This window comes from Mustela erminea, chromosome 3, assembly GCF_009829155.1.
Source record: "Mustela erminea isolate mMusErm1 chromosome 3, mMusErm1.Pri, whole genome shotgun sequence".
NCBI lineage: Eukaryota > Metazoa > Chordata > Mammalia > Carnivora > Mustelidae > Mustela > Mustela erminea.
Genome location: NC_045616.1, coordinates 74,780,070 through 74,918,436, shown reverse-complemented (window position 1 = coordinate 74,918,436; position 138,367 = coordinate 74,780,070). Strand labels below are relative to the sequence as shown.

Sequence of the window (138,367 nt, the reverse complement as noted above, 5' to 3'; positions counted from 1 at the left end):
CTTCAAAGGGGAGAAATGTGTTGGCAGGAGGACACTTATCCTGAGAACTGATTATGGAAGGCAGGGAACAGTTACTTTGCCAGTGCCTCAGTAGGGGATGAGAAGAACCAATGTTCAGACTGTGTATATATTGGTCCCTCCCTGTTAAACTCATTCCCCCCAACACTGAGTGCTTTGCTGTATCCCACCCTTCCAAGTCCTTGGTGCTCAAAACGTGAGCCACGCACAGGTAGTATCAGCAGAGATGGGAGCTGGTTAGACATGCAGAGCCTCGGGCCCTACCTCAGACCCCAGACTCAGAAGAGGAATCTGCATTTTAGCAAGCTTCCTAGGTGACTCATAATCACAGTCAGTGGGGGGAGCACCACTGGAGATCTCAGCACTAGCATCCCTTCCCTCCAAGGACCCAAACACCTGAGGCTCCTTGGTTACATAGGCCCACATTTCTTCTCTTCTGAGCTCTCACTCTGTAATTTTACATTTATTAGAATATGTTTAAAAAACATATCCATCTGTATTTCTCCCACTAAACCCGCTCCAGGCTCCATGGCTCTCCTGCAACCAGTCAATAAATATTTGCTGAATGACTAAGTGAGCATTTACCATCTTACATTTATGTCCTGGAGCATCTTTAGTGTCAGTGGGCACTTGCCCCATCTCCCACCAGAGGCCTCCATGGATCAAACGCATCCATGCCCGTACCCACCTGCCACTCCCCAACTCAGCACTCCAACTTTGGAGAAGAAAAGGGCCTGCCAGATGTGAGTGAGGAAACAAAGGAATGAAAGGGGTCTCTGAAAAATGCAAGAAATGTCATTATTATGTGCACAGCTTCCCAACATCGTATGTGCTTATAAATGGCCCAAAGAGATCCTGTATCCTGAGTGTCATTTTGGAAAAAATCTAATCATGATTTTCATGTGGGAAGGGAAGACACTTCACTGGCAGTGGAACACACAGCCACTGTCCCCAGCCCCAGGCCAGAGAGGGTGTGCCGCAGCCGTGAGGATGCAATGAGAGAGGAGGGACTGGCGCAGGGCTGGGGGATGCCAAGAGGGGCTTCCCCTGCTGCTCTGCTCACACCCACATCCCACAGTGACATTTTTCCCGTCCATCGCCCTCACCAGGTGTAGGTGAAATTGCCATTCTCAGCTGTAGGGGGCTGTTTTGATGAGCAAGGAATGGAAAGGGACAGCTTGAAACTAGTTTCCCTACGTGGATAATTAAACCTTTACTAAATATAGTAGGTTTAAAATGAATGTTCACGAAACTGAAACAGAACATGCTAATTCTAAAAATACAGGCTCCCTTGCTGTGAAAGTCCTCTCAGGAAAAGGGGACACTTAAGCACAACTGTGATTTCATCCCTCCCGCCCACCACCCCCCACCCAGGGAGCCAATGTGTTCCAAGACCGGGGTCACCACATGGCAGGGGAGGAAGCCAGAGCTGTTACCAGACACTCCGTGAAACTCTCAGGAAACTAATGGGAGAAAGTCAAGGGGGGGAGAGGTTCTACAGCAGCAAGTCTCTCTCTGGGATCCTGCCCAGCACCAAATCAAGCCAACCAGCTCTCTTTTTTTATAATCAATAAATGTAAAACTCAAGTTCATATGGGAAGGAAATGTCATTAGCTTTGCACTTGTAGTCCATGATGCGTTTTTGTCCAAAAGGACATTCAAATAAGAAAAACTGTGAGGAAAGTCAACTTTCTAGGAAGGCACCATCTTGAATGATTAAATCACAAATGACCTTGACTCTCCATGACTTCCAAAGCAATGACACCCGGATCTCAAAGAAGGCTATTCCCTGGTCATAAAATGTTCCATTGACATTCCCCTGGCATAATAACAGTCAGCAAACTTCAGAGAGTTGTCTTCACTTGGTATGTTTACTTCCCCATCTGTTCTCTTTTGAACCCATCCCAACCAGAGAAAAAGTTTCTATCATGGGGACAATGATCACTGTGTGATCCAGTGGTCAGCCACTAATCATGCCAGGAGTACGTGACAGGACTGGTCACTCCCTTTCTGAAAATCTTCAACTTTCACTTATCTGGGTCTCAGCCCACCATTCCCTCTGGTTCTCCTCTGACCTCAACAGGGACAACGTAGCTGGGACAGAAAGTTGCATTTTGCTTCTGTGTGACCTCATCTGCAGTGACCACACATTCTTTGTTTGAAAGGCTTGAATTTTCTTCAGAGCAAAACCATGTACCTGAATATGACAGAAAAATAGCCTTTGTCCTTCCAAGACATTATGTGTATTCATTCAGGCAAGGCCTGAATTTTCCCTCAATTTCCAAAAATAGTAATTAGTCCTGAGATGGTGTTGCTGAAAGAAATTCTACGAAATAATGTTGCTAAATTTTCTTTTCTTTCTTTCTTTTTTTTTTTTTCTGTCAGAGAAAAAGAATATGGTTCAATTTATGACTTTTTAACAATGCAAGGAAACCATAACCACATGAAAGAATCCTTATTCATGCTTCTTAGTCTCTTTAGTTGGTTTAGTTATGCTAATAACTCCCTCTCCTGGTTTCCTGGGACATCCCCCTCTCCCCAGCACCCCACACCTACACATACACTTGAAAGAAGATAAAGCTTCTTTATCTTCTGGCTGAATTGTCACACAATAAAGACAAAGTCCTATAGCTTAGAATCCTTCAAATTCCCCCTGTTGGCTCTCAACTGATTCCTTCTTAGTGGCTATGCAAACCTCTGGACAGGAGACAACTAAGCATAAATTATACAGGCAGTTTAGTATAAGACAAAGGCTACCTGGTACCATATTCATACGTGCCTGCTCTTGAGTTTTAAAGTCTTGGGACTTGGGCCAAGAAAGTGAAGTCATTTGCCCAAGTTCTAACAGTGATCAGTGTGGTACCGGGACCAGAGCAGTGTCTCCCTCCAGCAAGACAGGGATCTTTCCTGCCTTGATGCTCTGCTACAAGCTACTTATCCTAGGCTTTACAGAGTTCTAGCTTCTGCTGTGGAATGCACTGCTCAGAGCCCCACACTTTTATCTTGTTCTCTTGGTGTTGGAATGATATTCCTACCTAAGTCTTAAAAACTAAAAACTATGGTCTCTGATTCCCATCTGGTCCATTAGGTCTCTCTGATTATCTCTGGTTCTGCCTGGACTTCTATCAAAAGGAATCCATTGATTAACAAAACTTAAAAAAAAAAAAAAAGTCTCTTTGGCATTTTTATAAGTTTGTAATTTTAATCTAGTGGGGGGAATAAGGTTTGACATAGTGGCTTTAAGAACAGCATGGGATGTTGCCTTTATTTTTCCCACTTGAAGATAATCAAAGGACTATTTCCTACCATCTTCCTTGTAAGGGCTGATACTCATTTGTTTCTCTAGCACAGAGCTCATTAATGCTCTCAACTATTATCAGTTGACTCTGGGTTCAATTTCTTCAAGAGAACCCTCAGGATTCCCGATTTCACTTTCTTCCTGTAGTAGTTTATAATTCTTAAAGTTAGTATCTTCTGGTTTCCTCCTGAGTAACAAATTAGCAAATTTTATGAGCTTAAGTATATCAACCTTACCTAAGTCTCCAGATATTCACAATAAGTAATCTTGCTAATTCCTGATCTACTCAACTGCTTCTCACATGAATGCTCTATAATGGGGAACTAACAGTGTGAATAAACAGAAATAAGATTTCTATCCACTGTCTTCCAATTCCTTGGGCCTAAACACATCCCTTTCTCCCCCATGAAACATGACTGGAGGTTAATTACTGTAATTGTAATGCTTTTTTGAGGTCAACCTCCCAGCCCCAGCCACATACAGCATACAGACTTTATATGGACATCATTAATTCTTTATAACTTATAACTGCTGTGGATTCTTCCTGCTTCCTCAAAGGAAGCTATCACATTTTTTTCCCCGATATTCACAGTACCTAGGGGGTAGTACCTACCTGACTAACAGGGTAGTTAGCGAGTCAACGTTTGTTAAATTGTTGGCTTTTCCCAGCTCTTGACAGAACTGAACTTACTGGTCTGAGAAAGAAACTAAAATGGCCTTGCCTTGGCTATATATGCCAAGTAGAAGGGAGAAGGCAGAAACTTCTACTTATGTTTTGTGGAATTTTTTTAAAGATTTATTTATTTATTTGAGAGAGAGAGAGAGAATCCCCAGCATACTCCCCACTCTACACAGAGCCCAACATGAGACACAATCTCACAACAATAACCTAAGCCAAAATCAAGAGTCAGACACTCAACCAACTGAGCCACCTAGGTGCCCCTTTACTACTTATGCTTTTGAAACGAATATATTGACTCTGACTCTGGATCTGTTCCACAGCCCCCAGGTCCAAGAATTGTAATGCTCCTTTAGTTTCCTAATTTAATTCTAACTAGCCTTGGCCCAGGAAATCCAATCTCCATCATTTTCAGGATGCTATATTCTCCACCCACCAATGTAGGAATGCTAAAGAAGGGGCTCTGCTCTGATCCTCTGTCTGTCTTAATGACAGAACCTTGAAGTGTCATGTTGAACCCAATGGCTCACACCATGCTGGGCTTCCATGTCATTCACAGGATCCAGCCTGCCACGGGAGTCTGCCCTGCCACCAAAAGTCACAGTGTCTCTTCAGCAGGCCCCATGCTCAACACTGCTACAGCCTCTGTAGTTCCACCTCAACCCTTCAACTTTACAGTCTTACTTCAGCATCAGTTCCAGGCAACAGCCCCAGGAACACAGGTCTATGAAACAACAGTCAACTCATTCTCTCCTGGAGAAGGGGCAACTCAGAGTTCCATGTAAGACCCTCTAGTGACCCTCAAGGATAAAGAAAGAAAAAGAAAGCAAACAGGTTCCCATCATTTCATGCCACAAATAAGTTATTTCTCCTGCTTATCACACCTATACTTAAAGATTTGATAAATATAACTAAAAAATTATTCCATACAAGGAGGCAGGAAGTTGTTTTTTAGGGTTTTTTTCTTTCTGAAGAACTGGGGGCAAGTAATGATGGAGAAGAAGGACCAGGAAAACTCTATTTCACGGGTATGAAGGGCTGCTCTGCTTCTCGCATTGTGTAATTCTCAACAGAACAACCTACCATCTTTCTTTTCATGGAAAAGGCCATGTTCACAAGCTCACTTCACGTCCTCCTGTTTTAGCATTTCTTACATTCTTGACCTGTCCTCCAAATCCACATGCGGTAATCAAACCAGACCAATTGCAAGAAATTAAAACAATTGTGCAGGTTCTGAAACTTGCTGTATGACATTTCAGTTTTTTCAAATAAATTACTTGAAAAGTTAGACTTGAAAGGAAATTGTGGTTACTTAAAAAAGTCCTTCACCTTTGTGTGGAAATTATGGCCATAACTCACTTGTAATCTACAAATTTACAGATCTTGGGAATTCTTTTTAGCATAACTTACATAAAAGACATTCTTAACCTCTAAAATTTAATGGGTGTTTTATATTGTGTTTACTTTTTCCATGGGAGCCAAGAAAGAAATCTAGCACGTCTGACACATCTCAGAGATGTGCTTGTTCTGTATTCTGAATCCAATTCAGATGTTGAAAGTTCAAGAGAAAGTGCTTAAAAGGAAATAGTTTCAATGTATATTTAGGCCACAATGACATTTATAACAGATGTAATATATTACATAATCTATAATTTATAATTGCCAGAGTTTAAGTATTTTGTGAACTTTCAAGTAGGATCTATCAATATTAATTATGAAATGGTAGAAAAAGAGTTATGAGATATTATATAATTTTCTTCATTTTTTTATTATACCTCCCACTTTACAAGTAGAATGTCAGTTTTCTCGTCCACTATCTTAGAGCAGGGGTAAACTGAGGCAGAAAGCAGAGAAGGCCTGTGAAATTTCCTGACCTTGATTTCTGAGGGGGTGTGTGAGTTAAGGCTGGGAAAACAAAGTGAGGTATTTACAAAGTGTCTGAGACAAAACAAAAAGGAGAATTTCCCACCTCAGCCTATCTATCACTCCAGAAGACAGAAAGGACTTCCCTAGACAAAAACAGAGCAGAGCGTGGAGCCCAGGGTGTCCTAAGAAAAGGGCTCCCTAGAAAGACAGTGGCTACAGCCAGCCTCTGTGCAGGGATTCTGGACCCTCAGCACTTCAGAGAAGCAGGAAACTGTACTGACACAACCCCCCAAAGAACAGCATGACCAGAGTAAGACAAGCCATGCACATAGGCACCCAGGGTGACTGGGCAGCAACCCATGAGGCCAAGGGCCCAGGATCCAGGACTAGGACCACTTGGCTAAACAGTCATTCCTAAAGAACTGCTTAGGACATGTGTCATATTAGCACATGAGTCATCTTCAACATCATCAACATTCCCTGGAATCTGGACTCCAAATGGGAAATGAGAGACTAGGTAGAAGCAGGCCTCACAGCCATTTTTCCCACCACATGAAGATTATGGAGACTGATACAAGAAATGTTGATGGATGATAGGGAGAACATCAGTATTTGTTGACTGAGACATACCCACTCTTAAGGAAACAGTTAATCTTCATAAAACATTTTTCAACTAAGCAGACAGACATTTATGGTCTTTATTTCATTGACCTTATCTACTTTTATTGCATTATGAAACTGGTGCATTGTGAGGAAACCTAGAACCTACAAATGTTATCCACTTGCAATGCTCACTTCTTGAAGGTCAGGAGGAAAAGTTTATGATTTTGCAGATAAAAAACACAAAGATATTAAAAGCAAAGCTGAGCAGGTTAGTGATAGGACTGACTGTAGTTCTATTTTATCTTTCATGGGTCCTGTGGTCCTCAGAAAATATTCCAACCACTATTTCATAACATGAGACATCCTAATGGCCAGATTAAGTATTATTTAACCAACTATATGGCACCCAAAAGTCCAGAGATGTTTGCATTCTCTTGGTTATTATAGCCACAGGGGAGAAACTGCTAAAAATCAAACATAAAATCTAAGCATGGGTTGCTGAATTTTCAACAGTAGTTGAATTCACAATCTTGCCCAGTCTCTTATGTGAAAATGAAGGCAGTGATTTAGAAGAAATGAAGGCCTAAAATATGGAAAGACAACAACTGGTTATACTGAAATGAAAGTTAATTCTAAAAGGTCAAGTCACCCTGAGTCTTTCCTGTCCATGGGAGTAGCTTGCCCTCTTTTGTCTGAGGACATCAGCTTCTCTTGGCTTGAAAAGCCTATGATAGCATCACCTGGGGAAGAGGAGTTGCGTGGGGATGCTCAAGACTCACCAGAACTCAACCACGTCACTCTACTCAAAACTAGGGCTAATTCTCAGCATGTTCCAGGGAATCAGGCACATGGTCTAATATAGAAGGAAAGAGCTCACTCCCCAAAAGGATTTTAAGATTTTGCTAAATTATTGGCATACACCTGGGAAGTCTATGGGGGAGTAGATTCTAAGGGTGTTAGAATAAGGAGGATGAAACACAACATTAGACTGGGCCACATTTGTTGATATGTGTGTATTTACTAGAGATTCTAAATTTAATGTGTTAGTCTAAAGAGCTACCAGTGGCTCTAACAATTTATGTGGTTGGTTGGCTGAAAGTTGGTCCCAACGATGGTCTACATTTAATGAGGTGAAATGGTAGGGACTACAAAAGCATAGGGAGATAGGAATGTTAAAAAAGATTTATTACTTATGACCTGCACCACACCAATTATATTCTCCAAGGTTCAGAATATACTCCCTTCATTAAGCATTATAATAAATATATAATTGGGTGGAGCACCTGTATCCTTGAAAAGGGTCACGTGCAGACCAAGTATGACCATGAAGGGAGTTTCATTGATAGGAGACTCCTGATTTCAAGGGGATCACAGGATTACAGAGGAACAGAAGTCATAAGGTGGCAATTGTCCACCAATGATCATGGGGACACATTCATCATAAATGGCACAAAGGATGCAATGGTGACCTGAAAATAGGATTCAATAAGAAAAGCCCTAGGTCTAGTGGCCAAAGACTTGCTTGAGTTTCAACAAAGAAAGGGGAAAAGTATAGGCATAGACTTCTCAGAATGGGTTTAGCATGAAGAAATTTGTGTCGCATGTCAGTTCTCACCCGAGGGCATCTACAACAGAAATTCTTTAAAATCACGCTGGATGATGTCAGTCCTACTCTTTCCCTAGCTATTTCAGGGTGACTTACAGACACCATGAGCTTACTGGTTAATGTGTCAGGGATAGAGGCTCTAAAAAGACTCAACAACACAGATCTCTCCTTGCTAAGGTTGACCCGTCTACCAATACTCCCAGTTTTCTAATCAGCCAACAGCAGAGATCAACCCTGAGCCCCTGATTTACCAGGGGAACCCATTTACCAGGGGAACCAGCCAGCCACCTGCTAGAAGTTTCCCTTGAACCTCTTCTGTTATGGAAGGGATGGAGATTTGTCTTCACTATACTAAACATATACTCTGGATATGGATTGATCTTCCTGCCCACAGCACCTCCATCAAAACCACCATTCATGAACCAACATCATGGTATTCCACACAACACTGCTTCTGATTTTATAGCAAATGAACTACAGCAATGGACTTATGCCCAACTGATTATACATGATTTTCATCACATATACCACTGCCCAGAAGCAACTGGACTGACTGAAATGTTGAACAGCTTACTGACAACTCAGTTATAGCCCCAACTGGGAGACAATACTCTGAAAGAATCAAGTATATGCTCTCACGCTAAGATTTTATATGGTGCTATCTCCCCCAGAGCCATAAGACACAGATCTGGGAATTAATAAAAGCAGCTCTTCTCATGATATACATAACAATCCTTTTGCAGATTTTTTGCTTCCCTTCCCAGCAACTTGAGCACTGCTGATTTGGAAGTCTAAGTTCTCAAGAAGGCAAGGCTTCCACCAAGGGACTTAAGAATTGTTCCAGTGAACTGTAGGGTGAGAAGGCCACTTTGAACTCCTTATGCCACTCAATCAACAGCAGGGGTGGGTAATAATCCTACTGGCTGGAATGATTCTGTTTCCCAAGGGAAAATTGGGGTGCTACAAATAGTGGAAGCAAGGAGGACTACGTCTGGGATGCAAAGAATCCTCCGGAGGCAGCAACAGTGAAGCTGAAGGAAAAGTGCAAGAATCAATTTTTTAAAGGCGGTATTATCGAGAACTCCGAATCATAGAAATGAAGGTTTGGTCACTCTATCGGGTAGACAACCCTGATCTTCTAAAGGCAATGTGAGCATGCAACAGGCAGTAAAAGAAGGCAGCCAGAGGTATGACTGACAACCTCTTCATCAATTACAGAAATGAGAACTGCATCATTTCTCTTTTCTCTTTGTATGCTATGTGTGTGAATGTGTTCATGTATATTAAACATTTTCTTTTTCTTCCCTTCACTATTTGGTATGTAAGCCATTTAATTTAGCCTTTAGGTAAGCAAACACCCAATGGGACTGTGACTGAATTTGGAAAATAAGGAATACAGAGAACTTAGGAAATAAATGACTGTTCAAATTGTGTGTCTCCTCATTTGGGGGCCCGGGTTGAGAACTTCTCCACATCTCTGAAAAACAGAGGTTTTTGGTTCTGTGATGTACAAAAGTTCCTATGTGTAGAAAAGGATGCATGTGGAAGTGATGAAACTGAAGGAGTTGACTGCCAGTTACTGACTTATGGCCTCTCAACTCCAAATCCACACTTTGCCCAGAGGACTCTGGTACCACTTCTTCCTGGTCGGCGGGTGCTGTGTGATGTTTTGTTGGCAGAATGCAGGACAGCAACAGCAAGGTTCAGCAGAAGGAACACATCTTCACTCTTTCTGGGTCTTCTGCCACCAAATGTGTGTGGGACCCTCAGTGGCACCCACCCTCCAAGGAGTTTCACCAGCTTCCAGCGAGGGCTGCCAACTGAACTTCACTGTCGTCCCAGTAGATGGGTTGTTTGCCAGAAGCAGGTAGGAGGCCCTGTAGAACCTACCTTCCGGCAAGTTTTGCCAAACCATAGTAGGAACTTCCCTGCTCATAGTCTTGGACCCATGGCACCCCAGAAGACAGTTCACTGCTGGTCTCTGCCACTTCAAGGAACTTCACTAGCGTGTGGGCCACACATGCCTAACCCTCTTCAACAAAGTCTGCATCTCAGCCTCAGGGGTGAGGGTGGGTGACCCACTTCCGAATCTATTCTTTCCTTGAGTATTATCTCTCAGCCCCAGATGGAATAGCTACATTTGCTATATTACGTGATAGTTAACATCTTCCTACACTTGCTATTCCTATGTTCTTTAATCTACCTGTTCTGAACTTGAACATGTTTTTCTAATTCATAATTCCTTGTATTTAATTCTCCCTGTTCAGATGGCTAGGAGTGACTTTGGCCCCCTCTCTGGATGAGAACTAATATGGTCCCCTTCAGGAAAGAATCTTTTAAAAAGTTCTAATTTTTTTCCACAAATCAATCAATATATCATGGACACATTACAGCACTCCAAACAGGATGTTTCACATAGATGTTCAATATTTAATAATTTCTTTTTTTTTTTTAAGATTTTATTTATTTATTTATTTGACAGAGAGAAATTACAAGTACACTGAGAGGCAGGCAGAGAGAGAGAGAGAAGGAAGCAGGCTCCCTGCTGAGCAGAGAGCCCGACACGGGACTCGATCCCGGGACGCTGAGATCATGACCTGAGCCGAAGGCAGCGGCTTAACCCACTGAGCCACCCAGGCGCCCCAATATTTAATAATTTCTGACAGAATTTTAAAATTGGCCTTGTACAAGACACTAGTGCAACGATAATGTAGTGCAGTCACTTTGGAAAACAGTGCAACTGTTCCTCAAAATGGTCAACATCCAGTTACCATATAATGCAAGAATTCTACTTGTAGGTAACACACCCAAAAGATAACAAAGCATACACCATACAACTTGCTCACAAATGTTCATAGCAGCATTATCCATAATAGCTGCAAAGTGAAAACCATCTCAATATCCATCAACTGATGAATGAACCAAATGTGCTCTATGCATACAATGGAATATTATTTATTCCCATAAAAGGGAATGACATATTCACACATACTTTAATACGGATGCATCTTTAAGGTTTTAATACGGATGCATCTTTAAGGTTTTTTTTGAAATCAGAGCCAGTCATCAGACACCATACACTGTCACATATTGTATGATTCCATTTGTATGAAATGTCTAGGACAGACAGAGCCATATAGACAGAGAGTTAATTAGCCGTTGCCTAGGGCTAGGGGAAGAGGAGTGAGCAGGAATGGGGAATGACTGCTAATGGATATGGGATTTCTCTTGGGGGTACTGGAAAAGTTCTAACATTAGATTGTGGTCATCTTTACACAACTCTGAAAAATATGCTAAAAACTGGGAACTGTATACTTTAAATAAATATAAATGTATGTGGGGTATGTCTTAATGAAGTAGTTTTGAAAATTTGCCTTTTAAGAGTGGCTTTAGTTCTTCTGACAGTATAGCTCATGAAAATGTCTCCAAAGAAAACTAAAATAAAACCAAAAATTAAACTCAATAAATCACAAAATCTTTCATAATTTTTTGGACTTCTTGGTTTCATTTTATTTGCTTTTAATAAAAATTGTTTTGAAAAATACCTGAGAGGAAAGTGGATGACTTTTCTCAGATGTTTGGTAATAGGCTCTTTCATCAGATTGCCTGAAGGGTGTGCTTTTAATGATTCTAAATCAATGTTAAAGATCAGCTCATAGGAGAGATTACTCAGGGAAATGTGATGGAAAATGCCCAGGGTGTCCTTCTGGTTTGAGCTCTACAAGGAGAGTCTAGAGCTTTGAAGGGCACCCTCACCACCCTGACCTCTCTGCCATGCTACAAACTGAGAGTATTGAGAGAGATGGTCTCTGAGGATCTCTGTGTCCATTCTGGGAGTCTGAGACTCTGTTCCGCAGACACTAATATTCTTTGATCAATGACAGGAGGCAAAGGTCAATGTGGGTGAGAAGTAAGCAAATTTTGCAAATGGAAGTGAATTCCCCTTGAATGCTGAAATATGATGGCCTCGACAAGCATCAAGTACACCTCGGGCCGTGGTCCCTCCAGGGTCATCAACGTTGCTGTTTATGGAACCAAACAGACAGTGATGAGAGGCTAGATGGGAATCAAAAAATAAATGGACTCCTCAGAAGGAAGACCTTTGAATGAGGTCACAAAATTATTTATTACACTTACTTGCTGTATTTGTTGCCATTTTCCCTAAGTAAAGCAGCTAATTCCTTTCTTTTTTTAAATAGAAGCTTCTGTGGTTATTCCTTGTTTAAAAAAAAAGGGGCAATTCTGAAATAATTAAATTCTTTATATAGTTTTCTTTTATATTACTCGTCTATTCTTTTGCTCCCTGAGGATCCTGCAAAGCAATGCGCCACAGGAAAAGTACAGGAAAATGCAATTCCTTTCTTTTCCTCCTATTTCTTTTCTGAGTGCAATAAAAGAGTCCCCATAAGAGCTTTCCATCTTAACTGCAAATGTACAAGCTAAATCTAATTCTAATTGCTACTTATATTAGCTAATCTCACATTTAAATCATGCTGATGACATTTTATCAGGGCCTTGAAAATTGCTTAAGCAATTTCTGTTTACTTCAATGAATTGTAAGCTCGCTGTTGCTCAAGGACTTTAAATTTTAATTTTATTCCCTCAAATTTCACCTCATTTATTTTCCTAGGTATGCACAATGGTCAGATGCTCACTGAATGAAAATCTTCTACCCACAAGACAAAAAGGGAACTAGACAACCTGTATTGGATATAAAATATAAAAATGAATGAAATTATAAAATAGAGGGGTACCTGGGTGTCTCAGTCAGGTAAGCATCCAGTTCTTGATTTCAGCTGAGGTCATGACCTCAGGATGGTGAGATAGAGCCCTGAGCCAGGCTCTGCGCTCACACCGGAGTCCGCTTAACCCTCTCCCTCTCCTTCTCCCCCTGCTCACATGCGTACTCTCTAAAATAAATAAATAAAATCTTAAAAAGAAATTATATAAATATGTATATAATATCCAGTCTTAGCATACTTTTATATGTAGACTATAGGTAGGATTTGTATGTACAATGTAAAAATATATAGAGAATACAAGGGTATATATAGAATATTTAGTACAGTTATAGATCATTAATTCCATGAGATACAGATATACAGTTAAATACAAAGTAAATACTTATTTTAAATAAGAAAATACAGCAAAGTACAAACTTATAATAAGAGACGATAAAGATCACAGGTGTTCTAAAATCTGGGAAAAAAAGATTCTTATTAACTGCCTGACACATTTCTAGAGTCCTTTTATTCCTGCGGTTTTAGCTGAATACTCACAGGGTGCTGTCATAGGACAACAGTTTTGTTTGTTTTACAAAATATCTCATTAAGATCCATCTTTTTTGTCCATTGTATGTTCTGTTTGGTTTTCTCTCAGTACAATAGGATCATGACTCTGGAAAAAAAGACATGAAACATTGTTGAATGAAATATTGCTTATCCTAATAAATCCTAACAAAAAAGGGCAGTATTTATCAAAATCAATGACCTGGTCATAACGCAGCTGCTGTTGACCTTCATGCCTTTCTGTTGACTATACAAAGCTAGTTTTTCTATCCTGTCATATTCATTTTCCTTCTGCTTTTTCACTTCCTGCCTGAGAAGGTCCTGGTTCTCATAAACATCTGTAGTCTTCTCTTCATTTTCATTAACTGTAACTCTTAGTTATCTTGTTTCTGGACTCTATCTTCATGATTTTGAGCCTCCGAGCTTTTAGTTTATATTGTGACATAGTAAGTTTTTATTTTGAAGCTTCTGCTCCCTTCTTTTGTTCCATTTTTGGTTTTTGGTTTCCTCTAGGAATACTTCTTTCAGTCAATATTGGAGCAAATTCTTTAATAACTTAAATAATACAGTATGTATCTTATAGAACTTATACAACATAATTCCTCTGAAATGGAAATATAACAAGAATAGGAGTTAGCAAACTCTTTAACTGGTCAAGAGTCAAGAGAGTAGGATCTGGTCCCCAGGACGGAGTCTGCCAAAACTTCCCCAGGGGCAATTCAAACCCATTTTTATAGTGCTGCTCCATTCTCCTGACCTACACAATTACTCCCCCTACTTAATCTGCTCTCCTAATTCGTAGGTTGCATATTAGGGAATATTAGCAGCCTAGTTCCTTGAACACTTTTTTCCTCAGTTTTACCTCACCATGGGTGAGCTATTTCCTCTGGAGCCACTGGATTTTGGCAGCAGAGGAGACATGTGCAACACTAACACAATCCACTACACTAGGAAGCTCAAAACATGGGAGCTCACATGCACACTGTTTGTAGTATGGCCACAGGTTTGGGTCTCACTCAGAAACTCTGATAAACTCTGTTTCACACATTTCCTGTCAAAAGAGAAGAAAACACGTGGTTCCCTGGAAACTAATAGGAGAGAAGCAATTGCTGGGAGGAGATAGTTTCTACTTGGACTCGAAATTAATGAAAACAATTTTACCAGTCTGGAAACTGGAATCATTTTCCAAGATTGAGTTCTGGTTCTCTAACATTTTAAACTTTGCTACTGGGCATATATATTTCTTCCACTATAGTACATGTGATACATTTATATCATGATAAAAACTGTAATTTCATCCTTGCCTATCAATCTGCTGTGCGAATGGACCCAGTGGGCATCAGGGATATCACTGGAAGCCATTCCAATACCAGGGTAACTAACGATAACTTACGTTGCCATACCTATTTGTTTCATCTGCTGCTATAACAAGTAACCACATAGTTAGAAATTTAAAACAAGACATATTTATTCTCTTACACTGGGCCAAAATCAAGGTGTCAGCAGGGCTACACTCCCTCCAGGGGCTATAGGGGAGAATCTGTTTCCTGGCCTTTTTTAGCATTCTGGGAATTGGCAGAACTTTCCTCTGTCTTCAGAGCCAGCTATGTAGCATCTTGCTTCAGGGGTCTCTTTCCCTTCCTTTGTGTATCTAATCCCCCTCTGCCTCCTGCTTATAAGAACACCTGTGACTGCACTTCTGGCCTACCCAGATAAACCAGGATTATCTTCCCATCTCAGGATGCCTGATTTAATCATATCTGCAGTCTCCTTTGCCATAAAAGGTAGCAGTCATAGTTTCCAGGAGGATCTGGAGATCATTGGGGGATACTATACAATCTATCCCATTATCTAAGCACACTCTATCTATCTAAAACATATCTCATAAATAACCCAAATTATATGTATGCTTAACTCAACCTTCCATCAGCTTGATTCCAAAAATGACAGTGATCACATTACTACCACAATCCGAAGGAAAATACAACTAGTAGTCAGAGTAGAAAGGAGTTAAACAGGACTATGTAAATTTGAGTGAAATCCTCTCACCAAAGCTTCAGTAGTTTCAAGTAAATCCTTTTCTAACCCATTATTTACCTCTTCAGGGGATTTTGGGAGGTTGTTTGCTCTCTTGGTAGTAAATTAGAGAGACTGTATTTGTCATCAAAGTCATCTCTATGGACATTTTCCAGTACTATCTTTATTATTGTTTGCTTCATTTTTCTTCAGTTGAGGTGATATTCACACAACCTGAAATCAACCATTTTAATATGTACAATTCAGTCACTTTCAGTATATTCACAGCATTGTGTCAACATCATCTCTACCTAGTTTCAAAACATTTTCATCCCCCTAAAGAAAACTCCATATTCATTAAGGGAGTACTCTGCATTCTCCCTCTTAGCCCCTGGCAACTACTCATCAGTTTTCAGTCTGTATGAGTTGACCTACTCTGAATATTCTATTTAAAGGCAATCATATAGTATGTCAACTTTTATGTTTGGCTTCTTTCAGTCGGTATAACGTTTTCAAAGATAGATGTTGTACATCTATCTATTACTTCATTCCTTTTCATGGCTGAGTAATATTCCATTATATACAAATACCACATTTTCTTTACCTAGTCATCAAACATTTGAGTTGTTTCCACCTTTTGGCTATGGTGGATAATACTGTTATTAACACTTACAAGGGTTCTGTACCCAATTCCACTATGAACAGGTTTTTTTTCCCTCCATATCACCAAGCAAGTCTCCAACACCAGCTGTGTCCTTCCAATTTAACTCCATTCAGACAAGATGTACCCTGCAGTATCTTCAGATTCCATAAGTTAATGGCTCAGTCCTCTGAGACACCTCCTTTCCCCACTTCACATACCAATAGTACACATCCAGGTTACCACCTGTGCCTCAGACCAACTGCCTTCAGATCCCATGTTTCCACGACCACCCCCTTAGATTCAAATAATTTGCTAGTGAGGCTTATAGATGTCACAGAAACATTTTACTCATTAGGATTAAACTCAGCAACAGCCATATAGAAAAGATACACAGGACAAGGCATGGAGAAAAGGCCCAGAGTTCCCATACCTTCTCCATGCATGCCACCTTCTCCAGATCGTCATATGTTCACAAAACTGGTAACTCTCCGAACCTGCTCCTTTGGGGTTTCTAACTAAGCTTCCTTACATAACGTGGTTGATTAAAACAGCAGCCACTGGCGATTTTGATTTCTCTCCAGCCCCTTTCTCCTCCCTAAAAGTCAGGAGAGTGGAACTGAAATTTCTAATCCTCTCATCACAGGGTTGTTTTCCAGAAGCCCCTCATCCTCAGGTGCTTTCCAAAAGTCACCTCATTAATGTAACAGAAAACACCTTCCTCTTTCTTTTCATCTAGGAAAATTCTGAAGATTTTAGGAGCTCTGTGCCATAAACAGAGAAGACTAAATAATATAAATCAAAATATCATATTTGTGTACAAGTTTTTGTTGGAACATCTATTTTCAATTTGTTTGGGTATATAACTAGCAAAAGAATTTCTGGTTCTTTTTTTTTTTTTTTTAAGTTAATGGTCTTTTTTTATTGGAAAAAAAAAAAAAAAAAGACTAGCATTTACAACTTGGAATGGACGTAAATTGTAATTCCTTGATCAGCAATGTTGATGCCTGTGCTGAAGTCCACAGCCCCAGCCTACTCTGCTGGCTCCAAGTCATGGTTCAGGAGGTTTTAAAAACAGAGAGTCCAAAGATGCTCCCTTGGTAAAGGTTTTTTTTGTTGTTGTTGTTGTTTTAAATTTGTGTGAATGGTGACAGCCTGACACCCATGTCATTCCAGGACAATGCAGACAACGCTAAACCAACATGTGAGGCATGCCACCCAGATGAGCGTCATGGTCACCAAGGATGGGGGCACCCAGAAGTACGAGAGGGCCGTCCTGCTAAGTGGGGCTACGTCTAGACAGCTTATCCTTCACCCATTTCTCTGCACAGCATCCTGAGGTAAACCAATTTAAAATGTTTGTTTTCTGTAAACCAGCTATGACAATTTTATACTAACAAATTGAACTAGAACCCATTTGAAGAAGTTTTAAATTTTTTTCATTTTTCGTTTTTAATACAAATGCCTGACTGTGCTCAATTGTCAAGCTGCATGCATGAAAAACTGGCCAGCCCAGTGTATTAATCATGAGCAAATGGAACTGCGAGGAGTCCACTAGGTGCTTCCTTATCATTAAGGTAGGACAAGTATTTATGTCGTAAAACTGATGTGTAGCTTGATCTTTAGGGGACAGGACCACCAACCAATACATGCAGATTTTGTGTGTGTGGACAGAAGGTACTTTTGACATTCAGTTTTGCTATATAGAAACAGAATGAGTAAATGAACTTTTTTTTTTTTTGCAAGAGGTAAGTAAAAGATTCAATTTGATTCTTCTAGAAGGGGGGGAAAGGAGTTGAAAGTAGGCCTTCATTTTGCAGTCATCATCTGTACGAATTCTTCATAGTTGACTTGCCCGTCTCCATCAATATCTGCTTCTCTGATCATTTCATCTACTTCTTCATCTGTTAGTTTCTCCCCTAAGTTGGTCATGACATGATGAAGCTCTGCCGCACTGATGTAACCGTTGCCATCCTTGTCAAAGACTCGGAATGCCTCGCGAATTTCTTCTTCGCTGTCCGTATCTTTCATTTTTCTAGCCATCATAGTCAAGAATTCCGGGAAGTCAATGGTGCCATTACCGTCAGCATCCACCTCGTTGATCATATCCTGCAATTCGGCTTCTGTTGGGTTCTGACCCAGTGACCTCATGACAGTTCCAAGTTCCTTTGTTGTGATGGTGCCGTCGCCATCTTTGTCAAATAGGGAGAAAGCTTCCTTGAACTCAGCGATCTGTTCTTCGGTGAGCTGATCAGCCATGGTGCGAGCGAAGGGAAGAAGAGCAGAGGGAGCGAGGGTGGCTGCACCAGCGCAGGGGCTGTGACGGCGGGGGGTGCTTCCGCTGCTGTAGCTGCTGCTGCTAAGGCGCGATGTGCGCTCAGCGATGTGCCGCTGCCGCCGCCCGACTGTGAGTAACGGCGCCGCGCCCGCGAGGCTCCCAGCACCACTGCCCAGAATTTCTGGTTCTTATGGTAATTTTATGTTTAACTTTTGGAGAAACCCCTAAGGGTGTTGGCAATTTAAGCCTTGTCTCTAAGTGTGGAATAAAAAGGAATTTCTCTTAACATGGTCATGCAGGATAGCTATTTTAAGTAAAGGCTGGCTAGGAAAGTCAGAGAAGGAAAAATGAAATTTCCTAGATTAACTTCACAGGGGCTCTGTACCCTGGCTACTCATTGAATCACCTGGGAATTTTTTTTTTTTTCCAAAAGGCAAAAAGGTTTTTGGAAACCTTAATTTAAAAACAAAGCAGGGGTGCCTGGGTGGCTCAATGGGTTAAAGCCTCTGCCTTAGGCTCAGGTAGTGATCCCAGGGTCCTTGAATCAAGACCGGCATTGGGCTCTCTGTTCAGCGGGGAGCCTGCTTCCTCCTCTCTCTTCCTGCCTCTCTACCTACTTGTGATCTGTTTGTCAAGTAAATAAATAAATCTTAACACACACACACACACACACAAAATAAAATGGTTTATTCTACCAAACACAACTCCAAAATGTCCAAGTGAATAAAGTTGCACCGAAGTTCTCACAGTTGATGGTACGTGGACAGAGCCCTGCCTTCTGCTTTATGTAGTTATCTCCTCCAGTTTTAGTACATGAGACAGTCCTGAAGAGAAGTGTTTGAAACCACTTAGAAATATGTGAATTTCTCACCACGTGAACATGCCATAAACTTTGAATTAAAACTGTAATTAATGAATGACATAAGCTGGGGATCTTAGAATAGCTGGGGGCACAGGCTGGAAACAGCAGGTAGGAAAGCATTAGCAAAAGGAAAGCAGAGACCAAAGACCAGCCACTTTTGCAAAATTGTGACTCTGGTGCTGGGACACTGAAATAGACACCTAGTAACAATCTGTCTACCATCTTGGCTCACAGAACCCTACATAGTGAGCTGCCAGCTTCAGGAAATAAATTATGATATATATATATGTGTGTATATATATATATATATATATACACATACACACACACATACACGCATTATGAAGTCAGCATTTTCTAAGTATAGAAACAGCAAATGTTAAAATACTAATATATCAAAGTTTTGTGAGTGAAAATTATATGTTCATTAAATATACACAAAGAATCCAGATGCTTCAATTGTTTTAAAGTCAAAATGTAGTTTTTAGATTCTAGGATATAAAGTTCCTGAGATAAAGACTAGAATCAGAGTTTCTCATGGAAGTTACTTATACAATAAAATCAGCAGGAAAGTGAGCCTTGAAAAATAGCTAGATTCATCAGTCAGAAAAATCTCCATATAGCAAATCTGTCAAGTACAAACACTACGGGTGCTTCATAAACATTATGGACAGAAATTAGGAGAAATTAAGGAATTTTTCCAACCCAAACTATTTATAGGAAGGAATGCCATGTAAGTTTCTACCTTAGATTTCCGGGGGGTGGGGGAGCAATAGCTAATACTTACTGAAAATGGACTTTGCCATTTCCAAATTGTACCAGCATTTTCATTACATTAGTACACCGGGTCCTCCCAACAACTCCATTGTATTTTAAAGACAAAGAATTTTAGGCTCAAAGATGTTCAATAACTCCCTAGGTTTGCAAGTTAGCAAACAGACTTCTATATAACTCATAGACCCAAGAAATCACAAGAGAAATTAGAACACATTTCAAACTGACTTATGATAAAAATAAAATGTATCAAAACTCAGTGGAGGCTACTAAAGCTGTGTTTAAAGGAAAATGTATAGCCTTGCATGCATTTATTAGAAAAGACAAAATCTGCTGCATTTTAAGTGTTTATCTCACAAAGCTGAAATTAAACACAAAAAAAAAGAGTAAAGAAAATAAAGCTGGGAATACAAGGCAAAGAAATAGCAAACAAACATACAATAGGGAGGTAAAGAGCCCAAGAAATGTTACTGATAATTTACCTAAACAACCTAGCTGAGACACCAGCCCAGCCCAAAGCCAATTTCTTAGGTCATGCTCTGAAGAGTTGCTCATAAGCTCCACAGGGTCCAAGGAGCAAGAGGTGTGTAATTTTTTAAAAAGCAACTCTGACTTTTTATAGAAGATGGGACCAAAAAGGTAAGTCAAGTCTGCTTTTACAATTGGACTTCAAGAGTGAAATCACTGTTGTTTCTGCAACACATTTGCAAAGATTTTATGAAGCCCATAACTTCTCTATGTTCAAATAACTCTTACGTTACTGTTGGGGGGGTAAAAACCCCTCAAAAGTAGTGCATTGCTGCTTATGTGAAACAATATAATTCATTTTTATACTGAACAGGAAACTATTAGTTTACTATTTTATACAAAAGAGAAAAGACTTCTGTTAGCTAGCGTCCTCTGTGGGATTCATACAACTATTTAGAAAACAGAAATGCCATCTTACTGTTAATTTCCGAGGTGAAAGGAATTGTATATGCTTACCTGAAGTGTTCCCCCCACACTCCTCACAGAATACTCTGCACTCCATGAAGTGTAGCAAATATTAATTCAGTAACTCAGTTACTGTACTGGCTTTTCCATTTTACTTGGGTGGGGGGGGTCACAAGCCCAGAAGCCCACATGAGTCTCAGGGTGTGGTCCCCGACAGCAGCATCAGCATCACCTGGGACTTGTTAGACCTGCAAATTCTCAGGCTGCCTCCCAGACTCCAGGAGCAACCTCTCCAGAAGGAGCCTGTCAGTCTGACCTCTAACAAGCCTTCCAGGTGATTCTAATGGACACTGAAGTTTAAGAGGCACCGCTCCAAGTTAATTGAGAAAGACTTCCAGAAGCATCTGAAAATGTCATCTGCCCTGGGAGCTCAAGGTAGCTCACAGAACTCCGCACATGCACAAGTGTTGGCAGTTTATCCAGAGTTCTTAACAGCTCTGACTAAAGCAGGAGACTAATTATCAAAGAAGGAGCTTTCACGGGTCTCACGGAAGACAGGTTCTACATTGCAAAAAAGCCCTGTAAACAGCGCTTCTCAGCATCACAGAAGAAATGACAAGAATTTAATGAGCTTACAACAACAGGATATACTTGCCTGAATATTTGATCATTAGCCAGGGTAGAGTTGCCCCGCCCCTAAAAAAGGACATTCGCAGGAAAATAGAAGTGAAGGAGAAAGCTGAAAAACCACCATTCCAGGGAGCCAATTAGTAAATGGTCTGATTGAAAGAAAGTAAGAGCCACCAGCACTTTATCACCAATTATCCTAAGGCGACAATGACAATATTTATTCATCTATATTTTCCCTGTCTTATTCCTGCCTCTATTTTGAGAAGAAAATGAAGAAAAATGCTTCCCGAGGCTCACATTTTTCCAACTAACAATGGTCAGAATGGCCAGGAGGGGCCCCCTGGGAACTTAGAAGCATCGCCTCTGAACAAAGTAGAGCAAAACACATGCCTTACCAGCCTTGTGTTCTTGTTGTTCTGTGTTGTTTTTTTTTTTAATGTACTTTCTCCTGTCCAAATCAGACAAGAGAGTAAACTGAAGTTCTGAGTGGATTCCCACTGACGCTTAGAAAGGGAAAAGGACCGTGTGCACATTTTTCCACTATTTCTTTCCCCTCACCTGATTTCTTCCACTGTGCACACCGCCCACTTGTTCCTGGACCACTAAGCGCAATTTTCTGAAGGTCAAGGCTCTCTCTTTCCTTCAGAGAGACCTCGGAGCAATGAGCTGGGTATGTCACAGAGCTTACTGTGTTTCCCCAGTATCACAGCCCAGGTGCTATCTCTGTGCCTACAACCTGAAAGAAAAACATCTCTTTTTTGGTAACTATTCTGTGTATTCTATGTTTTTAACGGCAAAACTAATCCATGCCCACTGTAACCAATAAAATAAATCCAAAGATACATCTATGATATCTCCAATATTGAAAACACATTTGTAAAAGACATTGGGGAAATCTTTCACTGTGTGAATGAATCTGGCTGGGAACCGGTTAAAAGGGGAAACAGGATTCTCTTCCCAAAGGACTCACATATTCCCACCAACTGGTGTCTGGTGCAAAGCACCACCCTCAGCTTGCACCAGCACTCCAACCTGAACTAATGCATCTAACAGACAGGAGCCAAGACTCCATGGTCAGTTGGTACCAGGAGGGATAAAAATCTCAGGGTGGCCATGCTATTTAGGGACATGCTAAACTACAGTGCTCTGTGGCGTGACCTCTACTGTGTCCTCCATGCCCAATGTCCCTGCCAAATTCCTGAGGCTAGTGTTTTAATCTTAATCTTCCAACTAGTTCGGTGACCCGTTTAGCAAATACTTTGGAATATTCTCAATAGCGGTGATTTTTTTTTCCTTTAAGGGGAGATGGAGTTTTGAAACAGCCAAAAGGCATTTGGAAACAAGTGATGAGACTAATGCATAATATATATGGACACACGCACTCACACACACATAAAGGAGACATAATTATTATGAAATTAAAAGAAAATAGTGTCCAAAAAATGCCTTGAAGAATGGAAACACTGTTAAAATGAATGCATTTTAACCTTTTTTTAAGGTTTTATTTATTTATTTGACAGAGATCACAAGTAGGCAGAGAGGCAGGCAGAGAGAGAGGGGGAAGCAGGCTCCCCACTGAGCAGACAGCCCAATGCAGGGCTCGATCCCAGGACCCTGAGATCATGACCTGAGCCATTTCTTAGTGCCAACATTTCTTAATCTTACTCCTTAAAATAAGGATGGAATTAATGTGAATGTTTATTCCTGTATTTCTAAATTAAAATCAGCCTTATTATTATCTACCCGGTGTGCAACTTAGATGAGCCCAGGCATAATGGGACCTCACGAAGGGCCTGGAAATCCTTTATATTTAATTTTTTAAAAAGCCTTCCAGGTCTATAATTTAATTACTTTAAGCCTAGAAAATATAACTCTGTTTTGTTCTGCCTAATATTGTATTTTCTACACTTCAATAATAAAAACAAAATAGTTTTCTCCTGACAGTACACCCATATAAATAAAAGCACTATTTGGAATAGCCTTTTTATGACCATCAACAGAGGCAAATGTTTGTATTATATCAAGTTACTATGCACTTTTGATACTCATATCTACCCATATGTAAGTTTCTAAGACATAATGGGTACTAAAACATATTTTTATTTTTAGTTCTATTCCCTGAACTGGGGACTAAGAAGTTCTTTATTCTCTCCTGTGATTGTTTTTTTTTTCCCTGTGATTGTTTTTATACAATTTTATTTAGATATGTTTCACATTCCATACCATTCTCCCATTTAAGGGTAAAAGTCAATGATTTTTAGTATATTCACAGACTTCTTCAACCATCACAGCTGTGATTTAAGAGACATCAGCCAAAGGAAGAAGGGACAGAAAAGGAACTCTGCTTTCAAGTTACATACAAGCACAACTCAACATAAAAAAACAAAGAAACAGTTGGGGCACCTGGGTGGCTCAGTCATGATCTCAATGTCTTGGGGTCAAGCCCCATGTTGGGCAACTTGCTCAGCAGGAGTCTACTTTTCCTTCTCCCTCTGCTGCTCCCAAGTTTGTGCTCCTTCACTCTCTCTGTCAAATAAATAAATAAAATCTTTTAAAAAATCTGATTTAAAAATGGGCAGACCGACCCGAATAGACATTATTCCCAAGAAGATATACAGATGGCTAACAGACATAGTCACGAGCCCACATTGTGGTGATTTTGCCTGATGCATCGGATATAGCTGTGGGGTGGCAAATTCATTCACGCTATATGGAGATGGCGGGGGGGGGAAGGGAAGGCAAATCAAAGCAATTTATTTATGGTTACTTGTTCAGTCTTTCAAACTAGACTCTTTTGGGCAGTAAGAAAATCAAGATTTGCCAATTAATAAAATTTAAGCATATCAGATACCTTGTTATCTGATGCGATTTAAAAGTTAAAATGAGGAATTATAAAATATTTTAAAAATACCTACCATAATAATTTTCATTTAAATCATAAATACATACATTTGATACATCTTTCTAACTTGTCAAGATGATACATGATTTTTCATAACCTAGTTCTTCCACTTTTTTATTATAAGCCCATTATAAACTTTTGATTCAGGCTGGTACTTAATAAATGCTAACACTTAGGGCTTTATTGGACTATTTTAGTTCTGGATTTGATTTTCTCTTTGCTTCTCCTCTTTTCCAAATTGAGATCAATTATTTTAATTCAGATTTTATATAATTTCTGCATTGTTCCTGTTACGTACTGAGTGTTCGTGTTTTCCAATAAAATTCATATGTTAAAACCTTAATCCCAATGTGATTGTATTGTGAGGTGGGACCTTTGGGAGGGCTCCACCCTCAAGACTGGGATTAATGCCCTTACAAGGAAAGGCTAGAGGGCTAGCTAGGTCTTTTCTGGCCACATGAGGATATGACAAGGTGGCAGGCCTCACGCAGGCCTACACCAGACACCAGATCTGCCAGTACTCTGATCTAGGATGTCCCACCTCCAGACCTATGAGAAATAATAGGTTGCTGTTTATGCCACCAGAGTCTGTGATAACTAGGCAAACCAAGCAATTCCTAATTTTATTTTCCAATAAATCATCAAATTATATAATCCATTATTTTACATCTTCCTATAATCATTAGCACCCTCAATTGCCTGAGATCAATACACTATGTTTATTATAGCCCTAAAATTCAGTATTTCCTATACTAGGAGTTGGCAACATTTTTCTGAACAGGGTCAGTAAATATTTTAGGTCTCATGGGCCACATGATCATTGTGTCAACTACTCAGTTCGGCCTGTAATCAGGCAGTTCTGATGGAGGAACTGAAATCCTGCCCTCTGTTCATGAAGGCTCTCACAATACAGTCTCTTCACTCTGATGAGGCCTGTTCTGTTCTGTTCTGGTCCACTGCATCATCTGAGGCTGTGGAAGGCTCCAGGCATGGGAGGACTGCATGGTCTCCTGCACAACAGAAGCACAGTCTGTCTTACTTTTCCAGCTTTCCCCACTACGTGATGCTATGCTGGTCATGGCTCAAAGCAAAGGCTTAAGTTGACCAAGAACTAGAGTCCTTGCCACTCTCATTCTCTGACAAGGAGCAGACCACTAGCTCTAATGTTCTCAGACAATTCCATGCTTTTCCTGATATTGCTAGACTCTCTCCATTTGAAGCACAGTCCTAAGAAGGAAAAAAACAAGGACCATAAGGAAAAAAACAAGAATCATTGTCCCATGCAACCAAAAGGGTCCGATGTGCCTTTATTTGATCCAAACTCTTCTTTCTAGAGAATTCAAACCCTCTAGACTCTGAAAGAAATTCCACAAGTTAGGTCTACCAAATTTTTTCTCTTAATATGTTTTGGAGCTTAACAAAATTTAGAATATCCTTCCTTCTCTTAACTAAGTCAAACTTTCATGTTACCCATATATTTTTAAGAAATGTACTACCCTTCCATCCAGCAATTGCACTGCTAGGTATTTACCCAAAGGATATAAAAATACTAATACATGAAGTACCTGGGTGACACAGTCAGTTGAGCGTCTGACTCTTGATTTTGACTCAGGTCATGATCTCAGTGTCATGGGTTCGAACTCCGCACAGGGCCCTACACTGAGCAAAAAGTCTGCTTGAGATTCTTTTTCCTCCTCCTCCTTCCCCTTTTGCTTCTTTCCGTAAATAAATAAATAAATAAGATCTTTTAAGAAATACTAATTCAAAAAGATACATGCATCTGATGTATATATCTACATAATCTATAATACCCAAATTATGGAAACAGCTCATGTGTCCACTGATTGATGAATGGATAAAAACGAGGTGGTATATATATATATATATATATATATATATACATACACACACACACACACACACACACACATACATACATACCGCGGACTACTACTCAGCCATAAAAATGAATGAAATCTTGCCATTTGCAACAACATGGATGGAGCTAGAGAATATAACGCTAAGCAAAATAAGTCAGTCTGAGAAAGACTAATACCATGTGATCTCATTCATGTGTGGAATTTAAGAAACAAAACAAATGAACAAAGGGGACAAAGAGAGAAAGGGGGAAAACCAAGAAATGGACTTTTTTTTTTCCCTAAAAATTTTATTTATTTATTTGACAGTCAGAAATCACAAGTAGGCAGAGGCAGGCAGAGAGAGAGGGAGAAGCAGGCTCCCTGCTAAGCAGAGAGCCTGATGTGGGGCTCAATCCCAGGACCCCGGGATCATGACCTGAGCCAAAGGCAGAGCCTTAAACCACTGAGCCACCCAGGCACCCCAAGAAACAGGCTCTGAAGTACAGAGAACAAACCAATGGTAATCAGTGGGTGGTGGGTGGGGGATGGATAAAATAGGTGATGGGGATTAAGGAGGGCGCTTGTCACGATGAGCACTGGGTGTTGTACAGAAGTGTAGAATCACTATATTGTATAACAGAAACTAATATAACACTGTATGTTAACTAACAGGAATTTAAATTAAAACTTTTGAAAAACATTCTGTCATAATTAAAGCTGAACACTGACTCTTTCTCTTTGAATTCTTGTTATAAATTCCTTCTTTAAAATTTTTTTTTAATTTTTATTTAATTTTTTTAATATTGTAATTTTATTTTATTTTTTTTCAGTGTTCCAAGATTCATTGTTTATGCACCACACCCAGTGCTCCATGCAATGCGTGCCCTCCTTAATACCCACCACCAGGCTCACCCAAACCCCTGGCCCCCTCCTCTCCAAAACCCTCCGTTTGTTTCTCAGAGTCCACAGTCTCTCATGGTTTGTCTCCCTCTCCGATTTCCCCCAGTTCCTTTCTCCTCTCCTTCTCCCAATGTCCTCTGTGTTATTCCTTATGCTCCACAAGTGAGACCATATAATGGACTCTCTCTGCTTGACTTATTTCACTTAGCATAATTGTTACAAATTCCTAATCCCACTCTTAGTTCCATAATTTCTCACTCCCCAACCTTCATTGCAGAAAAATGGCTTGGCCTGACCAAAAATAGAGTCATATACACAGAAATTTGGGAGAGGAGAGTACATAGCACATTTCAAAAAAAAAAAAAAATTACCTTCTGTTAAATACTTCTACTAATTGAAAAGAATGAATAAATACATGAACAAGTGAAGATAAACTTGCATAAGAACTATCAGAACAGGGGTGCTGGGATGGCTCAGTGGGTTAAAACCTCTGCCTTCGGCTCAGGTCATGATCTCAGGGTCCTAGGATCAAGTCCCGTGTCGGTCTCTCTGCTCCACGGGGAGCCTGCTTCCTCCTCTCTCTCTGCCTGCCTCTCTGCCTACTTGTTATCTCTGTCAAAAAAATAAAATATTAAAAGAAAAAAAGAACTATCAGAAAAGAAGCAAGCTCAGAGAACACTCAGGAATATTTACTCCATACATAAACAAAATCACTGACAGCATGAACCACCTTCCATTATCCAAAAGAAATTGAAAATGCAACAAAGACAATTGAAATCAGGCTCAAAGAGATATCTGCACCCCCACATTCACTGCAGCATTATTCACAATAGCCAAGATATAGAAACAACCTCAATGTCCATCGACAGATGAATGCTTGAAGAAGATGTGGTATATACATACAGTAGAATATTATCTAGCCTCAAGAAAAGAAGGAAATCCTGCCATTTGTGACAACATGGATAAACCTGGAGGACATGATGCTAAATGAAGTAAGGCAGACACAGAAGGACAAATACTACGAGAGACCATGAAATGAGAAATCCCATTCTCACAGAAGCAGGGAGTAGAATGATGGTTACCAGGATGGGAGGAGAAGTAATGGGGAGGTATTAGTCCAAGTGTATAAAGTTCAGTCATGCAAGACGAATAAGCCCTAGAAACCTACCAAACAGTATAGTGCCTGTAGTAACAATACTATTCTGCACTTAAATAGTTGCTAAGAGGGTAGATCTTGTGTTTAGTGCTCACACACACACAACACACACAATTAAGAGGGCAGGTGACAGATGTTTATGACATAAACAGTGGTGCTGGTTTTCATGAAAGTATACTTATCTCCACACCCATAAAGTTGTATACAATAGAAAGGTATGTCTTTTTGTAAGGCAATCACCACGTGACAAAGAGGTTTAAAAAGGAGAGAGAGAAATAAAATGCCACATTTTATAAAATCTAGGACCATTTTCCTATTTTTCCACCCCTAAACATTTTTAAACACTGACCATTCAACTGGGACACACCATCAACTGAAAGATGCTTCCTAGTTTCAGAGATGCTGAAACATGAAGGAAGAAAATTTGTTTCTTAGCTAGAATATGGTAGTAGAGATGAATGGGTCCTAAAATCCTAAAAATCAACTAATCACTTCATTATATTAGAGACACACCAAAAAAGCTACAGAAGTAAAACATTGGAATGAGAACTAGAATGGACCAAAATAAATAATTTCACCATTTCTAAGATTCAAAATTTACTACAGAAAAATATAACAAGGCTGTAGGGTTTTGAAACAAATATTTAAGCCCTCCCAAAATGCAGTTAGGGAATGGAAAGGCATCTAACAAGTGGAATCATGGAAAAGCCTCTAGTAGTTGAAGAGGCTGCTGATCAGTCAAGATGGTGAGTGACAGGAGAGCACAGGGTCCGGTCCTCCAGCTGAATGACTGTTCCAGGAGGTTTTCAGAGGCAAACGGGCATACTCTGAGAAAACTGCGCAAGTTATAGAAGTCTGATGATCTCTAGACCCAGTTTGTTTCTGCCTAAGGAACACCAGTGCGAGCCCTGTTTATTACATCCTTTCTTACCGTCTACAAACTGATGACATACATAGTGATATTAATAAGCTTATATTATTCGTAGAAGTCTATACCTGAAGCATCTAAATGAGTTTTCAAACTCTATCATTCTATACTACTTTAAAAATTTTGAGCTATCAGAAAGACATCACATCTCAGTATGACTGGTGTTAACTGCTTATAACTCAATCCCCTACTAATATCTATGAGGGGCTATAAAAGGTTAAAAAATTGGGATTTTGCTTATGAAAATCTTCAACCCTGTTAACTGGGAACACCTTGCATCTTTCCATGCATAAAGGGCTATCAAGTTGAACATTTTAATGAAATGAGGAAAAACTTAGAGATGCTTAGTACTCTAATTTTATATTGAGTCAATTAAAAAAAAAACAGACATAAACTCTGGCTTTGACTTAATGATAAAATTTGAAACCCAGCATTGTGACACGAGTCATTTGATCTAACAGGACAACTTGCAGCTCTGTGCCAGTTCTAATAGCCAGCTTCCCAAGCTGCTGAAAACTGCCATGAACGTTAATAATGATACGAAAAGGGAGTCTGGTTTATATAAATGCAAGTCAATACAAATAGGGAAAGGACCATTTATTGTGATGGATGTGTTCACTGAATGTAAAAAGAAAATTACTCAAGATAGAGTGAAAGGAAGAAATCTATAAATATCCAGACTCCCTGCCGTAGAAGGGGATGAACCACATGGAAGTTAAAGAAAAGCTAAAGGAAAACACTGAGTTCACATGTGGAGAAAATATTAAAAGCATCGCACTGCAGGCAACAAGATTAAGGCAATGCATTTGCGGAGCCAGTTCTAACATTCATTAAATGTTATGAAATGGAACGGTATAGACCCGGAGGCATGGAATATATCAGGCTGTTGAGGGGAAAAATAGAAATGAGCAAATAAAAGGATCTCGCTTCTAAATAAAGCATAAAGAAGGTTGGTCGATACCGATTTTTTTCAACCCTTATAAATGCACCAGGACGAATGAACACAGGCGTGCCCTGCGAACACTTGAAAAGAGAGACCATGATGTTGCCACCACCTAAACCAGATTCATAAGCAAATTCCAAAGAGCACAGGGCCTGGGTGTACAGGGCTGGGGTAAGCAAAGAGGAAGCCACTGGCAGGTGTTACTGGACTGAGGCCATTCCAGTCCTCACTTAAAATAACTTCCCTACCTGGGCGCCTGGGTGGCTCAGTGGGCTAAGCTGCTGCCTTCGGCTCAGGTCATGATCCCAGGGTCCTGGGATCGAGCCCCGCGTCGGGTTCTCTGCTCAGCAGGGAGCCTGCTTCCTCCTCTCTCTCTCTCTCTCTCTCTGTCTGCCTCTCTGCCTATTTGTGATCTCTGTCAAATAAATAAATGAAATCTTAAAAAAATAATAATAATAACTTCCCTACCCCTTCCACTGCCATAGGTCATGGAATCCCCCTATTGCCCACTGCCTGAAATAAAGCCATCCAAGACTCTTTATGCAAATACTAGTATTATATGGACGACAGGGAATGACAAATTACTTCTCACTGCTTCTACAGCTTTATTTCACACCAGATCCCTGAAGGAAATGTCTGGCCCCACCTTCCTCCTGGTGGACATATTCTTGAGTGCTTCTCAGTGGCATCTTCCCTGTGCCTCCCACTGCCCTGGAAAAATCACCTTCCTCTACTCTGTGCCCTGCACAGGGCTCCATGACACTGAAGTCATCAACTGCACTGGCATGTGGGAGGATGCCTCTCCATACCCCCTACCCCTTCTACCCTCCACGCCCCCAGGCTAGATGTCTTTGGAGTTTAAGCCAGGGGTCTTCCTCCATCGTTGCCTAGCTAAGGGCCTGCCATATTAAGGTTCTAAAAAAATCAAAGTAAAGCCAAACAAAGAATAACTGACAGAGCTCTAACTATTTGGATAGCTAACTAGTCTTTCTGAAGAAGCGACGTGCAGCTGGGATATGTTGAGGGCAAAGGTCAGCAACATGGAGGTGACCCTGAAGCGAGCATACAATACCAGCCAGCTCTTAACAGGCACCTCAGACGAAATCAATGCTCAAGAAAAACGGGAGCACAGCCGAGGTAGGAGGTGAGAAAAGGACCCCCATGAGAATGAAGGGGCACAGATGGAGGATAAAGGGAACCCCCCCAAAGCACCCTTTTGCAGAGATTGCCTCGGATCAAGCCCACACATGTCCCCTAACAGAGACAGGATTTAGTGAGGTGAAAGGGGAGACTACTGGGTCATCAAAGAGAAGAACAGAGTTGAAGTTTGGTGTTTGCCACCAAGGACCTCTCTGGACCTGGTGACCTGTCTGCACCTGTGTGCCCATGGGGATTTGAAAAGATTATGTCAGGAAATGTAGGTGCGAGCCCTGCACCAAGTGCTCCAGAAATGAAAAGTATTGTTTGTTTTGTTTTCACCAACAAGACAAGATAGGTAAAAAGCCACCTGTTAGAGAAAATAAACATATGCAAGGAGACTGAAGGTTGGCTCTAGCAATTTAGGTTGGCACAATGACTCCCTGGAATTCTTGAATATTTCATCAACAACTGTGACGACAGGTGCAAACATATAACATGCAAGCATTGACACTAATGAAGAAAAATGTTCTGTTCACTATTGTGGATGAAACCAACCAGCATAATATAAACAGCGGCAAGCGGCCGTTTAAGTTAGACACGTTTACAACAAGCCTAAGGATGACGATAGAATTTCTTTCGGAAAAAAGCAATTCATGATGCCTTAGCATTAACTTTAAACTTATCTTGACAGGTTTTCTTTATTTTCATATAGAACTGACTGTGCTTCCTTTGCCTTTGGAGACGTATCTTTTTTTTTTTTTTTTTAAAGATTTTATTTATTTATTTGACAGACAGAAATCACAAGTAGACAGAGAGGCAGGCAGAGAGAGAGGGGAAGCAGGCTCCCTGCTGAGCACAGAGCCCGATGCGGGGCTCGATCCCATGACCCTGGGATCATGACCTGAGCTGAAGGCAGAGGCTTTAACCCACTGAGCCACCCAGGCGCCCCTGGAGACGTATCTTGAAAGAAGTTGCTGTGGCTGATATCGAAGAGATTACTGCCTATGTTCTCCTCTAGGATTCTTTTTTTTTTTTTTTTTTTTTTTTTAAAGATTTTATTTATTTATTTGACAGAGAGAGAGATCACAAGTAGGCAGAGAGGCAGGCAGAGAGAGAGGAGGAAGCAGGCTCCCTGCAGAGCAGAGAGCCCGATGTGGGACTCGATCCCAGGACCTGAGATCATGACCTGAGCCGAAGGCAGCAGCTTAACCCACTGAGCCACCCAGGCGCCCCGTCCTCTAGGATTCTGATGGATTCCTGTCTCACATTGAGGTCTTTTCTCCATTTTGAGTTTATCTTTGTGTACGGTGTAAGAGAATGGTCGAGTTTCATTCTTCTACATATAGCTGCCCAGTTTTCCCAGCACCATTTATTGAAGAGAATGTCTTTTTTCCACTGTATATTTTTTCCTGTTTTGTCGAAGATTATTTGACCATAGAGTTGAGGGTCCATCTCTGGGCTCTCTACTCTGTTCCACTGGTCTATGTGTCTGTTTTTATGCCAGTACCATGCTGTCTTGGTGATCACAGCTTTGTAGTAAAGCTTGAAATCAGGTAGCGTGATGCCCCCAGTTTTATTTTTGTTTTTCAACATTTCCTTAGCGATTCGGGGTCTCTTCTGATTCCATACAAATTTTAGGATTATTTGCTCCAGCTCTTTGAAGAATACCGGTGGAATTTTGATCGGAATGACATTAAAAGTATAGGTTGCTCTAGGCAGTAGAGACAGTTTAACAATGTTTATTCTTCTGATCCAAGAGCATGGAATGGTCTTCCATCTTTTTGTGTCTTCTTCAATTTCTTTCATGAGTGTTCTGTAGTTCCTCGAGTACAGATCCTTTACCTCTTTGGTTAGGTTTATTCCCAGGTATCTTATGGTTCTTGGTGCTATAGTAAATGGAGTTGATTCTCTAATTTCCCTTTCTGCATTTTCATTATTAGTGTATAAGAAAGCCACTGATTTCTGTACATTGACTTTGTATCCTGCCACGTTGCTGAATTGTTGTATGAGTTCTAGTAGTTTGGGGTGGAGTCTTTTGGGTTTTCCATATAAAGAATCATGTCATCTGCAAAGAGAGAGAGTTTGACTTTTTCATTACCAATTTGGATACCTTTTATTTCCCTTTGTTGTTTGATTGCTGTTGCTAGGACTTCTAATACTATGTTGAACAAGAGTGGTGAGAATGGGCATCCTTGTCGTGTTCCAAAGCGAAGATGAACTTTTGGGACTTCATCAAAATCAAAAGCTTCTGCACAGCCAAAGAAACAGTCAAGAAAACAAAGAGGCAACCCACGGAATGGGAGAAGATATTTGCAAATGACAGTACAGACAAAAGATTGATATCCAGGATCTATAATGAACTCCTCAAACTCAACACACACAAAACAGACAATCATATCAAAAAATGGGCAGAAGATATGGACAGACACTTCTCCAATAAAGACATACAAATGGCTATCAGGCACATGAAAAAATGTTCATCATCACTAGCCGTCAGGGAGATTCATATTAAAACTACATTGAGATATCACCTTATACCAGTTAGAATGGCCAAAATTAGCAAGACAGGAAACAACATATGTTGGAGGGGAGGTGGAGAAAGGGGAACCCTCTTACACTGTTGGTGGGAATGAAAGTTGGTGCAGCCTCTTTGGAGAACAGTGTGGAGATTCCTCAAGAAATTAAAAATAGAACTTCCCTATGACCCTGCCATTGCACTCCTGGGTATTTACCCCAAAGATACAGATGTAGTGAAAAGAAGGGCCATCTGTACCCCAATGTTTATAGCAGCAATGGCCACGGTCACCAAACTGTGGAAAGAACCAAGATGCCCTTCAACGGACGAATGGATAAGGAAGATGTGGTCCATATACACTATAGAGTATTATTCCTCCATCAGAAAGGACGAATACCCAACTTTTGTAGCAACATGGACGGGACTGGAAGAGATTATGCTGAGTGAAATAAGTCAAGCAGAGAGAGTCAACTATCATATGGTTTCACTTATTTGTGGAGCATAACAAATAGCATGGAGGACATGGGGAGTTAGAGAGGAGAAGGGAGTTGGGGGAAATTGGAAGGGGAGGTGAACCATGAGAGACTATGGACTCTGAAAAACAATCTGAGGGGTTTGAAGTGGCGGGGGTGTGGGAGGTTGGGGTACCAGGTGGTGGGTATTATAGAGGGAACAGATTGCATGGAGCACTGGGTGTGGTGCAAAAATAATGAATACTGTTATGCTGAAAATAAAAAATAAATTTAAAAAAAAAAAAAAAGAACTGACTGTGCTGACACATGTTCCACTCAGAACAAAAGGAGAAGAACTCAAGACCGAGAGAGGAAAATAAGCCCAAGGCAAGAAGGGGCCAAAAGTGGGAAAAGGTTAAAAAAAAAAAAATCACCAAACAACAGGACCAGAAGCGACCTTACAACTCACCTAATGCAAATTTTGTCATCTCAGCACATGCCTTTTTTTTTTTTTTTTAGCCAACAATGGCATTTGACGTTTCATTTTTGTTTCAAATACTCTGGTGTAGGATTTGCACACTCCATCCCACTGCTGGCTCTTCCACTCCTAACAACTTCTAATATCTTCCTGTCCCTAGAAGGCACTGGAGCTTGTGACCTCTGAAATCCAGTCCCTTCACTTGACTACAGAGAGGGTGTGACTCGCCCAAGGTCACTTGCCCAATCTTTACTGGTACTGCTACAATTTAAAAGCCAAATATTCTGATGTCTAAACAATATTGGTGCTACACATGCTAGTGGGAAGGACCTCTGGGTGCTAATTCAGTTAGAAAGAAGGGAGTGGGAGTCCTGCCTAGAGGTGGCATTTACCCAACTAATACAGGGTTTCCTTAGTCATGTTTCTCTGGGGGCAGGAGAGGAAAGCCTCCCCATGCACCCCCCATTGCAGTTGCTAACACAGCGTTCCCTTCGCGATCCTGTTCACCTCTGGGAAAGTCACTCATCTTCGTAGTGACCTCTAGGAGGGTTCCCGGGCTCTGCCTGAGGGACTGTTTATAGAACGCTGATGTCGTCAACTCCAAAAACATCATTTGTAAACACATGTTTTATCCCAGAAGCTATTTCCGCACTTATTATAAAGGGCTTGGTCTAGAGATCAAAAAATGCATCTGAGGAATAAGAGTATAAAACAAGATTTATTCTAAGGAAAGAGCAGGTGGTTCTTCCCACATTGCAGAAAAGGCAGCTGAGGCAAGGGGGGCTGACTGGCACAAAATTATCCTACTTCTGTGGGGGTTTTTTCTCAAAATGAATTTTGCACACAATTTTTTTCACTTTAAAATCTAACAGTCTGACATTTAACCCAAACTATCTGCTGTTGCATGTAGAAAACTGTTCATTTTTACTATTTGTAGCCCACTTTTGGAGAGCACTTAACAAGCAATAGAACCCTGTGGGCTTTTGAGAAAAACATCCTCATACAAGAGCCAAAATATTACCCACGGTTACTTCTGCCACAATAAAGATCAATTTTCAAACTTATTTTCACTAATTTTCCCTTATTTTCACTAATTATATAAAATATACAGAACTTTTATAAATAAAATCTCTAGTTTTTCCTTTATGGTACAATCATTGCCAACACAAGACTGCTCCTCCTGGGATCATCTGTCCTCATTAGATGGGTCCTGACTTGGGAAGAGTCAGCCTAAACCAGACACCTCTTAGGGACTTAACAGATCACTGAATTCAATTCTCTGTGAAAAGAAGAGTGAAGAATTTCCAGAAATCAAAACCTTCATCATCTTTAAGCAATAATTGTGGCTAATTATGCTTGCCATTTTGATGAGTAGAAAGTTTAAAGAAATTTACAAATGATGTCAGTGTATGTTTTAAATGTTAATTACTGCTTCAGGTAATTATTAAGAGTTAAACACTGAAGCACTATTATCCAATCAGATTTGACCACCTTATACATTCTATTTAGAAAAGTCTTAAATTTTTTCTAAGTATCAGGAAGCTTTTTTAAGATTGGAATCTTTAGGACAAATTTGCATATGGGCAAAATCCTATGTTTAATAATAAAACAAAAGCAGAATCTGTAAGCAAGAAGTCTCATTTCTGCTGTTATTTTCATTTATGCTTCATATTATGGTCTGTTTTAAGATCTCAAGAACATTTAACTTAAAATTTCAAGAAGAAGTATTCAGCCACATGCTTCTAATCTTCAAAACATTTTCTGCATGGTGCGTTTTGCTGAAACACACCAATTTTTTTTTTTAAGATTTATTTATTTGATAGAGAGAGAGAGAGAGAGACCACAAGCAAGGGGAGAGAAAGAGGGAGAAGCAGACTCCCAACTGAGCAGGGAGCTCCATGTGGGGCTTGATCTCAGGACCCTGGGATCATTACCTGGGTCAAAGGCAAATGCTTAACCTACTGAGCCACAAAACGCCCCTAAAACACAACAATTTTTTTTTTAAATACAGATAATGTATATATTATTAAATAGAAATAAACTGGAATCATAGGCTCTCAAAAACAGAGAATACATCTTATCCTGGCATAACTATTTTTCACAGCAAACCATTCCACTATTTTGGTAAATTATCACTGAAATGTTTGTTGTCAAGACCCTTCCAGAGGGCACAAATTCTTACTGGAAACCATGAGCAAAAGGCCTCTTCATGCCCAAGTACTTCAATTTTCAAATATCAATTATAGTTTACTTATTTCTTATGAAAATAAAGTGATTTTTAGTCCTCTGAGTTTTTTTAAATTAAGTTTTATTTGTCTTACTAGAATACTCAAGAAGACTACCTTATTACTTTTAGAGAGATGTCAGCAGCAAGAAGGAAAATTTGTGGAGGCTGGAAGCAGGGAGAACAACTTCTGTTATATGCTCTGAAAAGGGTCTGGATACTGTTCTCAGTTTTGACACAAGAGCCGCAAAAGAAGTATTATACAGTGAATACACACAGCCAAATATATATATTATTTTTTTGTTTTGAGACAGGGACAGTTTATGGAAAATATAATTTATTCTAGATACTCAAAGCAAACAATTCACTTAACAATTCTCCACAATGGAATTTGCAAAGACTGTACATGGTTTGTAAACTAAATCTTAGATTCACTGAATTATGAAAGTTACTGAGCAACACAAATATGCACTAAACATGGCATTTTTAAATTTTTTAATGGGCTAGTACCCTTTTGTGCCATTATTTTTCCCATTTTATTTTCTCAATTTGGACATTAAAATACTGACATTACATAGACACTAAAATATACACACACAAAAACATCTATCAGAAGTTACTCATTATGTTCTTTTTTAAAAAAGATTTTATTTAGTTATATTAGAAAGAGTGAGAGCATGAGCAGGGGGAGGAGGAGGGGCAAAAGGAGAGGAAGAAGCAAACTTCCCACTGAGCAAGGAGACCAACCTCGACCATGACCATGACCTTGGGGCTCAATGCCAGGACCCTGGGATCATTACCTGAGCCAAAGGCAGATGCCAAACTGACTGAGCCACCCAGACAGCCTCATTATATTCTTAAATTAGTGAATATACCCTCAAGTTATCCCAGGGAGTATATTTGTTCTACCAAATTAAATAACAAATACATTTCCAAGTTGATACAAATAAGCAAATTCTTTGTTTATTAATGTGGTACCATATCCCAACTTTAAAATTACTTGGGTACCCAGGAGCAAATAATTTCTTTAAGTCTGAATAATCATAGTTTATGTTTTACAGTAATTTGTTTGCCTGGAAGACCCAATATGTAATGATTCAAGATGTTATACTTTTTGTGAAGATTTTATTTATTTGAGAAGGAGAGAGAGAGCCCAAGGGGAGAGGCAGAGGGAGAGGGAGAAGCAGACACGTTGCTAAGCCCAGTACAGGGCTTGACCCCAGGACCCTGGGATCATGACCTGAACCAAAGGCAGCTGCCTAACCAACTGGGCCACACAGGCTCCCTAAGATGTTATACTTTTTTTGCAGGTTATGTTGTCATTACCAAGAAAATGCAAATGCAAAATAATTCCAAATGTCACAAAAGTAGACTTTCTGTTCTCTCATTTTGAAGTAAACACTTTAAATCTGGGCAAATGCTCTGATAATAGATGGACAGACAATTGAATTACCTCTTAATGCTGATTTTAGTAGATAAGAACACTTTTGCTTTACTCCAGGACTTTAACATTTGTTGAGGTTTGTTCTTCAGAGTAAAGGTAAAAAATAATAAAGATTGAGGGGAGCCTGGGTGGCTCAATCGTTAATCGTCTGACTTCAGCTCAGGTCATGATCCCAGGGTTCTGGGATTGAGCCCTGCATTGGGCTCCCTGCTTGGTGGGAAGCCTGCTTCTCCCTCTCTCACTCCCCCTGCTTGTGTTCCCTCTCTCACAGTCTCTCTCTATATCAAATAAATAAATAAGAATCTTTAAAAATAATAATAAAATGAAATAAAAATTCAGCCACACCCATATAGTAAAGAGCCATTTTAATTGATTTCTCTTTCAATCATGACTGAAGATTTTGTGACATTTTAAACATAGAAACATTCAGTTTCCTCTTCTTAACCATCAGTCAAATACTGGCTCTTTTTAAGTTACATTTCCTATAAAAATGTACAGAAACTCTCTTCTGGGTATGGGAATCAGAATCAAGCTCCTGGTTAACACAAAAGCTAAGTCATGACAGATACATCTACCATGTTTGTTAGAGCCCAGGTATGACTTCCCTGAAGGCAGATAGGGGAACACAAAGATGTGTGAAAAATCAGAATGAAGAATAATTGAATTCCATTACCCTGTTCATACCTGAGATTTACTCAACCTTGAAAATGTGCTGTAAGTAGCCTCAAGTTTCCTATATGTAACACTCATCTGATAAATTCTTTACCATAGTCTCTCAGATTAGTGACAATCCCTAGGACATTTTCTACTTAGCAGACTTAAAAACAAAAGCAAATGCACTAACAATGCTTTAAAAGGTATACCTACAAAGAAAGAAATACCTGATTGCACCACAGAGTTCTAAGAAATTGGTTTCAGCACTGTTAATAGTATTTTTGAAAATATGCAGGAAATTCAGTGAAAAATCTTCAGCAGATATTCATAGAAAGTGACCAGAGAAACAAGGGAAATGAATTTGGCAAAGCTAGGTTAGGACAATGAAAACACTACAAATCAAAAAGAAGTCTGAGCTCTTAAGTTTTAGAAAGTATAAACTGAAAAAAAAAGTGTGTGCTTTTACATAAACATCCACCCAGCACTCATAAACACAATAAAGTAGTGCTCAGTAGGAGCCAGTAAGACGTGAGAGTCTGGAGCCTGGGCCGTGCGGTCCAGCAGAGCTGGCTGTGGCCATCAACCAGCCATTCACAAGCTGGGGGATCTTCGGGAAGTTCCTCAACCTGATTCTCAGACCCCTGAGCTGTAAACTGGATGTAAATTCCAAAATAATGAATACAGGAATTTAACAGGACACTAAACACACGTGAAGAGAGATGTGCTGAACAGGAAGAAAGACTAAAGAAATTTTCTAGAATGCAGCATAGGAAGACAAAAATATGGAAGGTACATGAGAGATTAAGAGACAGAGGACAGGGTGAAAAGATCTAAAAATATATTTAATTAAAGAATCATAAGCGGAGAGATTATGACAAAGACATAAAAAAGAGAGGCACCTGGGGGGCTCAGTGGGTTAAGCTTCTAACTCTTGACTTTTTTATTTTCCTTTTTTTTTTTAGGCTCAGTTCATGATCTCATGGTCGTGGTCTCAGGTCATGAGATAAAGCCACAGCTTGGGCTCCCTGCTCAGTGGGGAGTCTGCTTGAGATCCTCTCACTCTCTCGCTCCCTCTGCCCCCTCCCTGAACTCTTTCTCTCTAAAATAAATAAATAAATAGCTCACTAAAAAAAATAAATAAATGGTGAAAGACCTTGATCCTCTTATTTAAGAACCCACACAAATACCAAGCAGAATGATCATTTAAAGAGTATATTATATAAACTAGGTATGTCACTATAAACTGCAGACCACCAAAGACAAAGACAAAATTTGAAAAAGAACTCTGTCAAAACATGACATTGTATCTACAAAGAGTGGCGATTGACTTCTCAGTAACAATGGAAGCCAGGTAACAAAGGAATAACTACAATGTACTGAAATACAACAACCCTCAACTTGGAATTCTATAAATAGCAGAAATATCCTCAAAGAATGAGAGCATTCTTTATAATTATACACTCAAAAATGATTAAAATGCAAATTTTGTTACATATATTTAATCACAACTTAAAAATTAAAATTGTAACTTACCAAAATCCACTGAATTATACACTTTAAATAGGTTAATTGTATATCATGTGAATTACATTTCAATAAAGCTATTCAAAAAAAAGAGTAAGGGTAAAATTAAAAAGTTTTCAGACAAAAACAACATATACTGAAGATAAATTCTAAAGAATGTACCCTCAGAAGAAGGAAAAAGGTGGTGAAATAGGGTAAGTGTAAAACAAGGACTACATATAAAAACAACATAGTATGTGGTTTAAAAACAACAAAATTAAAATATATTACAGAATACTATCTGTTTTGGGAGGGTGTTATTAGTGCTTTAAGACCCTGAACAGTCTGAGAGGAGGGTAAACAATATTTACTAACTTAAAGCTTTGATAAATTAGTATATAATATGTAATTTTCAAGGACCCAACAAGATTAGAAAGTGTTTAGTTGCAAATTAGTAGGAGAAAACATGAAATGATTTGTAAAATTCAAAGTCAAGAAAGTGGAGACAAAGAGCTATAAAGCATCAATAAACATTGGTACCCAAATATAGAGTAATTATATTAAATACAATTTGTCTAAATGTTATAGTTAGAAACAAAAATTGTCACGCTGGGCTCTTAAAAAAAAAAAAAACCACCATATGCTGTTTACAAGGGCTACAACTAATATATTAAAATATGAAAAGGCTGCAAACAAATGCATTACCAGAGATGGTGACATTTTATAATTTTTAAAAATGAAGGAGGGAAGGAAGAAAGGGACAAAGGGAAGGAGGAAGGAAGGAGGAAATCAGAATTAGGTGTATTTTATCTATCACATCACAACAAATTACCCCAAAATTAAGTGGTTAGAAACAACAAATATTTATTACCTCACAGCTTCTATGGGTCTGGAATCCAGGAAGAGCTTACCAGAGTCCTTTAGCTCAGAGCCTGTCCCAGGGTGCCGTCAAGGTGTCAGCTAAGGTGGCCTTCACCTCAAGGCTTGTCTGAGAGAACGTTCTTCCAAGATCACTCACGTGGCTGTTGGCAAGCCTCAGAATATCCACTTTCAAGATCATTCATCCAGCTGTTGGTAGGCCTCATGTCCTCACTAGCTAGTGGGCAGAGACAGGAGTTCCTTGCCTGCTGGGCCTCTCCATAGGGTAGCTCACACAGGGAGGCTGGCATTCCTCAGAGCAGGCCTGGGAGAGATTAAGGGAGAGGGCAAGCAAGATGGAAACCAGAGCCTTTTTGTGATCTAATCTCAAAAGAGATATCCAATCACTTTTGCCATATTGTTTGTTACAAATATATCACTAGATCCAACTCACACTCAAGGGAAGATTACACATTGGGACAAATACCAAGAAAATCACAGGGGACATTTTAAATGCTGTCAACCACAGCAATGAAAAACAAAAAACTGTCATTGTTTGCTTATTATGTAGTGAATGTAGTGAATGTAGCAAACCCAAAAAGATCACACTAGACGGTTAGAATTAATAGAAAAGTCTATCATGGAGGTTGGATATAAAAATCAGTTTTATGCTATATATGAGCAAGAGTCTGATTCTTGATTTCAGCTCAGGTTATCATCTCAGGATAGTGGGATCAGGACCCACATCAGCCTCCTCACACAGCCAGGAGTCTGCTGGAGATTTTCTCTTTCCCTCTTTCTCTGTCCCTCCCCACCCCGTGCTCTCTTTCTAAAATAAATAATTTTTTTTAAGTGTATCTTAAAAAAAAAGGTCATATATTTCTAAAGATATTCAATAGGAGAGGAGATTCTGGAAAGTAGACTCTACATTAAAGGGCAAAGAGAGCAGTAGACTTATTCTTTCCTCTAAACATTATTCCAAAGTTTGAAAACAAATCTTAAAACACTAAACATCTCCTATTACTTTACATATTTGTAAGGAAAGGTGGTACCCATATCAATAGGAATACTTTTATCCATTTTTTTTAACTTTTTTTTTTTTTAAGATTTCATTTATTTATTTGACAGAGAGAGATCACAAGTAGGCAGAGAGGCAGGCAGAGAGAGAGGGGGAAGCAGCCTCCCCGCTGAGCAGAGAGCCCAAGGCAGGGCTCAATCCCAGGACCCTGAGATCATGACCCGAGCCAAAGGCAGAGGCTTTAACCCACTGAGTCACCCAGGTGCCCCGCTTTTATCCATTTTTAAGTAAACATATCAGAGTCAAATATAGGAGGCATTCTGCTACAAAAGAACAGGGCCAGATCAAAAAGGCAAGGAAAATTCAATCCAAAGGGCAAAACAAGAGGGAGGAGCATGGTGGCAGAAGAGTAGGAGACAGACATACCATCAGGTCCCAGGAGTTCAGCTAGATAGTTATCAAACCATTCTGGACACCTACAAACTCAAGAGGAGAGAGAAGAGAAGGATAGCAGCAATTCTCTGAACAGAAAAGCAACCACTTTTTGTAAGGTAGGATATGCGGAGAAATGAATCCGAGGTGATATACAGGAATATAGACTGCGGGGGGGAGGGGCCAGCTCCCAGCAAGCAGTAGAGAGTGGAACACAAAATTGGAACTTTTAGAAGTCTGCTCCACTGAGGGACGTTGCTCCAGAGCTAAAGCGGGGGTGGAGCTCTCATGGGGACAGTGTGGTTTCAGGACCCACGGGGACATAAAAAGACCAGGGGTGCCTGAGTGTGGTAGAGTTCCCAGGTATCATAGTGGAGAGCCGGCTACAAAGATGGAGCCAAGGAGTGAGCTCTCAGTGCAGGGTTACCTTAAACTGTGATCCGAGGCTCAATTGGACCCCTGTTCTTCGAGCAGGGACTCCGTAAGTGGCAGATCCAGGGAGACTCAGCTTCCTTCTCTGGAGGCGGGAATCTGCTGGGTTTGGAGACTCCAATCAAAGCCCTGTGCCAAAGACAGAAACGCTTGGTCACAAGCTGGGTGAGCTGGGAGCGCAGCCCGAGACCAGGGAGATGGGAGGGATTGACTGCTTTTCTATGAAGGTGCACTGAGGAGTGGGGCGCCGAGCTCTCAGCTCCTCCGCCTGGAGACTGGGAGGCCGCCATCTTCATTCCCATCCTCCAAAGCTCTACGGAAAGCCTTCAGGGAACAAAAGCTACTAAGAGCTAACGAGCAGATTACTTAGCCTGGCCCCTGACAAGGGTGGTGCAATTCCGCCTCCAACAAAGACATTTGAGAATCAGTGCAACAGGCCCCTCCCACAGAAGATGAGCAGGAACATCCAGCCAAGACCAAGTGTACCGATCAATGAGAACTGCAGAAGTTCAGAGTGAGGGGAAAGCAACACATAGAGAACTCATGGCTTTTTCCCCATGATCCTTTAGTCTTTCAAAGTTAAATTTTTTTTTTAAGATTTTGTTTGTTTATTTGACAGAGAAAGAGAGCCCAAGCAAGGGGAGTGGGAGAGGGAAAAGCAGGCTTCTCACGGAGCAGGAAGCCCAATGTGGGGCTCAGTCTGAGCCACCAGATGCCCCTTAAAGGTAAATATTAAAAACGTTTTTTCTTATTCTATCTTTTTAAATTTTTCCTCTTTCCTATTTTAATGTTTCTTTAAACTATTTTATCCTATCAATTCCTTTTAAAAAATCTTTTTAAATTTTCATTGTTATAGTCTTATCCCTTCATTGTATTTAGCTTTATTTTTTGTGTACATATAGATTTTTTTTTCTTTAAAATTTTGGGATATAGAGTCTTCTAATAGATCAAAATATACCTTAAATCTAATGCATGGCTTTGTTCTAGTCTCCAGCCTGATCACATTCTTTCTTTGTTTCTTTTTTTTTTTTTTTTTGCTTTCTTTTTTCAACCAACTTCTTATCAATCCCTTTTTTAGAATCTTTTTAAAATGTTCACCTTTAGAGTCATATTCCATCCCTTCATCGTGTTTACCCTTATTTTTGTATATATATATGTTTTTCTTTATTTAAAATTTTGGGAAGCAGTTTCTTTTAACAGACCAAAATACACCCAAAATCAAGTGTGTACATATACACATACATACATATACATACATACGTACATATATATACATACATACAAATATATATGCTTATATATATACATACATATATAATGTTTTATATATACATATATACACATACATATACAATGTTTTTTCCTCCTTTCTTCCCCCCCTTCCTCACCCCCTATTTTGGGTCTTTTCCGATTTGGTTAAGTGTATATTTTTCTGGGGTTGTTGCTACCCTTTTAGTATTTTGTTCTCTCATTCTTCTATTCTTTTTTTTTTTTTAAGATTTTATTTATTTATTTGACAGACAGAGATCACAAGTAGACAGAGAGGCAGGCAGAGAGAGAGAGAGAGGAGGAAGCAGGCTCCCTGCAGAGCAGAGAGCCCGATGTGGGGCTCCATCTTGAGCCGAAGGCAGAGGCTTTAATCCACTGAGCCACCCAGGTGCCCCTCATTCTTCTATTCTTATCTGGATACAATGACAAGGTAGAAAAACTCACCTCAAAAAAGAAGAGCAAGAGCCAGTACTGACAGCTAGGGACCTAATCAATACAAACATTAGTAAGATGTCAGATCTGGAGTTCAGAATGACGATTATCAAGGTGTTAGCTGGGCTTGAAAAAAGCATGGATGATACTAGAGAATCCCTTTTTGGAGAAATAAAAGAACTAAAATCTAACCAAGTTGAAACAAAATACAGTATTTATTTACAGCCCATTTATTTTCAAAAGGATGAGGGAGTTGGGGGAAACATAGAGGAAGTAGTCTCATTTTACTTAATCCATTTGTGTTTTTCATGAAATAACAGAGATCTGACTTACAATCAGGACCAAAAAAGTTTATTCAGTTCAATTCTCCATTTTCAACCAAGACTGAAATTATACCACTGCAGGAAAATGAACATCTTCTCCACTTAGAGGTAAACACCAGCTAATATATATGTTATTAAAGAACCAGCTTTAGTTATATCTGCCATAACATCTAATGAATCCTCAATGAAAGACACAGCCATCATAATACCGGACATTAAGAATCTTGGTGCAACATTAAAAATGAGATTTTACAAAAGAGAAACCAGAACTATTAAGCTATGATATCAACAGCATCACAGTAACAGTACCCCACTGTCTTTCTTACTCAAGTATATACACTATTTTTAAGGCTTGGTTATAACAAAGACATCAGTAACTAAATGTACACATAATTTTATTAACACCATGAAAAACAACGAATAAAAAAATAAAAATCCTTAAATTTTGTAACAATTACAAACACATTAACATTACCCCTGTATATTTGTCTAAATTTTAAATGATTTTTACACTTCAAAAATAGCACTGAGTTTTACAAAAATACTGATAATGGCTCAACATTTTTGGAAGTCCAGTCACTTTATATTTCAGTAGTAGTCTCTATTGTCTGCTCTTCCTCTTCCACCACCATAGTCCTTCTCTAACCATCCATTTGCTCAAGGCAACAACAGAGCTCTCTAACAGCTATGGAAGTACTACATCCGAAAACTTCTAGTTCTTTGAAATGGTTGGAAAGGGTTTTTTAGTGCCCACATTAGCAGCTGTGGTTTCGGTTTCGGTTTCTCAGGAAACAGAAGTGCTTCACTTTCTGGTGTAGGAAATCGCTCTTGGTAGACTGCGGGATAGGATTTTTGAAACTGGAAAAAAAAAATTCAAGATGAGTAAAAAAACAGATAAGAACCAATAAAATTAGGTGATCTAATTTTAAAATTAAAGACTTCCTGATCTGATTCCATACGAGGCTGTCTTTGTTTTAATGTTTATTGTTCTCCATCAGAAAGAGAAAAAGACGATGACAAATCATAATCAAATTCACTCCAACACAAATCCATTTCTTTTTGTGAGATCATTTAATTCCACTTGCTATAGATCTAATTCAACTTTAATTTGATCCAATCTTCAAACAAACTTCTCATTTCAGTCCTATTTCTTAAAATTTCCTCCGCTTGCTAACTATAAATAGACTTCACTTTAAAAATAATCACACGTAATTCTGACTTGAAAATAACTTATGTTCTATACGGGTGAAGAAAATTTTGGCCCAACTACATTTCACGATCTCCCTGCCTCTCCAACTCAACCCCACCTGCTTCTGCTCAAATGGAAGGGAAAACGTTCCAGTATATATAAAAACTTCAAGAGAGGCAATGATGCTTTTTCTTTGATCCCCAACACCGAAACTCTTCTCCAAAATTACTGAGAAAAATGTGATTGGGAGTCCAGAACTCTGGTGCTCTGTGTATAATCCCAAATGTATGGTATGATCAGGAATCAAGCTTGCAGGAATCAGTCTTGAAAAATAAAAACCATTCCCTTAATCTTGAATCACTACTCTAAGAATGGTCAAAGTGTATCTATTTTTAATTAAAAGCTCTTCAATGAAACCCAAAGCTGTGTTGCCTAGCAGGAACTAAACCCCAAATACTGGCTATCTAAAACCAAAGCCTCTTCAATTTTACACATCTTATATCTGCAAATTCAGTACAATTTACTTTTCAGAAAAAAATCAGAGGAATTTATCTTCATTTGGTAGCTTCTCAGAATTTAAAGTAACTGCTCCATTAACTCACATCGTGCCAAATACCCAAACAAAGGACAAATAACAGAGAGCAGCTCCATAAATGAAGAGCTCAATAATGGTAAAATATCTACACTGGAGAATAAGATGTGGGAAACTCATCACAACTGAGTACATCCATGAGACTTCTGGAGTATATGACTTGAATAATATACTTTCAAAACTGCTACATCTCAGAAGATGAGATTCACATGAAACTCATTAAAGCAGAGAATAAGAAGAAAAAACAATATTAAGACTAGTAGGAAGAAGACATGGCTTCTGAAGAACATTCTTTTTACCTGCTTCAATTTTTTCTTCTTCTCTTTGCTGGAGAGTTTTGCATCTGTTATGACTTCTTCCAACAAAGCTGCCAGAGGTTCCTGAGAGCCGTATGCTCTCTGGTATTCAAATTCCTCTGGACTGATCTGACGGCAAAATGACGGGGCAGATAAAGTGATATCCATATCGGCTCCTGGGTATTTTATCTGAGGCAAAGGATTAATAGTGAAAGTCATAAGCATATTTTCATATAAGTTGCAAAACTGGCTCAGATCAAATAGAGCATATCTCCTCCTGGGAATGCCATGTCATTCTTCAATTCGTTTAGAAAACTCTTTATTAAAAAGTAAAATTGTTTCTATAAATTTGAAAAAAATCACTTAAAGCCACAGTTTTAAATAAGAGTTCTTACCTTTTTTAACCCAAGAACCATTTTAATAAAAAACCCGGTGTGCTCTTTTAAATAAAATCTTAAATTGAAACATAAACTAAACATGTTGACAAAAGTAATTCATTACAATAGTGAACCTCCTCCTCTGGAGGTTCCTTCCCACATCTGGAGGATCTGACTTCCCTTCCTTGGGGAAGGATAGAGGCACACATGTAATATGGCTGTTATGTATGGAGAAGTACTACAACATCTCCAAATACGTCAACAGTAAAAAGCAAGAAAACAAATGTGCAAACACTGTACAGGGCAAAAGGGAAAATGGAGAAAAAAGAGGAAAGACGATGGTAAGACTTATAAATAAATGAACATCCATTAAAAATATTAATTTCACACCTACATAAACAAAGCAAATATTAACAGACAAAAAGAGGGAAATTGATGGTAATACAATCATAATAGGAGTCTTTAACACCCCACTTACATCAATGGAGAAGACATCCAGATAGAAAATCAACAAGGAAATAGTGGTTTTGAACAAGACATTAGATTAGGTGGACCTAACAAATATATACAGAAATTTCCACTCAAATACAGCTTAATACACACTCTTTTCAAGTGCACATGGAACATAATCCAGGATAGATCACATGTTAAACCACAACAAATTTAAATCTCAATAAATTTAAGAAGACTAAAATAATAACAAGCATCTTTTCCAACCAAAACAGTGTAAAAGTAGAAATCAGTTACAAACAAACCAACCAACCTAGAAAAGACACAAACATATGCTACTAAATAACCAATAGGTCAGTGAAGAAATCAAAGAGGAAATAAAAGAATACATGGAGACAAATTAAATGAAAACACAATGGTCCCAATCTTCAGAACACAGTAAAAGCAGTTCAAAGAGGGAAGTTTATAGTCATGAAGACCTATCTCAAGAAGCTAGAAAAATGACAATAAATGCCCTAACCTTACACCTAAAGGAAATAGGAAAAAAGGACAAAGACTAAAGCTAATAAAAGGAAGGTAATAATAAAGAATAGAGTGGAAATAAATGAAAAAGAGAGTTAAAAAAAAAAATCAAGGGGGGCCTGGGTGGCTTAGTGGGTTAAGCCTCTGCCTTCAGCTCAGGTCATGATCTTGGGGTCCTGGGATCGAGCCCCACATCGAGCTCTCTGCTCAGCAGGGAGCCAGTTTCCCCCTCTCTCTCTGCCTGACTCTCTGCCTACTTGTGATCTGTCAAATAAATAAATAAAATCTTTAAAAAATAAAAAAATAAAAGTAAATCAATGAAACCAAGAACAGTCTCTTTGAAAAGAAAAACAAAATTGATAAACCTTAAGCCAGACTTAACAACATAAAAAGAGAGAGGACTCAAATAAATAAAATCAGAAATAAAGGAGGAGGAATAACACCACCACAGAAATACAAAACAAGCAAAAAAACTGAACAGACTCTCAAATACAGAGAACAAACTGTTGGTTGCCAGGGAAAAGGGGGCATGGAGGTGGGGGGAAATCAGCGATTTGATGAAGGGGATTCAGAGGTACAAACTTACAGTTATAAAATAAGTCACAGAGATGGAAAGTATAGCCAATAATGTAGTCATGCTGATTGGTGACTACATTCATTGCAGGGACCACTAATGTACAGAATGGCTGCATGACCTTGCTGGACACCTGAAACTAACATAACATTGTATGTCAATGTTACGTGAATCACAAAGAAATTAAAAAGTATTTAAGTTCAGACTCTAAGAGTTCCATCTTCCCCAAAATATAACACCTATAGTTCTTCTGCAGTCAGAACCCTAGTAAGAAAAATACCAGATACCCATGATTAAAGGGCACAAAAGGAAGAAGACAGTTGCAGTTAAGGCAAATAGAAGGTTGGTGTCAAAGACAATGACCACCTCACAATTTACCTATCACAGGGTCAGCCCTGAAACCTCCAGAACAATCCAACGAACACTTCCTTCTCCGAGAAGCCCTGTCCTGGATCTGCCATGCTGTCAGGGCTGAGCAGGCCATGTGAGAGAGTAGATCTCTGAGTATGAAACAACTGTTCCCCGATTCTACGGAGTACTTCCAAGAGAGCAAATGTAATTGGACAAATGAGCAGTTACTGGCTTCAATTAGTGCCAGGGCAGTGCCCCTCCACAAGATCATGCTAATCTGCTGTTAAATGAATCAGCAGAGCTCAGCCTTCTGATCTTCAGCAGAGAGCAAAGGGTTCACTTAGGAGGTGCTGCATGATCTGTCTCTGCTTTGGGAACCGTGAACCCAGCCAGTAGACAGGGCAACATCGCTATTGCCATCACTTCTCTTTGCAGAAATTCAGTTATTTCTTTTCTTCTTTACTTTTTTTTTTTTTTTTAAGTTTAGGTCATAAACATATTGGGGGGGATTTGACTAAAGCAGCAGTAAGGTTACACTTTTTACGAATTAAAGTGGCAAAGATATATATATTAAGAAGTATGCAAAGTTTCTTAGACTACTCATGGGGAAATGGATCAGAACAATCATTCTGAAGGGAAATTTGGCAATACATCCCTGGCCTTTGACCATGTAATGCCACTCCTAAAAATTCATTCTTAGAACATAATCATGGATCATCCCCCCAAAAATCTAGCTACAAAAATGTTTACCATTTTGTTATTTGCAAAATAGAGGGGAAAATGGAAACCACCTAAATATTAGCCAAATAAAACCATTTAAATAAATTATGGTATAGATCCATGTTATGGAATACTATGCTAACAATAATAATATTGTGGAATAATATAACACTAATGATGATAATAATCTTAACCATAGCAGCTACCAACTGAGGGGCTACTATGAAATAAATATCATTCTAAGCACTTTACACATCTTAAGCCATTCAACCCCTAAAACATCCCTAGGAGGAAGGTATTAACTGTTATTATCCCATTTTACAGATGAGAAAAGAGAGGTACTGGGTAGAGGCTGAAGAAGACACACGTTAAAAAATGTGCCTGAAAAAGAAAAAAAATGTGTCTGAAAAAAAATAAAATAAAATGTGCCTGAGGTCACAGGACCAATAAATAGCACATGAGGAATACAAGCACTACTTAGCTCCAGGGTCTAAGCTCTCAACCACCATTAGGTCAGTCAAGAATATTTAGTGATACAGGAAATATTTCTTATATTCTCAAGAGAAAATAAGGCATAAACGAGAGAAAAAGAGGAAGGAAGGAAGGAAGGAAGGAAAAGCAAAGAGAGGAGAGGAGAACCCAGGAGAGGACAAGAAGAGAAAGAAAAGAAAAAGCAAGAAAAAAGAAAAGGAAAAATGAAAAGAAAAAAAAGACAAAGCACAGAAAAACACCTGAAATACTGTAATACTAACTGAACATTGGGTGTTACAGTTTTTGGTGTGCATTTTCTTTTCTTTTCTTTTTTCAAGATTTTATTTATTTATTTGACACAGAGAGAGATCACAAGTAGGCAGAGAGGCAGGCAGAGAAAGGGGGAAGCAGGCTCCCTGCTGAGCAGAGAGCCCGATGTAGGACTCAATCTCAGGACCTTGATACCATGACCTGAGCCTAAGGTAGAGGCTTAAACCTCTGAGCCACCCAGGTGCCCTTGGTGTGCATTTTCTATATTTTCCAATTCTTTCAACATATTTAAGGTTGATAATTACCAAAACTATTTTAATTTTTTTTTTTTAAGATTTATTTGTTTTAGACACACACACAGAGCATGGTGGTGGGGGGGCAGAAGGAGAAGGAGAGAAGCAGACTCCCAGCTGAGCGCAGAGCTCAAGGTAGAGGGGGGCTCAATCCCACATGCCTGAGATTATGACCTGAGCTGAAATTAAGAGTCAGACACTCAACCAACAAAGCCACGCAGGCACACTGGAAACATGAACAGTTTAATTTTTCATTTTTAAAATTTTAATTTTTAATTATTAAAAATTTAAATTGCACACTGAAAACATGAACAGTTATCAACTTTAATAATACTTCAGGAGGTAGCATTTCACTGGTCCTTAATTGTGGAACCTCAAAAAGTACTTAAGCAGAAAGAGGGCCACTCATTCAGAAGGAGCCAAGCAGACCTCTGTCTGCCTTTATCAAGTGTCTGCACCCACAGACTTATACACACCCCACTTTGGGGCCCACTTAACAGTCATGTATTATATTTCTTTTGCATCACTTTAATATAACAATAACAACAAAAATAACAATAGGCTATATTTCAAAGAGGACCTGCTGTACATCAGACATTTAAGCTAGAGGTTTTGTAGTAGAGCATTCTACTCTTCACAACAGTTTTATAGGACAGGTAAGGCCAATTTTAACTCCTTTGGAAACTGAAATCCAAACAGGTTATCATTTAAGGAATTTGCAATCAGAAGTATGGAGCACTGACCAACATAACAAAACTAGTAAACATTTCAAAAATTTTCCAAATTACCAAACACACATGGTGGCCATCATGTACCAAGCCCTGCTGGAAGCAATTTGTACACATTTATTCACTTAATTCTTCACATCTAGAAATCCCAAGAGGCCTAGCAAGTTTACAGGACTTTCTGCTGGCAATTTTAAAGGACTGTTAATACCCCTTCCTTTACCTGGACCCTTCGTAGATGAGCCACACGCTCCTCTATGGAGGTCTGCAAGGCCGAAGGGACTTTCAGAATCTCTTGGTAATTGTCCATCAGAAACGTCACCAACCTAGCAGCTAATAACTCATCCAAATCTACTTCATCCTTGGAACACAAGATGCAACGGGAAAATGTCTGAACCATCTGAAAAAAGAGGGGGAGATATTTTTTAAATAAACACAGATGAGGTTTGTTGTTGTTTTTTCCTATGCTGAACTGCATTTAATAAATCTCCAAAAACCAAAGGTGACCAGTCAATGAGAAATGTCCCACACACCAGGGTACACATCCTATCTGGCACCTAGCCACACCTGGTCATCTCAATGGGCTGATCTTCTTATCAACCAGTGTGAACTGAAGGTGCATCTCATCTCACAGAGACTCAGCAGAGACTATGCAGAGACTGCTTGTCTGAGCAGCTTTTAAAGCACACCTCTTTACAGACAGTTTTAAATATATATAAACAAATTCTGAAAAATTATGATCACCACCATCACTTGAATTATGTAGCACTTTAAAGTTCAAAGTACTTTAAAGCCATTTTGTTTACTAATATCCTTATTTCATTTTGAATTTCAGAAATATGCTAGCACAACCTATGTGCCTCAACTGTCACACTTTTTCCTACTTAACTATTAGTTTCTCTAGGATTTTGGGTGTACAACTGACAATCATATTTGAATGAAATGATGAGACTTTTTTTTTTTAAAGATCTTATTTATTTATTTGACAGACAGAGATCACAAGTAGGCAGAGAGGCAGGCAGAGAGAGAGAGAGAGAGGAGGAAGCAGGCTCCCCGCTGAGCAGAGAGCCCGATGTGGGGCTCGATCCCAGGACCCCGAGACCATGACCCGAGCCGAAAGCAGAGGCTTTAACCCACTGAGCCACCCAGGCGCACCGAAATGATGAGACTTTATAACAAGTGCATTGTGATGAGACTCTTTGCAAGACAGAAATATAAAAAATATTATGTAGTTGCTTCCATAGAATTCATATTAACTATGATTTGGAAGGATTTTTTTCCCCCTTTCCTACTAATTTTATTGTGGACAATCTTGTTTCAAAACCTATAAGCATGAAATGACTAATTTTATTTAATTAGACTGCATGTCATCAACATACTGCAGATGATACTTTATCTACCCTCACATTATGTGTACAGAGACACACAGACATTTTTTACCTGGAGGCTCTGGACACTGGTGTACCTTAATGCCCTAAAATTCTATGCAAAATTTTCCATGTGTATTCTTTTGGGGAATAGGTGCAAAGTTTTTTTCAGCTTTTCAGAAGGGTCCATTAGCCCCATTATCCATCTACTCAACCAAAAGGAAGGTCAAGCAAGATTCACTCTACTGGACACTGAGTGTTCCTTTACTCTTACTCAATACTTCTAAAATGGGGCCAGAAGACCCCCAGGGGTATACTGTGGTTCACCAGGATATGGGAAGTATGTATGTATACCCCAGTGAAGAGGAGTTTTGCTCCAAGATCTCCAATTTTGAGGAAAATTAAGAAATTACATAGAAGGAGCGCCTGGGTGGCTCAGTGGGTTAAAGCTTCTGCCTTTGGCTCGGGTTATGATCTCAGGGTGCTGGGATCGAGCCCCACATCGGGCTCTCTGCTCAGCAGGGAGCCAGTTTCCCCCTCTCTCTCTGCCTGACTCTCTGCCTACTTGAGATCTCTGTCAAATAAATAAATAAAATCTTTAAAAAAAAAAAAAAAAGAAAGAAATTACGTAGAAGAAATTCTAAACATGAGCCCTATTTTAAAAGACATGCTGACACAAGAAAGTAGAATTCAAAACTAGCATATATGTTTTTAAGCCAAATTGAAAATATCTTAAGAAATATCCTTACCCATGGACCCTTAGATCATACCCCAAGAGAACAAATTCTCTGTCTCTCCCCAGGCTGTCTGGTCCAACTCTATGTTTTATTTCTTTCCTCTTTAGCCTATTATATGTGCTGCCCCTCTCCTACTTGTTATACTAACAAATGCTTCAGAACCCTTTCTGTCTTGGAGGAAAGTATGTCTTTTTCTTGAAAGGACCCTTATCCTTATTGTCCACCCTTCCTTCCGTTTATGTTGACAGTAGGCAGACCACCACAGATACCTCTACATTCAGATTCTATCCGTACTCACTTCGCTTTCCATTATGTTCTTTAATACACCAACACTGGAAGTGTAATCCCGCCTGTGCGGTTTCCAAGCTGTGGCTCTTTGAGCAAGCCTACCTTGGCGCCTTCCTTGGGTTGCCAAGCTAGTAAACTTTATTTAGTTGAACTGTATTCCAAAAACTCAAGTCAGGTTAGATGTTAGAGATCAACCTACCAGTGTTCGGGTCCCAAAGCCATCACATAGGGGTGGCATCTCCTTATTTAGGCAGATCCTTGCCATCATCCTCATCAAGAGCTGTAACTTTCTCCTGTTTTCAGGTGGCAGGAGAAGGCAGCAAACCTGAAATGCTTCAATAGCCATTTTCTCTTTCTGTAACAAACCTTTTGAGAAAAAAAATTTTTAAATCTTTTAAAACTAATAGGCTCCTTGACTCTATTACGTTTACACTTTTCAAAATATATATTATTAAGATTACACAAAATGTGTCCACATATTCAACTATGCTGGGCCAACTGATTACAGATCAACTGAATCAGCACAGAAAATACAAACCATCAACTAAGGATGAAAAATGTATAAAACAAATATAGCCATTTCCCTCCCTCACACCCTTGCCAGATGCAAGCAGATATTCACAGCCTTCTTTCCCACTGAACCAACATCAGGTTGAGTCTAACCTAACCCTCAGCACTCACAGTTACTAGGACATGAATGCACCACTACTGCCCTGAATTCTCCTCCTTATATTTTGCCCCCAGGAAGAGCAGGGTCACTATTTGGCATGATTCTTACAGACTGAATAATAGGGCTGACAGGCCTACAGTCAGACCACTGACAGACGGCTGCACTTGTTTCCAAACAACACATGTCAGATAACCCTTCCTCTCATGTAAGCTGTTTTCTTCTAGCTGAGTAAACCGATTCAACCATATTATATGCCATCTCTCCACACCCAAACTAGAGTATTCCAACAGACTTAGAGTATTCTAATACTGTGCCAAAAATTAAAGTTTCTAATATTACGTTCTCTTCAATCCCATTTGTCCCCAAACAAGCCCTCTAATCAGACGAAACTGCTTTCATCAATTTATTTTTTCCATACCCAACCTCTTCACATTCCTGCTAGTCTCTGTCTTGGAGGGAAAAACCATCTTTGGCTTTCAGTAAGGATTTCCTGACCACCTATGCTCTGCCAGGAACTGTGCCAAGTCCTTGAAATATGAAAATATGCCAGATCCTCTACTTTGAAGAGCTTATACGATGTGAGGAGACACCCATCAAATACAAGCACAAAATTTGAGAGATGCTGCAAGAGACATCTGCAAGGGGCACTGAGGGCAATTGTAAGTCACTCCTTAGGACTGCAGCATGGGCTGAGAAGGTAAGGGCTTGGCAGAGAAGTGGAGCTGGAAAGGTCAACTTAGACGAGACCTTAGAAGGCCTTGAATGCCAGACCAAGGAGCTTAGGTTTGATCCTAAAGGCAGTGGGTGTGCATGGGAGGGAAAAGGAGGCAGGAGTTCAACGAGGTGTTTATCTGAAGGATACAAATAATAATTCAAAGGGGCACCTGCACCCCAATATTTATAGCAGCAATGTCCACAACAGCCAAACTATAGGAAGAGAGCAGATGTCCATTGACAAATGAACAGATAAAGAAGATATGATATGTAGATAGATAGATACAGATATAGATATACACATACAAATAATGGAATAGTACATAACCATCAAAAGAATGAAATCTTGCCATTTGCAGCAACATGGTTAGAACTAGAGGGTATTATGCTAAGCAAAATATATCAGTCAGAAGAAAACTATCACATGATGTCACTCATATGTGAAATTTAAGAAACAAAACAGAGAAGCATAAAACAAAACGAAATCAGAGATGGAGACAAACCATAAGAGACTCTTCACAGTAGGAAACAAACTGAGATTTGCTGGAGGGAAGGGGCTGGTGGGAAAGGATAGCTGGGTGATGGGTATTAAGGAGAGCACATGATGTAATGAGCACTGGGTGTTGTATGCATAGATGAATCACAATTCTACCCATGAGACAAACAAATAAATAAATAATAGGTAAATAAATAAATAAGATACACTCTAAAAAAACAAACACCCAGTGCAGTCCTAGATGTTCACTGAAAATATTGTTGCTGATCATCATCACTAGACCTTCTTTCAATTCTACATAAACAGATCTATGGAGAGAAAAAATGTTTATGACCATATTTTAATTCATTCATTTATCCAGTGAATGTTCAGTAAGCCTTGCCTATATTCTGAGAACTATTTTATTTATTTATTTTTTAAGATTTTATTTATTTATTTGACACAGAGAGAGAGAGATCACAAGTAGAGAGGCAAGCAGAGAGAGGGGGAGAAGCAGAACTCTCCACTGAGCAGAGAGCCCAATGTGCGGCTCGATCCCAGGACCTTGAGATCACCACCCGAGCCAAAGGCAGAGATTTAACCCACTGAGCCACACAGGCGCCCCTGGGAAATATTTTAGAAGAGGACAAACAGTGGGGAATAATACAAAATCCTTCCTGATCTCATGGAGCTTACTTTCCAGTAGCTAATTAGCAAAGTGGTACATAAATATGTCAGGTGGAAAAAATGCTATGGATAGAAATAGAGAAAAGGAGCTGGGAGTGATGAGATGTGCTCAGAAAAATACTTCTGGGTTTTTACGAAAGGTCTCTCTGTAAGGAGGTGAAGTTTGAGCAAAGATCTGAAGGTAATGAGAGTAAGCCAGGGAAATATCGGAGACACATCTTCAAGGCGGAGGAAACAGCAATTATGAAGATAGTGACATGAGGGTCCATGTGGAGTGTGTGAGGAACAGCACTGAGGCCAGTGTAAAGAGAGAGCAGCATATAAGAACACTCAAGTCGGAAATGCCATTACAGTGGAAGGCAAGAGCCAGACCACAAAGAACCTTGTAGACTATTGTTAAGGACTTCAGGTTTTATTATGAGTAACCTGAGAAACCATGGGAGGGCTCTGGACAGGGGAGTCGTTTAAACTGAATTACTTATTACTTTGGCAGTTGCTGAGAAAACAGATTGCAAGGGTAGCAAGGAAGGAAGAGGATGAAGGCCGTGATGGTCTGGATGAAGTGGCAGCGTTGGAACTGGAAAGAACTCACTATATTCTAGATTTATTTTTCCACAAAGCCTTCTATGTTTTCCATGAAGCTTTCTATCACATTAGCCTACAAATCCTTTTTCCAAATTGTAAACACATTTGGACAGTCAGATTTCACCATATCTTATTATGTCTCATGTATACATATATTGTTCCCCCACTTGCTTTATTTTTTTCTAATTATACATAATCACCCCCTAATTTATTATAGAATTTACATTTTTGTTATGTACCATGGTCTCCCCTCTGCCTTCCTGCAATATAAGCTCCACATGGGCAGGGATTCTTGTCAGTTTTGTTTATTGATATACCTCCAATGGCTAAAAGAGCACCTTATAGATCACAGGAGCTTTATAAACATTTTCTGAACATATGAAGGAATGACAATGACCTATCCCTTGCTAGGAACAGAGCTAGAATATCTGGCTTCAGGCCCAGTTCCCACTGATTTCATATGCTTAGGCATGAATCCTCATTAACCTAGCAGTAAATTGTTGTGGATAATTGTAAAACCAAATCATTGTACTGTTATGGGGGCCCATGGGCTATAAAGGGAAGCTTAGGTGAATTGAAAGTTTTAAGAGCATAGATGTTGGCTGCTGCAACTACTACCATTACTACTACTGAACTTCAAAGTATTAAAATACCAGGGTGGAAAATATGATGTGAATCAGATGCAACTCTGGCTAGATTCTCTTTAAAAGCCAGTTAAAAAATGTATTGCATAGTAGTACACACATGCGAATTTGGCTCTGGGCCTCTACAATAAGAGAATAAGTAAAATTCCACAGTGCCCCAGCATAGCTTGTTACTGAGTGACGAATCATCTAAGAATGCCCTCCTCAAGCCTAACTGCCTCAAAGGTTGCATAACCATATTACATAGGCTGGGAAAAAATATAAACGTGTAAACATCATCCACATATACAAATTTACAATGCATAGTTCACAAAGACTCTCACAATTACGACTCTTGGGGTCACTGGCAAAAAATCTCATGTCCACATTATTATTAGATACAAAGAACAATGTCTAGGAACGCCTGGATGGCTCAGTGGATTGAAGCCTCTGCCTTCGGCTCTAGTCGTGATCCTAGGATCCAGGGATCAAGCTCCGTTTCGGGCTCTCTGCTTGGCGGGGAGCCTGCTTCCCTTCCTCTCTCTCTGCCTGCCCCTCTGCCTGCTTGTGATCTCTCTCTCTGTCAAATAAATAAATAAAATCTTAAAAAAAAAAAAAAAAGAAGAAGAAGAAGAAGAACAATGTCTGGTAATGTTAGAAGGTCCTGTAAAACTTTTATTAAATTTTGCTTGACTTTCACAGAAAGAATGTGAATGCCTTTGTTGCCATTAATGAGAGTCTATTACATCATTTGACAGCCATTTGATAGTTGGCTTCTTGTTTACATAAAGATTACAGAAGTCTTTGCTAGGATTGCCTCTTAATGTATAATGTACAATCCTAGTGTCTTAAAACTTAAGTGAAAATTGTTCTTTAGGCAAAAAGCTTACATTTTAATAGCACTTCATCTGCTATAGATATAACCAATATAGCATCTGTGTGGCTGAACACAAGATTTCAAGGGTGAACTACAATAGCTGACTTGCCTTCATTTCTTACTCCAATCAAATAATTCAAATAAAAGTTTCATTTAAGGGGCACCTGGGTGGTTCCGTGGGTTAAGCCTCAGCCTTTGGCTCAGGTCATGATTTCAGGATCCTGGGATCAAGCCCTGCATCAGGCTCTCTGCTCAGCAGGGAGCCTGCCTCCCCCACCCAACTTCTGCCTGCCTCTCTGCCTACTTGTGATCTCTCACTCCGTCAAATAAATAAAATCTTAAAAAAAAATTCAATTAAGTAGGTAGAAAGTTCTTACTCCAATCAAATAATTCAAATAGATAAAAAGATAAAAGAAGTTATCCAATGTCCATAAAATGCAAGAATTAGGAGTAGAGACTCACCTAACATGAAAGCAAGATTTGTTACAAAGCTGTAGTTCGATGCTACCTTAGGAATACACAAAAGACCAATAGGACAATGCTGAAAGTCTAGAAAGGGACATAAGTATGCATGGGAACATAATATATCATAGAAATGTCATCAGAAATCAGTGAGGAAAGAATGGTCTGTTCCAAAGTGGTGTTTGGAATAATCTGATAACTGTATGGCAAGAAAAAAAATGAAATGACAGTGTCTTGCCTTATTAAAAATACAGGAAATTCTGACTCCAAGCAAGATGGAATAGCAAGGACCAGACTAACTCTCCCTCCACAAACAACTAGAAAACTGGGCAAATTTTATGCAATAACTATTTCTATCCATGGGGCAATAAGACAGGACAACAATCCCTGAGAAAAGGATACAAAACAAATAAGCTATACAATTTCCCCACATTCTGCCTAGTGGCACATTCCAAACAATGAACAGGGAAGAGATCTCAAGTAGAGGGAAGAGAAACACTGGACTTCCTGGAGGCCAGGTCAGCTGGACCTTGTAGAACAGAGTTCCATCTGCAGGGAGCTAAACAGGAAAAGGGTTCCATAAAGCTGCAGCAAAATCCCCTGAGACTCTGATGAATACCGAAAAGCACATACATGATTAAAGCAAAGCTGAGGTCATACAAAAAACAACCCATGAGCTTTGAGCTGAATGGTTCCCCAAGCTCACAGAGTAGACAACCCTGCTCATGGCAGAAGGCATTATGTAGAAAGCTAGCAGTTTATGCTTCAACAGTAGGACCAGACTCCCCTCCAGGAAAGGTTAGTCTAGTTGGGTCTGAAAAATAGCTTTAAAAATAAGATGCAGATTAATCTAATTCAGTTACATCAAATGCCTAACAGAACAAAGCTCACCATCTTCAAAGGAAGACAATAAAATTCAGACACTCAACAATGACAAAAAATTTGTACAAACAAAATTACTAGATAAGCCAAGAAGCAGAAAGGTGTGACCTCCCCAAAAAATATATCAGTAGAAAATCATAAAAATAGCACCAGAAATGACAGAGATGAAGGATTTAGAGAAAAGTGTGTTACAAAAGGTATTCTAGTTCTTGTATTTAAATATACATGTATATATATATATATATATATATATATATATATATATGAATACAGGAAGGAGAGAAATGGAAGATGTAAGAGAGAACCAAATGGTACTTTTCTAGAGATAAAAAAAATTAATCCTCAAAAAAACCCACAAACAACAACAACAAAAAAAACCAACAATTGGAAGGCAACCACAGCAGACTAACATTTCAAAAGAAAACAAAGAAGAATTAGACAATAGAATGAATTAGCCAAAACAGAAGCAAAGAAGACAAAAAGTAGAGGAAAGAAATGAAGAGAGCTGCAGCAACTGGAGGGAAAGTACCAAGTGACCTAAAATGAGTCATTAGAAAAGTGGAAGGAGTCACAGAAAGAATAAATGAAGAAATAATGCCTAAAAACTTTCCAAATGTGGTGTGAAATCTATTAATCAACATAGGAAAAAAATTCAGTTAATTTAAGGGCAATAAACACAGAAACCTCTTAGAAATGTATTATAATTAAATTCCTAAAAAATCAGTGATAAAGAAATTGTCAAAAGCAGAAGGAAAAAAAGATACATTATAAACAGAGGAACAAAAATAAGTAATGTTCACAGACTTTTCATCAGAAACAATTAAAGCCAGAAGACATCTTTAAATATCCAAGCCAGAAGACATTATCAAAGTGCTGATAAAAGAAAACCGTTAACTTAGAATTCTATACCTGCTGAAAATACTTTTCAGAACTAAGTCTGAACAAAGACTTTTCAGAATTCCCTACCCCCCCCAAAAAAAAATCTGAGAAAATCTGCTGCCAGGACACCTATACCATAAAAAAATGTTAAAGGACATTTTTCAAACAGAAGGAAAGTGATACCTGATGGAAACCTAAATCTGCATAAAGGAATGAAGATTACCAGAAAAGGTTAAGATATGAATAAATAAAACTTGTTTTTTATTCCTTAATTTCTTTAAAAGAAAATTACCTGTCTAAAGAAAAAATAACATACAATATGGTTTACAACAGATGCTATAAAATACATGTCAGACAAAAATGCATGACAACAATATTACAAAGGGCAGGAGAAAGAATATAAAAAGATATTATGGTAAGGTGGTAACATTATATGTGAAGCAATACAATATTTAAACTTAGGCAAAGATTTCTTGAGACCAAAAAGCACAAATCATAAAAGAAAATGACAAAATGGACTTCATCAAAACGAAAAGCTTCTGCTTTTCCAAACATTATTAAAAAAAGGAAAAAGAAAATCAGTTTGGGTTACACACTGAATATAGAAATAACTCTTACAGCTCAATAATAAGAGAACAAACGAGCCAATAAAAACCAGAATATTTTTAAGACACTTCGCAAGAGAAGATACAGAACAGCCACTGGGCAAACAAAAACATGCTTAACATTACTAGTCATCAGAAAAATACAGCTAAAAACCATAAAAATATACTACCACATACCCACTAGGTGAGGTAAAACAAAAGACTGACAGTGTCAAATGTTAATAAGGCTTTAGAGATACTAAAACTTTCATGCATCACTGATGGGAATGTAAAATGACACAACTATTTTGGAAAACAGCTTGCTGAAAGTCAACATACATTCATCACATGACTCAATAATTCCATTATTTATACAAAAGAAATTAAGACATATGTTCATAAAGCCTTATTCATAGTAGTCCAAGACTGAATACAATCCACATGTTCCTCAACAAGTGAGAAGATAATTGTGGTTTGTACTATATCCATGCAATAGAATACTCAGCAAAACAGTGTAACAACTACTGATACCTGTAACATGAATAAAATCTCAAAAATACTGTGTTGAGCAAAAGAAGCCAGATAGAAAGTACATACTGCATACTTTCACTTGTATGCAACTCTTAAAAAGAAAACCCGATCTATAGCATAGATAACTTCTATTTCCAGGTGTCTGGTGCCAGTGTGGGGTTGGGTGCTGACTGAAAAAAGAGCACAAGTGAAATTTCAGAAGTGGAAAAAAAGACAAGATGGTGGAGGAGTAGGGAAGCTCATTGCCATTGCCGGTCCCCTGAATTGAGCTGGATATCTACCAAACCATCCTGAACACCCCCACAAAATCAGCATGAGATTGGTGGCTTCCATCACTCCAGATTTTCCTTGGGTTCATCTTGCCTGTGTCATGGTTGATATTTTGGATTCTGTACATTCCCTCAGCCATCCCTCAAGAGAATGACTAGGAGGTAGAGCTCCCAACAAAGGAAAGAACCAGAGACAATGGCCTCTGCCACAGACTTAATGGATATGGATCTAAGGAAGATGTCAGAAAAAGACTTCAGAATAACATTTATAAAGTTGCTACTTAGGCTTGAGAAAACTATTAGTGACAGTATAGACCTTTAAGGGCAGAATGTAGAGGTACTGTCAATGAAATTAAAAATGCTATGAAGGAGATGCTGTCTAAACTGGATACTCTGAATGCCAGGGTAAATGAGAAAGAATGAATTAGTGATCTAGAAGATAAGCTGATAGAAAGGAAAGAAGTCAGGAATGACAGAGATGAACAACTACAAGCTCATGAGATCAGAAGTAGAGAGATCAATGACACCATGAAACATTCCAAAGTCAGAATTATCGGGATCCCTGAGGGGGTGGAGAGAGAGAGAGAACGAGGATGTATACTTGAGCAAACCATAGCTGAGAACTTACCTAATCTGGGGATGAAAGGAGGATCCCTGTCCAAGAGGCAGAGAGGACCCTTCCCAAGATCAATAAAAATAGACCAATGCCCCAGTATATAATAGTAAAACTTGGTAATCTTAGAGCCAAGGCAGCTATCCTGAGAGCAGCTAGGGGTAAGAGAAGTCTTACCTATGGAGGGAGGAATATCAGAATAACATTATACCTGTCCATAGAGACCTGGCAAGACATAATAGGGTACTAAATGAGATGAACATGCAACCAAGAATACTTTAATCGAGCAAGGATGTCATTCAGAATGGATGGAGAGACAACGAGGACAGGTAGGAAGTGAAAGGATATGTGACCACCAAGGCAGCCAGAGAGGGGAGGGTTCTATAAAAGAAAAAAGACCCCAAGAGTAATATAGACGAGAAAGTAACAGAGATAATCTACAGAAACAGGGACTTCACAGGCAATACAATGGCACTAAATTGTTATCTTTCAATAGTTACTCTCATCGTGAACAGCCTGAAAAATTAAATGGCAGGGTTTCAGATTGGATAAAAAGACAGGATCCATCCATATACTGCCCACAAGAGACTCCTTCTGAGCCTAAAAACACCTCCAGATTGAAAGTAAGGGGATGGAGAACAATTTATCATGTAAATGGACCTCAAAAGAAAGCTGGGGTAACAATTCTCATATCAGACAAGTTGGATTTTTAAACCAAAGACTGTACTAAGAGAACACTATTATCATACTTAAAACTATCCCACAGAAACAATTTTAAGTATCTCTGCCCCCAACATGAGAGCAGCCAACTATCTAAGCGAACTGTTAACCAAAATAAAGAATCATATTGATAATAATACATTAATACTAGGAGACCTCTCAGCAATGGACAGTTCATCTAAGCAGAAGATTAACAAAGAAACAAGAGCTTTGAATGACCCAGGGACCAGATGGACTTTGTAGATACATATAGAAGATTCCACCCTAAAACAACATAATACTCATTCTTCTTGAATGTACAAGGAACTTCCTCCAGAATAGATAACATACTTGGTCACAAATAAGGTCTCAACCAATACTAAAAGACTGAGATTATTCCCTGCATGTTATCTGACCACAGTGCCTTGAAACTGGAACTCACAAGAAAAAATTTGGAAGGAATTGAAACACGTGGAAGTTAAAGAACATCCTACTAAAGAATGACTGGGTCAACCAGGAAATTAAGGAAGAACTTAAACAAGTCATGGAAACTAATGAGAATGAAAACACATCGGTCCAGAACCTATGGGATATTGCAAAGGCTGTCCTTTCAACAATGTGGCAGGATACAAGTCAAAACCACAATGTGATATTACCTTACACCAGTTAAAATGGCAAAAATTAACAAGACAGGAAGCAACAAGTGTTGGTGAGGATGTGGAGAAAGGGGAGCCCTCTTACACTGTTGGTGGGAACGTAAGCTGGTACTACCACTCTGGAAAACAGGATGGAGTTTCCTCAAGACATTAAAAAGAGAGCTACCCTATGACCCAGCAATTGCACTACTAGGTATTTACCCCAAAGATACAGGTGTAATGAGAAGAAGGGGCACATGCACTCCAGTGTTCATAGCAGTAATGTCCACAATAGCCAAATTGCGGAAGGAGCTGAGAGGCCCTTCAACAGATGAATGGATAAAAAAAAGATGTGATTCATATATACAATAGAATATTACTCAGCCATCAGAAAGAATGAATACCTACCATTTGCATTGACTTGGATGGAACTGGAGGGGATTATGCTAAGTCAAATAAGTCAGGCAGAGAAACAATTCTATGGTTTCACTCATATGTGGAATATAAGGAATAGTGCAGAGAACCATAGGGGAAGGGATGGAAAACTGAAGGGGGAGAAATTGGGGAGGGAGATGAGCCATGAGAGACTATGGACTTTGGGAAACAAACTGAAGGTTTTGGTGGGGGGAGGGGGGATGGGATGGAGTCACCAGGTGATGGGCACTAAGGAGGGCACATTTAGTGATGAACACTGGGTGGTTTTTGTTTTTGTTTTTAATTTATAAACATGTATTTTTATCTCCAGGGGTACAAGTCTGTGAATCGCCAGGTTTACACACTTCACAGCACTCACCAAAGCACATACCCTCCCCAATGTCCATAACCCCACCCCCCCTTCTCCCAACCCCCCTCCCCCCCAGCAACCCTCAGTTTGTTTTGTAAGATTAAGAGTCACTTATGGTTTGTCTCCCTCCCAGTCCCATCTTGTTTCATTGATTCTTCTCCTACCCACTTAAGCCCCCATGTTGCATCACCACTTCCTCATATCAGGGAGATCATATGATAGTTGTCTTTCTCTGCTTGACTTATTTCGCTAAGCATGATATGCTCTAGTAACACTGGGTGTTTTATGAATCACTGAACACTACGTCAAAAACTTATGATGTACTATACAATGGCTAACTGAACATAATAAAAAAAAAGTGGAAAAAAAAAAGAATCTTCAGGAGTAATGGAAAGCGTTTGTTACCTTAACTGCAATAGTAATTACACTAGTATACATTCAACAAAACTCACTGAACTGTACTTAAAATGGGTGCATTATTGGGTTATCTGGGTGGCTCATCTTGAGGAACCGCCATACTGTTTTCCAGAGTGGCTGCACCAACTTGCATTCCCACGAACACTGTAAAAGGGTACCCCTTTCTCCACATCCTCGCCAACACTTGTTTCCTGTCTTGTTATTTTTTGCCATTCCAACTGATATAAGTTAGTATCTCAATGTGGTTTTGATTAATTCAGTCAATTTAAAAATAAATTAAATGAATCAAGAGAAATTAGATACCCAAACACACACAAAAAAACCCTTAAAAATCTTAGAATTACAGAATCTCTTTGTGTCTGAAAGATTTCTTAAAGATACACAATAAATTTGACCAAAATAAAACATAAAAGGTTTTTACCTTTTGATTAAAACCTAAAGAGAAGCCACAAACTAGGAAATGGTATTTGTAAGACACAAGGTATAATGAAATAGTATCTAAAATATATTTTTAGAAGGCCCCCCAAAAAAAACAACAAACAAAAGAAAAAATGAATAAAGGACAGAAAAAGTATTTCACCCAAGAAGAAACCTACATGACCAATAAACAGCAACAAAACTACTTTTCACACACCTCAGACTGCAAAAATTAAAAAGCCCCAGCCGTGTTTTGACCTTGTGACATGAAGCAAAAGGCCAATCCAGGGTCTTAAGCCATGTTTGGAGGACTCTGAGGGGGAGTAGCTGGAGCTGCTGATGCTGTTACCGCATTTGATCACTTGCAATGTCAGACTCAGATCACATAAACATGGATGAGTATGTCACAGCATCGATGAACAATCACAGCAGTTCCATAATTATGGAGGAAGTGGGGGATTCTATAGCAAACAGGAGAATTCTATCTACAAACAATATTTCCAATAACAATGAACACATCAAGCACTAAATCTTGGCTTCTATATCTCATTCTCTACTCAAAGGAACCAAGAATTCTTAAGGAAATGCCTGATTCCAAGGCTAGGGAATGAACAAGAAGAGCTTTTCCTGCCAGAAAGTAAGAAAGTGCTCTAAGAATGATGGGGATGGGGTTAAAAAGAAAAATTCATGAGCTAGTTTTTAGGGCTTCCACCAGGATTCCAATTACATGTCTATCAGACTACTTGATATTGTCCTACATGTCACTGGGGCTGTGTTTGATGCCTGTTGTTTTATTGTGTTTTCTTTTCCTGGACTTTGCTCTCTCTGTGCTTTCTTTACAGCTTTTATTGCTGTATATGGAAGTTCATTGATCTTTTTCTTCTGCAGTGTCTACTCTGTTCCGAATCCCACTCAGTGAAATTCTTTTTTTATTATGAGATTATCTTTTTTTGAGTGTACAATTCAGCAATTTTTAGTATATTCATTAAGTTATGCCCATCACCACTATCTAATTCCAGAATATTTCTGTCATTCCAAAAAGAAATCTCCATACAAGTTAGCAGTTACTCCCCATTCTCTCCTTCCTTCAGCCCCGGGAAAACACTACCACTGTCACAGATTTGCCTGTTCTGACCATTTCATATAAATGGAATCATATAAAACATTTTTATTTGGCTTCTTTCACTTAGAATAATGTTTTCAAGTTTCAACCATGTTATAGCATGTAACAGCCTTTCATTCCTTTTGAAAATTGCAAACCATTCTATTGTATGGATATGCTACCTTTTTTTCATTTTTCATTTGATGGACATTTCTGTTCTTTCCACTTTCTGGTTATTATGATTAATGTTGCTATGAATATTTAGTTGCTGGGTGACATATGTTGTCAACTGTTTTGTATACACCTAAGAGTGGACATACTAACTCACATGACAACTGAAGTTTAACTTTTTAAAAAATGGTCAAACTATTCATTGTCTGTGCCAAAGTAGTTAAGACTTGCCCCGGGAATACAGCTGGGATTCACAACTATATTCTCATCTTCCTTTACACACATAAATATCAACACATAATTACAAACCCCCTTTCAACAAAGTCTTCTTCATTTTAATTTAGTGTTAAAATTGAATGGTCAGCAATTATCAATTGTTCTTTAAAACATTACACTTTTAAATTAATACCATAGTCCATATCCTTTATTAACATGTACAGATGTATTTTTCTTGGTTACTACATAAGTCCTAAATAAAAAAGTTTTAATTTTGGATTATGTTTAAAAAAGTTTATCTAGCAGCCCTCTAGTGTCTTTGTGTTATATCATAAGTAATATAACCGGCAAAATTTCCTGGAGCCTGGGGAAAAAGCCTTAAAGCCCTAGGTAGTCATTAAGTAAACCTATATTTTAAAAAAACACTGAACCTACGGAATAAAGCAGACATAAACTAACAGCATTTCTCAACCATATCAAAGTTACAACTTGTACTCACAAAAATATTAATCAGTAGAATACTGGGAAACTGGCAGGGGACTACTTTATTATTCTTTTTAATATTTTTAAATTATTTTTAAATATTTTTGAATGTTTAAAGAGGCAATAGCATAAAAAGTAGTACACCTAGAATTCCCTTAGTATTAGAAACATAGATACTATAGACAAGGGGAAGAATCTAGTCCCAAAGACATTAAACTGTTCCCATTTATCACATCATTATATGTGCCAAATAAAAATAGATTAAAAATAAAACAAAATCTTTCTTTGTAGAATGTAGTGATATGCAGCGCTTCCATGCCATTAATCTTGATGACAGTGAATAGTTCTACTACACGTAAAAGCATACGAATTTCACAAAATACTGTAACACTTGAGGACAAGATCTTCCACTACAGAAAAGAATTTTATTTGATAGTGATTTTTGGAGTTTATATTTCCACCATTAAAAATTAGAATGAATAAAAAATTATCATAATAGCAGCTAACATTTATAATAAGAAAACTAATTTCTATGATGAAGAAAATAGTTAACATTTATTCAGCATTTTACTATGCACTGAACAGTGTTCTAAATCCCAAATACTGTCTCGTTTAATCCTTCTAACAACTGTGTAAGGGAGATAATAATCATTATTCCCACTTACAGAAAAAGAAAGTGAGGCTTAAAGAGATGAGGTCACTTGCCCAAGTCACACAGCTATTTAGTGGCAGAGTGTGATGTGAGCCTGCACACACCAGGGGCATGCACACCTAAATACCATGCTATGACCCGCTTTGTCCATGTGCCAATTATTTCCTAAGGATAAATTCCTACAAGAAGAAAGGTTGGCTCAAAGAATATGCACAAATATTGAACAGGTAGATAGTGGAATAGAATACCACTCTGCATTTTTCAACTGGGGGGCAAGGATTAGAGAGTAAAAAGAATAGAGAATTTCGCAACATAGTGATATCTGAAACTAGCTCCTTTATATCAAAGAGGGTCCATAAAACCATTTCCTTGAGAGTTCAAAATGAAAGCCAGGTGATAACCATTCCTCATTTCTCTCTCATTAAGTAAAAATACAATGCAGTGTATCCCTGAAGAAACTTCTAAACCACTTGAAAATGCTAATTGCACCACACAAAGGAATGAAAAACTGAATGTAACTCTAGAAAATACGATCCATAGGTAAAAAAGGTTTTAACTAAGTGTAAAGTACAAACCATTGGTAGTATAAGCATCTTTGACAATGAACTAAAATTAATAATAATATTTGAGCAGTATACTTTGAGAGACCTTCTCAGTTATTAAACCCTCATAATCACCATGTTATATAGAGATGAAATTTAGAGCAGTGTTCTTTTCAAAATTTTCTTACTACAACTAAAATTAAAATACATATGTTACATCACAATATATGTACAAATACATAGGTATTTTTTTTAAAATACATAGGTATTTAACTAAAACAAAAAAGTGTATAAAATTACCTACTCTTACTATATACAATGTACTCCAATATTTGTACACTATTCTGTCTTTTTCTTTGTTTAATACTGTCCTGCTACATAGAATTCATATCTAAAATACAACTTCTGAAACAGTGGCTAAACTACTGAGTTTAAACCAAGGCTCTTATAGAACAAATATCCAGGAATACAGAACTAGAGCCAGACAGAAATCCTGGGTCTGAGCGCGGGAGACAGACCCATGATGAAGGTAAGGAGCAAAGATCCTTAGCACACTGGTGCTCCATGAAGCGGTATGAATATGATCAAAAGGAAGGTGTATGGGGAAAAGGTTGAGGTTTGATGTGCTTGTAATACTTCAGTCCTTGGCATCCAGTCCCAAGGATGTTATTTTTCAATCTGTTGAAATGTCAAAGCAGGACTCACTTCTAGATCTGCTTTTGAATCTTGGAATGCTACATAATGCTTTCCTCAGTTCAAACACATATAGGAATACTTAGATTCTCAAAAATAGTTTAATCTGACTTCTCTGTTTCTGTTTCCTAACTTCTTTCTCATTGCTGACCATTACCTAATCTTTTCTTTTTCTTTTGGTAAAAGCTTACTGATGAAAGCATGTTGTAGAACCTGGGAAAAATGACTGCAAGAGAACTTAGCTTTAAATTACAAATGATAACAAAGAAGGCCTCCTTGGGCACCTCGGTAGCTCAGTTAAGCAGCTGGTTGTTTTCATGTCAGGTCATGATCCCAGGGTCTTTGGATCCAGCCTGCCTCAGGCACCCTGTTCAGCAGGGAGCCTGCTTCTCCCTCTCCCACTCTCCTTGCTTGTCCTCTCCCTCTCTCTCTGTCAAATAAATAAATAAAATTTTCTAAAAAAATAAAAAATAAATTAACACGTGCCAGTCTACTGTTGAACTCAAACACATCTTCAACAAGTACCTTTGGATTCTTCAAGATCAAAAACTATGGCTGATTTTAAAGAGCTTCTTGCAGTTTTTTAGATTCATGGGGGGTGTTTTAGGTTTTAAGAACTTCTGAAGGACATTAACATTCTCTCTCATTTTATAACCAAAGAGTTTCAATGTGGTTAATATTTTATTCTTTGGATTAATTTCATTTTGCTCAATAAAAGCTAACAATAACTTTTTGTCTCTCATTATTTCTATAATCTCAACATCATCATAAAAATACTGAGTCTTCCTTTTCAAGAAAATGACAAGGACATTCTGTAATGAAGTAACTTGTTTCTCGCATTTCAGAATGATATACGAGTCCTTACCCCAATTACAGATTATAAAGGTCTATCACAAGTAGTTTCACATAAAAAAAATCTTGCTATCGTCTGAGAGAAGACATGGCCAGATAGCAACATATGATTGCCCTATCTTAATTTATACATTGGTCCAATTTTCTATATTTTTTTGAAACAAAAGAATGAAACTTAGTAGGTAAATAAGTGTAACCCATTGCATTAGGTTTCACATTTTGAAATCTAGAAGCATGACAGGCATTACTGCCATTTATCAATGAGAAAACCAGGGTCTCAAAAGGTGGAGTGACTCATCGAAGTGGGTACACTTAGGTCAACAAACCAAGTTACTGGAGTTTTGTGATGTTTCCATTGGTGAAATAAGAATAAAATAATGAAAAAATAATAAACAATCCACCAAAGAACTTACATAATTCACTTGTAAGACTTTTTTCCATCAGGGAAACACTCCATTATTTAGCTGTATTGAAGGAGGATAAGTGAGTAAATAATCAAATACTCAAAGAAACCCAGCTATTCCTTATGATAAAAATAAACACAACTAAAATAATGTTCTGTATTATTAGATATTAAGTGACACCTCAGCCATGAAGACCACATGACAAGTGAGAGTTCTCAGTGCTTTGTGGGACCCCTACCTTTGTCACTGTCCTTCCCATTCTCCAATGATTACATCAGATTTCCACTCTGAAATCACCCCAAACACAAATTTTTATTTTTTGCAAAGTAGACCTGCCTGATGTTTCCACTAAGATATGTAATGTTATCAATAAGCTATCCCTTGTGGGAGCTTCAAATAAGACTTTTAAGAGGGCCCAGATTTTCTTCAAAGGCCAATGAGACCATGTCTGTTCCGCCAGTGAATAAGAGACTCAAGGACTCGAGAAGGTTCATTGGTAGCTTTCGAACAACCAAAGTTGGGGGGGGGGGGGTCCTGTTTCATTTTCAATAAGAAGAGATATAAAAAGGAAAGGTTTATACTAAGGCAAAAGAATTCAGACTACAGAACAGTTGGCAAGGACTCCCCGCCTAAAGAAAGACATAGCAAGAGGGACTACTTCTCCAGAGGCTTTGAAGAAAAGGCAAACAAGTAGCCTTTGTGAATTGCTTAAAAGTAGGCACAGATTCACCCACGTACAAGATGATGCCCTTTCCTACATTAAGAGTTCCAAACTGCTATAGCATTTTTATGACTTCTTTGCTTTTATGCTGAGAAAATGTTTCACCCACCCAACAGCAGATAAATATCAACTGTATTTTAGATTTGCATTTTTTACATTTAATTCTCTAATTCAGCTGGAATTTATCCTGATGAATGGTATGAGAATGGTCTTCATATTTTTCCCCAAAAGTTTTTTCAGTTATTCTAGTGATTACTAGTATATTTATAACTAGCTTAGGTATTTTGTTATAGCCAAGGAATATCTAGAATTTCCCTAAATTTCCATCATTAAGGGGTACCTAACCCCACTTTACTCTGACAACCTTGATATAACAGCAATCATTTTATTTGGAGGTGATTCAACATCCTTAACTTGGCTATCTATATCTTAAAAGCTCCAGCCATAAACCCTGGGATCTGAGAGCAGAGAGTACCACCAGAAAGAACCTTGCACTAACATGGACAAGAGCCCTCTGTCTGGTCAAGCACACCAACTAGGAACTCTTGGTGGGGGGGGGGGGGGATTGTTTTCCCTTAAGAATTACAGTGGGATGAGGACCTTGAGATAATGTGAAGAACATAAGAGCAAAGGTAATAAGGCATAGATGGCACGAGTCTCCAGAAGATCTCCAAGAAGTCATTAGACAAAAGAACCAAAGAATGGAAAATCTATCCTTATAAGATTTTCCAAATTAAAAAACACAGAAGATCACAACTATTCAGTTGGATATTCCAGTGTACAATCAACCTGGTGAATTTCAATTCTGGCATTTTCTAAACTACACATTTACGAAGTAGGAAACAGCAAAGAGGTACTCCATTTTGCAGCCACCTCACAAATAAACCAGGAGCCAGAAGCCCAACTGCCTGCAGGAGCAGAAAAAAGGAATAAATGAGCAAAGGGAGTCATTGGGAACTGGGCTTGAGAGTCTGAGAAGCAGTGGCAAGCATCGGTGAGGTTGCAAATCGGAGTTCACGTCTCTGGAACACTTGCTCCTTCTAGTGGTGGCTCTAGCTACAGAGACGCAGCTGTCTGTGCCCAGGAAAATTCAAGAGCAGAACTGCGAGATATGCCAGTTTTTCTCTTCAAAGAGTCATAAATTCTTAGGTAAGTTTCCTGTTTTTCAAGTTTGCAAATTAATTAAGTTTTCTTTTTAAAATACAAAGGTCAAACCAGATGTATCTATCAATCAGAGACAGATACTCCTTTGGTGCAGAGATCACTAATGCAGGACTTCAGATTTTAACATTAATCAACCCACAAGTCACCCAACTGTCCTAACACCATCCCCCGTCCTTCTGTGCTTCCTCTGTCTCCCTTTTTCCTCGATATGGCAAATTATGGCAGGCTACACAGCTCACTGGGTTCCAGGGTATATGTGGAGTGTGAGTGAAGGATGCTAGACCTCATTCACCCCATTTAAGAGTCAGACAAATTCTGGTCTTAATAAGAAACTGCCATTTTGGGGGCGCCTGGGTGGCTCAGTGGGTTAAGCCTCTGCCTTCAGCTCGGGTCATGATCTCAGAGTCCTGGGATCGAGCTCCGAATCGGGCTCTCTGCTCAGCAGGGAGCCTGCTTCCCCCCTTCTCTCTCTGCCTGCCTCTCTGCCTACTGTGATCTCTGTCTGTCAAATAAGTAAATAAAATCTTAAAAAAAAAAAAAAAAGAAAGAAAGAAACTGCCATTTTGGAAATGAAGATGAATTACTATACAGTCATGTTGTTAGGTCAAACTGCTGACCCAAATGAAATCATTTTAGTTCAAAAATATTTTTTTTTTCCTGTAAGAACTCTCAGATGTTTTGCTTCACTATCAGTGACTAATGGCTCTCAAGGTCACAGGTTTTGCATCAGGCTGGTTTATCTCATTCTAGAAGTAAAGGAATAAACCTCAAAAAATCCAATTATTAAACTAAAAGTCATTTCCACTGAAAGTGCTGTAGAATTTTTAGCTTCTATACAAAGTAGACTGATTATCTACTTTATTACTTACTTATCTAGTAGCATTCTACTGTAATCCAAGTAAGTCAAAAGGTTTGAAGAAATGAGTCAACCCCACTGAGATTCAACCTATGTGTCTGGCTTGTACACACCCATATACAGATTACCTTTTACCACAGACTTTAACAGGATTGCTATACCAGATGATTTTTGTTAATCATATAGTGATCAAGTTATGATAATCTAGGAGAAAAATAGAACATTTCTGCTTCTTCTTTGACTAAATAGGATTTAAAATAAATGGTTTTCAGTGGAGACTATCTTATACATGTTCACTTGAGAAGGACTGCATCAGGGAAGGTTAATACACTTTGACAATCTATACACATTATTCTTACTGATACCAAACTGCCATAAATTCTCCATTCTGTCCATCTTTCTCTAAACCCTGTATAAGTAATATTTTAGAGGGTGGCCAATTCTGGTATCAACTTGGAAATAATCAGCTTTAATTCCTAGCTGAGATCAAAATGGACAATGGTGGCATAACGGACCAGTAATGTCATGAACACAACTGATTCAAATAGGAATTTATTTTCTAAAAAACGTTCCAAGTACTTGGGTTTCCAAACCAAATCATTTTTACCATAGAACATTATGAAAATGGAAAATGAGATGAAAACCTAAGAAATAATTTTTAATCCAGTCTTTAGGGTCACTTGGGTCATTCAGTGGTTAAGTGTTCAAATCTTGGTTTCAGCTCAGGTCATGATCTCAGGATTGTGTGATCAAGCCCCACATCAGGCTCTGAGCTCAGCGCAGAGTCTTCTTAAGACACACTCTCCTCTCCTGACCCTCCGCCCTACTCGCACACTGTCTCTCACTCTGTCTCCAAAATAAATAAATAAATTTAAAAAATACAGTTCTTAGAATTCTTATTTTACCAGTGGCATGATGGTAGTAAGTGGCTAAAATGAGAATTGGTTCAGTGAGTCCATTTGCATATTAAAGAGCAGCAAGCATTTGTCATTAGACATGATGTTCAAAAGGACAGAAGCCCTCGATCCTCTTTGGTTGAACACAAAATACCAAGACGACCAGTGGTCTCAAACTCCAGTAACAGGCCTAATCGTTTCATCTGTTCCCAATATTAATCTCTCTTTAAAAACACTCATTCTTATGCACATGGTTTAGAGTTTGTTGTGTTTTGTTCCTTATCAGAAAACCTACAGAATCTTAAAATTTAAAGTACTGTAAGATCAGGTACATTATTCAAATATTTTATAAGGATACTATGGTAGCAACCATACTTTTAAGAAGAAAATAAGATGGGAAGAGGAGAAAGGGAAGAGAAGGGAAGGGAAAGATGGCTAAACCCCACAGTACTCAGGAAAAAGAGTATGCAACCGCTCATAAATTTACATAACAGAGCATGATACTGATACAATGATATGGTCATTAAAATAGTTTGACAATAATGCAATAATATTTATTGAACAATCACAATAGCAACAGGAAAATCTGATATCCAACAAGAAAGGAATAATATAAAAAAGACCTATAGCAATAATGTGGATTGTTTTTCCTTTCTACCCTGCTTTTTTGATACTATAAATTCTGAAGTATAGATCTATGTGAAGAATAGGAACACATTTCAGAGAATGATAAAGTTACCATATTCATTTGTCATGTCACAAATAACAAATAGTCCTACAAAAACCTGTCCCTTCTATGAAAGGAAATTAGCTTTCTAAATGAAAATACATTTCCCATAACTTGACTGTTCATGAAGGCATATCCAGAGTAGTAGATTTACTCTGAACAGTAAATGTCAAATTTACATTCTTCTCTACCACAGAAGTTGTACTTTTTTGTTTAAAAATGACAACAGTATATTACTCTTTCTTAAGAAGTAAAAACTATTGGCCCTTGCTGTGAGTTTCCTGACAGAGCTCAACCATTTTCTTTTCCTCCTTCATAGAGTAGGACTGCAACCAGGCAAACACCCCATCAGTTTTTATCTCAAAAATGCTATGGAGGGGCTCCTGGGTGGCTCAGTCAGTTAAGCATCTGTGTTCAGCTCAGGTCATGATCCCAGGGTCCAGGGATGGAGCTCCACATCCATCCATCCCTCCTCGTCATCATCGTCCGTTGTCGTTATCAGGCTCCCACCTCAGCAAAGAGCCTGCTTCTCCTTCTAACCCTCACCCCATTCATGATTGCTCTCTCTCTCTCTCGCACTTTCTGTCTCTGTCTCTCTCTCAAATAAATGAATAAAATCTTTTTTTTTAAGATTTTTTATTTACTTATTTCACAGGCAGAGAGGTGGGCAGGGGGCGGGGGCAAGAAGGCAGGCTCCCTGCTGAGAGGGGGGCCTGATGAGGCTCGATCCCAGGACCCTGAGATCATGACCTGAGCTGAAGGCAAAGACTTAACCCGCTGAGCCACCCAGGTGTCCCAAGGAATAAAATCTTTAAAACAAAAACAAATATGCTATGGAGGTTTGACTAATGGAAGTCTCAAGACAGAAAAATGAAATGATTCAATGTCAATAACACAGACACATGTTCATTGTATTCCAACTTACCTAATACACTGACAAAGGCATCAAAAAGATGAAATGTAAGTAGAGGCTCTTTCAAGTGACCATAGTAATCTGCTATGGTTTTAAAGACATCTTTTTCAAATCCTAAATACATAGGCTGCTTCAAATCTGAACAATTAGGCCCTATTAGAAAAAGAGAGAGAGAGAGAGAGAAACGTTAATGGGATGACCACGTCAAAAAATTAGTCTCTATGCATATGTATGGTGTGTACAGATACCAAGATCAGATAAGTTGGGGGAAATTAGCATTATCTAAGTTGACATTATACATTTGCTTACACAAATATTCTTTATGTCTAAATGATAATTATAAAACAATGAGGAAAATCATGGCTTACTTGCATTTTAACAGAAACCCACTCTTTCTGTCCTTCTGAAAGAAATTTTTGTTCAATGTAGATGATGATTATTTTCTGTGAAATATTCATTTTCCTAGTCTTTACACAGTTGGTCAAGATGATAATTAGCTCACATATGCAATAGCAAGTTATATGGCAATTTGAAAAATTTTTCATTATTTTATCATTGTTGTATTGTGAAATCCTAGAGTCAGAGCTGAGTTAATCAAATTCTACCTTGAACTAAACTACTTCAGACTAATAAAAACTTACTCTTTTTCTTAAAGATATTCAAAAAAGATGATTTTAACATTATGTCCTATAATTCATTCTAACTATAAAACTCACTATCTGATCTCCAGCCAACCTTCAAAAGCTAGTGTATCAAGCAGGGCATATTCCAAAGTTGCAGTAACTATAAGATGCCTGGAACAATGTGGTCCCAGCCATACACTGAGCAGAAGCAAGGCAAAGATTCTGTTGTATCTGGGACCAAAGAAAAACTCTTCTTGTTCTAAGAAGAACAAGAATGCATAGCTCTAATGCATAGCACTCTATAGAAATGGCAGCAAACACCTCCAAGAAACCATGCACAGACCACAGATTTACATTACCAAGTGGAGAGACAAACCAGATCTGCCCATGCCTTGAGGGAAATGGCAAGCAGCTTCATGAAGAGCAATTTGGCCAGTCCTCTCAACTTCCATGACAGCATGGAAGAAAGGAATGCAAGTGCACTGGTCAGTTCTGGGCCCACAGAACACAAGACTAAACAACTGGAACCAAACAGATCTCTATTCTCAGGGAAACAAAAGATAAACCAATAAAGTTGAAAGAAACCCTTCCTTCAGAATCACTCCAACTAAAGATAAAGGATCAAACCAAAAAAACCAGTTAAACATTCTGGGCCTTTGTATTTCAAGGCCAACGGAACCACATGAAAATGGCTTTTTGTTGGTCTCCTTAAAAACCCTCTTACCTTTCAATATTCTGTATACTTCTTATGAAATAACTCAATTTGATTGACTAAAATGAAAATAACAAAAGACCTATCTGTGGTACCATGTTAACTTAGCAGCCAACAGAGCCACCATTCTTGCTTGCTTCCTCCTCTGAAATACCCCAAGCTTAGTCAATTAAAATCATTAGCTTGGTATGACTCAGCAAGCAATCCACATTGTCTTGAATTACTCCCTCCCAGATAAGTAAGCGATTGATGGTAAGCGGTTGTGAGCAGTGTGTAAGCAGTGTCCCTTTATGAACATTTCATCATTCTTGTTAAAAACATGCATAGAAGTGTTGCCTGTATCTGGTTTTTTTTTTCTTTTCTTTATTGAATCCTTATAATCTACATGCACAAAGAAGAAAAACACAGTTAACCTGTTTTTATATTTACTATCAGTCCATCATTCTGTGGCCAACCATGAGGCCGGCCAACAATGAAAGTACCCAGACCTATGTGTATATTGGTCTACCAATGGGCCTGTGAGAAAAAGGAGAGTAGCAAATTTGCAGAAAAGGAGGCAGAGGCCTTCAAAATATCCTGTAAATCAGCCAGCCTATCCTTTCTGTTGTCCACTATTAGATTACTTTAATGGGAAACTTGCCTCAATAAGGATAAGAACGACAAGGAACAAGTCATGACTTTGAAAGACTCAAGTAAATTTGGGAGGCCAATGAGAATTTGGAAAACTTAATAACGTCACAAAACTATTCAAAAAGACGTGCTTTGGGGCACCTGGGTGGCTCAGTGGGTAAAGCCGCTGCCTTCGGCTCAGGTCATGATCTCGGGGTCCTGGGATCGAGTCCCGCATCGGGCTCTCTGCTCAGCAGGGAGCCTGCTTCCTCCTCTCTCTCTGCCTGCCTCTCTGCCTACTTGTGATCTCTGTCAAATAAATAAATAAATAATCTTTAAAAAAAAAAAAAAGACGTGCTTGCCCTTTGGTCACCTTTTTTTTTCCTTTGACACACAAACAAGCATTTTTATGGATATGCCAACTACCTGCAAAGCACTGCACTCAATTCCCGTGAACCATGTCCCTGTTCCTGAGAACTTCCACCTAACACAAGACACCTCACACATGCAGAGAACATTGTGAAGTTGCTCTTTACATCTTCCCCCTCCATTGTTGAGTAATTCCAGTTAGTCTACTCTTCTTTCAGAAGTTTTTGTGGCTTTATGTTTACTACTCCCTTGAGGGAAAAATTGTACTCTTCACTACATTTTGATCATCACTGAAAAATCTATATCACAACCACGTCTTCATATGCATTACAGAACATATTGTAGCCTAGATTTGTTACCAGTTTCCTCTATTCTTTCCCAGCTGATCAACTTCCAAATCCTTGGTTTGCCAGGAATTCAGAAAAGGGTACTTTAACTTTGCATTTATACCTTCTATTTCATCATTGCCAACTCTGGCCAAAGATATAATTTAAATTTAATTTACTTCAAATAGTTGAGCAGGAAGAATAAAAAGCATTCTCCCAACCTGAACCACTCCACATCTTAGAGTTTCCAAAATATTAAGCAAAAACCAATGAAAATTTAATAGTTAAACACAGAAAACTTTAGGCTTCACACAAGCTAATAATTGGTTTTCATATTTAAAATGATAGTATATAAACATTGTCCATATACTATGACTGAGATTACCTAAAATAAACTGCATAGTTACCTTAATTTCATTCTATAATCAGACAAAACTAACACCAGACAAATCATTCAGAGTCTACAAATTCAAAATTTTATTACACTTATATATATACATGCTAGCCTACCCAAAAGGTTCCTTTCTGAGGCCATCTGTAAGGCTTAAAGACCCCATAGACCAAATATCACCATTATTAGTCAGCAGCCAAAATAACTGGAATTATTCTTATTGAAATCCCTTGCTTTTGGTAAGCCATTTACTATTAGAATCCCTTCTTTGGGTTAAACCTTTTAAAAAATACCCAGAAGGGACGCCTGGGTGGCTCAGTTGGTTGGACAACTGCCTTTGGCTCAGGTCATGATCCCGGAGTCCTGGGATCTAGTCCCGCATCGGGCTCCCAGCTCCATGGGGAGTCTGCTTCTCCCTCTAATTTCTCCTTGCTCATGCTCTCTCTCACTACCTCTCTCTCAATAAATAAATAAAAATCTTAAAAAAAAAAAAATACCCAGAAAAATGGCAGTGTTAGTGAGATACTATAATACACATTCTTTACAGTGCCTATGATATCTAGTGAAGTGATTATCTATGCCCATGAAAGGGACTGTGGAAGCCTGTGCAAATCCTCAAAGGACCACCACAATTCAGGCCCCGTCTTACATCCAATAACTGAAATATCCCTTGTTTCTCCACATGAAAGTTCTTCTCCTTCCAAACCACCCTGCTTATCAATCAGCCTAGTCTTCTGAAACATCTTATGTCAATAGTAGACTGTGTCAATAGTAGATAGTAGATAGGATCTGCTGAGAACACTGAGATGTAAATACAGAGTATAATTGAGAATATATTTTAGAAATTTTTTTTTAAAGAGGTTTTAAAAATAAAAATGTATAAATTGTCAACAGGCAGCTATCTGTACAATATTATATTCAATATAACTAATTTTTCTTCACTGTGATGAAACAGAAGACAGTACGGATTTTATCCGTCGTGGGATTATATTCACCAGAAAAGAGAAGAACAACATTCCTTCAAAAATGTTCTGTAACTCAGCCCTTTCACCAAGTCACAAATTCACTAAAAGCACACTGGTCCCAAAATAATTAACTGTCAGCCTCACAGGTATGAAATCAATGTTCAGGCCATTGAACAAAAATATTTTTTAATTCAGGACACTATTTTCTGTTAATCTTATAAAACAGGGGATAATTAGTACTTACAATTTGCCAAACACTTCATAGCTGACAGTACCCAATGAGGAAGCTCTTCTGCAGAGAAATGAAAATAAAAAGATTATCTGATTCACTACATATAACTCAAGGAATTATATACGTACACAGAATCATAAGAATGTATAACCTGCCCAAATAATATGAACATATCTGCCAATCATAAATTGCACATCACCTATTAAAAGAATGGCATGTTTAAGCACTGGAAAGTTTTCCTAGGAGCAGTGTCACAACATGGACTTGTACAGATCATGCCTGTAAATTTCGCAAAGGACAAGATGCACCTTTTAAAGCTTTGGTGAAAAGCAGGAATTTGATAGTTTATTCTGAAGAAACAAACTAACCAGATACCCTAAGAATTAAAGAAGGAAAAGACAAAAAGTAAAAAATATAAGTTACCAACTATATTTGTGAATTCAGTTCACCAACCCCCCCCCAAAAAGGGGTAAACTCTCTATGTCCATTGTTCAATATAAGTATCATTTTGCATGTTTCAATTTTCAAAATGTTTTAGGCAAGGAATTTTCACTGACAGACTAATACAGGCTATTAGTTTTGGGGCAGCCTTAAAATAATAACTTTTAACATTGCTACAAAAAATCCCAGCTGAGCCTTTTTCCTGAGTTCCTTCCCTCCTGGTCCTGACGCAGACATCTGATGAGATGGCCCTGCACTCATGCTTCTACTTCTCCATTTCCTTCACTCTGTGAAAAACTGCAAAGACACTGGTCGAACTGTATTAAAACTCTAATGAACCTGAGGCTTGTGGAAGTGCTCTTCTTTCTAAGAACTTGCTAAGACAAAAGATGACCGATCATCTAACTAGTAGGCAAAAGCATTAATGTTTGCTCTACTCAAAGAATGTGGAAGAATTTTAGATGTATTTCAAAGGAAATATCCCCATCATTCTATGTAATTTAATTGTATAGGTTGATATTTACCTGACAACTCACAAAGTCATAAATTTATTTCTGTTTGCTTGGATCCTCCATTCCCAATATAGAGGCTACATAAAAGAGGAGGTGTTTCAAGTTTCGAAGACACATTCTGCTACTGTCAGGAATCGGGACCTAGAAAAACCTTTTTCCCTTTCACAGCTGTGCAGGCTCCTTCAGGTAGAGTTCTGTCTTGCTGCCCAGGAGCCTCCAGCCCTAAATTTAATAGCAATTTATAAAAACCTAAAAGTACTGTACCATCTTCCCCCATCCAAATGTCATTCTAGTTCCAGCTATTCCGAGAATCAAAGGTTGGAAGTAAAAAGAACCATTCCAAAAAATCCATCCAATTCTGACCCCTCCCCAGTTCAAGAGAAGAAAGCTTTAAAATCAGCTTGGGGATTCTGGCCCACTACAGGTACTGTATCCTTGTTTTTCCAAATTAAAAAAAAAAAACCAGGATAGGCAACTGCTAAATGTCTTTTTTTCCTGACTTGTAAACTAGCTTGGAAGAAAAGGTATTAAAAAATTAAAGCACCTTCAGCATTTAAAGGGCTACCTTTATTAACAAGAAAAAAAATGACATAAATCAAGACTGTCCCAGAAAATCTACCACAGAGACACCATAATGAAAAGGTCAGGGGCGCCTGGGTGGCTCAGTGGGTTAAGCCGCTGCCTTCGGCTCAGGTCATGATCTCAGGGTCCTGGGATCAAGTCCCGCATCGGGCTCTCTGCTCAGCAGGGAGCCTGCTTCCCTCTCTCTCTCTCTCTATGCCTGCCTCTCTGACTACTTGTGATTTCTCTCTGTCAAATAAATAATAAATAAAATCTTTAAAAAAAAAAAAGAAAAGAAAAGGTCAGTGAGAACCGAAAATCAATCAGACCCACTTGAAACCTAAAATCAATTTCCAAGATCCAGTCAGTCACAAACTGACTCAAGCACTCAGGTCTTAAACTTACTATTCAGGGATTTTTCTGTGAATACAAAACTAATTAATGTCCAGTGTGGCTAACATTGAACTAGCCTCCAGATGGATTGTGCTGAGGCTTTGACTCCTGGATGTTCACCTTTCCTCAACACTTCCTTAATCCACACAATTATTTAAAAGGCAAGAGATAGTGAGACAAGGCTATACATAATGAGGGGGTATAATTATTGAGGGTTTAGGAAGGGTCAATAAAGAAGCGGATGGACCTGTGCAGCCAACATAGTGGGTCAAATGGGACCAGAATAGTTTTTATGTACTTACTTGACTTGTCATCAAGGATGACAACTCCCTGCTTGCTCACACTATACACATTATGGATGATGAACTTGGAGTTAACCAGTTTAATGTCTAAGACTTCTTCCAAAGAATCCAGGCCAAGGACTTTCTGTAAACTGGAAATATACATAATTAAATTAATTACTTTTCTTAAAAAATTAATATTACCCAGGGGTGCCTGGGTGGCTCATGGGTGTAAGCCTCTGCCTTCGGCTCAATCCAGGGTCCTGGCTCAATCTCAATCCAGGGTCCTGGATTGAGCCCCACGTCAGGCTCCTTGCTCGGCGGGGAGCCTGCTTCCCCCTCTCTCTCTGCCTGCCTCTCTGCCTGCTTAATAAATAAATAAAATCTTTTTAAAAATTAATTAATTTAAAAAATAAAAAAAATTAATATTACCCAAAAACCTGGCATATAAAAGATCAATCTTTAAAATGTGTCATTTTCATGCATTTTATCCAATCTTTGGCAAAAAAGCTAGAAATTTAATATGATGAAAAAAATTTAAAAGATCCTTTGATCATTAACAGATTGCTCCACTAATTTAATAACATAACACCTTCAATGCCAAGAAAATTATTTCATAAGTATAGAAATTAAAAAAACAAAAACCAGCTTATTCAGGAATGAGAAATTGCTACTAGTATGTTTGTGAAGGGGGAATAAAACTTGCTTTATGACATCATTTACTTTGTTACCTATAGTATAACAAATATCTAGAAGACCAAATTTACCATTGTGCTTCATTAAACATCAAACTTCAGGGTTACTAGAAAGTTCAAGAACTTTTAAATTTCTATTCTTAACTATTATATAAATGACAATAGAAAATTTCCAGAATTCAGTTAAATTATGTTGGCTAAGCAGCATCGCTACAAATAATACAAAGATTTTATTTTTTATTTATTTATGCTTTTAAAAGATTTTATTTATTCATTTGACAGAGACACAGTGAGAGAAGGAACACAAGCAGGGGGAGTGAAAGAGAGAGAAGCAGGCTTACTGACAAGCAGGGAGCCTGATGTGGGGATCGATCCTTGGATCATGACCTGAGCTGAAGGCAGACACTAAATGACTGAGCCACCCAGGCGACCCTAATACAAAGATTTTAAAACATAGTTTCAGAAATTTAAATATGCAGAGAGTAACAGAGAAGCAATACAGACAATACTGAAAATTCTCATTAACATCAAATGCACATACTATGCTAATGTCATAGACTTCCATATCTCTTCTACGTTGGCCTCTGTCAGCTGTCTGCGGTAGACGAGACGGCAAGCTGGCACCTCTCCAATGGCAATACTGTGACGCTTGAACCACATCTCTGAGTTCTAATTGGGGGGAGGGTAGAAATAAAGAAAGAGGGCAAATATTTCAATAGATCGTGGTATGATTTTACCAGAAATTTCTTTGACTTGTTTTTTTTTAATTCGATTTAAAATAATAACTAGAAATATGAACAAACTTTCTTTGCATGGACTACAGAGAAGTGAAATATAACTCTTAAGGATCAGGTCACATTATAAATGAGTATTCATAAATTACAAAAGAACGATGGCAATAAGCATGACATTGACAATTTTTTCCCTATGGGAATTCCAACTAATCAATGATGTAGCTATGAAATAAACATCAGAATTAAGTCAAATACCTATCCATATTTACACACTGTTCAAATAGAGTGATTGTTTAAAACAAACTTAAAGTCTATTACTTTCAAAAATTCTCTATTTTTTAGAATCAAAGATCAAATAAGTACAAAGTTGAAGAGCCACCCCCAGATCTTAGGCAACAGCAGAAGGCAGGAAAAAACAAGAGCTCCACAGCACAATCATTTACAAAGATTTTCTGTAATAGTGTTTTTACAAAAGTATCATTATGGAAAATTCTTATAAACTTGGAAAAACAGAGCCAGAAAGTTGTTTTGTGATTTTGTTTTTAGAGAATTACTGAATTACAAAAGAAAGTTGAAGACCATGAGGATTTGTGAATTTTTTTTTTTTAAAGATTTTATTTATTCGACACACAGAGATCACAAGGAGGCAGAGAGGCAGGCAGAGAGAGCAGGGGAAGCAGGCTCCCTGCTGAGCAGAGAGCCCGACGCGGGGCTCGATCCCAGAACCCTGGGACCATGACCCTAGCCGAAGGCAGAGGTCTTAACCCACTGAGCCACCCAGGCGTGAATTTTTTTAAATAACTAATTTAGGTGTTCATTTGTGAAGGCAGGCATATAAACTGTTGCATTTGCCTACCAAACCTACTTCTAAAAGTTATCTTAAAGAAGTACCATGAGGGCACCTGGGTGGCTCAGTCCATTAAGTGTCCAACTCTTGGTTTTGGCTCAGGTCATGATCTCAGGGTTGTGAGATTGAGCCCTACATCGGGCTCCGAGCTGGGCTCAGAGTCTGCTTAAGATTCTCTTTCCCGCTCCCTCTACTCTTCTCCCCTCATGCTCCCACTCTCTCTCTCTCTTTCAGTAAATAAATAAATAAAATCTTTAAAAAACAACAAAAAAAGAAATACCATGGATATATTCAACTATTTATCTCTAAAGATACTGCTTATTACATTGTCTCCTGAAAAACTGGAAACACAGTATATATTTAACAGTAAAGGACTGGACAAATAAAATATATTACTTTCATGTTGGACAAGATGCAGATATTAAATATAATGTCAAATGTCTAATCTCATGAAAAAATAAGCTAAGCACAGTGTTCTAAGTGAAAACACAGGTTATGAAAAGCTCTACATGATCTCATTTTTGTGTTAAACGTTTGTATGGAAAAAAGGACACACCACAAAAATGTTAATATTAATTCTCTCTGGATATCATAAGTAATTTATTTTCCTTTGTTTCTGCCTGAAAACAATTTTATTAAATAAATGAATAACAGCAACAGTAATGAATAGTTAGTGAATACCTGTGTGCCAGCCACCATTCCAAGTGCTTTATAGTTATAAACTCACCTGATTCTCACAACAAGCCTACCCCAGAGGTACTATTATCACTAAGAAAATAATGACATTTTTCACCATTAAGTTCACCATTAAGAAAACTGAGACACAAACACAATGAACAAAACAGAGAAACAAGCTCTAATATTTAGTAAATGGAGGATTCAAGATCCAAACCCATTAATGTAGCCAGAGTCCATATCTTATTTTTCACACTGTACTGCCCTCAGCAAAAAAGGACTTTTATTATTATTATTATTTTTTTGCTTTATACAAGTAAAAAAATAAAATAATAAAACAATGGCAAAGCAAGAGGAAAAAACAGGATAAAACAAAAACAAAAACCAGCAAGCAAAGAGGAGGCAAAAATAGAAACAGGGAAAATAAAATAGAAGAAAACAAATGACAAGCTGAAGTTCTTTAAGAAAGATGAACTGTTCCTTTATTGACTATGAACCTCACCATTCTAAAACCCACATCAAGGCACAAATGGGGAAAGAGATCCTGCCCTGCCCAATTTTCCTTTGGACATTGCTCAAGAAGCAGCAGCCAAAATTTTGCTGGAATTACAATAAGCAGAGAGGGCAAACCTCTCCTACTTCATTTAAGAGGGAAGTACAAGATACAAGCATCAAAAGAAACACAGGTACAGATGACGAGGGAAATTATAAGCTTTAAGAGAAAATGGCTGATCAATCTAGGACACTGGTATACCCACTTCAGGGCTCCTGGAAAATGAGAAAAGAAAATGAAAACAGAAGATACAAGTTATTGTCATTGCAGCATTAAAATGTGCTAATGAGTACTTGGTTCTATAGATGATAGCAGGAATATTACAATTTCATAGAACCAGGTGTAATACAAAAGGGAAGTTACTATACTTATGACATAAATACATATTTTTTTTTAAAGATTTTTATTTTTTTATTTACTTGAGAGAGAGAGAGTGAGAAGGTGAGAGAGGAGAAGGTCAGAGAGAGAAGCAGACTCCCCATGGAGCTGGGAGTCCAATGCGGGACTCGATCCCGGGACTCCAGGATCATGACCTGAGCCGAAGGCAGTCGTCCAACCAACTGAGCCACCCAGGCGTCATAAATACATATTATTTTAATATAGGATTTTATCTCTTGTACAAACAACACTAGATGACCTTATAAAGAAAAAAGGTCTGTTGAATAAAAACTACCAATGGGGTCAGGTTAGATGTTTAAATGTAAATGTTCGGGGCGCCTGGGTGGCTCAGTGGGTTAAGCCGCTGCCTTCGGCTCAGGTCATGATCTCAGGGTGCTGGGATCGAGTCCCGCATCGGGCTCTCTGCTCAGCGGGGAGCCTGCTTCCTCCTCTCTCTCTCTCTGCCTGCCTCTCTGCCTACTTGTGATCTCTCTCTGTCAAATAAATAAATAAAATCTTTAAAAAAAAAAAAATAAATAAATGTAAATGTTCAACCTGATGATTCACAGACCTACCCCTGGGGCAAATAATACATTATATGCTAATAAAAGTAAGTAAAAAAAATAAATAAAATAAATGCAAATGTTCAAAAAAAAATGTACCTGATCTCATGGAGCTTACATTTTAACTTTCTCTGGGACAGGAACTATCAACAAGACCTTAAGAATTCCTCAATAGGAATGAATTAAAAGTCTTTAAATACCCGAAGTAGTTCCACTTTGTTTCCTCATTCTCTATTTTCATATTGTATGTTTCACTAGACTATGCCTTTTTAGTGTTAAAACTGTATCTGTGAGAAACAAACAAACAAACAAACAAAACCTGTATCTGTGGAGCTAACACAATGCATGGTACACAACAGACACTTAATATTTATTAATGAATAAATTAATGACTTCCAAATATGATCTCACCTTTACGTTCCAGGATCATATCACCATCTGCCTATGAAATACCTCCATTTAATACAGGCCATATTTATCACCAAACATAATTAGAACTAAATTCATTGCCATCCTGCAAACCTGCAAGCCCTTATAGAGTCCCTATTTCTGTCACTATTGCCACGCTTTTCCTTGAATTATCTTTGAAAAAACCTGATTCTTTTTTTTTTTTTTTTTTTTTTTTTTTTTTACTTTTATTTATTTGAGAGAGAGAGAGAGAGAGAGAGAGTAAGCATGAGCTGGGCAGGGAGGAGCAGAGGGAGAGGGAGAAGCAGACCCTCCACTAAGCAGGGAGCCCAACGTAGGGGTTGATCCCAGGGCCCTGAGATCATGACTTGAGCTGAAGGCAGATGCTTAACCGACTGAGCCACCCAGGTTCCCCAAAGCCTAAGCTGCTGTTGCTGCTTCTTCTTTTATTTTTTTAAGATTTTATTTATTTATTTGACAGACAGAGATCACAAGTAGGCAGAGAGGCAGGCAGAGACAGAGAGGGGTAAGCAGGGTCCACGCCAAGCAGAGAGCCCAATGCAGGGCTCGATCCCAGAACCCTGGGATCATGACCTGAGCTGAAGGCAGAGGCTTTAACCCACTGAGCCACCCAGGTGCCCCAAGTCCAAGCTTCTTAACTATTATTTTCTTCAAACTGAGAATACAATCTCTTTAGGAAAAAAAAAAGTTGCTTTTTCTTTTAATTAAATTGCCTAAAAATGTTTACATCACGTCTTTGCAAAGAAAGTCTGAATTGGACATCTATCAAACTAAATTAATTTAAAATATTCGTGTGGGTACAATTCTTAAAAACTGCCATATGAAAGTTTCTTTCTGTATTTTATTTTCTAGCATTGTTTCAATCATGTAGTCTGCTACTGGTACTATTTTAAGGAAAAAGTACCCCCCAAATTTACTTTATTCTACAATAAGCTTAGGTTTCCCCAAACTAGCAGAATCTATCTTTGTTCATTATTAGGGGTCATTCCAAAATACTTCACACCCTAACATTCCCACTCTCAACTAGTAAGAGTTAGAACAAAATTCGGGAAGATACAAAGAGGGAGAAGAGTAACTTCTAGAACACAGGAGAAAAGGAGATCATAAGGGAGTTGCCACAGAAACCTGCTTGGTCTGAACCTACAAAAAATACCTACCATGTTTTCAGTCAAAATGTTAGCAGTAAAGAGAGAAAAAGTCTAACAGCTAATCTTTCCTTCTTACTGTTCTCTCAGCTATTAACATGTAAGATACTGTTTTAAAGCACGTTGGGACCATAGTTCACAGAAAGAAGTAGACTAAGACTGATGGTTCACAGACCATTTCCCACATCTGGAGGCTGTTAGCCCTGCCCTCAGCTGCCACCATTACAATCACCAACCTGCTCCACCCCCACCTCCGTGCCCAGCTTTTAGTAACACACTTACCATCACAACTGGCCTCACTGGGATGTTCTCTTGTGAAGTGCTTGGTGGGGGGTCATTCCATTCCGGAAATTTAATAACATCCTTTTGGCATGTAGGCTTCTTTGGATATGGTTTTAGGGGTGAGGAAGGAGGAAATCTAAAAACCAAGAAAGAAATCTCTATTATTGTAGTCAATGGGAGACACAGATATTTTAACAATAGTTCCCATTTCTTGTATCCTTGGGAATTTATATAATAATTTCAAACCTCAGATAATAAATGAGGTCATGCTCAATCAAATTATCACATGTGGCTCACTGTACCCAACATATGAGTTTTTCCAATGTTCATTCATTACCCGTATCAGATAAACATTTATGAAGAAAAACAGGAACCAAACATGTGATACATTATGAAATAAAGAAATAGAAATATATTCTCTTATCAAATGATTTTCATGATTAAAGATGTTCTTAACAGCTGCTAGGGCAAGCCATTTCTTTCACCAAGCTCAAAATATTTACCGTCTCACAATTCTCCAAAATTTATAAATGGTACATATGCAAAGAGAAATTATGGACAGACTAATCCTCAGTGACACTTGCTGAGAAAGAGTATATTGGCACAAAAATATTTTAGCCTATTATTCATTTTTTTAAAGATTTTATTTATTTATTTGACAGAGAGAGATCACAAGTAGGCAGAGAGACAGGCAGAGAGAGGAGGGGAAGCAGGCTCCCTGCTGAGCAGAGAGCCCGATGTGGGGCTCGACCCTGAGATCATGACCTGAACTGAAAGCAGAGGCCTTAACCCACTGAATCACCCAGGCGCCCCCCTATTATTCATTTTTACATTGATTTCAAATACAATCCTCTTATCCTTGAATATGGAACACTTCACAGTGAGATGGAAGACTTGATCTTGAAGGAGGTTAGAAGGTGCCCAATGTCCTCCTTCTGCCTTTTGTACCCTTCTCTGCCTTATCTCTCCAAGACATTGGTACCATCACTCCTTGGACTAACACAGAAGCCTAAATACAATCTAATCTTTAAACTAGTCTAGACTATACCTGGTAAAGAACAACAGAAGGTAGTTAAACAAACATTTTCCTCAGAGGATCTTTTTCGGTTAGAAAAAGATAGATTGCACTGCCTTGAAAAAGTAACACAAGAACTCTCCTTCTTAATGTTAACATGGAAGCCAATAGGAAGTTTACTTTTTTATTTATTTAAGCCAAAATAAAGTTTTAAAATCTTATCCATAATACCCACAGGAAAAATAATCCAAATAAATGATAAATATCTTATTTTTAAATACATACAGAAAAAAAAAGAATTTTTTAAATGTCTACAGTTTACCCAAAAAGTTTGTATTGAGGTGAATCAGGAGAATCACATATAATAAGCACTATGGAGGTACATTTCAAAAATAGTCACAATAGACTTGAAAAAGGATGGCTAATGAGAAAAAAGTCCAGTTTCATCTTCTCTAAAAGAATATCCAGTAATTCCACTTTATTTGAAAAGTCAGTGAGAAAAAAATGAAATCATTAAGTCGAGTTAAAGACAAATAAAATGAAAGACAGATTAATTTTTTTAATCAGGTTGCCAAGGCAGGTATTTCCAAAAAATTCCAAAATACAAATTAAATAAATCACTAAAGCCAGTCAGTTACTCTACCTCTTAAGCAAAGACTGGCTTACAAAAGTCCAATCCTATCTATGAGAAGCTAGTAATTACAATGGAAGTCCTACTGTCAACGAAAGTACAGCACATATGCACACACTTGGGTACACACACACACTCCCACATTCACATACGCATATAATGCATCCAGGGAAATCACAGGTCACCCATCTGTCAGTTCTTTAAAAATTCAACACCATCCCTACCCCCAGCCCACTACTGATACCACAGTTAACCCTCCCAACCCCTTCAACTAAAATGTGAAAATCTGACCTAAGTTCCAGCCCTAATTCTCTCATGAATAGTCTGTAACAGTGTCTCTAAGTCAAAGTTGGTTCATTTGTCAAATAAAGGAATTACATTGGATGACCTATACAACAGCCTCCTGGGTTCAAAATGTGCTTCCTGTATCCCCAAAACCCAGAAACAAGTAATACTTTGCAAAACCAAAACAGAAGTTCTTATGCAGAGAACTCTGACTGAAGAGATACCAGGGAGCCACGTTCTTCCATCACCCTGGGAAGAGGAGGTCTCTGTCACATGTGCAGTCATCGCTGGCCAGGGTGGGAGCTTTACAGCCGCCCAGCCAGAGATGAAATGTAGAAGAGCTCCCCCTAATGGACTACTTTTACTGTGTGCACTAAAAGTTTCACGTGTCATTTTAACACTTTAATCATGTGATCTCAGGCTTCAAAGCCTGTCAGAGATGATCTCACCCAAACGTCACATTTTTTACTTAGGAAAATGAGGTCCCAAAAGAGGAAAGCAACTTACTAAAAGCCTCACAACTTACTGGCCAAGAGAACAAACCATCTTGCACAAAAGATACGCCAACCTTTTAATAAGGACATTATAAAAATTTATTGAAAGACATTAATGAAGTAAATCAATAGAAAGACACATCATGTTGGTAAGTAATAAGATTCAATATCCATATTCAATGGTAAAATGTCAACATCACTATTCCTCATGAAGATATATACTTACAAAGAAATTCTAATCAAAATATAAAAATTTTCTATGAAATATGATAAACTGATTAAAAAATTTACATGGAAATGCAAGAGGCCAAAAACAATCGAGACATTCTTTTTTTTTTTTTTTAAAGATTTTATTTATTTATTTGACAGAGAGATCACAAGTAGGCAGAGAGGCAGGCAGAGATAGAGAGGGAAGCAGGCTCCCCGCCGAGCAGAGAGCCCGATGCGGGACTCGATTCCAGCACCCTGAGATCATGACCTGAGCCGAAGGCAGCGGCTTAACCCACTGAGCCACCCAGGCGCCCAACAATCGAGACATTCTTAAAGAAGAAAAACGAAATGAGAAACTTGCCCTTCCAGCCATCAAGTCTCATTCAGATAATACAGTAGGGCAGCACTGATGGCACTGACCGCAGATGGTCAGCATCAGCATTACTGACAATTGAGGCTGGATAATTCTGTTGTGGGGAGCTGTCTTGTGCAGTGCCTACCTGCTGGCAGCCTCCCTGGTGTCCAGCCACTGGATGCTAACAGCACAGCCTCTCAAGGGTGACCACCAAAAATATTCCCAGACATTGTCCCCTGCAAAATGGCTCCCAGGTGAAAATGATGGGCCTAGACAGACAATCTAAAATAACACACCCATTTCTTCAGAACCCTGACTTATGATACAAAAGACATTACAGATCAATGAGAAGGTGTGGACTCTTCAATAAGGAGTTCTGGTCCAATTGGTTATCCTTTGGGGAAATGTGAAATTGTATCCCTGCTACAGAGCACACTTGCCCTCCATATATTCCTCTGGAAGGGATCTTGCCACTACCTTATCAATAGCTAGAGTGTGTTTCTCTATTCTTCTGGGTCTGGGTGAGCCCTCTCCAACTGCTTTAGTAACTGGAAGATGGTAGGAGTGAGACTGTGCCATTTCTAGGTCCTAGCCCTTAACCAGCCTGGAACACCCTCTCTGCCTCTGAGAACTCCCACTCTTCCTGCCAAGCTCCCTCTTAGAAACCAGCTACCATGTACAGAGGGCCACACCCCCACAAGCAGCATGCTAAGATGCCAAAGCCACAAAAAGAAGCTGTGGAAGATGAGACACTGCATGGAAGGAAACTGAGGTAAAGGAGCACCTCACCTGCAGACTTGGGCATGCAGAAGTCATCCTGGAGGTAGACGTTCCAGGCTTAGCAGCCCCAGACAATATCCAGTTATAGAGTTATATACTCATATTCCTGACCCACAAAAGTATGTGAAAATAACAAGGACTGTTTGAAGCCACTATGCTGGCGCCTAGTTGTGTTACACAACCACAGAGAGGCTGAACAGAAATTTGGCGCATTTCTATTAGGACGGGCAGTGAAGCCAGAGAGCTCAGATAGACTTGTTAGGTGAAGGCTAGCAGCTCTGTGAGGAAGTTGTGGTTGAAGGCTGTAGGAAAGACCTCTGTTACATAGTGGTACCAATTTCAGTCAAAACTGTCCCCGACTGAGACATGAAAAACACAAAAGGTGGATCTAGAAAAGGTGTTTTCCAGTATGAATGCTTAAAAGTGCCAACTGGTTTCTTTTAGCCTCGGTAACAAGGTACAGATAGATAGAAGAAAAGAGGACCACTTGAGTTTTTAACCAAAATTTAGAGGAAATACAAAGGAGCCATGACTTGATTCCAAAACAAAACTATTTCTCATTCCCAAATCTCAACCCTAACAAAAGTTTCTCAAAGTAAAAATAGCCTTACGACCAATATCAAATTCAAGATGTCTCTAGTAAAATATGGTCTGAGGGAAGTCACATGAAAGACTTTTACTGAGGCCTCTGGGTGGCTCATTTAGTTAAACAGCCAATTTTTTACTTTAGCTCAGGTCATGATCTCAGGGTTGTGAGATCAAGCCCACATGAGGCTCTGTACTCAGCAGGGAGCCTGCATGAGGATTCTTTCTCCCTCTACCTCTGCTCCTTCACCACTCATGTGTCTGCTCGCTCTCTCTCCCTCTCTCTCTCTAAAATAAATAAATATTTCTTTTAAAAAAAAAAAAGACTTTTACTATAACTTCAAAAAGATTGAAGGCAGTACCTTATAGACCATCTTGGATAAACTAAGAGTTTAAGACTCTTTAAGGTGATGGGTCACAGAAGACTTTTAAGCAGCCCAGGCAAAAAAAGAACCTGTTTCATAGACATATGTGTGACTTTTGCCTAATGGAATAAGCCACAGTAAAATTCATAGAAAACCCACAGAATTTTTAAGACAGTAATACTAGGAGAATCACCATCCACTTGGACTAAAAAGCAAACAGTTTGAATGTAAAAAACAGTCAAGAATCTCAAGCTTCACTAACCAGGAAGTATATGAAAAAGCTATTCCCCTGCAAACATGGGCCATCTCTTATGGAAAAGGAAAAAATGACTTAACATGTAGAGTCAAGACTCCAGCAGGAAGAGCCAGGACCCATGCAGAATCACTCACAGGAAGTAGAATTATGCCCTAATCAAAGAATGGCAGACACATGTTCAATTTATTTTTAGAAGTGCTATGGGCCAGTGGTTGCTTTATGAGATGCCATAATGGGATATATTTGGGGAGTCATGATGCAGGGGATGAATATAGTTTGCAAATGAATGTCCTTGTCCAGAATGCATTCTGCAAGGATGGCCATAAAAGTATTGCCCAACCTTCCCCAATGTGACTCTCTACCCCAATGTGACTTTGATGAGGTCAAAAATTCAAGCAATCCTGTGATTGCTCTGACAGATAGAATATAGCAGAAGTCACATATTACCAACTCTAGGCATAGTTCTTAGCTACCTGGCAATTTTCTCTTCTTGCCTATAGGAAATACTTCCTTTTGGGATGCTCATTCTTGGGACATGACCAAGGTTGATTGAAAGCCAGCCACCAGGTAAGGATAGTGACCACCCTAAGACCATCATGTTGCAAAAAGCATAACCCATGTGAAGATGCGCTAGAGGACCAAACCCCATGTAAAAAGAGAGAGCGACCAAGAAGCACAAAGGCACCAACCACATCTCTGAGCGGAGAAAGAAATAATCTTGAAAGTGAATTTCATAGCCCAACTAGTGCCTTATGGGTAATGGGCAAACTGCCAGATGAGCTCTTTCTAAATTCTTGACACAAAAACCATAAGCAGAATAAAATGCTTTAAGCCATTTATGTTTGATGTAGGTTGAGTTTCAAAAACAGAAAACCAGAACAATCTCAAGTTCACACTATGAATAAAAATCATGGGTTTAGACTATGATATAAGAAAATATCTCTCCAGGGGCACCTGGGTGGCTCAGTGGGTTAAGCCTCTGCCTTCCGCTCAGGTCATGATCTTGGGGTCTTGGGATCGAGCCCGTGTCGGGCTCTCTGCTCAACATGGAGCCTGCTTCACCCTCTCCCTCTGCCAGCCTCTCTGCCTATCTCTCTCTGTCAAATAAATTTAAAAAGTCTTAAAAAAGAAAAAAAGAAAATATCTCTCTGACTTTCAGTAATGAAAGAACTCCGGCTAAGCAAGATACAAAAACCACAAAGTATAAAAAAGGATTTGACACATTCATTTTACATTTAAAAAAAAAAAAAAAAACTTTTCTGCTTGTCAAGACATCATAAAAAAAAAAAAAAAAAAAAAACCCAGGAGATCTTTGCATCCAAATAACTGACAAAAATGATTAATATCTAGAATATATATACATTTTTAATTTTTTTAAAGATTTTATTTATTTATTTGACAGAGATCACAAGTAGGCAGAGAGGCAGGCAGAGAGAGAGGAAGGGAAGCAGGCTCCCTGATGAGCAGAGAGCCCAATGCGGGGCTCGATCCCAGGACCCCGGGACCATGACCTGAGCGGAAGGCAGAGGCTTCAACCCACTGAGCCACTCAGGCACCCCCATAATATATATGTTTTTTTAACTCCTAAAAATTTATAAGGAAAAAAAATCTTGAAGAAGACCAAAGACATGAACCAGGCATCTCCAGATATGGAATTGAAATGATGAATAAACATACAAAGACACATGATCCATGAGTAATCAAATAACATCACAAGTATTTCACACTTACCGGACTGGCAAAAAATTAAGTCAGTCAATATTAAACGTTTTCTACTACTGAGATAAAACTTAGTGTAGCCACTATGGAAAACAGTTTAGTTGTAGTAGAGGTAAAGTTGAACTAATTCTACTCTATGTAACTCTGGGTGGCCTAAACAAACTCTTACATGTGTACAAAAGGAGACATGCCCATAAATGCTCATGGCAGCATTGTTTATAAAAGCAAAGAAATGAAAAAAAAAAAAGGACGCCTGGGTGGCTCAGTCCATTAAGCCATTGCCTTCAGCTCAGGTCATGATCCCAGGGTCCTGAGATCAAGTCCCACATTGGACTCCTTGCTCAGCGGGGAGACTGCTTCTCTCTCTGCCTCTGCCTGCCACTCTGCCTGCTTGTGTGCTCTCTCCCTCTCTGACAAATAAATAAATAAATAAATAAATCTATCTTAAAAAAAAAAAAAAGGCAAAGAAACGAGAGCAACACAAATCTCCAGTGGAAGGGGAACAGATAAATGGGACTGTGGTATATTGATAGAATATAAAGTAGCTGAGAAAATTCCATAACTATATATACATCAACATGGATGAGCCTCAAACATCATGAGAAATAAAAGAAGTCAGAGACGAACACATACTCTATGATAACTGCTACATAAAGATCAAACAGAGAAAAATATTCAAAAGCAAAAAATACCACACTGCTTAAGGATACAAGTGTAAGTGTTAAAACAGTAAAGAGAAGCAAGGAAATGATAAACATAGAACACAGGATACTGATGACCTCTTGGAGAAGATGATGCAAATTGGCAGTAAACAGGTATTCACTTTGTTATTCTTATAACATATTCTTATAATATATAACATATATTGATTCTTATAAATTATTCAGATAAACTGTATACACTCTTGTACAAGATCTATTTTTAAAAACAAATGAGAACTTTTAAAAAGAGCAGAGCTCCCTCTAGTGGACGATATTTGTATTTGCTTTTAGTATTCTAAATTAAATCCCAACATTATGATCATGGATTCCGAATCTACTTGCACACTGAACAAAATGAGTCCAGAAACGAATGAGACACAGCTAATCATCCAACCCAACAATCCAGGTCTCCTACTGTCACCTCTTGCCAAATTTGGGTTGGAAAAAAGCAATTAAAAATAAACCATTCCTGGGTCCCTGGCAGGCTCAGTTGATGGAGCATGCGACTCTTGATCTCAGGGTTGCAAATCTGAGCCCTATGCTGGGTGTAGAGATTACTAAAAATAAAATCTTTAAAAAAATAAAATAAACCATTTCAAAATTAATAGCCTCTGATGAATTTACTTGAAACAAAAGAGAATTTATTACCTAATCAATTAATAAAAAATACTCTAGGGCATCTAAATTGCAAGGAAAACAGTTTATAAATCTTAATAAATTTGAGCCATAAATGACACAATGCAAAGACAAAGTTCTTCCCACAATATGTGCCAAAATTATTTCTTTAGCATCAACAGAAATCTGCAGCGTCTACAGGTTTTGCCAGCCTGCCTCCTTGCCTTAGTAAACCTAAACCTCCGTAGAAGAAAAGCCAGGCTGAGAGTACTTGTTATAGGAGCTGACCTCTGAGACTGGTGCCCAAGAAACCCCTGCATCAGGGCAAACCCGCAGCAACTGGCTGGGCTCCACCGGGCTCTGTACCTACCAGACCTATTGTTCAAGACCAGCGGTGGTATCACGTAAATGCTGAAAAACTGCAAATGATTACATTTCACCATACTGCTTACAGATACATCAGGAACATAAAGTGTCTGAGGGACAGAGAATAAAAGATGAAGCTGGAAAAAGAGTTGTCAACTAAAGGAAGACTTGACCTCTCTGAGTTCAGAAATCATTGCTTACTCCACACGAATAAAGATTCCATTAGCCCCGGAGGAGCTGAGATGGCGGAGTAGCAGGGGGACCGAGCAGGCCTCAACCCTCGAACACAGCTGATCAACAACAAATCATTGTGAACAACTAGGAAATTAATCTGAGGATTAAGAAACAATCAGCACAACCGAAGAGAATGTAGCAGATGCGGGGTTCAGAAAGATGCACTGGGGGGGGGGGGGGCAGAAAAAAGTCACAGCGCCAGGGAGGGGAGGGAGCCAAGTCAGGGTTCACACAGGAGGCCATGGTGTGGGGATCCCCTGGGTCGCATGAGGAGATATTGTTCCCCCTCCTGGAGGCCTTTTGGAATAGGGTATCCTGCTTCTCCAAGCCAAAAAGACCCCTGAGGAGGCACTGAGTGCTCTTCACCAGCAGGGGGGCAGAAAACCCGATCACGGCTTCTCGCTGTGCTCACCAGACTGCAGCCACCGCACTGCTTTTCTAGGACAGGTCCGTGCCTGACGCAATGTGTGAGGCTCTCCTCCAGGGGAGGTCCTTTAAAATGTGGCATTTTGAATTCCAGCCCCCAGCCAAAGATGAAACACAGGGAAGGGACTCCTGGGTGGCTCAGTCGGTTAAGATCTACCTTCAGCTCAGGTCATGATCCCGGGGTCTTCAGATCAAGTCCTGCTTCGGCTCCTTGCTCAGCAGGGAGCCTGCTTCTCCATCTGCCTGCTGCTCTCCCTGCTTGTGCTCACACTCTCGTTCTCTCTCTCTCTGACAAATAAATAAATAAATAAAATCTTTAAAACACACACACGGAAAACTGTGACGCTGGCCACAGAGAGGTTGAGGGCAGGGATCTGACGGAAGTCTGGGACACAGGAGGGGAGACTGTTTGCTTTTCTGGGGCGTCCTCCTGAACAGTGGCTGTCACGAGTTCCCCTCCCTCCCTCCCCGGGGAGGTGAGCACAAGATGACACCCCCACTCCCCACCCCCTGCACCGTGGGACTTTAGAGAAAACACAGTGGCTTCCGGCGGAGGCTAGAGTCGCTCACACCAAACCTTGCCCTTTTGCCCATCTTTACTAGGGCAGGTCTGACAGTGAGCCAGGTTGCTGGGCCTCTGCTTCAGAAGCCAACACAGCTCCTCCCCGCTCCCTCCACAGCGCCCCTGCATGTACCAACTCTACTGATGATAAAGGGCTCCAAAGCGTCAGCTTTAGTTCTGGAAGAAATAGAATCAGGATTTCTTCCTTTTCTTTTCTCATGTATTTTGTATTTTTGGTGGTTTTTCTTTTTTTCTTTGGAATCAGGCATATAGTGTTGTGTTCATTTGTTGTTTGTTTCCTTTTTTCGTTTTTTGGATCAGGGTTGTTTTTTGGTTTTTTTTTTTCTTCATAATCAGGTTTATATATTTGTTTCCTTTTTTGTTACTTTTCCTTTTTTCTCAGATCAGGGTTTTTTGGGGGTTTTTGTTTTTTAATCAAACTATCTTAACAAACAAATCAAAGCACACCTAGTTAAAGGTCCAAATACTCCCCATGGCAAGCAAGCAAGCAGGAAGTCTGCAAAGGACTGACCTCTGGGAAAAAGCAGACAAAACATAATGGCAGAGTGCACACAACATGCACTAGAAACGCTTCCTGAATCACCAAGCCCTGGACAGTCTATGACCCCTTCTTACTATAGTATTACTTTCAGAAGCAGGAAACATAACTGTCATAATATGCAAAAGACAGGAACCCAGACATAATGACAAGATAGAGGATGTCTCCCCAAAAGAAAGATCAAGAAGAAATTACAGCTTGGGATTTGATCAAAACAGATAGAAGCAATATATCTGAACAAGATTTTAGAACAACAGTCTGAAGAATACTACTGTGGCTTGAAAGCAGCATAGAAGACACCAGAGAAACCCTGACTGCAGAGTAAAAAGACCTAAAACCTTGTCAGGCCAAAATAAAAATCCTGTAACTGAGATGCAAAACTGACTGGCTATAATCACAATGAGGACGGAAGAAGCAGAGGAATGAATAGGTGATAGAGAAGATAAAATTATGGGAAAAAAGCTGAAGAGGGAAAGAAAACTATTAGATCGCAAATATACTTAAAGAACTCAGCAACTGTACAAAGCACAATAATATCCATATAGTAGAAGTCCCAGAAAAAGAAGAGCAGGAAAAGGGGATGGAAGATTTATTGAAACAATTATAGCTGAGAACTTCCCTAATGTGGGGAAGGAAACAAGCATTCAATTCCAAGCAGCTGCCTTCGGCTCAGGTCATGATCCCAGTGTCCTGGGATCGAGTCCCACGTCAGGCTCCTTGCTCGGCAGGGAGCCTGCTTCTCCCTCTGCCTCTGCCTGCCATTCTGTCTGCCTGTGCTTGCTCTCTTCCCCACCTCTCTCTGATAAATAAATAAAATCTTTAAAAAAAAAAAATGAACAAAACCAGATAAACACCAAGACAAAGCATAATCAAACTTGCAAAATACCAAGATAAAGAGATAATTCTGAAAGCAGCTATAGCCCTTCACCTACAAGAGCAGACACAGAAGGTTAGCAGCAGACTTGTCCATAGAAACTTGGCAGACCACAAAAGAATAACATATATTCAGCGTGCTAAGTGGGAAAAATATGTAAAGAAGAATACTATTTCCATCGGGGTTGTCATTCAGAATAGAAGGAAAGATAAAGTTTTAAGACAAGCAAAAACTAAAGGAGTTCATGAACACTAAACCAGCCCTGCAAGAAACACTAAAAGGGATTCTGAGAGAGAAAGATACACCAGAAGCAGCAAGGACTGGAAAGGAACAAAGATAATCTACAGGAACAGCAACTTTAGAGGTAACACAATGGCACTAAATTCATATCTATCAGTAATTACTCTGAATGTAAATGGATTCAATCCATTTGTAAATGCTCCAATCAAAAAACGTAGGGTATCAGAATGGATTAAAAAAAAAAGATGCATCAATATGCTGCTTATAAGAGACTCATCTGAGACTCAAAGACATCTCCAGAATGAAAGTGAGGAGGTAGTGAACCATTTATCATGATAATGGACATCAGAAGAAAACTGGGGGCACCTGGGTGGTTTAGTGGGTTAAGCCTCTGCCTTTGGCTCAGGTCATGATCTCAGGGTACTGGGATTGAGCCCCGCATCGGGCTCTCTGCTCAGCGGGGAGCATGCTTCCCCCTCTGTCTGCCTGCCTCCCTGCCTGCCTGTGATCTCTCTCTCTATCAAATAAATAAAATCTTAAAAATAAAGAAAGAAAGAAAGAAGAAGAAGAAGGAAGCTGGAGGAGCAATCCTTATATCAGACAAACTAGATTTTTTTTTAAGATTTTATTTATTTGACAAAAAGAGATTACAAGTAGGAAGAGAGGCAGGCAGAGAGAGAGGAGGAAGCAGGCTCCCTGCTGAGCAGAGAGCCTGATGCGGGGCTCTATCCCAGGACCCTGAGATCATGACCTAAGCAGAAGGCAGAGGCTTTAACCCACTGAGCCACCCAGGCGCTCCTATCAGACAAACTAGATTTTAAACCAAGGAATAACAAGAGACAAAGAAGGGCACTATATCATAATAAAGGGATCTATCCAAAAAGATGATTTAACAACTGCAAATATTTAGGCCCCCAATTTGGGAGCAGCCAAATATATAAATCAATTAATAACAAACTTAAAGGAACTCAATGATAATAATACAATTACAGTAGGGGACTTTAACACCCCACTCACAGCAATGGACAGATCATCTAGGCAGAAGATCAACAAGAAAACAGTGGCTTTGAATGACATACTTGACCAGTTGGACTTAACAGACATATTCAGAGCATTTCATCTTAAAGCAGCAGAATAGTTCACATGGAACATTCTCAGAATCGATCACATACTGGGTCACAAAACAGGCCTCAACCAATACAAAAAGGCTGAGATCACACCATGCATATTTTTCAACCACACCACTATAAAACCTGAAGTCAACCACAAGAAAAAATTTGGAAAGATCAAAAATACATAGAGGTTAAAGATCATCCTACTAAAGAATAAATAGGTTAACCAGGAAATTAAAGAAGAAATAAAAATACACAGAAGCAAATGAAAATGAAAACATGACAGCTGAAATCCTTTGAGACACAGAAAAGGCGGTCATAAGTGGGAAGTGTATAGCAATATAGGCCTTCCTCAAGAAGCAAAAAAAGTCTCAAATACACAACCTAACCTCACACCTTAAGGAGTTGAAGAAAGAACAAATAAAGCCTAAAACCAGCAGGAAAAAGGAAAATTATTAAGATTAGAACAGAAATAAATGATATAATAAACAGTAGAACAGATCAATGAAACTAAGAGCTGACTCTTTGAAAGAATTAACAAAATTAATAAACCTCTAGTCAGACTTATCAAAAAGAAAACAGAAAGGATCCAAATCCAAATAAATAAAATCACAAATGAAAGAGGGAGAGATCCCAACTAACACTGAATACAATTATAATTGTATGTGATTATATGTAAAATATATATATGTATATGTACGTATATATGTATAATATATAATAATAATATATATATGTAGGCATATTTGTATATGCCTACAAACTGGGCAATCTGAAAGGGATGGATAAATTCTCAGAAACATATAAACTACTGAAACAAGAAGAAAACTGAAAACAAGAAGAAATAGAAAAAACTTGAGAAGCTCAGATCCATAATAGGCAAAGAAATCAAATCCATAATCAAAAATCTCCCAACAAACAAGCGTCCAGGGCTGGCTGGCTTCCCAGGGGAATTCTACCAAACATTTAATGAAAAAGTAATACTTATTCTTCTGAAGCTTTTCCAAAATATAGAAATAGAAGGAAAACTTCCAAACTCGTTCCATGAGGCCAGCATTACCCTGATTCCAAAACCCAACAATGACCCCACTAAAAGAAGAATTACAGACCAATATCCCTGATGAACATGGATACAAAAATTCTCAATAAGATAGTAGCTAATCAAATCTAACAGTACCTTAAAAGGATTATGCACCACAAGCAAGTGGAATTTATAACTGGTCTGTAGGGGTGGTTCAATATCCGCAAATAAATCATCATGGTACACTATACTAATAAAAGAAAGGACAAGAACCATATGATCCTCTCAACAGATGCAGAAAAAAGCTTTTGACAAAATACAACATCCATTCTTGATTAAAAAAAATCTCAAGAGAGTAGGGATAGAAGGAACATACCTCAACATTATAAAGGCCATATACGAAAGACCCACAGCTAATTTATCCTCTCAAAGGGGAAAAACTGAAAGCTTTTTTTCTACATCAGGAACAAAACAGGGATGTCCACTCTCACCATTGTGTTAATATAGTAATTGAAGTCCTAACCTCAGCAATCATACAACCAAAAGAAATAAAAGCCATCCAAATCAGCAAGGAATAAGTCAAATTTTCACTCTTCACAGCTATGATACTCTATAGAGAAAACCCAAAAGACTCCGCCAAAAAATTGTTAGAAATGATACATAAATTCAGCAAATTGCAGGATATAAAATCAATGTACAGAAATCTGTTGCATTTCTATACACCAATAATGAAGCAACAGAAAAAGAAATCAAGGAATCGGTATCATTTATAATTGTATCAAAAACCACAAGATATTGGGGTGCCTAGGTGGCTCAGTCGGTTAAGTGGCTGCCTTCAGCTCAGGTCACGATCCCAGAGTACTAGAATCAAGCCCCATGTCGGGCTCTCTACTCAGTGGGAGCCTACTTCTCCCTTTCCCTGCAAGACCTGTGCTTGTACTCTCTGTCAAATAAATAAAATCTTAAAAAAAAAAAAAAGATACCTAGGAATAAACTTAATCAAAGAAGTAAAAGTCTGTATGCTGAAAACTATATGCTTATGAAAGAAATTGAAGAAGACACAAAAAAATGGAATAAATTCCATGCACATGAATTTAAAGAGCAAATACTATTAAAAGGTTTATACTACCCAAAGCACTCACACATTCAATGCAATCCCTATCAAAATAACACCAGCATTTTTCACAGAGCCAGAACAAACTGTTCTAAAATTTGTATGCAACCAGAAAAGACCCTGAATAGCCAAAGGAGTGTTGACAAAGAAAAACAAAGTGGAAGGCATCACAATTCCAGACTTCAAATTGTATTACAAAGCTGCAATCATTAAGACAGTATGGTATTGACACAAAAAGAGGCACATAGACCAATGGAACAGAACAGAGAATCCAGAAACGAAACCACAACTCTGTGGTCAACTAACCTTCAACAAAGCAAGCAGGAAAGAATATCCAATGAAAAAAATTCATTGGGAAACCTAGACAGCCACATGCAGAAGAATGAAACTGGACCACTTTCTTATACCATACATGAAACTTAATTCAAAATGGATGAAAGACCTAAATGTGAGAGACAAAACCAACAAAATCTTAGAGGAGAACACAGCAACCTCTTTGAACTTGGCCACACCAACTTCTTACTAGACACATCTCCAGAGGCAAGGGAAACAAAAGGAAAATGATGTATTAGGACCCCATCAAGATAAAAAGTTTCTGCACAGCAAAGGAAACAACCAATAAAATTAAATAGATAATTTTCCAAAGTAGACATACAGATGGTTAACAGAACAGACACATGAAAAAATGCTCAACATCACTCATAATCAAGGAAATATAACTCAAAACCACAATGAGATACTGCCTCACACCAGTCAGGATGACTAAAATTAATAACTCAGGAAACAACAGATGTTGGCAAGGATGCAAAGAAAGGGGAAAACTATTACACTGTTGGTGGGAATGCAAACTGGAGCAGCCACTCTGGAAAACAGTATGGAGGTTCCTCAAGAAGTTAAAAATAGAACTACCCAATAACCCAGCAATTGTACAACAGCTACTTATCCAAAGAATACAAAAATGCTGATTTGAAGGGGTACATGCACACCAAAATTTATATTTAACTATTAACCAGACCCAAATTATGGAAAGAGCCCAAATATCCATTGACAGAATGGATAAAGGTGTAGTGTGTGTGTGTGTGTGTGTGTGTGTGTGTGTGTAATGGAATATTACTCATCCATCAAAAAGAATAAAATCTTGCCATTTGCAACAATGTAGATGGAACTAGAGGGTATTATGCTAAGTGAAATAAGTCAGAGAAAGACAAATAACATGATTTTACTCATATGTGGAATTTAAGTAATAAAACAGATGAACAGAGGAGAGGAAAAATAAAATAAGATAAAAACAGAAAAGGAGGGAAAACATAAGAGACTCCTAACTAGAGAGAACAAACTGAGGGTTGCTGGAGGGAAGGTGGGCAGGGGATGGGCTAAATGGGTGATGGGGCATTAAGGAGGGCACTTTTTGGCATCAGAACGGGGTGTTATATGTAACTGACAAATCACTAAAGGCTACTCTTGAAACCAATGCTACACAATATGTTAACTAACTCGAATTCAAATAAACAAACAAAAAACAACAACCAAGATTCCATTATGATGGAATAAATAAGTATTTTTAAGGAGAGGAGAGATGTGATCTGGTCTCAAAGACACTCCTACTCTATTAACAATAACTACTTGGAAAATAAATTCCATTTACAAGAGAGGAAAATGTATAAAATATCCAGAGCTTAGATAAAGAAAAGTGTGAATTTACAAAGACAACCACCACCATTTACAGTAGCACCAAAAAAACATGAATGACTTAGATCTAAATCTCACAAAATTTGTGCACTGTCTATACATCCACAGCTACACAGCACAGCTGGGAAGTTAAAGACCTAAATGAAATGAGAACTGTACCATGTTCATGATTTATCTGGAGGACTCAATTTTGTTAATTTGTCAAATCTCCCCCAAACTGATCTACAGAATCCACACAATTTCATTGAAATTACAACAGAAATTTTTATAGAAATACATGAATAGATTCTAAAATTTATGTGGACAAGCAAACGAACTAGAATAGCAAAAATAACTTTGAAAAATAACAAAGTTGGAGGACTCACACTAACTGATTTCAAGAGTTATATCTGCAGTAATCTGTTGTATTGGAGACAAGCTGGACATATAGGACAATGGAACAGTAAATGAATTAAGTCAGAAGACTCTATATGGTGCTGTGTCCTATATCCATGAGAATACAAGGCCCAGGATCACGGAGTGGAGGTTAAGAACAGCCCTACTTACCATCCCTCCCAGTGAAGGATCCCCACAGCTCTTGACTCCATAGTTAGAGGTCCTGCACCCAAAAAAGACACACAAGTTTTCTTGCCAGGAGACATAACAAGGGCACTTTAGGCTCCTTGTGACGGGGAGGAGCACACAAGAAGAGGAATGACTGTCATGGCAGTAGGGCCTCATCCTGACCAGCCGGAGGGTGGGCTGCTCTTACTGCAATAAGGACAGGAAAATCTGTGCTCCCTCTTGATACTTCTTAGTCCCGCTGTTAACTGTGAATGGGCATGTACAGAAACATCAGGCTGACAAGTATATGGTTATCAAGGGTTCAGACGCTCTCAGTAATGAACTTTGGGGTCTCACTACTAGGTAAACCACCCAAAGCTGTCTAAGGCGATAGCTGAGAGTAAGAGAATTTGCAATGGCAAGTCGAGAAGAAAAAGGATGAGGACCAGCTATACCCATTAGACTGGCTTCAGCAAGAGGGGATGTATTCTTCCCAGTAATTTCCATCTCCTGGGTTTTGCCTCGGGAAGAAAGCCCATAAACATGTGTGGAGAAGCAGATGTGTTCAGCACAAGTGATGGACTATGCCAAGCAGGGCGTTCGAAGTTCACATCTCCTTTCAAGGGACCAGCAGCCTCCAGGACAGCCTGCAGCCTCTAGCCACTGTATCTTTCACACTTCACCATGATGCTTTACAGCACACTGGTGAGCACAGGGTGGTTACTGGAGCCAAGCCAGTTCTACCAGAAGAATGGGATTCCTCTAGCAAGCAACCATTGTCCAAGGACTTCCCAAAAGCCTCGTCAAGACTTTCTCAGAACTGCACCCTATGGTCTTTCCCAGAGGTCAGACCTGCATCAGAGTCTGAAGGCACACCAAACCCCTTGCTCCCTTCTCCTGTATCTATTCCAGGTGCAACCCAAACCCTAACACTAATTTCCTTTCATATCCAGCCCCACACACCCAGGCCTGCCTCACTCCAAATCTTGTAAGTTTGTTACAATCCTTCCATTACTGACTTCATATTACACCTCACTCCTTGAGAAAGAAAGAGCCACTCTAACTGAGGAACAGGTGGAGTGATTATTGCTTAACTGCAGACTGTAAAAAGTGAACGCCTCACGTACTAATCTTTGAACTTCTTTCTCAATGAATACTAGGCATTGTGCTGGGTATGGGGGACACAGATAAAAGCAAATTCTTTCCCAGCCTTATCTTCCACCGCTCCCTGTGCAACCACACCAAACAAGTTTTTACATCCTCCAAGCTTACTTCCGAGGACTGCTCTTAGACACAATTCCCTCCACCTAGACTTCCTTGCCTGGCCAACTCCCACTGATGCATCAAGACTAAACCCAAGTGTCACCTCTGGAGCAAAGTATTCTCTGACTTACATAGCAGAGCTGATTCCTGAGTCCTCCTACAACATACCATAATCATAACATCTGTGACAATGAATTTGGATTTATCTCTCTTCCTAACTAAACTGGAAGTCTTTGAAGCATGGATCATGCATCCAAAGAGTTTAGCAATATGCCTGGCAAAATAGGAGGGGCTCTTTAATACCTGAGAAAGGAAAAGGAGACAAAAAGAGGAGAACAGCCAGAAGCAGCATACCTGAGAATCTAATTAGCAGGAATCTTAACAGCATTAAGAAGAAGCCAGAATGTATTAATCAAGTGAAAAGCTGACTGGACACTGGGTACTTAAAAATGCTGAGACAGACTTTCCTTTCTGACACTCCCATAAAACACCTGTCTGGCTTCTTCCACTCCTAAATTACAAGCTTATCAAATTCAGAGAGTGGTACGCCCCACCTTTCCACAGCTTTCACAAGGCTACTCTCACAGCCTGCATCTCAAGCCAAGTTCCCACTCTTCTCAAGACTTGTGGCATAGGGTTAATTGAGAAAATCTGTTTGACACCCATGTGATCTTTATCATTTTGTTTCCAAATCAACAGTATTTAAGAACCACTCTGGTTCAATCTACCTTCCCTAGCCAAAAAAAGCTTTCCCTTCTTCTCAGGGGAGCATTCAGTGAACAATGTTCCCTGAATTTTCTGGATTCCCAACTGATGAGCCTCCATTCCCTATTAAGGATAGTCACGAGGCATCATGAATTCAAAGGAATGAAAGTTGGTTAAGGATTAAAGAAAAAAAATCATAGGAGCAATCTCTTGGATATCGGCCACAGCAACGTATTTATGGATATGTCTCCTCAGGCAAGGGAAACAAAAGCAAAAAATAAACTATTGAGACTACATCAGACTAAGAAGCTTTTGCACAATGATGGAAACCATCAAGAGAACCATCATCAATACTTTCAGTGAGTGGCCTTTTTCATATACATCAAATGATACATCTGATAAGGGCTTAATATCCAAAATAGATAAAGAACTCCTACAAATCAATAGAAAAATAAACAATCCAATTAAAAATGGGCAGAGGACCTGAATAGACATTTTCCCAAAGAAGACATACTGGTGGCCAAAAGACACAGCAAGATGCTCAAGATCCCTCATCATCAGGGAAATGCAAATCAAAACTATGAGATACCACTCCAACCAATCAGAATGGCTAGAACCAAACAGAGAAGAAATAACAAGTGTTGGGAAGAATGTAGAGAAAAGGGGACCCTCATGCAATGCTGCTAGGGATGTAAGCTGATGCAGCCACTGTGGAAATCAGTATGAAGGTATCTTAAAAAATTAAAAATAGAATTACCATGCGACCCAGTAATTCCACTTCAGGATATTCACCTGAAGAAAACAAAAACACTAATTTGAAAAGCCATATGCACCCCTATGTTTATAGCAGCATTATTTATAATAGCCAAGATATGGAAGCAATGTGAGTCTCCATCAATAGACAAATGAATGTAGAAGATGTGAGGTAGCTAGCTAGCTAGCTAGACAGACAGAATGGAATACTACCAGCCGTTTAAAAAAATGCAATCTTGTCATTTGCAAAAACATAGATGGACCTAGAGGATACTAATGCTAAGTAAAATAAATCAGACAAAGAAAGACAAATACCATATGATTTCATGTATATATGGAATCATCTAAAACCAAAACAAATGAACAACAACAAAAACAGACTCATAAATACAAAGAACAAACCAATGCTTGCTAGAGGGGAGAGATATGGGTGAAATACATAAAAGAAATTAAGAGGCACACAATTCTAGTTATAAAATAATAAATCATGATGTTAAAAAGTACGGCATATGAAATTTAATGAATAAAATTGTAATAACTTTGTATGGCGACAGATGGTAACTATACTAATCGTGGTAAGGATTTTGTAATATATATAACTGTTGAATCACTGTGCAATTCACCTGAAACTTGGTAACCATACATCATAATATTATGTAACATTATATCACTTTGATTAAAAATAAAATAACAAAATTAAAGTCTATCCACACCCCAATATTTAAGAAATTGCACCAAATTTATCCCCATGACTTTCTGACCTAAAACTTCCACAGCTAGGCCAGTCTCCTCTCTGTTCCCAATACAGTCCACTTACGCATTTCTGATGGAGAGCCTCTGTCTTGGTACCCTTGTTATCTGAAATATCCTCTCCCTTCCCATCCCCTCACTTTATCCAGATCCTACTACATTCTCAGGACCTAGGTTGAAATCCTCTACCTCCTACTCCATTAGGTCTCAAAACACTCCAGTCTACACCAAGTGGGTCACCAACACACCTCCTGCACCGGTCAGGCAGACAAATAATCATAGTATGGTCTGGAATAATGGAGGGGAAAGGTGGAAGCTGTGGCAACTGCAGTCAATTTGCTCCATCTGAACACCTTTGGGTTCACAATTTTTTTTTTAAAGATTTTATTTATTTATTTGAGAGAGAGAGAGAATGAGAGAGAGAGAACATGAGTGGAGAAAGGTCAGCGGGAGAAACAGACTCCCTGTCGAGTAGGGAGTCCAATGTGGGACTCGATCCCGGGACTCCAGGATCATGACCTGAGCCAAAGGCTCAACCAACTGAGCAACCCAGGCGCCCCCGGGTTCACAATTTTTTAAGATGCTGTGTTAGAGCTATTAATATTAGGAGCTTCTGAGGAAAGGAAAGCTGGAGGAGAGAGGAGAGAAGGGAGATTTTCACTGCATATACTCTTCTATATTTTGTAAATTTTAAAATATAATTTTCACAAAATACCCAAAAGTGAAAAAATAAAAATGAGATGGGAAAAAACTTTAATGACTAAAAACGCTACGCCATTCAAACAAAATGGATGCATCAACCAAAGCACTTTCAGTTTAGCACCTTAGTTTATTATTTGTTCCAGTTCATTTGGGTTACTTAATTAAATAACACCTTGGTCCTGCTACTTGCCTTTTCATATATGTATACTCTACCTCTCAAGAGAATCCCAAGTTAGGGAAGAAAAGAATTACATTATATTTCTTTTTTATCTCCTTCACTGCCTTAGATCGACAAATACATGCGATAAGTACTCAGTATTCAGAATCATAAGTGTTTAGAATTTTAAAAGTCCTTAAAGATCTAGGCCACCCTTCATTTTATAAATGAAAAACTGATGCCTATGAACACTAAGAAACATACCCAATTATCACAGGACAACCTCCCAGGATGTAATGAAAAGAATAAAAACAAAAGAAAAACAAAATCTCTCTGTCTCTCTCTCTCTCTCTCTCTCTCTCTCTCTCTCTCTCTCTCTCTGAGTTTACTATAAAAATAAGGATGCCCACTAGAGGGAGCTAATAGTCCATGAACTTGAAAGTGAGGATCCTAAAACTGTTCCTTCAAAAGGTTAATGAAAAACTTTTCCCAGGGCCAAAGAATGTGACTTAAGAGCCACATACCAGGAGCACTTGGGTGGTTCAGTGGGTTAAAGCCTCTGCCTTCCGCTGGGGTCGTGATCCCAGGGTCCTGCTCAGCAGGGAGCCTGCTTCCCTTCCTCTCTCTCCGGCTGCCTCTCTGCCTACCTGTGATCTCTGTCAAATAAATAAATAAATAATCTTTAAAAAAAAAAAAAAAGAAGAGCCACATACCCAAACAATATAAATTCAGATTTCTTTTGCCAGAGGTACAGAGACTTCCAAATCTTCAGCATTAAAAAAAGAAAAATGTTTTTAGAATATAGTAATACTGATCTTTTTTTTTTTGGTACAGAAGTCTATCAATTTTAACACACATATTCATCTGTATAACCCCCACAATCAGGAAATAGAACAGTTCCATTATTACCCAAACCTCCTCCTCTGACTTTATAGTCACCCCAACCTACCCACCCACCACCCACCCCTGTGCACACTGTGGAATTCTATTGTATTGATATAAAAATGTTTATCCGTTCACCCATAGAAGGACATCTAGTATGTCTTCAGTGGCTGGCAATCCATATTAATACAGCTGCTATCAATATTCACGTACAAGCTTTTTGAGTCAAAACAGATTTTCATTTTTCCAGGGTAAATGCTGAGTCATATGTAAGTATATTCTCAACTCTAAAAGAAAATTATAAACTTGCTTTCCAAAGTGACAACCAATCCAAGCTTCCTGCCTGCAACAGATGAAATTTCCGGTTGCTCTATATCCTCTCTAGCTCTTGATATTGTCAGTATTTTTATTTTAGCCATTCCAATAGACAAAACCCAGCATGTTATTTAATTTGCACTCCCCTATGGCTAATCTTATTAAACATCTTTTCAAGTGAGTATTCTATTCATTTTTTAATTGGGCTGTTTGTATTCTTACTGTTGTTTTGTGAGTTCTTTACATATTCTTGAGAGCAGTCCACTGTCTTATATGTGGTTTGCAAATATAAATATCTCTCCCTATCTGTACCTTGTCTTCTCATCCTCTTACTAATGTCTTTCACATAGCAAAAGCTTATAATTTTGATGAAGTTCAATCTATCATGTTTTTTCTTTTATGAATCATGCTTTTGGTGTCATGCTAAGAACTCTTTGCCTAACTCTTGAGCATAAAGATTTTTTGCTGTCTTAAAATTTTTACAGTCTTGAGGCACCTGGGTGGCTCAGTGGGTTAAAGCCTCTGCCTTCGGCTCAGGTCATGATCTCAGAGTCCTGGGATCAAGCCCCAAATCAGGCTCTCTGCTCAGCAGGGAGCCTGCTTCCCCCTCTTTCTCTGTCTGCCTCTCTGCCTACTTGTGATATCTGTCTGTCAAATAAACGAATAAAATCATTAAAAAAAATTTTTTATAGTCTTACACTTAAATCTACAATTCACTTTGAATCAACTTTTGCATAAAGTATTGCAGTTTACATTTGAGGTTCACTTTTTGCACATAGAGGATATATATCCAGTTGTTCTAATACCATCTTTTTCACTTAAATTGCTTTTACACCTTTGTCAAAAACCAAATGGCCATATTTGTGTGCGTTTCTGAACCAGCAGTTCTGTGCCTCCAGTCTAGGTATCTAGCCCTTCACCAACACCACAGTGTCTATTATTTTGGTCTTACGTAGAAGTCTTAAAACTGGGCAGCATGATTCTTGCTTTTTAAATGAAGAACATGAAAGTAATGTTATTCAATAGAGCTGACAATATCCACATAACAACTTCTAACTTCAAATTAAAATCAATATTTTGGAAATAGGACAGGAAAAAAAGTAAATATGAGGGAAAGGGAACAGAAAGAAAAGGAAATGAGGAGAAAAAAGTAAAAAGTAGGAACATGAAAGAGATACACATAAAGAGGTAGAAACACAGAAAGAAAAGAAGGAAATAGAAAAAGGGAACAGGGAGAGGTGGGAAAATAAAAAATGGTTCTCTACATATTGGACCTCAACCACTACACCGAAGCCAGTGAATTCCTATCTGTGAACACCAAACACCTTCCCAATTACAACTACCCACCAGAGCTAGGTAGCATCAGTAATGAGAGCGGTCAAGGTCTAGGTGTCTTACCAGACCAGGAATCCCAATCTCCTAAAGATCTACAGCAGGTCAAATGCTTTCCTCATTATAACATCCAAACAAACAATTATCAGAATGGCACTTCAATTTTTATGTAACCTATTACAATAGGTTTAAATACTCCTGTATAACTGTCTGTTCACAGAAGTTAAATGGACAGATTCCATGATCAGTGTGGAATTTCCTTAACTAGAACATTCCTGGTTTTTTGTTTAAATGTTTCAAGGAGAAAAGCATCTGGTTCTTTTGGATGAAATATCTACCCTGTCCACCTCCCAGGGTTGCCATGAAGATCAAATGAGATGATGGAAGGGAAACTGCTTTATATACTGAAACTTCTTATACAAATATGCATAACTGCCTCTCCTCATCAGAGGTACAGGACTAGGAAACTGTTAGACACAGACGACAGAGTCTGGCTCAACTATGTAGACCCTTGAGTGAAATCTGTAACATCTTCAGTGGCAGCAAATTCAGAAGTCTTTCCAGACAGTGGCATTAGAAACAGGAACAACAAGGTTTAGTAACTAGCTCTGGGTACCTCTCTGTAACACTCTGACTTATGGACATTTAGATATCGGGATCTTGCTTTCTTTAACAAGAAAATTTACTATTTCCTTCTTTTTTCTATACTTATCTCTTTGATTCTTGAGGAAAATAATCACAGTTAACAAATATAAATGTAATCACAGAAGAAACATGACACACATTCTTTTAAAACTAGAAATAGGATTGGACATATTCCAAAATAAAAGCTTAGCTCATAACTTGTTATGAAATTCTTCAACAGATACTACAACATATACAACATACATGTGTGTATGTGTGCGTGTGCATTTTCTGTCCTTAAAAATGCTGTAATGGCCTTCAGTATTTCGTGTAGCTTTCTTTAACTTATAGACCCAAGAAAGCATCCACCCCCAGCTATATTTATAGGCGCTTAGGCTAATGATGTTTACCTTACTTCCCCTATTTGACAACTACAGTTAATCATTTAATGTATTACCCAGTAATTAAAACATCATTGGAATTCTATAAATATATAAACACATGGTGGCCACACCAAATACTTCTTGTTTATTATTGTGTGTTTACTCATTCAGTCACTAATTTATTTACTAGGTTAAGTCCACCTCGTGCTGTGGAAACGGAGGCAATATAGCATACCATAAGAAGACAGGCTTCAGACACAGACATCTCAGTTCAAATCCTGACTCTTCTTCGTCAGGATTCATTTTTTTGAATCCAGCCAAGGGACTCTAGAGAAGTTAATAATAACTTTGGCCTTATTAACTTCCTAATCTTTAAAATTAGGAAAACACACTATATCAACAGATGTCGTGTTAAATAACGATAATGTGGACATGTCAGCACATCATAGGTCCTTGAATTCCTTAGTTCCTTATGTGCTAGCAAGAGCGCTCGGCTGGCCATTCCATCCTCTTTGACACTGCTTAGAAAGGACCCCCATCCATAAGGCTTGATATTTAAAAGCTCATTCTGGAATATCTCCACCTTGCTAGCTCTCCATCTATTTTTAAATCTAACCTGCCTCTAGGTCCTAATCTCACTCATCTATTTCCATTATAATGTGGTGGCCGTCCTATTCTACTAGGACAGCAGCTGGAAGGAGAGCAGGTAGGGCAGCCCACCCCAACTCTTGCCTGGAGCCCTAGCACGCAGGTGTGAGGATCCTGAGCACCAGTCCCAGAAGCTGCATACGTCCAACAGCTGCCTCCATGCTCATTAGCTCATTCTCAATTCATGGCACATGCTCCTAACAAATGATTTACATATGTACATAGATTTCATCCCAGATTAACCTGAGAAATTGGCAAACATCAGTAGTTAGAATATAAAACTTTCACCCAGGAAATTGGAAAGCTATGAGTTTCCAGGTGGTAAATAATGGAAGAAAATCCTGCTTCCTTTATGATTCACAGTGTTACAGAGAGTAAAGGGAAAATCATTAATAGACAAATATAATCTGTCTGTGCACTTGAGGTTTTAAAGGGGGCTTCCTAGTGACATGAAGCATGCCCTGAAACTGCATTTGCATGCTCCAAATTCCCTCCCCTGAGGATTCTGAAAGCCTGCTGGCACACAATGGATGTTACCCCCATTTAAGGTCACAATAGAACAGATTGGAAGTTACTCATCCAGAGATTTTTTTTGGAAGTGTTCTCGCTAAGTTGTGATGGGATATAAGCAATTAGTTTCCCAAGAGAAATAATCACTTACAAATTCCCAGTGAAGTATGGCATGCGGAATGAGGGCTAGCATCTCCACTGCCTAAGGCTAACAAACACTGTGGTCTCAGAATAAGCTAAAATCACCCAAGATCCTAACTAAAAGTTGGATGAGCAAGCCAGAAATAACTGCCAAATGGAGAGACTACTAATTGCCCTGATGACAATCTTGGTATCTGGAAGCTGAAGATTGCCAACAAAATTCTATAAAGAAGTTCAATGTTAGGTGAGCCTGGGTGGCTCAGTGGGTTAAACCTCTGCTTTTGGCTCAGGTCATGATCTCAGGGTCCTGGGATCGAGCCCCACATTGGGCTCTCTGCTCAGCGGGGAGCCTGTTTACCCCCTCTCTGCCTGCTCTCTCTGCCTACTTGTGATTTCTCTCTCTGTCAAATAAATACATAAAATCTTTAAAAAAAAAAAAAAAGAAGAAGAAGAAGAAATTCAATGTTAAACATGCAGCAATGTTTAGGGTTAGCCTTGGTGCTGGAGGCCACCCTCACAGTGCTCTGCAACCTCTCCTAGCAGCCAGCCCACAAGTAGCCAAAGAAATGGTTCAGGTAGGAATAGACAGGTTTTCTCTGCTCACCAAGGGTCTCAGTGGTTCCAAACTGCCTCACTAAACGTGTTGTAAGGCATTCTTCATTTTTCTTTTGGAGTAAAAGAAAGCAAATGTTAAAGGTCCATATTCTCCATTTCTTCTTTTAACCCCTACTCAGGTTCTCAGCCCTCTGGGTGGCCTCTCTGTCAATAACTCAACACTTCCTCTTCTCAGGACATTGCAGCTTCATTTCTCTTTAATATTCTCCCTGTTCCTGAAGCTTAGATAGGTCCCTTCTACCTCCAGCAATAAAACCACCTAGCATATAGTGAAAAGGAAAGTCCGAGCAGAGAGACATGCATATTTTCCTTGGATTATCAGGTGGTAAGTGTCCCATCACAAAACAGAACTAAAACATGAGCAAAAACATTTGGAGAGCAGCAGACATACATTGCCAGGGTTCAGCTGAGACAAAGGGAATTCTAGCACAATTCTTCATACATGTCCGAGATCTGCTTAAAGATCAGACCCACGCTGCCACTAACCCCGGGAATACACCCCTTCTCACTGCTAGAAAGGTCCACCCCAGAGCTGCTCTTTCATCCTTTCAGATTCTCGAGAAGTGCTCCCAGGTGTGCAGAAGGCACGAACAGATGTCCTTTCTGAAAAGTCACTGCAACTAACCACGCTCGGGGGTACTCTATAGGCCCTGGAACATTGCAATAGGTTATTTTAACAACACACGTGGTTCTTCACTCAACAAATCACAAGTGGGAGCTTCATTCCACTGGAAAAGAGAGATTATTCCACATGAGGAAGTTTCAAGAGACTGACCAAGTCCAGTCATCCTCCCCGTAGTCCTCCTCTTCAGGGTTTACTTATCATCCTTACCTGTACAAGTGACGATTGTCTTCAAAATCTTCCTGACCCCATTTTCCCTTGATGTCTTCAATAACATGATTCTTGAGAAATTTTTTCAGCAGCTGAACTGTTTGTTTGCGGGTCACTTCTGGGCCAAAGTTCTGACTGCACCTCAACAGCTCGTGCAGCCAATCCACAGCTTCGGCCGCCGTGAAACAACGTTCATAACTTTTGAAACGACAGCGATGTTTCCGTAAGGGCATCCTAGCACGAAAAAGCTCAACTGTTTCATTCCACTGGGGAAGAAAAGGAGAAAAGCATTTTTAAAGTAGGCTGAATGGAGGGGCGTCTGGGTGGCTCAGTGGGTTAAAGCCTCAGCCTTCGGCTCGGGTCATGATCCCAGGATCCTGGGATTGAGCCCCGCATCGGGCTCTCAGCTCGGCGGGGAGCCTGCTTCCTCCTCTCTCTCTGCCTGCCTCTCTGCCTACTTGTGATCGCTCTGTCAAGTAAATAAATAAAATCTTTTTTAAAAAAATAAATAAATAAAGTAGGCTGAATGGAGGAACAAGGTGGAACTAGAGTTGGACACTTAACCAACAGAGCTACCCAGGCACCCCATGTAATCATACAGATTTTACTTTTCTTCTGGACATCTTATATCAAGATTACATTTTATTTATGTTATTCATCTATATTAATGCATATGACAGTAGTTCATTTTTATTGCTATGCAGTATTCCATTGCATGAATAAATCACTATTCATCTATTCTTTTTTTTTTTTAGAGTGAGAGCAAGAGAAAGATGAGCAGGGGGAGGGGAGAGACAGAATCCCAAGCAGGCTCCACTCAGGGCTCAATCTTACAACTCTGAGATCATAACCTGAGCTGAAACCAAGAGTTGGTCACTTAACCAGGTGAGCCACCCAGGCGCTCCACGATTTATCTTTTCTTAAGTTGATGGACATTTGGGTTGTTTTTTTTCTTCTAAGAATAGTGCTCCTATTGGGACGCCTGGGTGGCTCAGTTGGTTGGACGACTGCCTTCGGCTCAGGTCATGATCCTGGAGTCCCGGGATCGAGTCCCACATCGGACTCCCAGCTCCATGGGGAGTCTGCTTCTCTCTCTGACCTTCTCCTCGTTCATGCTCTCTCTCACTGTCTCTCTCTCAAATAAATAAATAAAATCTTTAAAAAAAAAAAAAAAAAAAAAAGAATAGTGCTCCTATGAACATTGTGTTTTTTGGCCAACATATATATATGTTCTGTTGGATATATAATTAATGGAAATTGCTGGAGTATGAGGTGTGCATACATTTAACTTTTACAAAGTTTGCCAAACTGTTTTCCAAAGTGGTTGTACTGATTTATATTCCCATCAGCAACATATGAGGTTTCCAGTTGTTCTACATTCTCAGCAGCACTTAGTGTTGCCTATCTTTTCATTTTAGCCATTTTGTAGGCATGCAGTAGTATTGCATTGTGGACTACTTTTGCATTTCATTTCTAATTAATAAAGTTGAACATCTTTGCATATATTATGGTAAATTTAAAGATCTTTTCATGTGAAATGCCTGTTCAAGTTATTTTCCTTTTTTTTCTGTTGGAGTACCTGTCCTTTCATTCATGTTCTGAGGGGTTTTTTTGTTTGTTTGTTTGTTTTAGAAATTCTAGTTAAATGTTATCCTACAGTGGCTTGTCTTGTTTCTTGTGTGTTTTTAAGATGTTAAAAAATTATTTAAATCTGGACCAACTTAATTTGGAGGATGGCATATAACAGTGTCAAATGAAGCTGAAAGATTAATATATACCTAAAGGCAAAATGATGTCTGAATTTGGTTACAAGGAAGACAAGATTCAGAATCAGAGTGGAATTCAATTGCATCAAGTTAGAAGGTAGTTAAAGAAAGTAGAAAAAGTGAATGACCAGTTAAGTGTTTGCTTGCTGAATCCCTACTGTGTGTTGGGAATCTCTACTGTGCTCTATGTCTAGGGTGCATGCTTGCACAGACCCAGAGTTGGTCCTCTATGCCCCTGGTGCTGTGTGGAAGAATAGTGGACCATTGTTGCAGAGGGGGTTGGGCAGGAGGAGGAATGAAGAGAAACCTGGAAGAAAAGGCCTGATCAGAAGGGAAAAGGTGCCAGAAGGGGGAAAAATAAAAAGAATATGCCAAGATCAGAACTGTAGTTGTTAGAAAAAAGATTTTCTGATTTCAGTGGGAAGGGAGGAGAGAAGTAAAGGGAGGAGAGAAGTTTGTGCAGTGATACACCTGAAAGAGAAGGCTGGGAGGAGGGAGAATGGTTATGAGAGTACGACTGTGAGTTTCCAGGACTTTAAGGAGGGCTGGCAGGAAGCCTAGGGTCTGAAAAAGCTGTTGGTGTAACTATGTAGGAAGGATACCATATGTGAACATTTCATTTAATCTAGGGAAGGCTGATGAAGGGGTGGATGTCTAAGGTTTGTTGTGTTTTTTTTAAAATAGGAAAATATTTTGCAGAATTTTTAAACATGTTTTGACATCAGGCACTATGTCTCGTACATCTCTCATTTTTTCTCTCCTTGTAACAGTACTTATTCATTGAATGAAGAAAAATCATATTAAACACAGGGCTCCAAGAAGTGAATTACACATATTTGGCTCAGTTTTACCCATAGTTTTGATCATTTGTTTCTCATTAATGTAAGAATCCATTAAGTTCACGTGAAGGGACAACTTGGTGGTAATATCTCCAGTATATACTTATTGAATGAATAAAATACATTTTTACAAGTTTTTTTTTTCTTTTGAGTGGGAAGTTTGCAAATAAAAGATTGTCAAGGCTGGGGGCACATAGGTGGCTAATTCAGCTGAGCATCCCACTCTCGATTTCAGCTCAGGTCTTTATCTCAGGTTCATGAGTTCAAGCCCTGCGTTAGGCTCCACACTGGTCATGTAGCCTACTTTAAAAAAAAAAAAAAAAAGGAACAAAAAACTGTATGGTTCCATTTATATAAAGTCAAAAAGGAGGCAAAACGAATCCATGGTATTAGAAATCATAACTGGTGGGACGCCTGGGTGGCTCAGTTGGTTGGACGACTGCCTTCGGCTCAGGTCATGATCCTGGAGTCCCGGGATCGAGTCCCGCATCGGACTCCCAGCTCCATGGGGAGTCTGCTTCTCTCTCTGACCTTCTCCTCGTTCATGCTCTTTCTCACTGTCTCTCTCTCAAGTACATAAATAAAAAAAAATCTTTAAAAAAAAAAAAAAAGAAATCATAACTGGTTAATTTGTAAGTAGGTCAAAACAAAGAAAGGCAAGGGGTACCTATGGAGTGCTAGGACTGTTAGATCTCTTGATCTATGTGTCAGTTACACAGGGTGCTCACGTGAAAACTTACTGAGTATACTTATTTCATTATACCACCTATACCTATAAACACAACATAAGTTTTAAACAATCTCCACATATTTTTTTTTTTTAAAGATTTTATTTATTTATTTGACAGAGAGAGACCACAAGCAGGCAGAGAGGCAGGCAGAGAGAGAGCGGAGGAAGCAGGCTCCCTGCTGAGCAGAGAGTCCGATGCGGGGCTCGATCCCAGGACCCTGAGATCATGACCTGAGCCGAAGGCAGTGGCTTAACTCACTGAGCCTCCCAGGCGCCCCAATCTCCACATATTTTTAATCACTGTCATTTTAATTCTCTGCTGACACCTAGCCTTCATGTTAGTCTTGATCAAACATGTTGGGAGTGGGGAGGGAAGAGGAGTTAATAAAAAAGATTTTCATTTATTTTATGTTGACTCAATTATCATAATCATTATCAATTAAACTTAATGCTTAGTACTTTTTTTTTTTTTAAGACTTTATTTATTTTGGGATGCCTGGGTGGCTCAGTTGGTTGGGCAGCTGCCTTCGGCTCGGGTCATGATCCCAGCATCCTGGGATCGAGTCCCACATCGGGCTCCTTGCTCGACAGGGAGCCTGCTTCTCCCTCTGCCTCTGCCTGCCATTCTGTCTGCCTGTGCGCTCTCTCTCTCTCTCTCTCTAATAAATAAATAAAATCTTTAAAAAAAAAAAAAAGACTTTATTTATTTGACACAGGCAGGCAGAGAGAGAGGGGGAAGCAGGCTCTCTGCTGAGCAGAGAGCCCGATGCGGGGGCTCAATCCCAGGACCCTGGGATCATGACCTGAGCTGAAGGCAAAGGCTTTAACCCACTGAGCCACTCAGGCACCCTGCACAGTACTTTATACATTACTTAATAAATGTAATGAAGACATGGGCCCCTGGAATCCTATATTTCAAACCAGAAGTAAATATGCCTATTAATTAACTCAAGCTGGTGAGTAGTTCCTCTACTTATTTTAATTAGGCTATAATGCACATTGTAACAAATTAAATGCAGAAGCATATATAAAAGAGTCTGCTCAGTCCCTCTTGGATCCCACATACCTATCACACACATAGAATTCTTCCTTTTTAATGTATATTATTTATTACTAGGATTACTGTTTGCTTTCCTTTTTAAGAAATGTGATCAACTGGGGCACCTGTGTGGCTCAGTGGATTAGGCCTCTGCCTTCGGTTCAGGTCATGGTCTCAGGGTCCTGGGATAGAGCCCCACATGGGGCTCTCTGCTCAGCGGGGAGCCTGCTTCCCCACCCACCCACCCCCACCTGCCTCTCTGCCTACTAGTGATTTCTGTCAAATAAATAAATAAAACCTTTAAAAAAAATGTGATCAATCCTACTGTATACACACTCCCCAGTTTGTTTTTGCACTGAACACAGCACAGATGTCCTTCTGTGTCAATACCTATAGAACCAGCCCACTCTTATGAATGAATAAATGCCATAATTTACTTAACCATTTTCTAACTGATGGGCATGGATCTGTTTCCATGTTGTTGTTTCAAAATATTACTTTAAGCAGTGGGGCACCTGGGTGACCCACTGCTTAAGCAACTGACTCTTGATTTCACCTCTGGTCATGAGGGCCCTGAGAGAGAGCCCCATCTCAGATGGGGTGGACTCTGTGCTCTGCATGGGGTTGGCTTGACCTTGTCCCTCTCCCTCCCCCACACTTACCCCTGTGTCTCTCTCTCTCTTTCAAATAAATAAATAACCGAAAGGACGAAAGTTTTTCTTTGTGAAAGAATGGATTTATAAATTTTATCAGCATATTTAAATCAGATGTAACAATTCACAGTCCTACCAACAATATAAGAGCATGCTGCCTTATCTGCGGCCATCACTGAGCCACCCAGGCGCCCACATAGTATCTTTCTTGATTCTTTTCTGAACTCTCCTTTCTTTCCCATTGAGCTATTTATGTCTTTCTATACAATACTACACCATTGTGATTACAGTCAATTAATACTAAGTTTAAATATCTGTGTAGATCAAAGTCATCTATAGTCTCCTTAATTCTCATACATTTACTCTTCTGAATGACCTTTTCATTAAGTACATTCTACACACAGGAAAAAAAAATTATGTCTGGATTTTTACTGATTCTGTTGATAGCTGGTTTTTATTTCACACTAGAAATTTTTCTAATAAGACATCTTTATCAGGGGTGCCTGGGTGGGTTAAAGCCTCTGCCTTCAGCTCAGGTCATAATCCCAGGGTCCTGGGATTGAGCCCCGCATTGGGCTCTCTGCTTGGCAGGGAGCCTGCTTCCCCCTCTCTCTCTGCCTGCTTCTCTGCCTACTTGTGATCTCTGTCTGTGAAATAAATAAATAAATAAATAAATAAATAAATAAATGAAATAATAAATAAATAAATAAATAAGATCTTTAAAAAAAGACATCTTTATCAAAGCTCGCATCTCTTTTTTTTTTTTAAAGATTTTATTTATTTATTTGACAGAGAGAGATCACAAGTAGGCAGAGAGGCAGGCAGAGAGAGAGAGAGAGAGAGGAGGAAACAGGCTCCCTGCTGAGCAGAGAGCCCAATGTGGGACTCGATCCCAGGACCCTGAGATCATGACCTGAGCTGAAGGCAGCAGCTTAACCCACTGAGCCACCCAGGCGCCCAAAGCTCGCATCTCTTTAAAAAGTAACTTATAAAATGAGTTTTTAATTTATGTTGCTTTTTAATGGTATTTATCATTATGGATTATATTTACTCAATACATGAAACATTTCAGAATTCTAAAACCTAGTGAGGCCATGATCTTTAAAAAAAAATAAAATAAAATAAAATAAATTTTAAAAACTAAAGAACCATAATCTCTTTTCCTACTTTCTTCTAAAAATAATTATGTTGTTATTGGCTACTCCAACAAAAAAGAAGAATTATGTTTTCTGTAAAATAACTCAAAATTCTCAGTTACACTTGGAAGGAAAATATCCTATATGTCAACAAAGAACAAGACAGAGCTTAAAAATGTGATTTTTTTTTTCCCATGACATATTATTTGGAGAGAAAATCTTTATAGCAAAGGGAACAAAAGAGATTTGTTTGTAATTTTAAAAACTTTGTACTACTTATTTATCCCTTAAACTGGGGATCTGAAATAAGGACTCATACAATTGTTTTTACTTCATATCATGAGCCAAACTACAAAATGCAGTGAGTGTTGAAACGTGTTTCCTGTTCTTTTCTCCAGGATACTGATTCCATTTCCTTCCTTCTTAGTACCAAAAATATTGTGATAGTGGTACTATCATGTACCTGGCCTCAGAGCGCAGAGACAACCAAACTCTACATCTAGCTGAATTTGCCAAGACTAGCAGGGAGAACCTGATCAAGTCAGTTCACCCCTTTAGGACTCAAGAGAAGGAGGAAACCGGACTAGACAATTGTTCATGTCCATTCTAGTTCTCAGATTCAGTGATAGCTGTAGGTGTTTAAAGTTTACCACTTGCATCAGATGGTAGAGGTAACTCAGCATTAAGTTCAAAGACTCAGTAGATTAAAGCAGTTTTTATAAAAGCAATTTTCTTTCTCCTCATTATTTCTATTAAAATGATGAACTATAGATGACCCTTGAACAAGAGAGGTTTGAACTACCTAGGTCCACTTTATATACAGATTTTTATCAACAAATACAGTACAGTACTGTCAATGTATTTTCTCTTCCTTATGATTTTCTCTTTTTAAAAGATTTTATTTATTTATTTGAGAGAGAGAGAAAGGAAGAGAGCACAAGCAGAGGGGAGGCGCTGGGGGAGAAGCAGACTCCTTTACTGAGCAGGGAGCCCAAGACCCAGGACTCAGTCAGTCCCAGCACTCTGGGATCGTGACCTAAGCCGAAGGCGGAGGCAATCGACTGAGCCATCCAGGCACACTTCCTTATGATTTTCTTAGTAACATTTTCTTTTCTCTAGCTTACTTTATTATAAGAATACAGGATGTAATATATAAAACATACAAAATGTGTTAATTGACTCTTTATGTTATCAGTAAGACTTCCAGGGAACAGCAAGCCATTAGTAGTTAAGTTAAGTTTTGGAGGAGTTATACATGGACTTTCAACTGTGCACGGGTGGGCACTCCTAACCCCCACACTGTTCAAGGGTCAACTGTATTTGTATGTGGATTACAAAAGTGAAAGCTAAATTTCAATGAAGATGAATAAGTTGCTAATATAACTTCCATATTCACCATGTAATGACTTAGAATCAGTCATTTGATTTTTGGCATAAAAATTTACCTCATCCATAAATTGTTATTTTCAGATAAGTCTTTGGTGCTTTAGAAAATGGAGATGTACATGGTTTGAAAAAGTAAAGGGAGTCATGAAAGGAATTAGTAAAGGCCTGCTCCTTCTATGCCAATGATTTTCTCAAGCCTTTCCTGAGGACTGGGTTGAGGGTGATCTTGGAAGAAGGGGGAAACGATAAGGGGGGAGAGCGAGATGGAAAGGTAAGCTGGGGAAGGTAGGTAAAGAGAGGACTAGTCACAAACTTCATGATTTACCTGGTAAAAGTAAGGCACAACTGAATTATTCTCCAAGAAACATTTATACATGCAATGAGGTTAAATCATCTACAATGATGACAGAGATCACAGATATAAAGCAGGAAAACTCACTTTAAAAAAAAAAAATTTGCTACAGTTTTCTGTGCTTCCAAAATCTTGGTTTAAGATCAAAGGTCTCAAATAGAATAAACTCGACAAGTGAATGATCAAAGGTCTCAAATAGAATAAACTTGACAAGTGAATGGACTACCTGGGAAGTTCTGGTAAAATTGAAGTGCTTTCATTAATTAGTCACATAATTAAATTTCTTGCTTAATTTGATCAGTCTTAGCTAAACTTGACTTGAATATCACTTCTTAGGGGTTGACAGCTTCTGGAGAACAAAGAACATGTTTCTTTATAAATTCCTTTGATAATATGTTAATGTGACTCAGAATGAAGCAGTGCCTTATTACATAGGTACTACACATCCACGAAAAGTAGTAATTCACACATTTCAGTGAATGAGATTTAAAACGGTTCCAATCATGATGTAACTTTTTTTAGTCTAAAGTAGGAAGGATGAGGACTACCTACCCCAAGATTCTGAGCTTCTGTTTCCCTTGCATAAGTGCTGTGAATAAATTTGGGAGAGAGGGATGTTCTCCCGCCCCCCCCGCCCCCCAACAAAGGAGAGTAAAGTTTTTGAAAGTCCCTGATGAAGCACAATCTCTATCTCATCCCTAAACATGGACCTACCAATAGCCCAGATTCCAGATGGTTCCAAATAGTAGAAGCAATTGTGAAGCCTAAGTAAATATGAAAACATTAAAAACAAAACAAAACAAAAATTATTTGTCCCCTGTCAGCACCATCCACACCTCCTAGAGGCTAGCCTAAAGGAAAATCTAAATTTATATTTGCTGATTTTTTTAAATGAATAAATCATTATATGCATGCCTATAGCAGATTGTTGGCAAAGATGAGTACAGTAACTCCTCCCACCTTGAGCCTATCTTTTCCTGGATATCCATTAGGTTACACAGAACAACGAAACTAATTCCCTAATTACATGTAGCCATAAGTGTTTTACCACGTATGGTACCACAAGGAGGGTCCCCTCCTCCCAATTACCAGCAGGCTTCCATTGAAAGTCTCCAAACACCTGCAACTGACATTACCAACTTGTCACCACTTATTCCATTATAGTGATCCTTTAAAACGCTAATCACTAAAATCACTTGCTCCAGGTCACAAAGAAATCAACTCCGCATCGGAACCCTGAATACCAAAGTTCTTCTCGCAGGAGAAAAAGCAGCACCCTGGACCTTCAATGTCTGTAAAGGCTCTTTCAGAACATCCGTTCGGGCCACCCGCTGATTTAGGTCGATGCTGACAGAACCAGAAACGCTCCCTGGGAGCCAGAAAAGCGGCCAAGACCCACGTCCGTTCCGGGCACCGTTAGAAAGAACCTCAGGTGTCACCACAAGTGACACTCAGGATGGAGACACGCCCTGCCCGTTCTGTGGCGATGGGTGAGTGTTACAAGGGGTGGAGGGCCCTGAGGTTACTAACGCAGTCCTTCCTCTCCCCGCCACAGGCGTTTGATTCCAGAGGACAAAGGGGGTTGGGGTGGGGTCCCCCTGGTCTTTCCGGCGCTTTAAATCCGAAGGCGTCACTTACTACCGAAAACCAGGCCAATGTCTCGGGAACAAAGCTGCTCCCACCCACTCTTGTCGAGCTCCTGACCCGGTAAGCCTTTCTTTGAGAATCGTTCAGAAAACGGCCGCCCTAGCGAAAACGGGTCCCGCCTCGGGCCGCGCCAACCTTGCAGAGGCGAGGACTGACAAGCACGCGGCCCACTGCCAGGCCCGGGGCCCCTGGGGCCGGTGGCTTCGCCCAGGCCCCGGCACCTCCACTCACCAGCTTGGTGGCTCGGTACGGGCCGGGCCCCACGATGCGGTGTTCCATGGCGGGTACGCAGTGGCAGTGGCGGCGGCGGCGGCGGCGAAGGCCGCCCCAGCGCCGATTCCCGCGAGCTGGCGGCGCCGCAGTTTGAATTGTGAGCCTGTGCGCTGCGGACGCTGATTGGGTGGCGCAGAGGCACGTGACGGGGACTGAGGGGCGGAGACACCCAGACCGTGGGATTCCCGGCACACCCCCTCCCAGCCAAGTAGGCGCGGTGACTGAGCTGATGTCTCCACCCAAACTGCTGCGGCCTTGGGAGCTCCGCTCGCAGAGCGGCCGGGGACAGAGTCGCCTGTCCACCTTTGTCCCGCGCGCGTACACCAGCGTATGCGCAGACGGTGAGGGGTGTCCCCGCTTCGCCCTGGGGCGAACCTGGCCCGCGGGACTTCCCCAAGACCCACCCCCAACGCTGTCTCTGCTATAGGGTCAATGAAAGTGTGTAATTAGTTGATCGGAAACCGTGGACTGGATGAACAAATCCCTGTCCGCCTTTCGTAGGTAGAGTAGACGTGCAGGTGCTGCTAATAGGATTGGGACGGGTAGGTAGTGAAATGAAGCTCGTGCATCTCCTTTTACACGTGGAAGGACACTGAAACACTGGGTAAGGGGACTTGACCCCACGGAGTGTCAACAGCGTGTAGGAACAAAAAAGAGCTGGAAACAGTCCCTATTCAGCTTCCTGGGTTTTTTTTTTTCTTTTGGTAGAGTAATCCCTTGAATTCGAATTCTGTGTTTTATATCAGCCTGAATATTTATGTCTTTTGCCATTGGGCTATGAGTTCTGTTTTACTGCTCAGAATTTTCTCCCTAGAAATTGCTGGTCTGATTTGCTATTTGTTAAAAGGGACAAATGAGGTCACCACTCTATACCTTCAACTCCAGTTCAAAGTTCAAATCTGGGGCCCGGGGGTGGGGGGGTTCATATCTGGTCACTTCAGTGAGTATCCAGGATAAGATACCATAATAAAAATCTGGGTAAGAGAAGCCTGGGTGGCTCCATCAGTTAGCACCTGCCTTTCCCCTTGAGGTCATGAGATCGGGGTCCTAGGGTCTGCTTCTCCTTCTCCCTCTGCCCTTTCCCCTCTTACACCCCAATTCGTGCTCACTAGCTGTCTCTGTCTCTCAAATAAATAAATAAAATTTTTTTTAAAAAAAGATTTACTTTATCTTGCAGAGAGATCACAAGTGCGCAGAGGGGCAGGCGGGGGCGGGGGGGGGGGGGCGGGGGGGGGGCGGGGGGGGGTCAGGCTCCCCGCCTAGCAGAGAGCCCAATGCGGGCCTCGATCCTACGACCCTGAGAATGATCTGAGCCACCCAGACACCCCTAAATAAAAAAAAATTTTTTTTTAATCTGGGTAAAATATCAGACTCTCACCTTCATTTGGTGCATCCTAGAAAGCCCCCAAAATTCTGAGATGATATGTGTGTATTACTTTTTTAATCAGAAAAAGCAGGGGTGCCTCGGTGGCCCAGTGGGTTAAAGCCTCTGCCTTCAGCTCAGGTCCTGATCCCAGAGTCCTGGGAAGGAGCCCCACTTTGGGCTCTCTGCTTGCTGGGGAGCCTGCTTCCCCTTCTCTCTCTGCCTGCCTCTCTGCCTACTTGTGATCTCTGTCTGTCAAATAAATAAATAAAATCTTTAAAAAAAAAAAAAGCAATAAAGGTAATATAAAGATAATTTTTACCTTCAAGGAGTGAATCCTTATCAGAAAGGACTCCAATGGGGCATAAGAGAAAGAAAAGTAATTTCAGAACCTTGTCTATCTGTCACCACCAGCAACCATTGTGGAATTGGAATCTGATACAAAAGGTTATGCCCTGCTTCCCCAATGTTTTCCCAGGAGTCCATCATGAGCTATAGACAAGATAATTCCTTTTACTGGGAAAAAACATATCTCCAAATGATCTGCATATCAGAGGCCACAGTCTCTGTGAATGCATTTTAAATTGGGCTGCTGATAATCTGCCAGTCTTCCGGCATCACATAAAAACAATTGGGAAATTTCTGTGCATACTCTTCCCTGCCATATTTAAGTGTAGGGCCATCAAGATCCTGTAGAAGCTTTGACTCAGTCTCTGAACATCTTTATAAGGGACACTGAGTACTGGCAATTTCACCATCACAAGCTGACTTGTCACTGACAATGGTAAATTCCAAGCTGTGGAGCAAAAAGCAACAGAGGTATCAAATGTATTATGGGATAGGAAATTGTGTTTCTCAGTCACTGAGTAGGGAGTGGTTGGGAGCAAGGCCTTTTGTGCCAGGAGAGTCCCTGACTGCTGAATTCAGTCATTCTACTGCCTGGAAAGTCTCCCAGCTGGTTGGATGGGTTATTTTGGAAGAACTTGTCTGCTGAAACCCAAGTCATTCACTGCTTACATTAGACTTTAGCCATTTGGATTGTACTGCAACTACATTAAGTTACGTTCCTTGGTATTTAATTAAGCCATGAAGACAGTCCATTTGTTAAGGTTCTTAAAAGTTGTAAAATCTGGGGCGCCTGGGTGGCTCAGTGGGTTAAAGCCTCTGCCTTTGGCTCAGGTCATGATCCCAGGGTCCTGGGATCAAGCCCCGCATTGGGCTCTCTGCTCAGCAGGGAGCCTGCTCCCCTTCCCCTCTCTCTGTCTGCCTCTCTGCCTACTTGTGATCTCTGTCTGTCAAATAAATAAATAAAATCTTAAAAAAAAAAAAAGGTTATAAAATCTGTGATTTGATTTCCAAAGCTTTTGGTCCGTTCTGTCGCCACTCTGTTGGGAAATGTTCCCCCAGAAACTGTATTAATACTCTTCACTCATAGGGGCATCATATTCTTTGGGGATATGGGTGATAGAGAAAGGCTAAAAACATATAGAAAATGTAAAACCATACTATTTCATTGAAACTGTTAAATCATATTTTTATTTCAGCGTTTAAAAAATAAATACCACAAAAAAGAGAGATTTACATTCATTCATTCACTTATTTACTATGTCTGTGTTCCTACAATGTGCTGGGCACTGTTACAGTCACTGGGATATTTTAGGAGAAAAGACAAAGTCCCTGTTCCCAGGAACTGACATCCTACTTGGGGAGGAGACAGCAAGCCAACTGTACACATAAATATATATAATTTATCAGGTGGTAATTGAGTGTCGGAAAGAAAAGTAGAAGAAAAAGGAGAGGATATTGGAGACAGGAATGCTATTTTGGCTCAGGTGCCCAGTGGAAGTGACATTTGAGTAAACAATCTGAGTCAAACAAAGGACTTACTGTCTAGAGGGAGGACCTTCTAAGCTGATGGAATAACAACCCACATGAAATTGTGATGTGGACACATGATGGCCACGTCCAGGGAACATGGGTCTAGAGAACATGTGTTCTCTAGAGTGGAGTGAGTGAAAGGAAGAAGGGAGGAGATAGGTTTGGACACAAAGAGAAGACCTCCTTAGGTTTTAGAATTTGGACTTTACTCTGAATTGGCTGAAAATGTATTAGAAAGTTTTGAGAGTGTGTCAAGATCAGTAAGTTTTTTTAAAGCGTCTGGCCACTGTGTGGGTAGCGGATTGGAATGGGGGTAGGTGTGGAATGAAAGCAGGAAAACCAGTTTGGAAGCTTGCAATACTCTAGGAGAAAACAATAAATAAATGTGGTTGATAAAATGCTTGGCACATGGTGTCAATCAACAAATACTTGTTGAAGGAATAAATGGATAAGCAAGTAAAACTAAGCTTCATAAGCTATTCATCTCCTAAAGATTCATTCAACCCATTCTGTCTCTAAATATGTCTTACATACATATACTCTGCAGTATAATAGCTTTATATTTTCAGTATGACCTATAAAATTTGCTACTGAACCTAATACTCCGTTCTGTCTTATTTTTAAGAATTATCTGCACTTGCTCCTTCCTTGTAAGTCTGAAAAGACAGAATCCATACCCAGTGTCTTGTGCTATAATCACATACACACACACACACACCCCTCCCCAGCCACTTCACAATCAAACCATTACAATTCTAAGTTAGCATAATAAAACATTTGCCAGAGAAGCAGCTGAATGGAGTCTCATATTTGGGCATAGTTCATTTTCTCACACATCAGGACAGGGCTCCTTTGTTGCTATCACTAAGTATAATATCTTTGTATCTAGGAAAGCCACTTGATGACAAAAATTGTTTTTAAAGATTTTATTTATTTATTTGACAGACAGAGATCACAAGTAGGCAGAGAGGCAGGCAAAGAGTGAGAGGGGGAAGCAGGCTCCCAGTTGAGCAGAGAGCCCGATGCGAGGCTCGATCCCAGGACACTGAGATCATGACCTGAGCCTAAGGCAGAGGCTTAACCCACTGAGCCACCCTGGCGCCCCTGATAACAAAAATTTTAACCAGCATTGGCCTGGCCAAGGAATACCAAATAAATTCAAGGAACCAGATCATGCAAACAGGAAAGCCATTTGGAAGGTAGTTGAATGAATACAGACATGAAGATCCATGAACACTGGAGTGTTATGAAATCAGCTGTGTAATATCAGACAAGCCTCTTCTCCTGTGTATCAGTTTCTAATTAAAAAAAAAATGGAAATAATAGTGCTATCTGTTTCATAGAGCTACTGAAAGACTTACTTAAGAAAGTACAAGCAGATTTCTTAGAGTTCTGCTTTCCTTGTATGGTAAGCAGAATTTCAAGACTGTCTCCAAGATTCCTAGACCCTATGTCTCTACTGCTCCTCCCATTTTCAGTCAAACATGACCCCAGGTACTGCTGTAAAGGGAATGGGCCTATGCTATAAAGGTTCCAAATCAGTTGACCTTGGAATAGGGAGTTTATGTAGATGTGCCTGACTTAATCACATGAGCCCCTGAAGAGAAAAGTTTTCTCCAGCATAAGTCAGAGATTCAAAATGGAAGTGAATTCTGTCACCCTGAATGAACACAGAAGCAGATTCCTCCCCCCCCCCCCCCCCACCAGCCTCCACAGGAGAAATCAGCCTGGCTGAGGTCTTAATTTCAGGCTTCCAACAGCTTCTAACGCACTAATACACTAAATACACTCAGCAGAGAGCACAGTCACCCCACCCCAGACTTCTGACTTGCTGACCTGTAAGCAAATAAACAGGTATTGTTGATTTTTTTAAAGATTTAAAGATTTTATTTATTTATTTATTTGACAGACAGAGATCACAAGTAGGCAGAGAAGCAGGCTTCCCGTGGAGCAGAGACCCTGACATGGGGCTCGATCCCAGGACCCTGGGATCATGACCTGAGCAGAAGGCAGAGGCTTTAACCCACTGAGCCACCCAGGCGCCCCAACAGGTGCTGTTTTTAATCATTAAACATATTAAAATTCTTCATATGACAATAAAAAACATACATCTTATATACATAAGTTCTCAATTAATGTCTGTTCTAGCTATTACATGGCAGAAGAGGGGATAGTAGAAACATCAGGACTTAGCGAATGTTCAGCTATAAGGGATGAGTTAAAAGAAAAAGCCAGATGTAGCTCTAAATGTCACCTAGAAGACCAGCAGAAAGATTGTACCATTAGTCACAATGAAACAGGCTTTGTCTGGGTAAGCAAGAAGGAACAAAGAGAAGGGACTTGACTATTCGTAAGAATCACCACGGTAGCTTGTTTAAAATCAGTTTTATTGATTTCTCCCAAAGAGGTACCTACGGTTATCTCTACTCCATAGGTTTTTATGGTTTGACTCCTTAACAGTGACTCCAGAGATCCATGACTTGCAAAGATTTCTAGTTTTGATGAGGCAAAACCTTAAAACTCCCATCCCGGAGGCTGGTAGAAGAGTGTGTCATCCAGCTTGGAAGGGAGCCTGGGCCACCACCTAGGATTCGCCCACTCGGTGTGCCTCTGACGTTCTCTCCCCTTCATGTTTATGCACACTATGGGGAAATACTGACTGGTGTTTGAGAATTCACTGGTGTCACTGGACCTGTTCCTCCTAAACACCAAAGGCCAAAAGAAGTTGGGTTTTAGGGGCACCTGGGTGGCTCAGTGGATTAAGCCTCTGCCTTCGGCTCAGGTCATGGCCCCAGAGTCCTGGGATTGAGCCGTGCTTTGGGCTATCTGCTCAGCAGGGAAACTGCTTCCCCTGTTCGCTCTCTCTGCCTGCCTCTCTGCCTACTTGTGATCTCTCTGTAAAATAAATAAATGAAACCAAAAAAAAAAAAAAGAAGAAGAAGAAGTTGAGATTTGGACACACAGCATTTGACTGGCAGTGAAACATCCAAATAGGGGTGACTATGGTTAAAAATACTAGATCAAAAGGGTGGGGGAGACAGACTTGGGTAAGCTGGAGCCCTGCAGGTACATGAGGACTTTGAGGAAGGAAGAATATAGAGAGAACAGAAGCCTTCCCCACCGTCCCATTTCAGCCCTTTGGGCTGACTACTTCAACTGATCCGTTTCTCTGGCCCTCAATCCTGCTGCTTCACCCCTTAATCTAGGCTTCCCTGCACCCTCCCGCCACTTTCATTATTCCCCCAGCCTGCCCTGAACCGGTGACAGCTTGATTGCTTGTTGAATTCTCGGTTCCTTCTCTGTAGGCTTAAGCTCTGGACCTCCATCAAAGACCTTCTCTTCCATTCTACTGCCAAAGGCACCAGCATTGATTTCTAGGCCCGTCAGAATTACAAATCAATATATGCTACTGAACTTTTGGGTAGGGCCCAAGTAGTCAAACGATAAACTCCAGTCTTAGCAGATCGCTTGTCTTGCCCCGCAGCACCTAAGCTCGCTCTGAAGAAACATCTCAACATGAGGATGACATCATCTGCCTTTTAAAAAGATTCATCCCAAACAGCAACTATAGTTAATATAGCCAAAGAGAATTCAATTTACCAAAAAAAAACCCAGAAAAGTGGAGGAGGGGGGAGAATGTGCAAAAATTTCAGAAAACATGGCTACCAGATCTCACTGCCACACACTTGGAAGCTGTGCTTCCTGCCCAGTAAGCTCTTTGACGGGGTATTTCTGCAGCAGAGGATCCTGGTGGCCGAGGCCTGTGGACCCCTACGAACACGGGAGCCCAGAGAGTGAGAAGTGGGGCAGGATGAGCATTTGGAAGCCAGAGCAGGGATGAAAATGAGACTGTGCAGCAGGAGCTGTTGGACCAAGGAAGGGCTGTGAGCTGGGGTTGGAGCCGGCTGTCTGTACAAGTTCGGCTCTCTTGAAGGGCTCACAAAGGCAACAATAGTTATTGTGTTTGCCTGGGACAACGCCGCTCTCTTCTTTCAGAGTCAAGAAGCTGAAACTAGCATGGATACCTATTTTGAAAAATCATTTTAAGTATTTGTCCTTTCTAGTGATGATTATTTCATATTTCATCTTTTTCTTTTCTTCATTCCTGACACAGATCCCCTTCTTCTTCCTTCTTTCCTTCCTGCCTTCGTGCTTGCCTTCCTTCCCTTCTTCCTTTCTTCTTTCTCTCTGCTTTTTATTGATTGTAACACATATGGACAATTATCTGTAGAGGGTTTGAGGAATGTTCACAAACTGAGCACACCCTTGCAACCAGCAATCCCATCAAGAAACAAAACATGGCCAGCATCGGACCAGACATTCTCACCCCTGCTCTGGTCTCCACCCCACCCTCCAGAATAACTGTCACAGGTCTTTGGTTATGTGAGGAGAAAAAAAAAAAAAAAAAGAAACAAGGAGTTTACCCCAGACCAAAGAGGGCACATGAGCCAACCCACAGATTACTAGGAATTTAGTCCATCTACATGATAACCCGAACACCAACTATGAAAGCAGAGGGGGAAGGAATCAAAAGATTTCATTTAGTGGACAAAACACAGCATTCAGTTTCCAGCTTGACCGGATATGCCATTCGTGACTTTTCCTTTAAAATTAGAGACTTTCTAGACACTCAAACCTGTTTGACTACATTTTCTTATCTAGCTCTCTCTGGAAAATCTCTCACTGGGTTGCCCCTGGAACTAACAGTGGGACAATGTTTTGATTCCAGCCCCAAGGAGGGAATAGGAGGAAGAGTGTCCATGCAGATTTCACTCTAAAGTGGCCCCCCAGCCTGTCCACACACCAGAACCCTCAAAACTTAAGAAAACACAGATGCTAGTTCTGACTCCAGGCCCCCTGAAGGTAGCTGCTCTGGGGAGAAGGGACAAGAGGATAGACCACAGAAATGCTATTATCTGATTCCCTCCTCCAGGCCAGATGACCCCTGCAGGTAGGGTTCTGCAGGCTCTCCAAGAAGTGTCCTGAGGGGCCTGGGCAGCAAAACAGGAGAGAATGCCTCCTTTGTGTTCTGTGTTCAAAGCTGAAGAAGTTACCAGAAGTAGTATCCCAAAGGAATGTTCAATAAAGGCCATAAGCAGCATTCAAGTCGGGCCTCCAAACTGGGCCAAAAAAATGTAAAGAACCCAAGGAGATGGGAGCAGAGGAGGTAAAATGAAATAGGCTTGAGGCCTATTTGGGCTGGGAGCTTTGGAAAGAGACAAGGACCACAATACCATCTACCGAGGATCCTTGCCTCCTGCCCCCCAAATAGAACCTAAACCTGACCATACCTCACTGTTATGATCCAGCTACCAATTTTCAGGAAATGTGGTGGATGGGAGAATATGGGGGGGGGGGGGGTGCAACCAGCAAAATCTGGAATGTGGGAGAGTCAGTAATGAGATGTTTGCAACTGCAAGGAAGGGGGATAGTAGAGGCTGGACAGAGATCCCAGAAGAGATTTAAGAGACAAATGAACCAGTCACAATGTGTAGACATTATTTGAACTATAATTCCACCACCTGTAAAACTAATAAGAACTAAAAAAGCAATTGGGAGTTGGAACACTGGACAGTTACTTGAAGGTAATCAGGAATTGCAAGTTTAAAATTTTAGGTGTGATCACTATATTGTAGTTATCTTTTCAAAAGCTCCTTAAACTCTTCTGGGCAGGGCTTGTAGAACCGTAGCATACATCACCCCCATCTGGAGGACCTGTTAATCCAGATGACTGGACCCTCCTCCCAGAGCTTCTATTCTGTAGGACTTTGGGGGGGCCTGAGAATTTGCATTTCTACCTAGCTGGATGATGGATACATAAGGATTCCTTATTACTATTCTGTCTACTTTTGTTATGTTGGAAATTTCCATTTTTATTTTTTATTTTTTTTTAAAGATTTTATTTATTTATGTGACAGAGAGAGAGAAATCACAAGTAGGCAGAGAGGCAGGCAGAGAGAGAAGGGGAAGCGGGCTCCCCGCTGAGCAGAGAGCCTGATTCGGGGCTCGATCCCAGGACTCTGGGATCATGACCTGAGCCGAAGGCAGAGGCTTTAACCCACTGAGCCACCCAGGTGCCCTGAAATTTCCATTTTTAAAAGTTGGATTTTTTTTTTTAATAAGGGAAAAGAAAAAAGCATTTGACTATGTCCAACATCCATTCCTGATTTAAACACACACACACACACAAACACACCTCCCTCAACAAACCAGAGAATAGAAGGGAGGTTTCTCAACTCAATAAGAACCTATGAACATCCTATAGCTAAAATCATAATTAATGGTGAAAGAGTGAACACTTCCTCCGTAAGATCAGCAACAAGACATGGATGTCTGCTCTCATCATTTTTATGCAACATTGTGCTGGAGATTCTAACTAGTGTAACAAGGCAAGAAATAGAAATAAAAAACATCCAGATTAGAAAGAATAACTAAAACAGTTTTTACGTCTAGACTAGTGCAGAAATTCCCATGAGGCCTCCAAAATAGATGCTAAAGCTAATGAGAAACGTTTTCCCCTTCTAAGCCTGCATCTTATCATAACCTGGGCTCCCCAGATGTTGCTTTTCTTCTCTGACCAATGCTGGGAGTGAATACTCCAGTCCTCACTTAATCCTATTCCCACACAGACAGACTTCTTTAGGGTAGTGGTTCTCAACTCTGTCTGTACACTGGAATCACCTGGGGAGCTTCAGAAACTACGAATGCCTGGAGCCTCTGGATGGTTCAGTTGGCTCAGCTCAGATCATGATCTCAGGGTCCTGGAATTGAGCCCCATATAGGGTCCCTGCTCAGGGGGGAGTCTAGTTGTCCCTCTGCTCCTCCCACTTGTGCTCTCTCTCTCTCTCTCTCTCTCTCTAATAAATAAGTAAAATCTTAAAAAACAAAGAGACTGTTGATGCCTGGAGTCCTCTTCCATACATGGTGCTTTAACTACTCTGGGAATGAACAGCCTCAGTATCAGATTCTCCAGAGATTCTAATGTGCTGTCTAGTTTGAGGATCATTGCCCTATAGGCATATTTCTAGCCTTGGAACTTCTCTGAACAGTGAGTTTCGGAGGTCGAACAGCAAGCATGGCTCAGGTCCTGCTGGGTTTTCTCTGGGATCTGCCTGCCCACAAAGTTGACCAAATCTGTTCCGTTACCCAGAATCATCACTTTTATAATAATGGGCCCTGCAGCAGGGGGCACAGGGAACAGGAGCTGGGAGAAGCCTGTGGTTGGCCAGGGGTGACTAGGACAAGGTAAGCCTATCTAATCTAGGGATAAGGAAGTTCCAGCAAGCCCTCTTAGTGACCAGGCTTAAAGCCATCTTATCCTAACACTTACCTCCCCAACTTTTATTTGGAAATATTTCAAACCTATAGAAAAGTTCAAAGAGGAGTCCAATGACACCTACATAGATGTTAACACAGTGCTTCATTTGTCACCCCCCAGCCTCCTCTGCTGAACCCCCATAGTTCCTTGGTATCTCCTAAAAACAAGGGCATTCATCTACTTCACCATAATACCATTTACCCTCAAGAAGTTTTTTTTTTTTTTTTAATTTATTTGACAGATAGAGATCACAAGTAGGCAGAGAGGCAGGCAAAGAGAGAGGGGGAGAAGCAGGCTCCCCGCTGAGCAGGAAGCCTGATGCGGGGCTTGATCTGAGGACCCCAGGATCATGACCTGAGCAGAAAGCAGAGGCTTAAACCCACTGAGCCACCCAGGCTCCCCTACCCTCAAGAAGTTTAACATTGATGGGCATCTGGGTGGCTCAGTTGGTTAAGCGTCTGCTTTCGGCTCAGGTCATGATCCTGGAGTCCAGGGATGGAGCCCCGAACTGGGCTCCCCACTCAGCAGGGAGCCTGCTTCTCCCTCTTCCTCTCCCTCCACTCTTATGCTCTCTCACAAATAAATAAATAAAATCTAAAAAAAAAAAAAGAAGTTTAACACTGATATGTTAGTATTACCTAATCTATAATCCATATTTAAATTTCTCCAGTTATCTCAAAATTTCTTTTATACCTATTTTAAGGACCCCACTCTGCATTTACTTATCTTGTCTCTTTACTCTCCATGATCTAGAATAACTTTCCTCCTTTTTACAAGACACTGACAAACATGAAAAGGCCAGGGTGTGTTGCCTGTGTTACACCAAACATAATGATGCTTCCTTATGATTAGATTCATCTTATTTAGCAAGAATACCATGTTGATGATATTGTATGTTTCCGACTGTCTCCCATCAGGAAGATCTTGTCAGTTTGTCCCATTATCTCTGATGCAGTTTAATCACTTGGTTAAGGTGGCACCCACCCGAACTCTTCATTTTAAAAGTATCTTTTCCCTTCATACTTAATAAATAAATAATCTGTAGCTCAATTGATGAGACCATATGAATATTCTGTTCCCCCACAAACTTATACCCAATGGTTTTTAACATTCCATTGGTAATCAAAGTTATTACAAT

The 138,367-nt window shown here is 39.5% G+C and overlaps 2 protein-coding genes across 4 annotated transcripts; both read right to left on the bottom strand.

The window, feature by feature from the left end:
• Nucleotides 1-16,944: 16,944 nt before the first annotated feature.
• On the bottom strand, nt 16,945-18,460 carry LOC116586338 (calmodulin-1-like). Its single transcript, XM_032336180.1, has one exon. The coding sequence runs from the start codon at nt 18,271-18,273 to the stop codon at nt 17,824-17,826; it is 450 nt and encodes a 149-aa protein (XP_032192071.1). The 5' UTR covers nt 18,274-18,460; the 3' UTR covers nt 16,945-17,823.
• A 27,029-nt stretch (nt 18,461-45,489) lies between these two features.
• DEPDC1B (DEP domain containing 1B) lies at nt 45,490-128,375 on the bottom strand. 3 transcript variants are annotated; one of them, XM_032336179.1, is made up of 11 exons: nt 128,356-128,375; nt 116,850-117,115; nt 89,487-89,622; nt 84,422-84,549; nt 83,207-83,337; nt 81,010-81,057; nt 76,783-76,923; nt 54,775-54,941; nt 52,407-52,583; nt 47,434-47,619; nt 45,490-46,211 (listed from the first exon to the last, which is right to left on the bottom strand). In XM_032336179.1, exons 2-11 carry the CDS (start codon nt 117,080-117,082, stop codon nt 46,050-46,052), a joined length of 1,509 nt encoding a protein of 502 aa, XP_032192070.1. In that variant the 5' UTR covers nt 117,083-117,115; nt 128,356-128,375; the 3' UTR covers nt 45,490-46,049. The 3 variants fall into 3 exon arrangements, with proteins under 3 accessions (XP_032192070.1, XP_032192068.1, XP_032192069.1); XM_032336177.1 differs by lacking the exon at nt 128,356-128,375 and adding an exon at nt 126,629-126,774; XM_032336178.1 differs by lacking the exon at nt 128,356-128,375 and adding an exon at nt 126,389-126,496.
• Nucleotides 128,376-138,367: the final 9,992 nt, after the last annotated feature.

What these genes read in the sequence shown, in the direction of transcription:
- LOC116586338 (XM_032336180.1), bottom strand. Translation starts at nt 18,273, where the DNA reads ATGGCTGATCAGCTCACCGAAGAACAGATCGCTGAGTTCAAGGAAGCT.
- DEPDC1B (XM_032336177.1), bottom strand. Translation starts at nt 126,676, where the DNA reads ATGGAACACCGCATCGTGGGGCCCGGCCCGTACCGAGCCACCAAGCTG. An exon ending in AAGTCTATGACATTAGCATA is followed by an intron (nt 83,338 to 84,421) that starts GTATGTGCATTT and finishes GTATATTTCCAG; the next exon opens with TTTACAGAAAGTCCTTGGCC. An exon ending in CATCCTTGATGACAAGTCAA is followed by an intron (nt 81,058 to 83,206) that starts GTAAGTACATAA and finishes ATTTCTCTGCAG; the next exon opens with AAGAGCTTCCTCATTGGGTA.